We start from the raw sequence: 138,009 nt of genomic DNA on the forward strand, positions 1-138,009 counted from the left end.
CAGAGTGGTACAACACGTGTACATGTTCTGAACCAAAATCAAAACACATCCGACTGATGAACCTGGAGGGTACAGCCCTAGATTAATGAAACTGACTACCTGGATGACTTCCTGCATCATTTTCTGTAACTCAGGTGACAACCCCTGAGAAGCAAGATTATCACGGTGAAGGAGACAGTGAACATTCAGCACGAATGGATTTTCTTCTTTAACTCTAGCAATGAAGCTATGACGTACTCTCAGCATTGCTGGTGCACAGTCACAACAGACATAAAACACTGATTCCACTGAAGCCTTTCTTCCTTCAAGAAAGAGTCCACAGTACTGAAAATATCTTCTCTGGTTGTGGTTGTGTGTAATGGCCAACGGAACAGAAATTCCTCTTCCATGTCTTTTGGACCTCGGTACCTCGGTAGGATAGAGGTACTGTAGTGGAAGCAATTATGAAAGTCAAAATGGGGAAAGCCCCAGGAATTGATGGAGCGTGTGGTGAAATGCTGAAGCATGGGGGAGAGGGAATGGTAGAATGGATGTGGAAGATGTGCAGTTTGGCTTGGGGGGCAAAAATAAATCGCTTAAAAACAGGTGTTGCGAAAGTTGCTAAGAGAACGAGAATACGACCCATTGTGTTTGTAGACTGTAGATGAGAGGCGGGGCACAGATAACGAAAACAGCCAGTGGCATATCACCCCCGTAGTGGTGTTGGCACCCGAGGCGGGGCACAGATAACGATAACAGCCAGTGGCATATCACCCCCGTAGTGGTGCTGGCACCCGAGGCGGGGCACAGATAACGATAACAGCCAGTGGCATATCACTCCCGTAGTGGTGTTGGCACCCGAGGCGGGGCACAGATAACGATAACAGCCAGTGGCATATCACCCCCGTAGTGGTGCTGGCACCCGAGGCGGGGCACAGATAATGATAACAGCCAGTGGCATATCACTCCCGTAGTGGTGTTGGCACCCGAGGCGGGGCACAGATAACGATAACAGCCAGTGGCATATCACCCCCGTAGTGGTGTTGGCACCCGAGGCGGGTGCATAATACAGTATACTTAAGGCCTGAGTGTTGGGTATGACAAAGATCCTTGCAGTTATTGACAATAAGGCAACACTGCGTGCAGTAGTAAGCAGTATGCTTTTTCGCTGTCGTGGATACAAAAATTCTAGTGACACCCATTTGCCATAAGTAATTTTTAAAACTAAACTGTCTCGTCACTACTTCGTCTTTGACATGTTTTCATCCATGTACTAGGCACATTATATGTGTTGTGAACTAACTTTACATTTCAACACTAAGAAATGATTTAAATACAAATGTTCCATCCTGTATTTCATGTAGCGCCTTCCATCACAACAACTTTATATTTCAACTCTAAGAATTGCTTTAAATACAGATATCCCATCCTGTATTTCACGTAGCGCTTTCCCTCACCACATCCAACAGGAATTGTGGGCCAGGTTTTGACGTAAGACCTTTTGCAATCGGGATATTCGTTCAACTTCAGCCCAACCTCGTCTATAGCCATACAGTCAGGCATCTAACCACGCAACCTTGCCTCCAACCACACATCAAACCACACTACGGCCCATTTAACAACACAAGCACGCATCTGACCATATAACTGCCTACCTGCTCACAACACCACGGATCGAACCACACAAACAAGCATCTAACCACACACACACCAAAGCACACATCTAACCACACAACTTTTTTTGATGGGCTGGAAGTGTGAACACTTTATGTTGCTTGGTACTGTACAAGTAAATATGGATACTGTAACATCTTTTCATCCAAGTGATTGATGGTTTTACAATGAGCATTGATGCTATTCTAATTTTTCCTAAGGTAAATATTTATGGACAGTGTATTTTATATATTATTTAGTATCTGATTCCTTCTTTATGCTATATTTTTAAAAATATATGGCAAGCTCGTTCATCAGAAGTGACCGGGTATTAATTTCAAAAACATCGTCCAATGTTTCACAATGTAAAGACAGAAATGTCATTGAAATTTCCTTTATTTCTTTAACGCTATCAATGTCGTAATAATGTACAGAATATGCAAAATATATACACAACTAATTTATGAAACCAGGCTTATGTTTTTTTAAGTAATCGGATGTTTAAATAAGCCTGCGGTGGCAATATGAGTCGCTGCGCCGCGCATGCCCAAGAGATCAAGAGTACCAATATTTCGGATGCTCTAACAAATCAAGGACTTTTATTGTTTCCATTGTTCTTTGGCAGGTTAGTCGCTCAGGCATGAAAAAATTTTAGAACTGTATGTTATTACAGTCGATGTGTAGTTATTATGTTGTACTAGTTGTGACTGATTTATATACGCTTAGAAAGTTGACGGAGTGGTTTTTAACGCCCTGGCACAGGATGGTTGTCACACCTGCTTTTCCCATCTGCGGTAAGATCTCATGCTGCCAGGCCAGGCAGCAACCAACCAACATATTTAGACTAAAATTTAGTACCGTCGGGAGTATTGGTAAGGTGTAGCTGTTCCTGTGCCTTTTTTTTTTTTTTTTTTTTTCTTCATGAGTGCGTTCTCCTGTTCAAAATTACGAGTGACTGGATGTTGGTGGCCTGTTGTGCACATCTCAAGGTGTGGAGGAGACAGAGGACGAGGCTGGCTCAACGAAGGGCCGAGTTGTCTGCTTCCTCATTCCCTTAACGCAATCTACCTGGAAGGTCAGCCAATTTGATCATTCTTTCATGTTCTGGGTGGCATTGGAGGCTTTGCAATACGTGTTCATTGACGATTCATTTTGCGTATTTCACTTCAGCGTCCTGGGACAAACTGCAGGAGAGCTCCCTTAACAAACGATTAAAATTTTATGACGTATGGTAGTTGTAAATTCATTTATGACCTCAAGATCTTGCTAAAATATTTGTTACTAAAGACTGTATGAGTCATTCATGACCCAGATTCTGCGAAAGTAGCATATTACTCAAGAAGTTAAGACGTTAGCACTGGCGAATTAAGACGTTGACAGTGGCGAATTAAGACGTCGGCAGTGGCGAATTAAGACGTCGGCAGCGGCAAATCGGACCCGAAAACCATTCGTCCCCAAATAGTTCAGGATAGGTTGTTAGGTTTGGCTGAATTAGGTTCGGTTAGGTCGTTGAGTTAGGTTTATAGGAACTAACGATTATTAAATTGACTCGAACCGAATCAGTTAAGTCAGAAAGGGATGTTGTTGTAAATGCATTACCTCCTCTGAGCTCTATACTATGGAGAGGCCTTCGCCGCGACTGTGTGATTTTTGCAGCCATATTGAAACACTCGTCGCTTATAATACAAAAACATGCATGGATTGTGACTTTCGGCCTGGTTCAACGAATTATATGGGGTACATTTAGCCAATGAGTATAAAACAACGCCATAGGTTGATGCAGTGCAGAATTTACCCTTTACGGTACTAGGCAGAGAAAGGTAATGGCAGAAAGGGAAAAGATAGTGTGGTATTAACGCTGAAATGACTGATGTTGAAGCTGTTTTACGTCGAAGTCTTCTTTCGGCTCTCCCCTTGGAACTCATAAAACATTGGTCGTCTGTATCCTGCAAAGACAACTTACCTCTTAAAGTAAGACACTCATGTAGAAAAAGAGTCAAAAGAAAGATAAACAAGCTACGTGATGCAGTAGGTAGGGCACATGAGATGGATGACAAACCTATCACTGAAGAGGAATTTAGGAAGTGTCTCAAAACAAAAGGATCAACAGCACCTGGGATGGACGGAATCACCTATGCAGTTATCAAGTTTTTAACTACCATCAAGGGCAATCCTGTACTTCGTCTGTACAACATGATCTGGATGGGTGGACCCGTCCCCAAAGCATGGAAGAAAGTCATAATTGTTCCTATACCGAAACCAGGAAAGCCAGGCGAATATAGACCAATATCTTTAACATCGTGTCTCTGAAAATTCTTTGAGAGGATTGTGCTCAACAGGCTTCTGCACGTCGTGAAACCCAAACTAGCCAAGTGTCTCTACGGTTTCTTGCCTGGGAGGGGAACACATCAATGCATACACAGGGTTAAGGCAGGCATCACACAAAGATACACAGTTTTTGCAGACCTTAAAGGGGCCTTTGATAGAGCTAACCCAGATATAATACCGAATTAGCATCAATGACACATGGGACTCTTTTACGAATAGTACAGGAGTATTTAACTGACAGATACAGCTGTGTGTACTTTGAAGGGGTGTACTCAAGATGGGAAGAAATGCAGTTAGGTACACCACAAGGAGGAGTCCTGTCACCTACTCTTTTTAACATCATCATGAATACAATCGGAAAAATCAACATCAAGGGAGTCACATTCACTATATATGCAGATGACATAGTAATACAGGCCAACACACGTAATCTAATGACAAGAGCTCTTAAGGAGTTCTCTAAAACATGCAATAGCATAGGACTGATAATAGCTCCAGAGAAGACCAAAGTACTACACAGGAAGGGAAAGAACAGGGGAAACCTTAGAATACAGGGAAAAGTCCTTGAGGAAGTTAGAACCTATCGATACATGGGTATTCTCCTAGGTAAAACCAACCAACACAGTGACGAAATAAGTAAGATTACACAAAAGATAAAGCCAAGACTAGCACTGCTCAAAAGGGTTGCAAGAGGCAATGTTGGGTCCACAGTACCACTCGTAAGACAGCTGTACATTACTATGGTAAGATCAGTCATAGACTATAGTGCCAGTTCTCTCCTCCCGTTGACTAAGACCAGCATCAAACGACTCGAAGTCATCCAGAACAAGGCTATAAGAGCCATATTAGGCTGCCCCATGTCAGCTAGACGAGAATCAATCAGGTTAGAGGCAGGATTTACAACGATTGAACATAGATTAGTCAGTATAGCCACCAAACAAGTCATCAACTCATTGAACACAAGGGATGATGGTGCATTCTATAAAGCAGTATTTCACTCAAGCCGAGTGCATTCAAATAATAAGTGGATTAGGGCAATTAAGACATTGTTTTGTGAAACTAATGTACATGGCTATATTGATAACAATCGGCACACTGTAACACCCCTCCCACCATGGCAAGCTCCGAAGATAAATCTCTCTCTAACGTATCTCTCCCACAAGAAAGCAGATACGCCTGCCCCTCTCCTCAGACAGGACTTCCTGCACAGGCTCAGTGGTCTCCCAGGGGATTCCACGATCTACTACACCGACGGGTCCCTCTTGGAAGATGGACGAGCGGGCTCCGGGGTTGCGTGGTATGGAGAGCAGAAGGAAGAGGGTGGTGCAATATCGATGCGTCTCAGTGACGGGAGCTCAGTCACCCAATGTGAGATGCTGGCAATAACCTGTGCCTTAGCAACGGCAAGAAGAAAAGCTGAAGATGCTATTATAGTGTCTGACAGCCTCAGCGCTTTACAGGCTCTGCAGTCAAAATCACCTGAGTACCAACTTCTGGCTGACAGAATACGTGCACTGGTATATAAGATACAGAGAAATGGTAAATCAGTGGACTTCATATGGGCACCTTCTCATTGTGGTATCATAGGAAATGAACGCGCAGACGCTCTAGCGAGAGAAGGGGCATTGAAAGATAGTGTGGACTATAAATTCGCCCTACCTGTGAGTGGAATCCAAGCTAAAATAGGTTCTAGAGCTATACAACAGTACAGCCAACACCTAGAAAAGATAAAAAAACACACACGTAACATTCAGAAATTATGTATCAGTTTCAAAGTACAAGGCACCTGACTATGTCATTGTAAAACTTACTACCAGAAGGCAGCAAACAACCTACAGTAGAATTAGACTACAATATAGATATCTCTGGGAAATAATACAGTCAGGTAGCAATGTGATTAGAAACTGCAGAGTATGTGGAGAGACCGCAAAGCACAACTTAGAGCACTACATTGTTGAGTGTCCATATGTTAAACCATACAGAGAATTATGTTCCTCAAATAGTAGAGATGATCTATTGGTACACTTCTTACAGCCCTCCATCCTTAAAAAGGTGATCAATGAATTCCCAGGTTTCGCTTGTGCAGTGTAACACAATTCATATATTTTAATCCCACATCACCTCTATACGTCCTTGTATATAGCTATGTCTGTATATGTATGTGCATATATGTATATATGTATGTGTGTGTATATGGGTGGATGCAGTATGGGTATGTGTATGTATGAGCATATGTGTATATATGTGTGTGTGTATGTGTATATGTATGTATATGTGTATATATATGCATGTGTGTGTATATATGCATATATGTATGTATGTATGTGCGTATATGTATGTATATGTATATGTGTGTGTATATGTATGTATATATGTGTGAATATGTGTGTGTATATGTATGTATATATGTGTGTATATGTATGTGTATTTATGACATGTCTGTACGTGGGTATATGGTTATACGGTATATGTTTTTGTTGTGTATGCATATCCCAATTTTTATGTATATCTATATGTATGTATATAGGGATATATGTATGTGTGAAGGTACATGTTTTTATGTATATCTATATGTATGTATATAGGGATATATGTATGTGTGAAGGTACATGTTTTTATGTATATCTATATGTATGTATATAGGGATATATGTATGTGTGAAGGGACATGTTTTTATGTATATCTATATGTATGTATATAGGGATATATGTATGTGTGAAGGGACATGTACTCTTGCCCTGCTCAATCACTCTCTTCCTCCACCCTCTCTTCCCCTGGGAGCTCAGCCCATCCTCTCCAGAACACTACCCCCAGGCAGACACCCCCCCCCTAACCCGCATTCCCCCATTCCGCGGGGAATGCATCCCCCCTCTCCCACTAATAATCCTTTACCTTGCTTTGTTCCCCACTCCCCCAGCTCTCCCCCCAGTCTCGACTCTCTCTCTCTCTCTCTCTCTCTCTCTCTCTCTCTCTCTCTCCACACCTGTGTTTGCCAACTTACCTCTCGTTTAAATCTTATAATTACTGACAGTTCTCAAACTAATATCCTCTGTAATTACTGACCTACCTCCTCCTCGTTCCCCTCCCCTGCTTCTCACCTATCTGTTATATCCCTACACAGCCGCTTCTGCTGCTGCTCTCTCTCTCTCTCTCTCTCTCTCTCTCTCTCTCTCTCTCTCTCCACACCTTTGTTTGCCAATAATCTCCTCCTAAATCCCATTATTACTGACCTTCCTCTCCCCCTTCTCCCTAATGGGTATCTCACTGAAGTTCGTACCAACTTCTACTGTTGTAACCTTTTCCTCTCTTCATGTACTTATCACTAAGTATATTGCATCAAGTCTTCATATTTAGATACTATACAGTATTTGGTACCATATTATGATGTACTACAAATTGTAACAATGTAACCGCACGACAGTTTTGTAACAGTATCACTCAATATTTATTTAGGTAACGTCATGTCGTCATACTATATTCTTGTAACTTAATGTCTAATGCTATCATTCTTTTTCAACAACAGTATGCAACCACGCTCTCTCTCTCTCTCTCTCTCTCTCTCTCTCTCTCTCTCTCTCTCTCTCTCTCTCTCTCTCTCTCCACCTGTGTTTGCCAATTTACCTCTCCTCTAAATCTTATAATTACTGACAGTTCTTAGACTAAAGTCCTCTATAATTGCTGACCTACCTCCTCCTCCTTTCCCTCCCTTGCTTCTCACCTATATGTTATAATCCTCTCTCTCTCTCTCTCTCTCTCTCTCTCTCTCTCTCTCTCTCTCTCTCTCTCTCTCTCTCTCTCTCTCTCTCTCTCTCTCATTACACTGTGACCATACCACAATCTCCACAATTTTATAATAGGAAATTTACCACTGCCTGTTTCTTGTTATGAAACAATGTGTATATAATCATACTATATTCGTGTAATTTTATATCTGTGATTATTAATCTATTTATATGTTTATTACAATGGTTCAACCCATCAAGGCAATCCACCCGACGTATGTGTTACTAGGGGGTGCGCCATTTGTGTAATTTTTATTATGTAAACCTTACACAATAAAATTTGTAAATCAGTCAAATCGGCTCTCCCCTTAGGGGTCGCCACAGCGGTGTCTTCTGCATCTTCTCTTACACCTACCACCCGCATGTCCTCCTCCATCACTACATCCATAAATCTTCTCTTTGGCCTACCTCCCTTTCTCCTGCCTGGTAACTCCATTTCCAGCATCCTCCTCCCGACATACTCATCTCACCTCCGCACATGTCCAAACCATCTCAGTCTCGCTTCTCGAGCTTTGTCACCAAACTGACTTACGTGCATTGTCCCTCTAGTATGTTCATTTCTAATTTTGTCCAACTTCGACACTCTTAGTGAAAAACGCAACATCTTCATTTCTGCTACCTCCAACTGTGCCTCCTGTCTTTTTGTCAGTGGCACTGACCCCATTCCGTACAACATGGCTGGCCTCACTACATTTATAAATTTTCCCTTTCATTTCTTCAGAGACCCTTCTGTCAGATCACTCCTGTCACCTTTCTCCACCCACTCCATCCCGCCTGCACTCTTTTTTACCTCTCTTGCCACACTCTTCGTTACTTTGTACAGTTGACCATAGATATAAATATACCTAGATGCCGCACGACACTTTAGAGGTTTAGGTACGTCTACGCGGCCGCCATCTTGGAGCGGTCGAGGCAGGCGATGTTGCGTTCCAGACATTGGGCAAAGTTGACCACTGTTTACCTAGAAATGCCGCAACACTGCTGCTTTTGGGTGTAAAAACCGTCCAAATAAACAAGACAACAGGGAATAACTTTCCACAAGTAAGTTGATTTAAAGACAAGATTTTGTGTGATGACGTCGGCTTGATAGTGCATCATTGATGACAATGCCAGTAATGTCCATGTGTCTGCTGTATCAGGGCCAGTGGCATGTGAAATTATTACTTAACAGTTTTAAACTGATGCAAAATTATTTGCTTTCTTGATTTTCGTCTGCATAAAGTATCATGGAAGATTGGAGGAAAAAAGCTGCATAAACATTTGAAAGTCAAGAGTTTGGAGACTGTCCATTCCAAGAAATACCCGGATATATTGGCAAAATATATTGTTGTGCAGCTGTCACAGTGTCCGTATTAATATTATAATATGTATTCAAGGCCAAGCACAATGATTCTGTTTCTTTTATCCCCATGAAGGTATTCTTTTACAAGTTGCCAATATGCGGTTCAGGGATATTACCACCATAAACGCATAGTATGATACCTAACTCTAAGGTAAGCGTTCCGCTGCAGCAGGTTAGATTAGGTTAGGTTAGATTAAGTCCAGAAAAATATACTGGTACTGCACAACCTTGAGGGTGTATTGGCAATTACCCCCATGAATTAGATTCCAACAGAGTAATACTCTTACCACAAAAAAATAACTGTAGAAAATAAATTGTATGCAGTTAAACTTAATGCAAATTTTTCTTGCCTTTTATCTAAATAGGTTTCCAAGAGATCCTGAGCTGATAAAAATTTGGGAAACAGCATTGTATTTTCTATGCATGTGTAGTTCTATATGTAATTTTTTTGCCTTATGCATTGTATTTTCTATGCATGTGTAATTCTGTGTGTAATTTTTTTGCCTTATGCATTGTACGAATATTTTCTATGCATGTGTAGTTGTATTTGTAATTTTTTTGCTTTATGCATTGTATATTCTATGCATGTGTGGTTCTGTGTGTACTTTTTTTTGCCTTATGCACTGTCTTTTCTATGCATGTGTAATTCTGTGTGTAATTATTTTGCCTTATGCACTGTCTTTTCTATGCATGTGTAATTCTGTGTGTAATTATTTTGCCCTATGCATTGTATTTTCTATGCATGTGTAATTCTGTGTGTAATTATTTTGCATTATGCACTGTATTTTCTGTTGATGTGTAATCCTGTGTGTAATTAGTTTGCCTTATGCATTGTATTCTCTATTGGTGTATAATCCTATGTGTAATTATTTTGCCTTACTCATTGTATTTTCTATTGATGTGTAATTAAATGTGTATTTTTTTCCTTTAAGTATTGTATTTTCTATTCATGTGGAATTATGTTTTTTTTCCCCTTGTGCATTGTGACAGTGCAACAACTTAAAATGTATATTTTTTATAACCTGTGACTTGTAAGCCCTCCTTCCATTTTTCCTTCCTCTTGTCTTTCCTCTTCCTTCTGTGTACAGATGGCTCTACACTGAATGACAAGCCAGTGGTTTCCTGTATACTTGTGAGAGTTTACTTAAGTGATATCAAGTAAGCTCAGCATGTGTGAAAATCAATTTTTATCAGCTACCAGCTAGGTTCTAATGGTTTTAAGTTTTAAAGATAGTAAAACTTAGAATATACACATGCTCAGGTGCAGAACATAATGCTTCAGTTATTCTTTTATGACAGAAATAATAGCCCTGTAGAGGCTTAGATCTATTTGGTAAATACAAGCTGTACGGCTATAATACTGTATATCCTTTATTATGAACATCCGATTATGTTCAATCTTTATTTAATTATCTCTTCTTTAAGCCAGAGTTTAACACAATCGGACAAGAAATGGCAAAGTTACATTCATTTTCACAGTCTGAATTCACTCTAAATTTCTAAAACAAGCGCCACTGTTACACGCTGGACCGTTCCGAGAAGGCGGCCATGCAGACGTATCGGCGCTGTACTGAAGAATGGGCGATGCGGCATCTAGGTATATTTATATCTATGCAGTTGACCCCAAGTATTTGAATTCATCTACCTTTGCCACCTCTACACCTTGCAGCTTCACGGTTCCCCTGTCATCTCGCTCATTTACACACATGTACTGAGTCTTACTTCTGCTTACTTTCATTCCCCTTCTCTCCAGTGCATATCTTCATCTCTCAAGCTCTGCCTCAGCTTCCTCCCGGCTCACTACACATCACAGTATCGTCCGCAAACATCATTGTCCACGGAGGCTCCTGTCTAATCTCATCTGTCAATCTGTCCATCACCATTGCAAACAAGAAGGGGCTCAAAATCGATTCTTGATGCAACCCCACCTCCATCTTGAAACCCTAAGTCATTCCTACTGCACATCTCACTGCTGTTACACTATTGTTGTACATGTCCTTCACCACCCTCACGTACTTCTCTGCCACTCCTGACTTTCTCATACAGTACTACAGCTCCTCTCGGTACCCTATCATAAGCCTTCTTCAAGTCTATAAACACACAATACAACTCTTTCTGGCCTTCTCTGTACTTCTCCATCACCATTCTCAAAGCAAATATGGCGTCTATAGTACTTCTCCCTGGCATGAAACCAAATTGCTCCTCGCAGATCCTCACTTCTCTTCTCAGCCTAGCTTTCACCACTCTTTCCCATATCTTCATTGCATGGTTGATCAGCTGTATACCTCTGTAGTTGCTGCAGCACTGCTTATCACCCTTGTTCTTGAAAATCGGACCTAGAATACTTTTTCTCCACTCCTCCGGCATCCTCTCACCCTCCAGGATTTTGTTAGTGGAGGAACTTTGGGGTATAGCTGAAGGTGTCCAGGGCTGTATTAATTTTTTGGGGTAAGAAATCTGCCCCTCAGATAGCAATTTCATGGACAGCGGCCATTTTGATGGACTAATAAGATTAATACCCAAGGGGCCCCACTGTACATACATATATACATATACAGTGCCCTCGCACAGTGAACGAGTTTATGGGCGGCAGACGAGCTCATTCACTGAGAATTTGTTCACTGCGAACAACATATCTTATGGGAATATAAAACACATGGCAGTCCCCATTGGCTTGAAAACAGGTGGTTCCGAGACAGGATGATACACTTAGGGCGTCCCCGTCACATCACCTTCCACTCCTTCGTTCCTGTCACCAGTCTCGCCCTCATCACTTGACTGAACCGCTTCCCCGCGTGTCCCTACCACATTCATCTCTCCCATAAAACCATCAGTGTCCAAAGATGACACCAATGACATCACATCATCATTGTCTTCCCCAGGAAGTGCAGCAGACGATGTAGAGGCCACTGGCTCCGTTGTTCTTAAGTTCGGTAGTAGCGTGTGATGAGTGTTTGTTTTCTTATGTTGACTGCCATATTGTTCCTTTCAATGTAATAACAACAAGTGTACAGGTGTATGGACTGTAGGAGGACTACTGGGCCTTGGGAGCAGGCTGTGAAGCTTATGCCCAGAGTTGGACAAAAAAAAAAAAAAAAAAAGTGGTTTCTACTCCACTGAGCACTACCTATGTCCTAAGGCAGCTGGTTTCGTTTGCCTTGACAAGAGGTCAGAACATCCACTGGTGCTAGAATTTTACTGATCTTCAACATCCGCAAATCTTTGTGCTCCGTTGGATTCTGCTCAACATGTTGCTCAGATCTGACCTCTTGTGCAGCGTCTGCAAGGGGAAGGGGGTCGTTCAATATGGGAGACAGCAATTATGCCCTACTCTTTCCTCTATTTCGTTCACTTGGGGTTCAACTCGTTCATTATCGTTTTGTGGACCTGATTACCCCCTGCTTGTTCACTAGGCGAATCGTTTAGTCTGCATACATTCTCTGCGCGAGGGCACTGTATATATGCTGTAAGATGGGGCCATTTGACTCACTTCTGGCTATTTTTTGTTGTACTGTGATTTGTAGTGCAACATTTAGAGCACTTAAAATGCTTTACTGTATGGGTAATGAAACACAAATGATCCAACTTCATTTGTGAAAATGGATTTTAACACAGAAAAACACAGAACAGACATACAGTGTTACTCTGTTATATGATACCTCGCTATGCGATACCCGGATTAGTGATGGGGGTAGAAATACCACTGTCCCTCACCTATCGCAGGCCTACTCCAGGTTTTGTGATGGGCATCACACCCCATCGCTACCTTTTGATTCATTGCATTGGACTCCATCGCCGCCCCTTGAGCCATTGCATCAGTCTCCTGTTACCATCACCCCACCTCGCCAGCCTTACCCCCCCACCCCCTCTGACCTTCCCCCGGATATGAGGTTTGAGGGCTTTGAGGAGGAGGAGTGAATGCTAGGGAGTACCACATGTCCCCTAGCCTCAGGGAGGAGGGAATAGCAAGGATGATGACCACAACCTGACATGGATTTCATAAAAGTGATGAGAGCTGTTGAATATTTTATGATCTATTTTTTATGATTTTCAGATTTGTTGGTTTTGGTGAGTTAACTCGCGCACAATGACACAATGCGAGTCATAATCCTTGCAATCTGAACAGTACCCGATGATGCAACATGACGCAAATTCCCTACAAATGATCGCAGAAGCTTTTCCTGTAGATGAATTTGCATCAAATTTTGGTGAGTCAAAGGTGAGGATGGCCAGGTCTAAGGGAAATACATGGCAACACCCGCCAGCTTATTGCAGGGGTAAGCGGCCTATTTTTAGTTCAGTGTCCTCCCAGCAGTCAGCCTAGTAGGGTGTCTGAGTGTGCAGCCGGCATACTTATTCCGCGTTTTCTAGTACCACACTGTCCATATCTTACGTGTATTATAGTGATAGTGTGTTTTGTACAATGCAGTGTGCTTGTGAAGAAGGTTTATAAGTATTTCTTATATATTTCCAGAGACAGCCAAATTTGAAAAATCATAACCTATTTTTACCGTTCCCTCCTATTACACTAGAACTACAGCGTCACACAAGGGCTTATCGGAGGAGTAAATAAAATACTTGTTTAGTGGGAGTGAAAGTGAAGAAAGCAGTGGGAGTGAATCTGATAGTAAATCTGGTGAGGAGGAGAGCGTGAGAAAGAGGAAAGGAAGAGCAAAATCTGCCCCCAAGGGAAGAGATAAACGCAAAGCCACGGTCCAGGCCACAGCGATTAGCACTATAGACAGTAGTAGCACCATCACTACCACCACTCCTTTCACCACTGTCACTACTCCTGTCACCACTGCCATCACTCTTATGACAAGTGACACCATTGTTATCACTGCCACCACTCCTACCACCACTGGAATAACCCCTGCCACCACTCTGGAACCACCCTGACCATGGAGACTATGCCGTATTATCGCCACCTCTCTTCCCCCCCCTCCCCGGCAAACACTGATCTCATTACCCCCAGAGTCACCCTACGCTCTCACAACACTCCAACCTGCCCACATCTCACCATCCATCCAAGATATTTCTATATCATCTTCCCCTGCAAAATCAGGGGAAGATGAATATAAACCAGCAGCAGCACCACCACCACAACCATTTCCTCCACAACCATCGTCACCACAACTATCACCACAACCATCACCACCACAACCATCTTCATCACAACCACCACCACAACCATCTCCATCACCACGATCACCTGAACCTTCATCCACCCAGCCATCATCAACACAATCATCATCACCATCTCCCTCCCCATCACAAAGACGAGAGCGGCGTGGGCCTTGGCGAGGCAGTGGTGGGTAGCCGAGAAGTAGTTGTCTGTTTCGGGGTCGTGTGGGCCACACACGTACACAGCCAAGCATTTCCTCAGGTGAAGACCATCAGGAGAATGCATGGAGTTCTGGATCATTAACACCCAATGCTGGTCCCTTCACTGACACCCCAGGTTTGAGAGTGGCAGCACCAACAACACCACTCCAATACTTCCAACTTTTTTTTTACCAGGCAGTTGTTGCTCTACATGACGGATGAAACCAACAACAATGCCAGACTCCTGGGAACTGCACTAGATGTTTGGTACCTCTGCAACGAAGAGGAAATGGCCCAGTTCCTTGGGTTATACTTTCTTATGGGGGTTTGTGAACTGCCAACCATAAGACACTATTGGCGGTCCACAAAGGTTCACAATTATCCCATATTTCGGCGGGCTATGAGTGGAAAGCACATCAAGGCCATCCTGAAGCACTTTCATGCTTTCAATAGTCTCGCCATACCCAACGGCAATCAAGACTGGCTAATAAAGATTTGCACAGGTTGGATGGGGCGGCTCTCCTTCTGTGTATATAACCCTATGAAACCTAAAAGAATGCCATCAAACTCTACATCTTGGCTGAGGCAAGGAGTGGTTACAATGGAATTTCGAGGTATACAGAGGGGAGAAGAAATCTCTAGAAAACACAGTGTGGGGCCTCATTGAACCTTTCATAGGTAAAGGATACAAGCTATACATGGACAATTATTACAACTCTGTATCACTGTGCGAATGCCTCTTCACAGAGGGAGTGAATGTGTGTGGCACAGTACAACTGGCAAGAGGAGCACCGAGGGAGCTGCAGGACATCAGCAGTGCTAGACACCTTCCTGATGATGGACTGGAAGTTAGGCACAAGGGCAATGTAATGGCGTCGTTGTGGAAGGACAAACGTATCGTAAGCATGGTGTCCACCTTCCACAGCAACAACACCGTCCCTAAGCAGGTGCACGGGAAGGTAAAGGGTCCAGACGGGAGATTCCACCACATTCTCAAAACAGTGAACAAGCCTGTCATGGTGGAGGACTACAATAAGCACATGGGCAGGGTGGATCATGTCAATCAGATGATCCAATACTACCCCGCCCAAAGGAGGATGGTCAAGTGGACCAAGAAACTGACCGTCTATTTCATCCACATGGCCCTATTCAATGCCTACACCCTCTACAAGAAGAACACCAACAGGCCTATGACTCTCCTAGAATTCCAGGAGCACGTATGCGAGGAGTAGACTGTAGCACCAGTTGAACAGGGCAGTACTTCCAAAGTGGATGGAAAGCTGATGACAGGGAGAGCTGGAGCTCCCGTTTCATCAGCCCTCAGGACTAGTTCCTGACCATCCCCCTTGGCCGAACTTTTTCAGTGTCTCAGTAACACAGAGAGTAGGCCAGCATGCTCTCCAATACAAGTTTCTCTAACCGCCAACACCAAACTATATGCACAGTACACACTACACTTCCTTTTCAAAATTTAATAAAGAAAAATGGAACAATTAAATCTGGCCTCGGGGTCCCGGGGGGAGAGGACCATAAATTCACCCACCATCCGCCCCTCTCCCGGTTACGGCTCAGAGAGATGCCTGGAACCACTGTCTGACTCACTTCTTCATTTCTGCAACATTTCCGGCCTTTCCTCTAACTTTCTCTCTGTCGAACATCACCTCTCCTCCTCTAAACCTCACCTCTTTCTGTCTGAGACTCAGCTTTCTGAGGCAACTGACAACAAACCCTTTTCTGCTTCCTCCTATTTTCTCTATACTCATTTCAAAGCCAAAAGTGGTTGATGTGTGTATGTATGCAACTATTTATCTTGCTCTAGTGTTCCTGAACTTGATTCTTCAGAATTCTCTACTCTCTGGCTTCGGTTTTCTTGTCATTCTCTGACTAAATATTTCTGTGCTGTTTATTTATCTCCTAATTCTACTGACTACGAAAAATTCTTTGACGATCTTACTTCTACGATGGAACACATTCTATCCATTTCTCCTTCTTTGAAATCTCCATCCTAGGAGATTCCAATGTTCACCACCACCTTTGGCTCTCCTCTCCTTTCACTGATCCACCTGGTGAACAAGCTTACATCTTTTCTATCCTTAATGACCTAGAGTACAGCACCCTACCCGTATCCCTGACCGCCTTGGAGAGAGCTCCAACATACTTGACCTCTTCCTTACAACTAATCCTTCTGCTTACACTGTTAATTTTTCCTCTCCATTGAGCTCCTCCGATCACAACCTAATTACCTTAACCTGTCCTATCGCACTGGTATGGCCTGTGGACCCTCCAAAGAAACATCGACTGTGGCACTCTAGAGCTGTGGATTGGGAGGCCCTCAAGCAATACTTCTTTGAATTTCCCCGGAATGATTATTGCTTCCATGGCCGTGAGCCATCTGAGTGTGCACCGAGCATTACGGAGGTTATTCTCTCGGGCATGGAAGCATACATTCCCTTCTCATATCCTTTGACTAATGCAAGAAAGCCTTGGTTTAATCACACTTGTTCTAATGCTGTCCACAACAAGGAGAGGGCCTATAAAAGGTACCAGAACCAACTCACCCCTGAATCACATCTTACTTGTGTTTCTGCCCAGAATCGTGCAAAGTCTGTTCTTCACGCTGCTAAAAATAATTTCATCCGTACTAAATGCTCTCAACTCTCCAACTCAAATTCTTCCCGCTCGTTCTAGCACCTTACCAAAAACCTTTCTAACAACTATACCTCATCATCTTTCCCTCCTCTTTTCTACTCTGATGGATCTGTAGGTATTTCTTCTACCGATAAAGCAGATCTCTTTGCTCAGACTTTCTCCTCCAATTCCACCTTAGACGATTCCAGTGCTGTTCCTCCATCACTTCCCCCCACTGACAACATGGCTGACATTAAAATTTCTTCAGCTGGTGTATTTTCTGCTATCATTGGCCTTAATAATAACAAGGCACATGGGCCTGATGGAGTCCCTCCTGTTGTTCTCAAGAACTGTGTTTCTGTGCTTACACCCTGCCTAGGTAAACTCTTTAGCCTTTGTCTCTCAACTTGTACCTTTCCTTCTTGCTGGAAGTTTGCTCTCATTGAGCCAGTCCCAAAGAAGGTGCCTTTGTCTCTCAACTTGTACCTTTCCTTCTTGCTGGAGGTTTGCTCTCATTGAGCCAGTCCCAAAGAAGGGTGACTATTCCCAAACCTCTAACTATCGTCCAATTGCTTTAACATCCTGTGTCTCAAAAGTTTTTTGAGTCAATTCTTAACAGAAAAATTTTAAAGCACATACAGTATAAATATATATATATATATATATTCTCCCTACGTGTCAAGTGGGGTTGGTGGAGGATTAGTGCCCCTCCCTGTAAAACAATTAACTCTAAGCCCTTGGCCACCCCGTTTGGGATACATGGCGTCTGGCAATGAATGAATTATATATATATATATAGGCGCTCTGAGCCAGAGGGCCGACCGTGCATTTTGCTTATTTTCGGTAATTAGTAGTTAAACTTTGACATCTAATTACCATCCATCCATCATCCAATCCTACATTGCCCCACGAGGAGCGTAGGAGCCCGGGGCTAGGCAGTTGGTCCTGACATTTAAGATGAAAGTGACCAGCCTCACTCACAAACTGTAATATACTTTAAACATGTCATGTTTTCCACCATTTTAATAATTGGCTAGCACTTTCAAGCTAAACAATAAAATGCATATAAGTATAATTTTACCACTGTATAATTAGCCATGTAACTGCAGGGTAATTACCAAGAGTAGTAATAAATTTGTGAACACATTGCTTATTCGGTGATACTAGAAAGATAACTTCATATGAACAATAACTGAAGCAAAAAATTTCCCACAAAATATCAAATCTGATTTATTATGAATTTTTGAAATGAGTATTTACAAAAAGTAATTAAATTCAGGCAAGAAATTGTAATTACAATCATGCATTATGTTGAAAAATTTTATTTCCTAATTGTAAACATTACATAATCAACACCAACCACATTGTGAATGTTTAAAAAGGCTGTATGACACACCTCACTATGTTTGTTATTCACTAACACTGGGTTCCTCATAATTTTATTAATATGGCTCTCTCTTCCTTTCACTCGATGCCTCTTAACATCACACTGTGACACTCGGTGATACAGACACATTGTCTACTTATCATGATCACGCAGGCCCCAGTTATTACTGAAAATCTTTTGCACACTTTCACGGCCTACCACACTGAAACACTTCCTGTTACAGCTGCAATCATCATCAACACTTCTTGCAGCAACTTGTTGCTTGGTTGTGTGGCTGAAGTACGCCTCACCACTATCTCTTTTCTGCTTACACACAGCCTTTTTCCACTTTTCAGGGTGGTTCTGACTCTTCCTCGCCACCATCGGACATTCATCTACCCTGTCAATGCGTGAGGAGCTCATTTCAAGCCAAAAACACGTAAAAACAGCAGAAAATACGAGCTCGTGATTGTCGGAACCAGTCAACGTAAACAAAGGCAGAGGAAGGTGGCTCAGATTCAAAGAGAAACAAGCCTTATGAGTCACCCTCACAAGGTAGAATTTCACCTGTCATGATGTACCACATATAGAAAATGGCTTCTCCTACTTGGTTCAGAGAAAACCTGGAAACCTGAGATATGGCGCACTCCCCCCTCTGGCCCGGAGCGCCTCGTGTGTGTGTGTGTATATATATATATATATATATATATATATTTGGGGGAGGAGGTGGCTGAATCGGTAGAGAGGCGGCCTGCAATCCTGATGGACCCAGGTTCGAATCCTGGCTGGGTCAGGGAACAGTTTAAGGATTGAATTACATAAAAAGGAGACTCCTGATCTACCAGATGACCCGCCGACATGTCGTAAAAATACCCACGCTAATACCAATACACCAGTCCTGTGAGACAGCCCTAGCATGTATTCAGTATGGACAGTGGGTGTTAGCACCGAAGTGGTGACATGTGGAGGTGTAGGAGGACTACTGGGCCTTGGGATAGGCTACTGCCCCCGAGATATAGACCCTGAAGCCTTTGCCCAGAGTCGGACACATAAAAAAATATACAATATAGATTATATATATATATATATATATATATAAATATATATATATATATATATATATATGTATATAATATATATATATATATATATATATATATATATATATATATATATATATATATATATATATATATATATATATGTATGTATATAATATATATATATATATATATATATATATATATTTATATATATATATACAGTAATTACTGTAATATCTGGACGCCCAATAACCGAACATCCCCACTACCCGGACATGATCATCCTGGGATCCAATATTCCCAAAATGGTCCGAAACCCCCCCCCCCAAAAAAAAAAAAAAATTCCCGCCCATAATTTGAACTTGCTGCGTGCGGTGTGGGAGAGCATTGTTGTGGCGCATCATTCCTTCGATGTCCGATAGAGTGCCGCTGCATCCTCCCCACTTTCCGCCTGTCTCTCGCCGCGAGTGCATGCTCGTTGTTATGGCTGCCCACGTGATCGCTTTTGTGGTGGTGCCTTACCTGCTGCAGGGCCTCCTCCTGCTCTCGGGCCTCCTCTTAGTGTGTGTGATGATGGCCCCACCACCTGAGAAAAGGAAGAGAGTGGTGTTGACTCTGGAGAAGAAGCAGGAGATATTGGAGAAAGTAGATGTGGGGTGGTCTTCTTCCCGCATTCTCCGCGAGTTTAACCTGGCCCGGTCTACTTTGATACCAAGAGATCCCGAGACAAACTCATGCAGTACACGGCTGACTTCTCGTCGAGAAGCAAACGCAACGTGGAAAGGAAGGTTATGTTTACCCCCAAGTTTGCAGAAATCGACCGATCCACGTTGATTTGGTATCGACAACATCGTGCTGCTGGTGTGATGGTACGTGGAACGGAGCTGAAGGCTGCTGCTGAGAAGTTCGCCAGGCTTCACGACGCCCTAGACTTCAAGGCATCTGAGGGTTGGCTAATCGCGTTCAAGTTGCGGCATGGCCTTACCAACCGTAAAACACATGGCGAAGCATTGGACGCTAACGAGGATGGAGTTGACGAGCTTCGGCACAAGGTGAAGGGCTTGATCGACAGGGAGGGCCTAACTCTCGGTCAAGTCTACAACGCTGACAAAACTGGCCTATTCTATCGCTCGCTGCCAATGAACACTCTAGCCGAGGAGACAGAGAAGCGTGTAACTGGCCGCAAGCTCTCCAAGGAATGGATATCTGCTTTGTGTTGTGCCAGTGCTAACGGCATGCACCGGCTTAAGCCCATTGTTGTTGGCCACTCAAAGCAGCCTCAGTGCCTTCATGGGGTGATGGATGTCCTTCTTGTCGTCTGGTACCATTCTTTGAAGGCATGGTTCACAGCTGTGATCTTCAAAGACTGGTTTCACCGTCACTTTGTCAAGGAGGTCATCCATTACCAGACGAAGACACCGGGAATCCAGCGCGACCAGGTAAAGGCCCTCCTTCTCGACAATGCACCTGCCCACCCGTGCGACAAGGACTTGGTTGCTGAAAATGGCCGTATTAGGTGCATGTTTCTGCCAACTAATACGACTGCTATCATCCAACCAATGGACCAAGGAGTGATCGTGGCAACAAAGCGCCTATACCGTCGGAAGTTCCTGGACGAGTTGATGGTTGTTCTCGAGGACGAGGACAAGCGCAGGGAGGGACGGGACACACGAGGCTAGCGGACTTTGGAAAACCTTCGCCACTACAACATCAGGTCTGTGCTGTACAACTGGGCTAGTGCATGGAAGTCCCTGTGAAGACTCTGGAAAATGGTTGGTCTCGTCTGCTTCTCGGAATGGATGTGGAGTATGATTTTCTAGGATTTGACGTGGATGACTTCCATGCACAGCTACGTCCGCACAGCGTCGATGTAGATGTGGGACGATGTTCGTGAGTGGTTGGATGACGACGAGGACGATCCTGGGTATCAGACATTGTCTGATATCGAGATCGGGTCTTCGGTTGCAGGTGTCAGTACCGAACTTGAAGATTCCGACGATGATGCGGACTCCTCTCAGCAGGACACTACTCCAGCCATCCCCAAGCTGAGGGCACTCCGGGAACATCTAGAGTTCGTCCTAGACTACCTGGAACACCCGGACTGCGACAGGGAGATGGGGCTCTTGGGACTCGTGGAGGAAGTGCGTGCTTTCAGGCAGCGCATCATCAATCGTCAGAATCGTCGGTCATTGCGTCAATCAACCATTGACAGTTTTTTCAGGCCCGTGACCCCCGCTGTGCCCAGCCCTGGCTCCACTCCGTTGCCTCCCCAAGACAGGCCCTCATGCTCCAAGCCACAGCGCAGCACATCAGCCACGGTGGAGTCACTGCTCGACGTGAGTTTGCGGCTGTCTTCAGAGTCGTCTGCAGTGGGTACGCCATCACTACGACCCAGCGGTGCACCCCTAGGTCGCCTGCCAGTGATACTCTCGGACTCTAACAGTGAATAAACAGCAAGAACTTCTCCACTAGACCACACGGGAATTTAGAATGTTGTGCAGTGAAAAAAACAGTGTGTTGTGTTAAGGATTTAAAGTTGTGAGAGAAAAGACTCAGTAGAAAAAAAGTTAACGTAAATAGACTTGTTTGTTTTGGCTTTGGAAAATTATAATGGGAAAAGTTAAAGTGCAACACTTAGTAAGTTATAATGGAGCATTATTTAGACAATAGTGCACACTGTGAAGAGAACGGACTTCTGTGTGTGATTGACAAAGTTCAGTGCAAGACTTCAGGAACAGTGTACTGCAAGTGCTTCAGGAAATCGTTCTTACTGTCAGAGTCCGAGAGGAGGCGGTTATTCATCGAGGTGGCCAGGGACTTGCTGTAAGTAGGCAGAATGTTTCATACTGTACTTTTTTCCATACTATACTTACCTCATTTCACTCCTTAATGTCCTTTATTGGTGTGAATAGGGTGTTAGTAGCTATGCATGTGCAGTAGGAATGTGTTTTTTTGAGTTAGGCTAGGTTAGGGTCCATAAGTACCAGAATGTTTATTAATGTATGAACATTCTTCTAAACCCTCATTTTATGTTTCTTTTGCATTTATTTCAGTCATTTATGTGCCTTATTGGTGTGATTTGGGTCTTAAATAGGTGTTATGCATGTCTAGAGGGAGTTGTATAAGTGTTTCTCTGAGTTAGGGTCCATAAGTACAAGTCCATAAGCTGAGGCCCAATATCCGGACAGAACCAATATCCGGACCTACCTATGGCTCTATTATGTTGGATATTGGAGTGATTACTGTACATATATATATATATATATATAAATATATACAGTACCCTCGCGTCCAACACGTGTTAGTCCAGGACGATTCATGTCCAGCACGGAGAGCAAATAATTAGTATTATTTAATACGATTTAATTACTGCAACATGAGTGTGTTAGCATAACACGCACAGAGCTCTGAGAAGTGGGCGAAATCCGCAGAGTTCACCTCTAGCACGATCACCCCCAGTCCAACATGGTCATACTGGACATTCCCATGATGATGATAGCCAATGAAAACTTCTGATCAAGTAGCCTTCCCCGCCCGCTATCGTGACGTAATCGTGATGCCGCCCAATGGGGTGCTTTGGAGCCGCCATTGAAGTGGTCGAGCCTGCCACTGACAGTGAGCAGTTGCACTCTCATGAATCATTAATAATATATCTATGTGTGGACTTATGATTCAAATTAATGTTTGTAATTTGTAAAGGAATTATTTTTTTCTCAAATAATTGAGAAGAAATAAAGGCAAACTACTTATTATTTTCATAGTAATACGTAAATAATATTTATCCAGCTAGACTAGCATCCAATGAACAAGATCCTCATTTATTTTGCATTAGTAGTCTTTTATTGTACTGAAAGAGGTGGAGTTACGTTACTCACTATTGGCTGGAACGAAATACTTTGTAATTGCCCTCTTCAAGTCGATTACTAGCCAATATAAGTAAAAAATCGGTACGACACTCGTAACATCCCAAATATCCAAGTGGCGCATGCGCATTGAAGGTACAGTCCCAGGGACAAGATAGACTTTGCTTTTGTTTACTAATATTGCAGCACGTGGGGAAGAAGAAGAAGAGTCGCCCAGCAAGAGAGTAGCCTAACAACATCATGGCGACACGTTATGGTGACTGGAGCCTCGATCAGCTTAAAGCAGAGTTGAGGAAACGCAACGCCAAGCTATCTGGAAGAAAAAGGGAACTCATTGAACGGTAAGCGCCAGTAGAGAAGTGTAATAGCTAACCTAGGCCTGCCTATATAGCCTTAGTTATGTTTAGGCATTGGCTTAGGTCCTACCCTAGACTCACCTATGCCTGTTATTTTTTCTTCATGCTGAGCAAGGCTTAGGTAGATAGGCCCTACTTTGTGATATATTTTACTGAACATGGAGTCACAGTGCCTCTTTTAACCCTGACAGTTCTTGGCTAAGTATACACGAACTGATTAACACACCTGCTCTAGGGCCCTAGGCTACCTTGGCCTAACCTAGTAGGCACTAGCCCTACTAGGTCTAAGGTGGAACAATCAGAATGCTAAAAGTGAAGTCTGGGTCTGGCCATTGTCTAGGCCTAGCCCTAAGCCTCTTATATTGAGCTGAGTAGGCAGTCGAGCAACTCTGCAGTGTTAGGGATTTCATTAAAGTATGCTTAAATTTTGCCATACATGAGTGAATCTCAACTAGCTTATACTCAGAAATTGTTTATCAGCTCTGCACCCTTATTAGGCCTACTGAAAACTGGATTTTGTATGGAGAATTAATTATTTCTAATACGAGATGAGCAGGGTACGAGTTGACTTAGTTATGAGTTGACCTGTAATAGGGTTAGGTTGGATGCATAGGTTTGACTAAAACCCTTAATATGCGGCAGTGTTATAAATAATCATGCCTGCCACAGAAGGTAGTAAAAATAGCAGTAATCACTCTAATATCCGGACGCCCAATATCCGAACATCCCCACTATCCGGACATAAGAATGTTTCATACTGTACTTTTTTCCATACTATACTTACCTCATTTCACTCCTTAATGTCCTTTATTGGTGTGAATAGGGTGTTAGGAGCTATGCATGTGCAGTAGGAAGGTGTTTTTTTTAGTTAGGCTAGGTTAGGGTCCATAAGTACCAGAATGTTTATTAATGTATGAACATTCTTCTAAACCCTCATTTTATGTTTCTTTTGCATTTATTTCAGTCATTTATGTGCCTTATTGGTGTGATTTGGGTCTTAAATAGGTGCTATACGTGTCCAGAGGGAGTTGTATAGGTGTTTCTCTGAGTTAGGGTCCATAAGTACAAGTCCATAAGCTGGGGCCTAATATCCAGACAGAACCAATATCCGGACCTACCTATGGCTCTGTTATGTCAGATATTGGAGTGATTACTGTATTTAAAAGTTGGCACAGTAGACCTTCGGTATGGTTAAAAGATTGCCGACCCCTGATACAGGTCATCAGACTTTTACCTTTTTAATGGTGTACAGTGACTAGTGACTATTTTACAAGACAAACTATCTTATGGCCAATTATTTGCCTCTATTTTACTTGTTGAGGAAAACAAATATCACTCTGGCTTCAGCTGTTTAGCTCCAATAGAGGTGCATGTAGTCTGACACATTTAAATCGTTAACAAAGATAATTTCACATTCAGTGTACTGCAGCATATAGAATACAATTATCAAGACTTTTCTATATAAGACTCTTTCATGTAGCTTTGAGATTAGTGAAGTTATGATGGTTTGGTTTTCATTTCAGGTTGGAGTTTTACGACAGAAATCAGAATTATGGCCCATCAGAGGTGTGCAGGATTTCACCATGTGGACTCCCAATGCAACTCAGTACAAGGATATCAACAGTGAAACTGAGGTTTAGTGTTCTGATTGATATTTTTAACATTGAAAAAAAAAAAAAAAAAAATCATCTTCAGTTGCCTGAGAGTTTGATCAGATATGATTAGCAAAGCTTGGCACTGGCAACATGTTATTTGTTAATGGAATTAAGTTAAATTTTGCAAAAATTGACTTTTAACCAGTCACGTCCCAAGCTATTTTGCACCTCTGACAACCCTCAATCCCTGCTTGGCATCTTGTAGAGGAATAGAGGAAGGTGTCCCGTGTATATGTACGAAAAATCACATGCGAAAATTGAAAATTGTGCAAATTAGGGACCTTGCAATTGCACGACGTACCAGTACGTCGCCGGGACTGGCAAATGCAAAATGTTGCAACGTACCCATACGTCGACGGGACGGGGCGGGTTAAGTTTACTGTGGAGACCATTATGTGTTTTCATCAACCTTGTTTAAAGAATTCTACTGTGAACTGTCAGCCAGAGTATTCATAAATGCATGTCCCTTAAAGTTTGTGTTCGTCACATTTTTACCTAAATTTTTTCAATACAGCTGTGCACAATTCTTGGTTTCTTCCTACATACACACATTAAACCATAATTACCATAGGAGTGGCTTTTATAAAATGTACTAGGGTGAGCTCGACACTACTATTTATAGTTAAAATCATGGTGCCAGATCCATCATGTTTTCCTCCTTAGCAACCTTATCCACTCTTTCCTATCTGATCTGTACATGTATTAAATTGATCCCATTTTTCAGCATAACTCACTAACATTCTATATTACAACCTTACCTTCTGAAGTCACTTGACACAAAGTGCTTGTCTTTTACCGAGTTATAATATTTTGTATGCAGTTTGTTACATTCTTTGGTTCTGGAAGCTATCCTTTCTCCCAATCTTTGAAATGCAATCTTGTACCACTCTCCTTACCTTAGCTTACACAAAGTATTCTTTAAAATTTCTTCTATTTCAGCTTTCACCTGTCACAATCGGTAGATACGAGGAGTACTGTGCACGGTTCAGCAAACATGATGATGTTAAAGTGAGGCAGCTCTACAAAGAGAAGTTCATCATCACCGCCAGAAGCACCGCTGTGGGGCGTCTTTTCTTTGTTAAAGCTAGAGTAGGCGCAGAAATGAAGAAACGTGTTGTATATACAGTAGATGTATCCATGGATAGTCATGGAGTTGTTCGGGAATGCCAGTGTGAGTGTAGGGCAGGGATGGGTCCAGAAGCCCATTGTAAGCATGTATTATTAGTGATCTTCGCTCTAGTCAATTTTCATATGTCCAAAGAAATTTCTGTCAGGGACACTTGCACTGAAAGGATACAGTCATTTCATAGAGGTAAGAAATACACTGGCTCACCTGTTAAAGCACAAAATCTTAGACTGAGGAAGAACAGTGGCAATCTGACTATACCAAAGTTAGCTTCTTAGGACCCACGACCAGTGCAGTTTATTAAGAGGGAAGAGTATCAGTCATATTTTTTTAACACGTGTTCAAATTTTCCACAGAATATGCCAATTAAGCAGTTGATTCCACCAGCCAATTTAAATGCTGTTTTTCATGATCATGATTATCTTCAATTTACTCCAGATGAACAGTTTTTGAGAAGCATGAACATTACCAGTATTACAGATGAAAAAGTAAAGGAAATAGAATTAAATACAAGGGGACAGCAAGGCAATAAACAGTGGTTCATTGAAAGGTCATACAGGATCACAAGTTCTAACTTTGGTACAGTATGTAAGGCTACGCCATTAACAAATTTTAAAAACTTGACAAAAAGATTGATGAACAAAAGTGATGCAAAATGTGCTGCAACTGAACAAGGGAAAATGTATGAAGGAGTTGCTGTTCAAAATTATAAAGAAATAACTGGACAAGAGGTTAAGGACAGTGGTCTGTTTGTCTGCCAGTCTTCTCCTTTCCTTGCATCATCTCCTGATGGGTTGGTGGATGATGATGGTGTCTTGGAGGTCAAGTGTCCCTATTCAGCTAGGGATAAAGAGATAAGTGTTGATACAATACCGTATCTGAGAGAGACATCTAATGGAGAACTAACTGTTGACAGGTCACATAATTATTATTATCAGATTCAAGGTCAGCTACTGTGTACACAAAGGAAGTATTGTGATTTTGTAATATTCACGTTTGAGGACATCAAGATAATTAGACATAGCATAGATGAGGAGTTTCTAAATGAAATGGTAGTCAAGCTCAATGAATTCTATTGTAATTATTTCAGAAAGGCTGTCTTAGATAAATATTTTTACAGATCAGCTTCTAACTAACTGCTCTAATGTATACTGCAAGATAGCACCGAATTCTTTTGTTACTGTTCTTTAATTTCACCAAAGATTTTGTAATATTCACATTTGAGGACATCAAGATAATTTCAGAAAGGCTGTCTTAGATAAATATTTTTACAGATCAGCTTCTAACTAACTGCTCTATGCTGCAAGATATTACCAAATTCTTCTGTTACTGTGCTTTCATTTCACCAAAGATTTTGTGTGCATGTGGGACAAGGGGGATGTTGTTGATAGTGAGGTGTGAGTTATGACTGTGTTCTACCATAAAAGAGGCCATTCTGAGTCTTTTTGTAGTACACCAGTCATGAAGTGTGCGTGGGAGTGTTAACTCATCTGGGTAGGAAGCAGTGTGTACTTTGTGAGTGAAAGTGAAAAGCACACATTTTTATATATATATACATATATTTTTCTATATATACTTATTATAGAGAATATATTCTATTCTGAATTGATTAGCCAATTTGAGAAATATATACATACTGTATATGACACTATATTATCCAAATTGTTTATTTTGTAATTTCATCATTCATAATCAGTCTATCTGCATATTTACCCAATAAGTATCTCTAAATAATCTTACTGTGTCTTATCACCTTCGTACCAGTGTATAGTATGACTTTCTTTTAAGACATGCTGTCAAATCAGAAGAGACTATAGCATGTAGTGTGTTAGCGTAATGGGCATACATGAACTTGGTATATACTCAATATGAGAATAAAATATCATGTTCTGTTCTACTTTTTACTTTAAAAAAATATTATTGTGAACATGATATTGAAAGGAGAGGAACAGCACTAAGCACCAGATACTGTACATACTTGCAATGATAAAAATAGTAGTACTAAGCACACATCCCTGTGGGACACCCCCATGCTGTACATAAGACCGGGTTGGTTTGAAAGGAGCTTAATAAATTATGTTCTTGTAGAGAGTAAGATGATGAAGTGTGTTTGTGACATAAAAGCTGTCTGAGTGGTGGACTGCCAGATCATATGATTGTGCTGTGTAAGGTCAGATTGAAAGCTGTATGGCATTCAAAGAATGGAAGAATACTCTATCTATCTATTGCCAGACGCCACAATCCCGGAAGGGGTGGCCATTTGAGTTATTTGTTTTATGGGGAGGGGCACTAATCCTCCACCAACCCACTTGTTGACACGTAGGGAGCACGTATGGTTTGGTTATATGGTTACCACCCAGCGTAATAAATGGTTTCTTGGCTTACAGGAAACATTTGGCTTGTCACTCAATGTAAAGCCACCTGTAAAGGAAAGAAGAGCAATAAGAAGTGACAGGAAAGATGGGAGAAATATGAAGAAAGGAGAGCAGACACAGCAAAAGAATGATAAAGGCTAAGGAAGAAGTAGGCAGCTCTACATCAAGTGCGTGGATGATGGTCACCACCACCTACACTCACTGAGGCCAAAGATGGATAAATAGGAGTGTGGAAAATTTCTCAGGCATGTGATGGAACAATACATTTTCGAAAATTGCGTAACATATAACAAATAAATATAATATCTGAACCTAATTGTGCCTCTGAGTTATTAAGTGGATCTGTAAGTATCTTAAATGTTTTGCCAAAACCAATAACTCTTTCAACATGGACTCTTTTACTGGCAATCTTTCTGTCTTTCAGGACACTATTGGCAGATAATCTGTTTGTCTTCTTGAACATAGTAGGAATATTAACCATCACATCATATGGTGCAAACAAATCTTGAACTTCAAAACCTTTGTCAGCCATAATGCTGTCACCCTTATCACACAATTGTGGTATATTACTCCTCTCTATGATGCTGCGATCACTAGCAGCTCCACCATAAGCTGGTGATACATAAGAAATCATACCACCTGGTGTACATCCAACAACAACTTTTAGTGTGTTTCTGTTCTTATACAGTAATTACAGAAAGTTGCCTGTTGTGCTAAAGGAAGCTCGGGTTTCCTGACAGAGATCTCAGTTGCATCAAGAATAACTCTTGTTCCAGGGAACTTATTACCAAAATCACGTGGTGCATAAAACTGAACAATATCCTTCTTTGGCCATAGGCTTATCTCCCCCCACTGTAATGACATAAATCTGACCCAGGTAACAAAAATGTTATAAACATCTCTTTCAGAGACACCAAATAGCTCTCCAAGTTCAAAATTTGGCTTATTTTGTCGAAGTTTCATCATTACCAGCAAAAACTGTTCAGGAACCTGCAGTGCAGTTATAGGCCCATAAAAGTACTTCAAGCTATAAGCAGCAGGACCTAGTGTAGCTAGTACAAAAGTGAATTTCTCATAATTTTCTAGACCAGTGTGGAAATGAAGGCTTTCTGCATTGTGTTTGAAATCATCTACTCTGTAAACCTCTTTGTATGTGTGAACAGTGACTTTAACTGCGTCAGGTACTACGGCATCTGTAGAATCTGAAACCGGTACACTGAAAAACTGTGCTGGCTCACTCTCGATGACTTCTTCTGCACCTACATCAGGAGTTTCATCACTGCATGCACTGCCACACTTTCGCTTCTCAGATTTCATCTTCTTGGATGCTCCTGTAGGAGAAGAACAGCAAAGCAGTCTAATAGCATTGTGCATATATTATCAAAGCCTTCCATCTCCTCATTCTTGCAAATCTTACAAGGCACTCAGGCTTCCTCCATCTGCTGCATAGTGAAAAAACCATCATACTGTATTCTTTTGATCCATTCTGCCTTCTGCCACTCCACACTCATACACTCTCATTACTTATGAAACCAACAAGGGATAATATAAAAAGTTACTACAATATAAACTGGCATATGTGTGTGAACACAAATTATATAAGTTCCATGAGACACTGTTACTGGTATTGTACATGAATATGATTGCAACTGAACTTTTGCGGACTGACTTACCTCCGGTTATTTCCTCTGCATCAACACTTCTTGCACTGTCACACATTCGCTTAAGAGCCCTTTCCTTCCTGGCTACTGCAGCAACAGACGGTTTCTTAGTCCACGAGAACTGGGATGGAACAGCTGTTTTCTTGAGTCTTCTGAGCCTTCCCTCGGACCTTCGACCTGGAAATTTTATCATGTGTGTCTTAGGGAGATGTTCTCATTCAGAGCATAAACCACAGATATAATGTGATACATGTGCTACAGCAAACGAAAAGGTTGTTTCCCAAATATTCGTAGCAGTTAAGACTAGGTTAGGTATTTTTGGAAAAATGTTGGTATTATTGCAGATTCAGACCATCAGGTTGTTTTACAAAATAATAATCATAGCAGTTAAGACTAGCCTAGGTAAGGTTAGGTAATTGAGGAAAAAGTTGGTATTATGGCAGATTCAGACCATCAGGTTGTTTAACAAAATAATAATCATAGCAGTTAAGACTAGTCTAGGTAAGGTTAGGTAACTGAGGAAAAAGTTGGTATTATTGCAGATTTAGACCATCCTAGCCCAATAGTCAAGGTGATCACTTTGGGCTGCACTAAGTTTCAGCTATTATCATTTTTTTACTTGCATTTTTTTAAATGTCTAATTCTTTTTTTCCTCCAAGTATGAATTTTGACTCTTGGTCCTAGGCTAGGTCTAAAGACTACCTACCAAGGAACTAACTTAGGCTATACACGGACTTAATGGATAGATAGGGCCTAATGCAAGTACTTATGAATAAGCCTCAAGCAAGCAAACTTTGGCTACTTTAAACTCTACTTACCACCAGGCATATAGTCTTCTGCAGTGAAGTGGTCCTTGCATACCATCGAATACTTGGACGGAGTGAAGTTTTGGCGCTTGATAGCCATCATCCACCGTTTTTTCAGTTCTGGGTTCTGAGGAAATTGATGGCCACCCCTATTAATGCACAGGGGAACACAACAGTACGATCCTGACATCTCAGATTCTCAGCGTGCGTCCTCTCGACTTCAGCCCAGCCATCCGACCTCTCTCAGAGGAGTCAGAGCACTGAGCAGGCAAAAAATGACTGTTTGACCGTTCCTGGATTTGGGACGGTTTGTCGAAATCGTTGACTGAAGGCGAATTTACGCACTAATAAAATTAAGTTAGTAAATTGTCTCAGAGGAGGAAAATATGACTTTCCCCATTGAAACCATATATTAAGAGATACAAATCTACTCATTTCTAAAGAATTAACATAGAAAACATTAAATTATAAGGGATGAATGAGCTGACTAGTTGCTACACTTGCCAGATTAGAATATTTGTACCTTTTTGTATCACCCATACAAATGAATAAGCTCTTGTTGTGTGTATTCATTGGAGAGTGTAAGTGGTTTTATAAGTAGGAATGACATTAATCCTATCACAAGTGCACACAAACAAATGCAGCATATGATTCATGAGCATGCGTGTCCTACGACGTCTGTGGCAGGCTCGACCATGACGATTGTCAATTGTCTTCCACCCCATAAAGTACCCCATTAAAAACGCTTCTGCTGTCACGTGATGTTTTGTTTAAATTTCTCCCGCCACAGCGCCACTCAGTCGCATAATTCGCATTGGAAGGTGCTTTTTTCTTGCTGCATTTTCTGCCCTTGTTACTGCATTTTACCCTGCTCACAATGCCTAGGAAGCCTTCTGAGAACCCCAAGAAGCGTCGGCACCTCCCTCAGGCCACCAAGCTAGAAAGCATCGAGAGGAAGAGAAAGGAGAGAGGAAAGTTGACATTGCCAAGGCCTACGACATGAATGAAGCCAACATGAGGACCATAATAAAAAACCAAGACAAGATCCTGGCAGCCGAAGGCTATCACACGGCACTTCATACCAGGTTTGCCGAGGATATGATGGTAAATCGGAACAGTAACGTGGTAAAATTGCCAACGATACCACGGGCATTTGGAATTCATCTGGATGGATTCCTGCCAAGCATACGACAGGCAAAACAGTGTGACCAAAACCCAGGCGACTCGACAGAGAATGTATCGTACTACAGCACTGAACATTTAGCCTGACACTGAATACATATTAATATTTTAGAATAAATATCAATCGTTTTGAAACCCTTCTCATCGGCGTGTGTACCAGTTTATAAACAAAGTTGCTTCTCCTTATTCTACACCGAGTCAGCGACAGCGATCACTTTCCACAGTCACAAGACGGGGCTCTGGCAACAGTGTGAGAAGCATGCCCTTTGCCGAGGATAACGTCCAAGTTTTTCATTCATTCATTCATTGCCAGACGCCATGTATCCCAAACAGGGTGGCCAAGGGCTTAGAGTTAATTGTTTTACAGGGAGGGGCACTAATCCTCCACCAACCCCACCTGATACGTAGGGAGAACGTTATGCCAACAGCATCTGGTGTTCCCAGGTGGTCACCCATCCAAGTACTAACCAGACCCAGCGTTGCTTACACTTAAATCTTCCTTGGCCGTCCTGATACGAGGTACCGTGTGATACCTTACAGAGTGCTAGGACAGGCAGAAGCAGGACCTTCCATGGCTGTGGACGAAGATAGTGATTCTGAGTATGATTTCGAAGGATTTATGAGGGAGGTTGAGGAGGAGCAGCAGCCATTCCCCGCTAGTGACGCCAGCAGCTATCCTCCGGAGACCCAGTAGGACTACCTACAGCCTTGGATACCACCTTCCCTTCCCAGCAAGCCCATCAACACTATCCTAAAAGGTTAGTTATCATTCATAGTACAGTACCATTTATTATAATTACTACAGTACCAATATATATATAGGTATATGGTAGGTATTTAGGGTGACTTTTCCTAGGGTTGCTGACATAATTCATTTTTCCCCATAAGCTCTATTGTTTGTCCAACACGTTTTTGGTCCAACACGTGACCCATGCATGACAATATTACCATGTTGGACGCAAGGGTACTGTGTATATATATATATATATATATATATACACACAGTAATCCCTCCACTATCCGACGTAATAGAGCGAAAGGCACGTACGGAAAGTGGTCCTGTCCGGATAGTGGGCACCATCCTCCTAGACTTGTACTTATGAACCATAACTCAGAAAAACACCTATACAACTCCCTCTGGACATGCATAGCACCTATTTAAGACCCAAATCACACCAATAAGGGACATAAAAGACTGAAATAAATGCAAAAGAACCATAAAATGAGGTTTTTGAGGTAGGTTTATACACTATTAAACATTCTGGGTACTTACAAGTCCCTGGCTCCTGGACTTGCAGTTATGGACTCTAACCTAGCCTAACTCAGAAAAACACCTCCCTACTGCACATGCATAGCACCTAAGACACTACATATTCACACCAATAAGGGACATAAAAGAGTGAAATGAGGTGTTAGAGGTAAGTACAGTATGGACAATACAGTACAGTACAGTATGAAACATTCCGCGTACTTACAGCAAGTCCCTGGCCATCTCGATGAATAACCACCTCCTCTCAGACTCTGACAGTAAGATGGATTTCCTGAAGCACTTGCAGTACACTGTTCATGAAGTCTTGCACTTAACTTAGTCATTCACACTCAGAAGTCCATTCTCTTTAAACTGCACACTCTTGTCTTACTTATGCTCCATTGTAACTTAATAAGTGTTGCACTCTGCACTTTAAGTCTCCACTCATAAAACCATTCTCTAAACAAAACATACTCAAGTCAATTTATGTTAACCCGCCCCGTCCCGTCGACATATGGGTACGTTGCAACGATTTGCATTTGCCAGTCCCGGCGACGTACCGATACGTCGTGCAATTGCAAGGTCCCTAATTTGCACAATTTTCAATTTTCACGCATGATTTTTCGTATGTATACACGGGACACCTTCCTCTATTCCTCTACAAGATGCCAAGCAGAGACAATGCCTTACACCGCATAACCTCCCCCCTCCCCCCCATTGTCTCTGCAATTCACCTGTTACCAGTGACCTGGCCAATAAAGACATTCAGGGCCAGAGTGATTCCCCAATCGATGAATATGTGGAGGACAAGGTTTACATAGCATTACAGGAAGAAACAGTCAGAAATGATGATCAGGTAATGTGGGAAAAAAAAGGTACAAGAATGGTGATTAGTTAGTGAGTGAAACAATGCTTATAATGCCTATATTACTGCTTGAAAACCAATATACTCTCATACTACATATAAATTCGTACCAAGTAAATAAATAAATACCGTTTATGAGTGGATAAAATAGTTACCCTCCCATAGAACTCGTTTTCTTTGGTGCCAGCATGTTAGAAAACCCAGTCAGGTAAGGAGGAACTCCTACCTGGATTGAGTGTTTTAAACCTCAGGTGAGCGATTTCTCTATGAATTTTCGATGTTTCTCACCAACAGTGAAGGTTTTAGCCAAAAAAAAAAAAATCGAAAATACCTCAGGACTGGGGGATCTTGGAGGGGAGGAAAACCTTGGGACGTGACGGGTTAAATTTACAGTCCAAAAATTATTTGTCTTTTCACTCAGATTTCTAATTTCTTAACAATACTGTATGCACTGTTTTTCTTTCACTGCACAACACTAAATTCAAGTATGGTCTAGTGGAGAAGTTCTTGCCATTTAATCACTGTCAGAATCTGAGAGCAGCACAGGGAGGTGACCTAGCGGTGCGTCGCTGGGTCGTCCTGATGTCGTACCCACTGCAGATGACTCTGAAGATAGGCGCATACTCACGTCATGTGGTGACTCCACCGTGGCTGATGTGCTGGGCTGTGGCTCGGAGCATGAGGGCCTGTCTTGAGGAGGCAACGGAGTGGAGCCAGGGCTGGGCACAGCGGGGGTTACAGGCCTCAAAAAGCTGTCAATCGTTGATTGACGCAAGGAACGACGATTCTGATGATTAATGATGTGCTGCCTGAAAGCACGCACTTCCTCCACAAGTCCCAAGGGCCCCATCTCCCTGTCGCAGTCCGGGTGTTCCAGGTAGTCCAGAAAGAACTCTAAGTGTTCCCGGAGTGAGCTCAGCTTGGGGAAGGCTGGAGTAGTGTCATGCTGAGTGAAGTCCACATCATTGTCACCGTCCTCGTCAGAATCTTCAAGCTGGGTACTGACACCTGCAAATGAAAATGAGATCTCGATATCAGACAGGGTCTGATACCCAGGATTGCCCTCGTCATCATCCAACCACTCACGCACTTCGTCCACATCAACATCGTCCCCACGCGCAAGTAGACGTGCATGGAAGTCATCCACTTCGAAACCTAGGAAATCATGCTCCACATCCGTTCCGAGAAGCAGACGAGACCAACCATTTTCTAGAGTCTTGACAGGGACTTCCTTCCATGCACTGGCCCAATTGTAAATGGCAGACTTGATGTAGTAGTGGCAAAGGTTTTCCAAAGTCCGCTGGCCTTGCGTGTCCCGTCCCTCCCTGCGTTCGTCCTCGTCCTCAAGAACAACCATCACCTCATCCAAAAACTTCCTTTGGTATAGCCGCTTCGTTGCCACGATCACTCCTTGGTCCATTGGATGGATGAGAGCAGTAGTATTAGGTGGCAGAAACACGCACCTAATGCGCCCATTCTCAGCCACCAAGTCCTTGTCGCAGGGGTGGGCAGGTGCATTGTCGAGGAGAGGGAGGGCCTTTACCTGGTCGCGTGGGATTTCCAGTTTCTCCATCTGGTAATGTATGACCTCCTTGACGAAATGGCAGTGGAACCAGTCTTTGAAGATGTGGCCTGTGAACCATGCCTTCAAGGAATGGTACCAGACGACAGGAAGGACATCCATCACCCCATGAAGACGTCGAGGCTGCTTTGCACGGCCAACAATAACGGGCTTAAGCCGGTGCATGCCATTAGCTTTAGCACAACACATAGCAGATATCCTTTGCTTGGAGAGCTTGCGCCCAGGTACACACTTCTCCGTCTCCTCGGCTAGAGTGTTCGTAGGCAAAGAGCAATGGAATTAACCAGTTTCGTCAGTGTTGTAGACTTGACCAAGTGTTAGGCCCTCCCTGTCGATCAAGCCCTTCACCTTGTGCCGAAACTCCTCTACTCCATCCTTGTTAGCATCCAAAGCTTCGCCATGACACTTACGGTTGGTAAGGCCATGTCGTAACTTGAACGCGAAGAGCCAACCCTCGGATGCCTTGAAGTCTAGGGCATTGTGAAGCCTTGCGAACTTCTCAGCAGCAGCCTTCAGCTCCGTACCACGTACCATCACACCAGCAGCACGTTGCTGTCGATACCAAATCAACGTGGAGCGGTCGACTTCAGCAAACTTGGGAGTAAACATCATCTTCCTCTCCACGTTGCGTTTGCTTTTCGACGAGAAGTCAGCCGTGTACTGCATGAGTTTGTCTCAGGATCTCTTGATATCACACAAAGTAGATCAGGCCAGGTTGAACTCACGAAGGATGCATGACGAAGACCATCCCGCATCTACTTTCTCCAATATCTCCCTCTTCTTCTGCAGAGTCAAAACCACTCTCTTCCTCTTCTCAGGCAGCGGGGCCATCATCACACACATGAGGGAGAGGCATGAGAGCAGCAGGAGTGCCTGCAGCAGGTAAGGCACCACCACAAAAGCGAGCTCGTGGGCAGCCATGAAGACGAGCGTACACTCACGACAAGAGACGGGCGGAAAGTGGGGAGGATGCAGGGGCGCTCTAGTGGACGTTGGAGGAATGACGCACCAAAACATACCTGTCCTGTGCCGCGCGCACCAAGTTCAAATTACGGGCGGGAAAAAGTCGGATTTTTTTTTGAATTTTTTGCGGTTTTCGGACCATTTTGGGAATATTGGATCCCAGGACGATTATGTCCGGTAAGTGGGGATGTCCGGAAAGTGGGTGTCTTGATAGTACAGGGATTACTGTATATATATACAGGTATATATACAGGTAAGCCCTTAATTCACGCGAGGGTTATGTTCCCAGACCCTTCGCGTATGTGGTAAATTCGCGTATACATTCTGCCCTTGTGTGCACGTAATTACGCATGTCTACTAAGCATATTACATCTGAATAATACTGTTTATGCATTACATACACCTTATAAACTAGCATAAAGTATGAAAAACAACAAAAATGTAAGAAATTTAACACTGAAACCTGACAAGCACAAGCGTAGGTGGAGACACTTCAGCAGTCTGGTGCACAAACCCTCACTGCCTCCCGTTTGCTACATTCTGCCGTCTTTATTGTCCAAACAGTTGACTCATTCACCCCAGACATACGGTTCCAAGCCAGTTCACAGGCGTAGGTGAAGACACTTTAGCACAGTCTGGTGCACTAGCCCTCACTGACTCCCGTATGCTACGTTCTGTCTTCTTTATTGTAAGAACAGTTGACTCACCCCAAACACACGGTTCAGAGACAATTCACCATGAAGTCAATTCACCATCAAAACATGGATGATTCTGTCATTCTATAATTATACTTATTATTGATTAATACTTCAATAACTAATTTTCAGGTAGATTTTATATCTCATATTAGTAAAAAACTAGTGTACTGTACTTGCTAAAAAAAACTCGTATGTAAATAAATGACAGGGAATTGTCGCCGACATTCCTCCCTTAAATTTGTCCAACACTTTAACTTTCTCTGTCAGCAACATCACTTTACGAGTCCATTTTGGTGTGTTACCACATGCATCACTAGCACTATGCTTAGGCCCCAGGTTGGCAGACAAGGCAAGCAATCACTGGAAGGCAGAAAAATAAGCCACAAATAACGATTCACGAGTCATGCATGGTTCGACCGTCGGATTCGAACTGACTGTGTGGACCAACCTTCCGCACACACACACACACACACACACACATATATGTATGCACACAGGCAGCAGGTAGGCATTTTTATATTTTATTTATTTCTCTTGTTTATTAAAATTTTTTATTTGAATACTATAATTTTGTTTTAATTATTGTACGAAAAATTCGTGGATAACCGAAATCGCGTGAAAAAGTTCGCGTGAATTAAGGGCTTACCTGTATATATATATATATATATATATATATATACACACAGTACCCTCGCATCCAAAACGTGTTTGCCGAGCACAATTCGCGTCCAGAACGGAGAGCAAAAAATTAGTACAATTTAATTACTGTAAGCAACGTTGGGTCTGGTTAGTACTTGGATGGGTGACCGCCTGGGAACACCAGATGCTGTTGGCATAACTCCCTACGTGTCAAGTGGGGTTGGTGGAGGATTAGTGCCCCTTACTGTAAAACAATTAACTCTAAGCCCTTGGCCACCCCGTTTGGGATACATGGCGTCTGGCAATGAATGAATGAACATGGGTGTGTTAGCATAGCACGGACAGAGCTCTGAGAAGTGGGCGAAATCCGCAGAGTTCGCCTCTAGCATGATCACCCCCGGTCCAACACGGTCATATTGGACATTCCCATGACTGACAGCCAATCAAAACTTCCGATCAAGTAGCCTCCCCCACCCGCTATCGTGACGTGATCATAATGTCGCCCAATTAAAAATGCTTCTGCTCTCACATGATGTTCTGATTAAATTTCTTCCTCCACAGCGCCACTCAGTCGCATAATTCGCATTGGACAGTGCTTTTCTCCCGCTGCATTTTCTGCCCTTGCTACTGCATTTTACCCTGCTTACAATGCCTAGGAAGCCTTCTGAAAACCCCAAGAAGTGGTGGCACCTCCCTCAGGCCACCAAGCTTGAAACCATCGAGAGGAAGAAGAAAGGGGAGAGGAATTTCAAAAGATTTATGAGGGAGGTTGAGGAGGAGCAGCAGCCATTACCCACTAGTGACGCCAGCAGCCATCCTCCAGGGACTCAGTAGGACTACCTACAGCCTCGGATACCACCTTCCATTCCCAGCATGCCCACAAACACTATCCTAAAAGGTTAGTTATCATTCATAGTACAGTACCATTTATTATAATTACAGCAGTACTAATATATGTGTAGGTATATGGTAGGTATATAGGGTGACTTTTCCTAGGGTTGCTGACATAATTCATTTTTCCCCATAAGCTCTGTTGTTTGTCCAACACGTTTTTGGTCCAACACGGGGCCTGTGCATGACAATATTACCTTGTTGGACACGAGGGTACTGTATGTGTATATATATATGTATATATATATATATATATATATATATATATATATATATATATATATATATATACACAGCAGACCCTAGTTATCCGCGAGGGTTAGGTTCCAGAGACCCCCGTGGAAGGCAAATTCCACAGACACTCAAATCATCATCACAAAATGGCATATTATTTCCACATAAGCTAAGCACATCCCTGAAAAAATAAAAACATACTTTAAAATATTACAAATCCATATTAACACTCACCAAAAGATTGTGTTCTCTTCACAACCTTCGTACAATGATGATGATTGCTGTATGACGACGATATGATTGCTGTATAGATGACGATGATTGCTGTATGATAATGACGATGGTTGTAGCAGTTCCTACAGTGCCAATGTGGCGAAGTGACGAGATGTGTGGCGGCACTGTAGGTTAGCTGTAAGTCTAGTCTGAAGCTTCTGACAGGACGTCAGATAACCCCTTACGCTCTCTCTTTGACTTAGAAGGATTGCTTTTATCCTTTACTTGTTTTTTGGGAGCCATCTTTCACTTACACAATCAAGGACAGTAGAGTTGTAAACACAAGAAGGGCGATGACAACATAAGTAACGAACTGAGTGGTGTTTACAGTAAGACTGGCGGAGTGGCAGGAATGCCTGTGGGTGCGGGTCTGCTACCTGCAGCTACAAAAGAAGTGTGAACTGCATGTCAATTTCAAATTAAGTTACAGTGTATCGTACAGTATTAAAATAACTTTGATCTGCGGAAACTTAAATTCGCGGACAAGAAGAGTCTACTTATATAATATATATATATATATATATATATATATATTAAAATGCCCGCGACCGGACCTTCCACCCCGCCACCCCCCACACCACCACCGGGCCACCACCACCCCACCACCCGAGGAGGAGATAACAGTCAGGTTAGTGACCCGGGACAAGAGGGTCATCCAACCACCACTGACCTGGGCCCCTTCTTCCCGCAACTACCTCAACACCAGGTGAGCCTAGACCCGCAACAAGTTACACGGCGGGCTAACCATCGACAGCAGTGGGGTGGGACTGATACAACATCAGTCCCTCGTAGTTTTGTGGTGACGACCACAGCTTCATCCCAACGGGACAGGAGGTCCCTAGGTGAGCCACGAGGTGTTTACACCTACTGCCACCGCGAGCCACGGGGAAGTACCATCCTCTGCCGCAACAACCCTGGTGAGCCACGAGGGGCTTGTATCCTCTGCCACCGTGAGCCACGAGGGCGTAATACCCTCTGCCACAACCAGGACAGGAGGTCCTTTGACGAGGGAGGAGAACCCTCTATAACAAATAGGGCAGGAGGCCCAATAGTGGATTGTACGGGGCTCACACCCCTAGCCACTCCAAGGGTAAGAGACCCCTCACACCAAGCCACAAGTGGGTCCCAGGACCGATCAACCTGGTGCCACGGCAGTTGTGAAGACAAGAGAGAGAGAGTCGCCTTTGTGCTACCCTCCATAAGTGCAGAGAGACCACGCCTCCGTGTGTCCTCTAAAGTCAGCTAACTCCTGCAGGAGTAGCTGGACACCACCCGGGAGAGTTGCCCCGAAAGTGTCACCTGAACAGAGGCCCGGTCCCAGTCGGGACCTACCTCCCACCCCCGGGAAATTCTTGTCTTCCCCAGGTACCAGCAGGAGACGAGGCCGCAGCCCACACCTGACGGCGCGTCCCCCAGCAGACCTCCGCAGCCCTCGGACCCCCAGGCGAGCCCAGCAATCCGTCGACGCCGACCTCCCCCTGCCGCAGACCCTACGACGTCAGGCCCGTCTGCTACACCTGTTTGGCCCCAGTCCCTAGGGCCAACATAGACAGGCCTCCCTTCACCGTGACCAGAGGAGGGCCTACAACAAGTCGAGACCCCAGGCAAGAGGGTCTCCCTGCACCGTGACCAGAGTGAGGACCTACACCTTATAGTGACAAAGTGATATCGCCCCAGAAACTCGGGCAAGAATAGTGACTTTTCCTTTCCCATAGTGAGACAGAGATAGTGAGACAGTGACAAAGTGAACCAGCGGGATTACACCAAAAAGTGTCCGTAAATACCTTCCCCTGGAAAAGACTATAAGTCCTGGGCTCGTACAACTAGTGCTATTCCCAAGTCCAGTCTAGAGGAGTCCCCCCCCCTTGTCAGTGTACGCGCGGGCGAGAGTTGCCGCGCCGAGCCCAAACAGTGAATTATAGTGCTCTACTCCCCTTGTTCTTTTATAGTAATAATCCCTCCCCGGCTCATCAAGCCCAGACATCTCGATTGCCCCAGCACACTAAGACCTTTTGGACTTTAATGCAAGTTAGTCTCATTCACTTATGGACCCTTAACCTATTGTAAAGTATAATTATAGTGTGTGTGAACATCCCGTGCTGTACTAACGTAACTTTGTATATCTGTATCCTCTGCCCATAATATCATTCTATGTAATATTGTCAAGGTGTTAGAATTAAGGTAATAGATGTGTTAAAGGTGGACTGCCTAGTTTTTATGTCCTGTTCCTTTGTTGGTGCATTACTTCCGGTCCGGAAAGAGGACCCCGCTCAGTAGCTAGTGTTTTTAGTACGAGGAGTCGGCCTAAAAACACTCAGCATAACATATATATATATATATATATATATACAGTAGGATCTCACCAATAACGATTTCGACAATAACGTTTTTGGCAATAACGGTAAGTTAGAATAGATACCCAGTTTCTATAATAACGTTTGAATTCACTTGAATAACGGTTATTTCACGAATGCCAAGTTGTTATACTGCAAATAAGTCTACAACAAGGTGAGGAATGAAACAGACAAACAAGAAGAGATGAAGGAAACTGCCGAAAATGTGAGCAGTAGCAAGAAGGAGATGGAGGATCCTCCCCTCACCACCTCCCCTGGCTCGCCCACCGCCATCCCCTCCACCTCCACTGCCCCACCTGACTCACAATCTGCCTCCCCTTCCACCTCCACAGCCCCACCTGGCATACCTGCAACCCTCAACATAATGACTGTTGCTGCATTCTGCAAGAAATTTAACATTCAGTAGGCCGTAAATTTCTTCGTCAGTGCCTGGAATAATACAACATTGTCATTCATTAAACATGCCTGGTAGGGACTCCAGCCATAACTCAATCTGCTGAGACAGAGAGAGAGCGCTCATCAGAATTAATGACTAATGATTGGACTTGTAAATCAGATTTCAAGAAACTACCAGAAACAGTATCACCATCGAATGAATGCCCACTGTCAGTCACTCATCACTCATTCTTTTTCACAAAGCTAGCCAGCCAAGGAAGAACAATAAAAATGGGTTGAGTAGATAATGACACTGATGACATTGAGGACTTTCCTGAAGATTTTGACTTATGGGGTTGGATGAAGTGTTGATGGAAGTGGGTGACTCTGGCGTGAGAGGTAGGATTGGGGACAAGGCCAATTAGGGGTCAGGGGGTATGCTTTAGTAGCATCCATGCACAGGCCTACAATCATCATACCAAACACCTCATAACTCCTTTAAGGTGAGTTTTATATTACTCATGATGCTTTAATAACTAATATTATTTCAGCTAAAAAACAAAAACAGTGATAGGAGGGCTCCAGGTGGGAAAAGTGGATAGAAGTCATGGAGTGGCAACACCAATAAACCCTTTATACATGTATTTTAATGTCATGCAAATAACATTTTCACTAATAACGGTGTTTTTTTGGCACCAATTAGACGTTATTGGTGAGATCCTACTGTATATATACAGTACCCTCGCGTCCAACACGGTAATATTGTCATGCATGGGTCCCATGTTGGACCAAAAATGTGTTGGACAAACAACAGAGCTTATGGGGAAAAATGAATTATGTCAGCAACCCTAGGAAAAGTCACCCTATATACCTACCATATACCTACACATATATTAGTACTGCTGTAATTATAATGAATGTTACTGTACTATGAATGATAACTAACCTTTTAGGATAGTGTTGGTGGGCTTGTTGGGAATGGAAGGTGGTATCTGAGGCTGTAGGTAGTCCTACTGGGTCCCCAGAGGATGGCTGCTGGCGTCACTATCGGGTAATGGCTGTTGCTCCTCCTCAACCTCCCTCATAAATCCTTCGAAATTCCTCTTCCCCTTTCTTCTGCCTCTCGATGAATTCTAGCTTGGTGGCCTGAGGGAGGTGCCGCCACTTCTTAGGGTTCTCAGAAGGCTTCCTAGGCATCATGAGCTGAGTAAAATGCAGTAGCAAGGGCAGAAAATGCAGCGAGAAAAAAGCACCATCCAATGCGAATTATGCGACTGAGTGGAGCTGTGGCGGGAGAAATTTAAACAAAACATCACGTGAGAGCAGAAGCGTTTTTCATTGGGCGACATCATGATCACGTCACGATAGCAGGCGAGGGAGGCTACTTGATGGGAAGTTTTGATTGGCTCTCAGCGTCATGGGAATGTCCAGTATGACCGTGTTGGACCAGAGGTGATCGTGCTAGAGGCGAACTCTGCGGATTTCGCCCACTTCACGGACCTCTGTCCTTGTTATGCTTACGCACCCGTTTTACAGTACTTAAATCGTATTAAATCGTACTAATTTTTTGCTCTCCATGCTGGACGCGAATCGTGCTGGACAAATGCGCGTTGGATGTGAGGGTACAGTATATATACAGTGCTCAACGAAAGTACTGGGCGCCTATGTCAAGGTGCCCAATACTTTTGGCAAAAAAAGAATCACTCTTTTTTGGGAGAAAAAATTTAGCCAGAAATTTTGGGTGCTAACAAGAGGTCACGGCAGCCTGAGGCCTTACTGCGCGCTGGTTGGCTGGCGCCTCAGTTGCCTGTGGGCTGCTAGAGAGAGGGGAACCCGGCCGCTCCTCCCTCTCATTGCGCCATTTTTTACCTAGTGAACCGCAGTGTTTTGGCTTTCACTACTTTAATATGTCCCCTATCCGTGAATTGTCTAGTGAAATAATATCATAGATCATTGCTCTAAAGGAGGCAGGCCACCCCACTAAGGAAATTAGTGATTTAGTTGGTGTGGCTCGGTCGACAGTGAGGAGGTGGTGTGCCCGTTACAGAGTGGAAAACAGTGATGATGACATTCCTACAAAGAAACCACCGTCTAGTAGGCCCAGGGAAACTTCCCCGAGGTCTGCTACTGTGCTCAAACGTGCAGTGGAGTCTAATCCTCGTGTGACTGCAAGGAGAATTAAGGAAAGCAACCCGGAAGTGTTTAGCGAGGTTTCAGTGTGCACTGTTTCTCGAAGAGTCCATGAACTTGGTTACACAAGCCACAGGCCTGTGAGAAATCCTCTTCTTACATGTAACCAGCGACTTCGTAGGCTTGCCTTTGCTAACATGTACCTTACCTGGGGTGAGGACCAATGGTTATCAGTGTTGTGGTCTGATGAGGCAACGTTTACCGTTACCTGTAATCGAGGAGCGCGAGTGTACTGGCGCAGAGGTAGCGACCTGCTTGACCCCCGTTACGTGGAAAGCACAATTAAACACCCTGATTCACTAATGGTATGGGGTTGTTTCTCTGGTAAGGGGTTGGGGAAGCTTGTTGTGCTTCCCAGGAGCTCCAAAGTGAATCAGGACATTTGCCTAGAGCTGCTTTATGATCATTTACCTGAGTCCTTCGGGCTCACAGGTGCATGAGTGTTTCAGCAGGACGGTGCACCTGCTCATAAAGCCAAATGTCACCAACTGGCTTTGTGACTGCGAGGTCTCCTTCATGGAAGACTGGCCAGGCAATAGCCCAGACCTCAACCCGATAGAAAACCTCTGGTACCTCATAGAGAAGAATCTCCAAGGGAAGGACGTGAGCTCTCTGCCTAAGCTGGAAGCAGCCATTCGTGAGTCTTGGGCAAGTATATCACCCCAGCACCTGAGGAACCTGGCCCTTTCACTTCCACAACGTCTCAGGTCCATGAAGAGGCGCAAAGGAAACCCTACCAAGCATTAAAGGTAATTATAATGCATTATTTACATATTTTTCCCATAGTTGAAAGGTTTGTTTTGTTTGGGGGGCGGGGGCCAGGTGCCACATATTTCTGTCGAGCACTGTATATCTATCTATCTATCTATATACAGTAAGTAGCCCATGCCACGGACTTCTATGCCATGGATTTCTATGACACAGCAAGGTGCCAGACCCCCTCAAAAAAAACACACACACATAAACTACCTATGGCGCAGGTGCAGCAAGGTTTGAAATGCACGGGCAAATTCCCCTGGCAGCACGCTCCCCTGTTTGTGAACAAAGAAGATGGCGACCACTTCAGATCCATACTACAAGTGCTCCAACTGTGGACTTTTCTCTCTGTTATGCGGAGGTTAAACTTCACCAAATTCATTGTTAAATAATGAAACATTAAAGAATCTTTGGGTATTGTGACTAGTTTATAGGTTTGTTCGTAAACTGCTATGAGTGGGTTAGTGACGAAACACCTATCTCTGCGCTAAGATGAAGCACAATGCCTCCCATCATCATCATCACGTATATAAGAATGATCATTAATGTGTTAAATGTGAGTTTTGTTGACACTTGAGCATACAAACTTTATCAAATAAACTTCTTCAGTCAGTGCTTGACCAGGCAGCCTCCGCCATCTTTAATGTTTTGGTCGCTCCGTTGATCCATATCTACTTGGACGAGCTTTTGTCTGCTCAATCTGCGGCGCATGGTATTGCCCAAGTAGAAACAAGGCTGATCACCCTCTCGTTTTTTGTGCCTACTGTTATGTGTAATACATGCATTGACTGACTGCTTAAGTGTGTGCATGTGTAAAGTGGGGAAAAATGGGGAAAAGTGGGGTGAAAAGAGGGACCTTGGGCAAACATCCAGAACCAAATTCCCATTTTTCCCATAGGTTTAGTTATTTGTGTGGCACGGTTTTCTATGGGATGGGTGCGGTCCAGAACCAATTAGCCGCGTCTTAGGCAACTTGACTGTGTGTGTGTGTATATATATATATATATATATATATATATACTGAATATCTATTGCCAGACGCCTCAATCCCGTTCAGGGTGGCTGCAAACAAATCACCTCCAAGTCGCCCTGTCCCCCGCCATTTCACTGCCCTGCTCCAAATCACACACCCCTCTCTCATATACCTCTCCACCCCATCCCTCCATCTCATCCTCGGCCTCCCCTTCCCTCTTCCCCCATCCCCCTCACTCACATACACTCTCTTCGTCAGTCTTTCACCCTCCATCCTCTCCACATGGCCAAACCACCTCAGTGTATTCCTACTAACGCTTTCTATCACATCCATATCCACACCACATCGCTTCTTTATATCCTCATTTGTCAGCCTGTCTCTCCATGTGACTCCACAGGCTCCTCTTAAATAACTCATTTCCACTGCTCTCACTCTTGACTTGTGTCCTTCCAGCAACATCCAAGCTTCACTTCCATACGTTAGAGTTGGTATCACAATACTGTCATGTAGTAACTTTTTCACTTCCATGCTCACTTCCCTGCTTCTTATCACTGCTGTCAAGGAACCAGCAACCTTTCTTCCCTGCTGTACCCTTTCAAGCACTTCACCCTCCAAACCTCCATCCTTACTCATCACACTACCCAAGTACTTAAACGTACTCACATTTTCCAATTCCTTACCATCCAACCTCGCTGTACATTCACTGACTTCACCTCTCTCAAAGACCATCACTTTACTCTTCCCTACATTCACCTTTAGATTCCGTTTCTTACACACTCTCCCAAACTCATCCACCAAGCCTTGCAGCTCTCCTTCGTCTTCACTCAACACAGTATCATTTGCAAACAACAGTACAGGGAGTTTCCAAACATTACCCTCTCTCACCAGAGCCACTCCAACATCCACTACCCTACATTGTACCTCTTTTATTACCCCATCCATGTACAGATTAAACAACCATGGAGACATGACACATCCCTGTTTCAACCCACCCTTCAAAGAGAATAATTCACTCAGTTCACCATCCACACGCACTGCAGCCTTAGCACCATCATACATACTCTTCACAGCATTCAACAACTTCCCATCTACTCCATATATTCTTAATACTTTCCACAATCCTTGTCTATCCACCCTGTCATTTGCTTTCTCCAAATCCATGAAAGCCGCATACAACTTCTTTCCCTTCTCTAGAAACTTTTCCACTAAAGATCTAAGAATGAATATCTGATCTACACAACCTCTTCCCTTCCTAAAGCCTCCCTCTTCTTCTCCAACTAATTCCTCTGTTCTTTCTCTAACTCTGTCAATAAGTATCATACCATACACTTTTCCTATTATACTATATATATATATACACACTCAATCCTCGTAAACCGCGGCAATATGGGTCTGGACCAGTGCCGCGGTTTACAAAATCCGCAGGAGGAAGCAGCTCCTGTGAGAAGAGTGGAGAAATTGCAAGATAGTGAGAAAAGGACAGAGTATAAGAGCATAGTGGAAGAAAGATTGGGAAGGTATGAGCTAGAGCAGATGGAAGGGGTGGAAGACGTATGTAAGATATTCACGGAAGAGATAAGCGCAGCATGTGAGGCGGTTTGTGGAGTGAGGAGGAGATGCAAGGGTGTGCAAGGGACAGCATGGTGGAATGATGAGGTGAAACGAGCTTTGGAACAAAAGAAGAAGGCATATGGTGAATGGTTGGCGAGTAGAGGTAGGGGAGAAGATGAGAGAGAGAAGAGAGAGGTATATGTGAGCAGGAGAAGGGAGGTTAAGAGACTGGTGAAGGAGAGTAAGAAGAAAGTGGATGAAGAGTTTGGGAGGAATCTGAGTGTGAAATGGAGGGAGAGTAAGAAATTGTTTTGGAAGGAGGTAAAGAAAGTAAGGCAGTGTGAAAGGGGAAATAGTAGGGGAGTGAAAGATAGGAATAATAGATTGTTGGTGGAGAAGAGAGAGAAATTGAGGAGATGGAAGGAGCACTTTGAGGATTTGTTGAATGTTGAGAGTGAGAGCAGTGTGAGTATAAGTGGTTGGGGAATGGCTGGGAGAAGAAGAGTTGAGAGGAGGGAGGAAGAGATCAGTAGGTCGGAAGTAGTGGAAGCGATGAAGAAGATTAAGCTGGGAAAGGCCCCAGGAATTGATGGAGTGTGTGGTGAAATGCTTAGGTATGGGGGTGAGATTGTTGTGGAGTGGATATGGAAGTTGTGTAGATTGGCTTGGGAAGAGGGAAGGGTTCCAGAGGACTGGAAATCAGGTATAATTGTTCCTCTGTACAAAGGAAAAGGGGAGAGAGAAGTATGTGGTAACCATAGGGGTATTTGCCTTCTTAGTGTGACTGGTAAAATATATGGTAGAATACTCATTGATAGGGTTAGGCATATGACAGAGGAGCTAGTTGGAGAAGAACAAGGGGGATTTAGGAAGGGAAAAGGGTGTGTAGATCAGATATTTGTTCTAAGATGTTTAGTGGAGAAGTATCTAGAGAAGGGAAGGAAAGTGTATGCTGCCTTCATGGACTTGGAGAAAGCTTATGACAGAATAGATAGGCAAGGTATGTGGAAGGTATTAAGAATATATGGAGTGGAGGGGAAATTGTTAAGTGCTGTGAAGAGTATGTACGAGGGAGCTAGGGCTACGGTGCGAGTGGATGGTGAGCTGAGTGAGTTCTTTGATCTCAATGTGGGACTGAAACAGGGGTGTGTAATGTCTCCATGGCTGTTTAATATATATATGGATGGGGTTGTAAAGGAGGTACAAGGTAGGGCAGTGGATGTGGGGGTGGCCCTAATGAATGAGGGTGAGATTTGGAAGCTTCCGGTGTTGCTGTTTGCTGATGATACAGTATTGTTGAGTGAAGATGAATGGGAGTTGCAAGGTTTGGTGAATGAATTTGGGACAGTGTGTAGGAGGAGGAAGCTGAAAGTTAATGTAAACAAAAGTAAAGTTATGGTGTTTGAGAGGTATGAAGTCACAGAGTGTGCAGTGAGGTTGGATGGTGAGGATATGGAGAATGTGAGTGCATTCAAGTACTTGGGTAGTGTGATGAGTAAGGATGGAACTTTGGGGGATGAAGTACGTGAAAGGGTACAGCAGGGAAGAAAGGTTGTTGGTACACTGAAAGCAGTGATGAGAAATAGGGAGGTGAGTATGGAAGTTAAGAAGTCACTGCATGATGGTATTGTGATCCCTACCCTGACGTATGGAAGCGAGGCGTGGACATTGCAAGAGGGGAACAAGTCAAGAGTGAGAGCAGTGGAAATGAGTTACTTGAGAGGAGCATGTGGAGTGACGTGGAGGGACAGGTTGACGAATGAAGAAGTGAAGGAACGTTGTGGGGTAGATGTGGATGTGGTTGAAAAGATTAGGAGAAATATACTGAGGTGGTTTGGACATGTGGAGAGAATGGAGAATGAAAGACTAAGAGGGTGTATGTAGGTGAGGTGGAGGGAGGGAGAGGGAGGGGTAGACCGAGGATGAGGTGGAGGGATGGAGTTGAGAGGTATATGAGGGAGGGGGGGTGAGTTGGGGGGAGGGGAGTCAAATGGTGGGTGACAGAGTGACTTGGAGGCGTTTTGTCTGCGGCCACCCTTTGCGGGATTAGGGCGTCGGGCTATAGATAGATAGATAGAAAAATTAATTAGGGTCTGGACTTTGGCCAACCACCCCCCCAAAGCACCCTACCTACACCTATCTAGGCACCATCAAACACAAACATACAAATTTAGGAATATTCAGTGCATGTATTTAATAGAAATAAGCAATGTTAAGGGATCTCACCTTAATCATATGACGATATTGCTTAAGTGAATGAAGTGGGGTGGTGTTGGGAAGAACTTAGAACCTCTCAGCATGAGGTGGGGGTGCTCCCTCATGCTGTTCTCCCTTCTTCAGCTCCTCAGCCTCCCTCAGGAAGCCCTCAAAGTCTGCCTCAGAGATGACTGATGCTTGATGATGATGGTTGTTTGGTCACGGTTATCAAATTGAATGCCGCGGTTTATGATTCTCCTCGGAAAAGGCCCACTTCGGTGCCTAGATCCGCGATTTTCGTGACTTAACATCAGTTTAAGGGTGTCGGCATTCTGACAGCCACTTTGCCGCGGTTTATGAATCCGTGGTTTATAAGCATGTGGTTTATGAGGATTGAGTGTACTGTTATATATATATATATATATATATATATATATATATATATATATATATATATACATATATATACACACATGCAATCTAACCACAGAAGAAATGAAAGGAGCGACAGTGAGTACTTTCGTATATTACATCTTCAGACAGAGTGAGACAGAAACGTAAAGGGTAGAGGTCTTTTATGTACACCCGCAGCAGGTAGTGGCGCACAGAACAATGGATGACCTGACTCAGTGCCACAATACAGCCAAGAAACGATTCCTTGAAGGGAAAACTAATAAGCCAGATCGCCAGAACATTCAAAGAACCCTTGTCCTCCCCTTCCATGAAAATTTTCTTGATGTTGTTCACATACTAAGGAAACTCAGTGTACAAGTAGTATTCAAATATGAGAACACCATCAAAAAAACTCTCATCAAGAACAGCCCTTTCAGTAATTCAGGCGTTGTTTACAAAATCCCGTGTAAAAGCTGTAACAAATTTTACATAGGACAATCTGGAAAAGATTTGGAAACTAGAATCTCACAACATAAATACAGTGTAAGGACAGCTCCACAGAATAATGGTTTATTTCAGCACAAAGCATCCAGTGATCACCATATTGACTGGACAGGCTCCAAGATTCTAGCAAGATCAAAAAGCTTAGATGAAAGAAATGTAATAGAATCTTGTCTAATTTCTGGCACATATGAAAAGAATGTAAACATGAGCTATGGTCATTTTAAGTGTGATAAATTGTTAAATGAATTAATTTTAAAGCAGTATCTCCCAGACTAACACGTGATTGTTCTCTGTCATCTCCTGGTGGTGTAGTCACACCTGTGTGGGACTGGGACACACCAAGCATTAATCCTCTAGGACTTAAGTTAAGCTGCAGTATTTATCCCCTCGTCCCTCCCCCCTCCCCCCTCCTCCCCTCCCCCTTCCCCCTCCCTCCCACTCCCCTTTCCTCCCCTCCTACTCCCTCCTGCTTTGTCACGTGCATTTTTAGATTCAGGTCATTCTTTATTGTGTTCCACTTCCTGCTGCAGCTGACCATAAGTTAACTCGCAGGTAAAAATTCAGGTCATCCATTGTTCTGTGTGCCACTACCTGCTGCGGGTGTGCATAAAAGACCTCCACCCTTTACGTTTCTGTCTCACTCTGTCTGAAGATGTAATATACAAAAGGACTCACTGTCGCTCCTTTCATTTCTCCTGTGGTTAGTTTCCATACATATCTTCATGGTGAAGTGAAGCCTCTGCAAATATATATACATACATACATATATATATATATATATATATATATATATACACATGGGGAAAGCCCCAGGAATTGATGGAGTGTGTGGTGAAATGCTGAAGTATGGGGGAGAGATAGTAGTAGAATGGATGTGGAAAATGTGCAGATTGGCCTGGGAGGAAGGTAGAGTCCCGGAGGATTGGAAGTCAGGTATAATTATTCCCTTGTACAAAGGAAAAGGGGAAAAAGAAGTGTGTGGTAATCATACAGGCATCTGTCTTCTTAGTATAATAGGAAAAGTGTATGGTAGGATACTTATTGACAGAGTTAGAGAAAGAACGGAGGAATTAGTTGGAGAAGAACAGGGAGGCTTTAGGAAGGGAAGAGGTTGTGTAGATCACATATTCAATCTTAGATCTTTAGTGGAAAACTTTCTAGAGAAGGGAAAGAAGTTGTATGTGGTTTTCATGGATTTGGAGAAAGCATATGACAGGGTGGATAGACAAGGATTGTGGAAAGTATTAAGAATATATGGAGTAGATGGGAAGTTGTTGAATGCTGTGATGAGCATGTATGATGGTGCTAAGGCTGCAGTGAGTGTGGATGGTGAACTGAGTGAATTTTTCTCTTTGAAGGTTGGGTTGAAACAGGGATGTGTCATCTCTCCATGGTTGTTCAATCTGTACATGGAAGGAGTAATAAAAGAGGTACAAGGTAGGGTAGTGGATGTTAGAGTGGCCCTGGTGAGAGAGGGTAGTGTTTGGAAACTCCATGTACTGTTGTTTGCAGATGATACTGTGTTGTTGAGTGGAGGTGAAAGGGAGCTGCAAGGCTTGGTGGATGAGTTTGGGAGAGTGTGTAAGAAACAGAATCTAAAGGTGAATGTAGGGAAGAGTAAAGTGATGGTCTTTGAGAGAGGTGAAGTCAGTGAATGTACAGCGAGGTTGGATGGTGAGGAATTGGAAAATATGAGTACGTTTAAGTACTTGGGCAGTGTGATGAGTAAGGATGGAGGTTTGAAGGGTGAAGTGCTTGAAAGGGTACAGCAGGGAAGAAAGGTTGCTGGTTCCTTGACAGCAGTGATAAGTAGCAGGGAAGTGAGCATGGAAGTGAAAAAGTTACTACATGACGGTATTGTGATACCAACTCTAACGTATGGAAGTGAAGCTTGGACGTTGCTGGGACACAAGTCAAGAGTGAGAGCAGTGGTAATGAGTTATTTAAGAGAAGCCTGTGGAGTCACATGGAGAGACAGGCTGACAAATGAGGATATAAAGTAGCATTGTGGTGTGTATGTGGATGTGATTGAAGGCGTTAGTAGGAATACACTGAGGTGGTTTGGCCATGTGGAGAGGATGGAGGGTGAAAGACTGACGAAGAGAGTGTATGTGAGTGAGGTGGAGGGGGGAAGAGGGAGGGAGAGGCCGAGGATGAGATGGAGGGATGGGATGGAGAGGTGTATGAGAGAGGGGTGTGTGAGTTGGAAGCAAGGCAGTGAAATGGTGGGGGACAGGGCAACGTGGAGGCGATTTGTTTGTGGCCACCTCGAACGGGATTGAGGCCACAGACTAAGCCAGAGCACCAGGGGTTATCCACTGTGTGGGTCACAAATGCTGAGAGCATAGATAAGTCCTGACTATATGGCATCCATAGGAAAGACTGACGGTAGGCTTGGCACATTGGGTGAGAGGCTCCCACAGGGCATGGGTGAGCCACTCCCACAAGGCATTGTGATTGGCTGGTGCATTGTGGGGTCTCCACGTGTGCCAACTGGGTCCTGTGTCTGAGCCGGAAGGTACACCTCATTACCAGAAAGTGCATAGTACCTTCAACTGCTTCCCGCTTCTGAGCTGGATACTGCCTTATTTCACCCGATATTGCTTTAACCCCTAGGCTGCGGTGGCCCAAAACATTTCCCATGTCTGTGGTGCAGGAAAACTGCTTAAAAAAAAAAATAATAAATAAAAATCATGTTTTAACCTGCCGCGTGCCAGTGCCGTTTTAAAACGGTGCAATGAAAATCTGCAGTCAGTGCCAGTGCTATTTAAAAATGGCTTAAAATTTAAAAATTCACTGTGACCACATTTTTCAAGATTCGCAGGTAAAAATTGGCAGGTATGTATGGTAACTGTTCCTCTACCATGCCCCAGGCGGTCAAGGCCATACACCCACTCGCTCCCCCCCCTTCATGCTCGTTCTGCCTCACTCTGCCTGTGTGCCTCACCCAGTGCTGTACATAGTGAAGGCATGTTGTAAATATTTTCATGTAAGTGAAAGAACTATACATAGTGTAATCAAGTTGTAAATATTTTCTTGTACTTGTAAAGACTGTACATAGTGAAGTCAAGTTGTAAATACCTTCTTGTAAATGCCAGGACTGTACACAGTGAAGTCAGGTTGTACCTATCTTCAAGTAAGTGTTCTACAATGCACTCACAGTGAGAGAGAAATGCAAATTGTGACATGATGAACGAATAAGTAATCAGAAAAGTGTACTGAACATTGCTCTACCTTCCCAACATAAATACCTGAGTATACCTTATATAGAAAACAGCTTTCTCTCACCTACATGGTGAGTGTGAGAGAGCGGGAATACCTGTATACGAGTATGCAGGACTCAATACAACCCATTTCCGAGCTTTGGTGAGTATTTTAATGGCGAATGTCGTTGTTTTCACATCAAAATCTATTAGTTTACCCAAATAAAAGAAAAGTTCAAAAAATGGCCGGCACGGAGACGACCCATAGGGCTAAAAATAGCTGGCATGTGGCGGGTTAAGCATGTATTTTGACCCACTTGTACCTAACCAAACATGATAACATTTTAGTCCAACAAAGTTTACTCTCCACAATGACGATTCGCAACCCACATATCAAGCATAAGCATGTAGTAGGTGTGAAAAATGAAGGGTTCACAATATTATTCACGTGGCTCTTCCGGACTGTATGCTGCAATCTACTGATCAGCATTTCCGGAATGTTATATGCTGCTGAGGGGCTAAAAGAGCTGAGCAAAAAGCACTGGATATTTCGTTGGGCCAGGAATTGTGATGACGGATAATTGAGAGATTACTTATATACACATACTGTACTATCAAACCCAACATCCATCAATCCATCATCCAATCCTATGTTGCCCCACAAGAAGCATAGGAGCACGGGGCTAAGAAAGTTGGTCCTGACATTTAAGACGAGTGATCAGCCTCACTCATCTCTGAATGGCATTACGTGAGCAATAAACCCCAACCATCCCCTGGATATAAACCTTCGTTGGCTCAGTCCAATTAGAACACCTTAATTACCCACTAAACCACCAGGTGCCAGAATTTGGTTATATGATTACCACTCAGCATAGTAAATGGTTTCCTGGTGCACAGGAAACATTTGGCTTGTCACTCAGTGTAGAATCAACCACAGGCAGAAGGAAGAAGAAAGAATGAAGGAAAGGAGACAGAAGAGGGAGTGTAAAGTCATCCGTAGGCAGAAGGAAGAGGAAAGAATGAAGGAAAGAAAGACAGAAGAGGATGGAAGGAAACAAGGATGGAGAAGAGGAAAGGGCAGACACCAGAGAGCAGCACTACATCGAGTGAGTGGATGGCGAGTGCCCCCACCTACCACATGCTGGCAGTATAAGCTAGCTGATAACATAAGTAGTGCCTGCACATTATCATAACTACCAGTTAAGCAAAAATACTTATTCATATATCAAATGTCAAGGATGCATACCTGAAAGTGTAGTGAGGTCAATGCAGGTGACAGCACGGAGCAGCCATGCAGCTTGCCACTGCTTTTTAACAGTACGACGTGTGGTCAGTGTCTCTGCACGACGTTTCACTGATGGCAGGTTGATGTGGACCCTGCTTACCCATTGCAGATCTGCAAATAAGATGACGTAATGACTGTAAAACATGAATATGGGTGAATGAAAAACAGGTCTGGTTTGATTGGTGTGCTTTCCTATCAAGGTTTGAACTTTACCTGATGTATAACCCAAAAACTGCAATGGACATTCCAAAATGTTTAAGCATGAAATCGCAACTTATGTTCTGGAAGCCAAATCTAGTTTTCATTGTTCCGAGGTTAATTTTGAGTTGACATAACAACAATTCCATTATGTAATCACATATGAAACATATTCACCAGTACGCTTTCTCTTCCTTATATCCCTGACCTTCAATATCATCTTTCAACATCATCTTTTACCCCCCTATGCCCCTTTCCACTTCTCCTCCCTCCCCTTATATTATTACCTCATGACCTCTGCAAGATGAAAAAGAAGAAGAAGGAGGAGGAGGATTACACAGGAAAGCAAACAGCAACAGACCTTATGGTCCTTCCGAGGCTGCTTGTTACAGAGAAAACTATGACTACAAGATCTAACTCTACATGCTGAAGGATAAGGATAGTAAAGCAAGAAGGCTCCCCCCACCACATTAGTATATGCCACTGTCCAACATTAGTATATGCCACTGTCCAACTTTTTTCACTGTTCTTTATTTCCTCTTCTCTCCCTCTCTCTCTCGGTACCACTTTCTCAATTTCTGATCCATAACTCACCAATAAAACACTGTCTTCTCTTCCTCCATTCCCTGTTCGTTTTTTGCCTTTGCTTCCTTTAATAGCTCCTTTATCTTAGCTCTTCCTCATTTGCATCTCTCCTTATCCAAACATTCTTCAGCTATTCCTTTTCTGATAATTTCCATGTTCTCTTTATAATTTCAATTACTATTGCCTAACACTTAAACTTTACTTTAAGTGTGTGTGTGTGTGTGTGTATGTGTGTGTGTGTGTGTGTGTGTTCTTACCTTACCTAATTGTTCTTACCTAATTGTATCTTTACAGGAATGAGTCAAGCTCGTACTGTCCCGTGTCTTAAACCATATTTATCGTACATATCCTTAAATTTGTGAATTGTTTTGGCACACACTATTTCATTCGGCAGTGCATTCCAGTGATCAATTGCTCTGTTTGGGAAACTGAATTTCCTTACGTCTTTATCACCTCTCTTCTTATGCAATTTTTTGCAGTGTCCTCTTGCTGATGCTTCTCCATATGTTAAGTAATCATTTATGTCTATTTTCTCCTTTCCTGATATGCATTTATATAGCATTATCATGTCACCTCTTTTCCTTCTCTCCTGTAGTGTTGATAGATTCAGTTTATTTAGTCTTTCTTCGTAGCTTAGGTCCCTTAAGCTTGGTATCCATCTTGTAGCGGCCCTTTGAACTTTTTCAATCTTGTCTATGTCCTTTTTAAGATGAGGACTCCAGACTACTGATGCATATTCTAGGGTTGGTCTAATGAATGATGTTATTATCCTTCTTAGCATGTCTTCATTTATGTATGTGAATGCTATTCTCATATTTGCAAGCAGTGTATACATGTTCCGTACCTTCTCGCTGATGTGGTCAGCCGGAGATAGTCTGTTATTGATAATCACACCTAGGTCTTTCTCTCTTTCTGATGTGTATAGGGTTTTATTTCCTAACTTATAATCCCAATCAGGTCTTTTTCCACTTTTACCAAACTTGATTACATGACACTTGTCCACATTGAATTCCATTTGCCATGTACTACTCCATTCATGAAGTTTATTTAATTATTCTTGTAGCTCTTTACAAGAGTCTGTGTTAGTAATTCTCCTTTGTATTTTTGCATCATCTGCAAACATATTCAGATAGCTCTCATTTCCAGTGTTACTGTTTATATCATTTATATACACTAAAAACATGATTGGTGCCAGCACTGAACCCTGTGGTACTCCACTAGTCACTTCTTTCCATGATGAGTAGTTTCCTCTTAGTACTGTCCTGATTTCTCTTTTTATGAGAAAGTCTTGCATCCAACAAAACAGTTTGCCTCGAATTCCTCCTTGATGGTACAGTTTCCATAAAAGTCTTTGGTGTGGTACTGTGTCAAAAGCTTTCTTGAAATCTAAATAGATACTGTCCACCCATCCTTCCCTTTCCTGTATTGTGTTTGTTACTCTGTCATAGTAGCTCAACAGATTAGTAACACATGATTTTCCTTTTCTGAAACAAAACTGTCTTTCTGTTATCATACTGTGTTCTTCTAGATGATTTACCCAAGCTTTTCTTATAAGTTTTTCTAATACCTTGCTTACAACACTGGTCAGTGATACTGGTCAGTAGGTGAGTGGATTTTGTCTATTTCCTTTTTTGAATAAGGGGACAATATTTGCTTTTTTCCAAATATCAGGTAGTTTACCTTGACTCAAGGATTTCTTGAAAATTAAAAATAATGGTTTACATAACTCCTTTGCACATTCTCATAATACCCAAAATGAAATTTCATCAGGACCACTTGCTTTTCCTCTGTCTAATCACTTAACTCCTCCTGTATTACTTTTTCTGCTATTTGTATATCTGGTAGTATGTGTGGACATGCGCGTTCCACATAGTCCCTCTCAAAATTTTTTTCTTCTGTAAAAACTAATTGGAAATTCTTATTTAGTGCTTCACAAATATCTTTCTCTTGTGTATAAGTGATTCCCTCATCTGTAATGGATTGTATTATATCTTATACTTTAGTTTTGCTTCTGATATAGCTGTAAAACAGGTTTGGTTGATCACTACTTTTATTTATTATATCCTCCTCAAACTGTTTTTGGGCTTCCCTCCTTATTCTTGTATAGTCATTTTTTGCCTGTTTGTAATTATTATACGCCCTTTCACTGTTGTGTCTTCTGTATCTATTCCACAACAAATCTCTTCTTTCTTTTGATTTTTTACATTCTGTGTTGAACCATTTCTGTATTTTCTTATCTGCTTCTTTGTGCTGTAAGATGTACTTCTGGACTCCTATTTCATAAAATTCACAGAATTTTTTATATACAGCATTTAAATCTTGTCCTCTAAGCTCATTTTCCCAATCAACTTCTAAGAAATACTTCTGTAGGTCTTGATAATTTCCCTTTTTATAGTTTAGGCTCTTTTTGTAACTATCATTGCTGTTTACTATGTCATATGCTATCCTGAAGTTATAATTTAGTACTGCATGATCGCTTTTGCCAAGTGGAGGGTGATATATTAAACTGTCAATATCATTTTCTTGCCTTGTAAATATTATATCTAGCACTGAAGGTACAGCTGGCTGCACTCCCGCGAAGGCCACAGCGTTATCAACGCTGGCCAAGATATTTACTCTGAAACACTAGTAGAGAGATGCGTTCGAAGCATCCACAGCCAGTAAGAGAGAGTCGTACAGGTACCCACCTACCCACCTCAAACCCGCTCCCTCCCTCAGTCCTGTGAATGCTTCGATCAGAGCTCACTACTAATGATTCGCGGTTACTATCTCAGCCAGCGTTGACAACACTAAGGTGGCCTTCGCGGGAGTGCGGCCAACTGTACATCAAGTCCTCTTTTTCTGGTGGTTTCCCTCACATGTTGCGTTAAGAAAAACTCTTGTACGAGATCCAGGAGCTTTTGGTCCCAACAGCTTTCCTGGCTATTTATATCTAGAGTATTCCAATTTATATTTGTATTGAAATCCCCAGTTAGTATCATTCTTTCCGATTTCTCTTCCATTTTACGTAGCAATGATCTTACACTCTGAATTGTACTCTCTGCCAGGTCCTCATATTCGTCTCTTTCCCATGTGTTTGATCTGGGTGGCATGTACAAATTGGCTACAATTACTTTACCTTCAGATGTGTTGATCTCTACTGCAATCAGTTCTACTTGTGATGGTATATCTAGGTTTATTTCCTTGACTTTTAGATTTTTCTTAGTTAATATTATAATTCCTCCTCCTTTTTTAAAATATCTGTCTCTTCTCCATATATTGTATTCCTCTAAGTTTAGTATGTCATTTGATATCCTTGGTATTAATTTTGTTTCAGTTAGGCATATTATTTGTGGTTCATTTTCTCTGACATAATCATTCATCTCTAGTAATTTAGATACCATCCCATCCACATTTGAGTACATCAACTTTATCATCTTGTTTATATACTTGTCATGGCATGGTTCTACTACCTTCCTCCTTTTTCTTCCATCCTGTTTGTGTACCACTTTCGTACCTGCAATCCTATTACTTTGTAAAAAAAATTTCTTCTCCTCTTCTGATCATCCCTCATTTTTTGTTTTTGCTTCCTCCCTTTTCTCTTTCAGTAATTCCAGTTCCTCTTGTGTTAGGCATCTTTTTATCCATACATTTTTGAACTCCTCTTTTTCCTTAAGATTCTCTGCATTTTTTAGTATCTCTTCCACAGTGTTTACACTCTGGAAAGTCACCTTTAGAGGTCTTGTCTTGCTTTTCTCGTATTTCCCTAACCTTTTGTGTTCCTCTATGTCTTTACTACAGATTTCCTCTGATACTTCTTTCAGTAAGCTCATTACATTTGCCATCTCCTTTTTGTCTCTTGTGATCTTGTTTTTAACTTCTTCCTCTTCTATACCAGTGATTACTATTGATTTGTTTATCTCTACTGAATCTCTGACTAACTTTGGATTGTTTTGGATTATTCTTTTCACCTCCTTTTTAATACTTTTTTCCTCCACCCTTGTTTCTAAGTCTTTCTTTACTTTCACCATTTCAGCATACGTGGTTTCTACATCTTTTTTGTAGCTTTGCACAGCTTCATTCACTTGTGTTATCTTCTCCTCAATATTACTGCTCTGGTCAATAAGACTGCTAACTTGCCTAATTGTCTCTGTGTCATTTTTAAACTCTTCCATAACACTCTCGTGATTGACTACTGTACTTGCCATTTCACTCATTTTCTTCCTAAGTGTACTCAATTCCACTGTTAGTTCACTGATGGTTGTGTCCTTCTTATTGGCCTCCCTTCCTAGTTTTTCTATTTTCTCCTTTTGCAAGTGCATCTGCTTCTTTATTTCATCAATTTCATTTTTGAAAGCCATTTCTAGTTTGTTTACACGCTCAACCAGTTTATTGTGGGTCTCTACTTCAACCAATTCTTGGTAGAAATCATCATTTTGCTTTTTACCTTTATCCCTTTTCTTTTCCGAATTTGTTTTACTGAAGTATGTATCCATTTTGCAATACTTAAAGTGAAATGCATGTACTTACAATCTCCGTGTTGTTGTAGTCTAAACAAACCTCAGAGATGACTCAGCGTATTCTTTCGTCTTGGTTCTATTTCCTGTTTTTACAAGTCTTGTTTAAACTTATTATTTTTTTCCTTTTAATAATGAACAATCATTTAGTTTAACCTGGTACTGAGCTTGACTCATACAAAGATACTATTTAGGTAATGCCACTGGCCGTGATGATTTGGTACGGAGCGCCGGTGTCACACGTCCGCCTAGATTGAATCCCTCTGTGTGTGTGTCAAGCTGCTTTGTGTGTGTGTGTGTGTGTGTATTTACCTATTTACCTAATTGTAGTATACAGGAATTGAGCAATGCGTGTGTTGTCCTGTCTCCATACCCACATTTATCAAGTCTACCTTTACACACATGAATGTTTTTCTCATGCACCACCTCTTTGTCTAAGTCGTTCCAAATATTTAAGTATTTACCTAATATACCTAATTGTGATATACACGGAATGTACTATGCTCGTGGGTTTTCATCGCTGTTTCTCAATAAATCAAATTTGGCTTTAAACTCGTTTAAGTTTTTAGACTGGACAATGTCTTTGTCCAGGCTATTCCATAAGTCTATACTTCCGTAAGGAAAGCTATATTTCTTGATATCCTTCAAGCAGCTTGACTTTTTCAATTTCATTCCGTGTCCTCTTGTTGCTCTCTGATCCCATACAAACAGATCTTCTTTGTCAATTTTATCTACGCCCACCATGGTCCTGAACACTGCAATCATGTCTCCCCTCTTTCTCCTTTCCTCTAAGGAAGGCAAATCCAGTTTTTCCAGCCTCTCTCTGTATGACAGGTCTGTCAGACTGGGGACCATCTTGTTTGCTGTTCTTTGTATTCTCTCAATCTTGTTTATATCTTTCTTTTTGTGTGGGGACCACACTACCGCTGCATATTCTAACCTGGGGCGGATCATTGCCGCTATCAATTTTTTCATCATCTCTTCATCCATATAATGAAATGCTACTCTTATGTTAGTCAAGAGTTTATAAGTCTCTCCAACTATCTTGTTAAATGTGCTTTTCTGGAGACAAACTATCTTGGACCAGCACTTCCAAATCTTTCTCTTCTCTCCTTTTTGTGATTAATTCATTACCCAACAAATAATTCAGTGATGGCCTCCTGGTACTTTTACCCATTTCCAATATTTTACATTTCTTTATATTAAATTTCATTTCCCACGTCCGGCTCCAATTGTGTATCCTATCCAAATCCTCCTGCAGTATTTTACAATCCTCCTCAACCTCTACCTTCCTCAAGATCTTTACATCATCAGCAAACAGACTTGCATAACTGTTCACTCCATCTACCATATCATTTACGTAAATCAGGAACATTACTGGCGCCAACACCGAGCCTTGAGGGACTCCACTTGTTACTTCCCTTCATCTAGACATCCTATCCTTTATTACTGTCCTCATTTGTCTGTCTCTCAAAAAGTCTCTCATCCATTCCAGAAGTTTCCCCTTCAGTCCTCCTATATATTCTAGTTTCCACATTAGTCTTTTATGAGGTACCTTGTCAAAGGCCTTCTCTAAGTCTAAGTACACACAATACACCCAACCATCTCTCTCCTGTACCATGTCAATCGCTCTTGAGTAAAAGCTCAACAAGTTAGAAACACATGACCTTCCACTTCTGAATCCAAACTGACATTCAGCCAAAATATTCATCTCTTCCAGATATTTTATCCATCTGTCTTTCAGGATTCTCTCACACAATTTTGCGACCATGCTGGTTAGAGACACTGGTATATAATTCAGGGGTTCTTCCCTGTTTCCTCCCTTGAAAATTGGTACCACATTTGCCCTCTTCCATTCTTGTGGCACTTTCCCCTCTTCCAGTGAGCATACGATTAAACTGTGAATTTTATCCGCCAGTTGTTCTCTGCATTCCTTCAGTACCCAATTAGAAATTCCATCAGGTCCTGGGGCCTTCCTTACATCTTGAGTTTCCAGTAAATTATACACTTCCTGTACATCCACTTTTATATCTTTTATCACCGGAACATTTCTAATCACTCCCTCAAGCTCCTTTTCTTTAGTGAAAACTGACTGGAAACGTTTGTTCATTATTTCTGCTTGCATTGCCGCATCCTTAAAGACCTCTCCTTATACTTTCAGAGTGGTGATTCCTTCCTTTTGTTTCAGTTTGCCATTAGCAAATCTATAAAACAGTTTGGGTTCATCCTTGCATTTGTCTATTATACCTTTTTCAAAATTCCTTTCTTCTTCTCTACGTATTCTTGTGTATTCATTTCTTGTTCTTTTATATTCTTCCTTTGTTCTGTTGTTACCTCTCTTTCTCCAATTGTTCCACGCCTTATCTCTCTCTTTTTTTGCTATCATACACCTTCAATTAAACCACTCCTTTTTCCTGTTTTCTTTCCCTCTTACTCTTGGTACAAATTTTTCCACTCCCAAATTATAGAGGTCTAGAGAGATATCCCACTTCTTCTATATCTCTCTTGTTTTCTGTGTGTGTGTGTGTGTGTTCTTACCTAATTGTTCTTACCTAATTGTATCTTTACAGGAATGAATCAAGCTCGTACTGTCCCGTGTCTTATACCATATTTATCGTACATATCCTTAAATTTGTGAATTGTTTTGGCACACACTATTTCATTTGGTAGTGCATTCCATTTATCAATTTCTCTGTTTGGGAAACTGAATTTCCTTACGTCTTTATCACCTCTCCTTATGCAGTTTTTTGCGGTGTCCTCTTGCTGATGCTTCTCCATATGTTAAGTAATCATTTATGTCTATTTTCTCCTTCCCTGATATGCACTTATATAGCATTATCATGTCACCTCTTTTCCTTCTCTCCTGTAGTGTTGGTAGATTCAGTTTATTTAGTCTTTCTTCGTAGCTTAGGTCCCTTAAGCTTGGTATCCATCTTGTAGCGGCCCTTTGAACTTTTTCAATCTTGTCTGTATGCTTTTTGAGATGAGGACTCCGGACTACTGATGCATATTCCAGGGTTGGTCTAATGAATGATGTTATTATCCTTCTCAGCATGTCTTCATTTATGTATGTGAATGCTATTCTCATATTTGCAAGCAGTGTATACATGTTCCGTACCTTCTCGCTGATGTGGTCAGCCGGAGATAGTCTGTTATTGATAATCACACCTAGGTCTTTCTCTCATTCTGATATGTATAGGGTTTTATTTCCTAACTTATAATCCCAATCAGGTCTTTTTCCACTTTTACCAAACTTGATTACATGCCACTTGTCCACATTGAATTCCATTTGCCATGTACTACTCCATTCATGAAGTTTATTTAATTCTTCTTGTAGCTCCCTACAAGAGTCTGTGCTAGTAATTCTCCTTTGTATTTTTGCATCATCTGCAAACATATTCAGATAGCTCTCATTTCCAGTGTTACTGTTAATATCATTTATATACACTAAAAACATGATTGGTGCCAGCACTGAACCCTGTGGTACTCCACTAGTCACTTCTTTCCATGATGAGTAGTTTCCTCTTAGTACTGTCCTGATTTCTCTTTTTATGAGAAAGTCTTGCATCCAACAAAACAGTTTGCCTCGAATTCCTCCTTGATGGTACAGTTTCCATAAAAATCTTTGGTATGGTACTGTGTCAAAAGCTTTCTTGAAATCTAAATAGATACTGTCCACCCATCCTTCCCTTTCCTGTATTGTGTTTGTTACTCTGTCATAGTAGCTCAACAGATTAGTAACGCATGATTTTCCTTTTCTGAAACAAAACTGTCTTTCTGTTATCATACTGTGTTCTTCTAGATGATTTACCCAAGCTTTTCTTATAAGCTTTTCTAATACCTGGCTTACAACACTGGTCAGTGATACTGGTCGGTAGTTGAGTGGATTTTGTCTATTTCCTTTCTTGAATAAAGGGACAATATTTTGCTTTTTTCCAAATATCAGGTAGTTTACCTTGACTCAAGGATTTCTTGAAAATTAAAAATAATGGTTTACTTAACTCCTTTGCACATTCTCGTAATACCCAACATGAAATTTCATCACGACCACTTGCTTTTCCTCTGTCTAATCTACTTAACTCCTCCTGTATTACTTTTTCTGCTATTTGTATATCTGGTAGTATGTGTGGACATGTGCGTTCCACATAGTCCCTCTCAAAATTTTTTTCTTCTGTAAAAACTAATTGGAAATTCTTATTTAGTGCTTCACAAATATCTTTCTCTTGTGTATAAGTGATTCCCTCGTCCGTAATGGATTGTATTATATCTTTTACTTTGGTTTTGGTTCTGATATAGCTGTAAAACAGCTTTGGTTGATCACTACTTTTAATTATTATATCCTCCTCAAACTGTTTTTGGGCTTCCCTCCTTATTCTTGTATAGTCGTTTCTTGCCTGTTTGTAATTATTATACGCCCTTTCACTATTGTGTCTTCTGTATCTATTCTACAACAAATCTCTTCTTTCTTTTGATTTTTTACATTCTGTATTGAACCATTTCTGTATTTTCTTATCTGCTTCTTTGTGCTGTGGGATGTACTTCTGGACTCCTATTTCATAAAATTCACAGAATTTTTTATATACAGCATTTAAATCTTGTCCTCTAAGCTCATTTTCCCAATCAACTTCTAAGAAATACTTCTGTAGGTCTTGATAATATCCCTTTTTATAGTTTAGGCTCTTTTTGTAATTGTCATTGCTGTTTACTATGTCATATGCTATCCTGAAGTTATAATTTAGTACTGCATGATCGCTTTTGCCGAGTGGAGGGTGATATATTAAACTGTCAGTATCATTTTCTTGCCTAGTAAATACTAGATCTAGCACTGAAGGTACATCGTCCTCTTTTTCTGGTGGTTTCCCTCACATGTTGCGTTAGGAAAAACTCTTGTACGAGATCCAGGAGCTTTTGGTCCCCCCCCCCTGTGGCGGGGGGGACACAACCTGGCCACACAATGGGGTGGTACTGCTACTCTACGGCCAGGTTGTGTTAGGAAGAATACTGCCACCGTATTCCCTGCGTGTCCGACTAAAAGGGGCGGGGTGAGGGGACTAGGGACCCCCTCCTCTGTTTTTTAGTTCCTAAAAAGAGACAGGCCAGAGAAAGGGATGGGGGATGGAGTTATCCCCGTACCCTGAAGATTGGGTCTATGAATGTGAGTGGATGTAGTACGATTGAGGCTAAAAGGGAGGAGATTGGGAGAATGTTTGTGAGAAGAAAGTTGGATGTGTTAGCTCTGAGTGAAACGAAGATGAAAGGGAAGGGGGAATCTATGTTTGGAAGTGTGAATGGAAGATTGTCAGGTGTTGATAGAGGAAGGGCAAGAGAAGGTGTGGCCTTGTTAGTGAGTCCGGAAGTACAAAAATGTGTGATTGAATGGAAGGAGGTGTCATTGTCATTGAGACTGATGTGGGTGAAAGCGAAATTTGAACGTGAGTTGTGGGTGTTTGTGAGTGCATATGGGCCTGGTAGTGAAAGGGATGAACAAGAGAGGGAGTCTTTCTGGAATGATGTTGATGAGTGTCTGCAGAGTTTTGGAGCGAATGTGAATGTGGTAATGATGGGAGATCTTAATGCTAGAGTGGGAAATGTAGCAGTTGAAGGCATAGTTGGTATGCATGGTGTGCCTGGAAGAAATGAAAATGGGGAACGAATGATAGCGATGTGTGTTGAGCGAGAGATGGTGATTGGGAATACTCTGTTTGAGAAGAAAGATATTTATAAGTATACATGGGTGAGACAGGAGGGTGGAAAGGTTGTTGATAGAGCTTTGATGGACTATGTGGTTGTGTCTAGGAATGTAATAGGAAGATTGTTGGACGTGAGAGTTCTGAGAGGGGAGGGTGGAGGTATGTCTGACCACTACTTGGTGGAGGGAAAGTTAAGAGTAGGTAAGAAATGGGTGAGAGCTAGGAGGGTTAGGTGTGGCAGGGAGGTTTTGAAAGTGAGTGAGTTGGATAAAAGAGAGAAAAAGATAGAGTATCAGGAGAAATTGAAAGATGAGTGGAACGCAGTGAAAGATCGGGAAAATGGCAGCGTGGAGGAGGAATGACAGTTGTTTAAGAGTGCTGTGGTGGGGCATGCAGAAGAGGAGTGTGGTGTGAGATGTGTGGGTGGTGGTGTAAGAAAAGGAAGTGAATGGTGGTGCGAGGAAGTAAGTATGGCTGTGGCTGAGAAGAGACATGCATATGAAGTGTGGCTGCAGAGGAAGGATGAGATGTCATATGAAAGGTATAAGGAAAAGAGGAATAGAGCGAGAAGGGCTGTGCGTGATGCTAAAGTGGCAGCAGATGAGAGGTGGGGTAGGCGGCTGACAGAGAATTTTCAACAGAATAAGAAAATGTTTTGGAAGGAGGTGAAAAGGGTGCGAAAGGGAGAGTCTGGGAAGGAAGAACGAGTAAAAGCAGAGGATGGAAGGATGTTAATTGAGATGGATGCAGTAAGGAAGAGATGGGCAGAGTATTTTGAAAGACTGTTAAATGTAGAGGAGGAAAGGGTGGCTGAGACTGTGGCAAATGGAAGGGTGCAAGGAATAAATGTGTTGGGAGAGTTGAATGATTCTTTGATCACGAAGGAGGAAGTGGAGAAGGCAGTAAAGGAGATGAAAACAGGGAAAGCTGCAGGTATGGATGGGTGTGCTGTGGAATGCCTGAAGGGTGGTGGAGTGACTATTGTTGACTGGTTAGTATGATTGTTGAATGTGTGCTTTGAGAAAGGTATGGTGCCATTTGACTGGGCAAGTGCTTGTGTGGTCCCGTTGTATAAAGGCAAGGGTGATAAGTATGAATGTACTAGCTTTAGGGGCATAAGTCTATTGAGTGTTGTAGGTAAGGTGTATGGTAGAGTGTTAATTATGAGAGTTAGAGAGGGTACAGAGGGAGTGATTGGTGATGAGCAGTGTGGCTTTAGGAGAGGGAGGAGATGCGTTGATCAGGTGTTTGCTGTGAGACAAGTGTGTGAAAAGTATTTAGCAAAAGGCAAGGATGTGTTTTGGGCATTTATGGATTTAGAGAAAGCGTATGATAGAATTGATAGGGAGGCTTTGTGGACTGTTTTAAGATTGTATGGACTTGATGGTAGGTTACTAAAAGGGGTGAAAAGTTTTTATGTAAATAGTAGAGCGTGTGTAAGAGTGGGAAATGCTGTGAGTGATTGGTTTCCCGTGAGAGTGGGGCTGCGACAGGGATGTGTGATGTCGCCTTGGTTGTTTAATATTTACATGGATGGTGTTGTAAGGGAGGTGAATGCAGGAGTTTTAGGTGGAGGTCTGAGTCTAGTGAATGTTGATGGTGGAGAGTGGAATCTGAAGCAGCTGCTATTTGCAGATGATACTGCACTGGTGACTGAATCAGAGGAGAAATTGAGACAGTTGGTAGAGGAGTTTGGAAGGGTGTGTGAAAGGAGGAAATTGAAAGTAAATGAGAATAAGAGTAAAGTGATGAAGTGTACGAGGTTGATAGATGGTAGGGGGATGAATATAGTTTTGAATGGTGAGTTGCTTGAGGAGGTAGATTGTTTTAAATATTTAGGGTCACATGTTGCTGTGGATGGAAGAATAGATGCAGAAGTGAAGTTTAGAATAAATGAAGTAGGAAAGGTGCTGGGAGGAATGAAAAAAGTGTTTAAATGTCGTTCGCTTAGAATGGATGTAAAGAGAAGGCTGTATGAGGGTGTTGTGGTACCGACTGCGTTATATGGGGCTGAAACATGGAATATGGGTGTAGCAGAGAGGAAAAGTTTGAATGTAATGGAGATGAGGTGTCTGAGGAGTATGTGTGGAGTGACGCGTATGGATCGGGTGCAAAATGATGAAGTGCGAAGGAGAACTGGAGTTGTTCGGGAGATGGCTGGTAGAGTTGAGCAGAGGGTGTTGCGATGGTCTGGGCATATGGAGAGAATTGATAATGAGTGATTGGTGAAAAAGATAACTAGATCTGATGTGAGAGGTGTAAGGCTGAGAGGAAGACCACGAATAGGATGGATGGACAGTGTGAAGAGAGCACTGGATGTGAGAGGGATGTCTGTTGAGCAAGGAAGAGTGGCTGTGCGTGACAGAAATAAATGGAGAGAAATTGTGAATGAATAAGTGATGACGCAGCCCTGAGGGGATATTCTCCCGCATTTGGTCTGATCAGCTAGTCAGGTGAGGTGTGGGTAAGGGGATGGGTCTGTTATGATGTGGCAGGGGTAAACCAGTTCTGCTGTCGGGCCTTGCTGCGGATGTCACTGATTGCATTGTGCAGTTGACCCTTGTGCGGTGTGGTGCGGTGAGGATCTGTCCGTTCTCCCCTTTTGGGCTAAGATGCGAATGAATGTGTTTGAATGGATGAGTAAATGGGGAGTGTGTCGTCCTGTCTCGGCTACCTCCCTTTCCTTGGGGGAAGCAGCCTAGGTATATAGATAGATAGATAGCTTTCTTGGCTAATTATATCTAGAGTATTCCAATTTATATTTGTATTGAAATCCCCAGTTAGTATAATTCTTTCCGATTTCTCTTCCATTTTATGTAGTAATGATCTTATACTCTGAATTGTACTCTCTGCCAGGTCCTCATATTCGTCACTTTCCCATGTGTTTGATCTGGGTGGCATGTACAAATTGGCTACAATTACTTTACCTTCAGATGTGTTGATCTCTACTGCAATCAGTTCTACTTGTGATGGTATATCTAGGTTTATTTAATTGACTTTTAGATTTTTCTTAGTTAATATTATAATTCCTCCTCCTTTTTTTAAATTTCTGTCTCTATTCCATATATTGTATTCCTCTAAGTTTAGTATGTCATTAGATATCCTTGGTGTTAATTTTGTTTCAGTTAGGCATATTATTTGTGGTTCATTTTCTCTGACATAATCATTCATCTCTAGTAATTTAGATACCATTCCATCCACATTTGAGTACATCAACTTTATCATCTTGTTTATATACTTGTCATGACATGGTTCTACTACCTTCCTCCTTTTTCTTCCATCCTGTTTGTGTACCACTTTCGTACCTACAATCCTATTACTTTGTAAAAAAATTTCTTCTTCTCTTCTGATCTTCCCTCATTTTTTGTTTTTGCTTCTTCCCTTTTCTCTTTCAGTAATTCCAGTTCCTCTTGTGTTAGGCATCTTTTTATCCATACATTTTTGAACTCCTCTTTTTCCATAAGATTCTTTGCATTTTTTAGCAACTCTTCCACAGTGTTTACACTCTGGAAAGTCACCTTTAGAGGTCTTGTCTTGCTTTTCTCGTATTTCCCTAACCTTTTGTGTTCCTCTATGTCTTTACTACAGATTTCCTCTGATACTTCTTTCAGTAAGCTCATTACATTTGCCATCTCCTTTTTGTCTCTTGTGATCTTGTTTTTAACTTCTTCCTCTTCTATACCAGTGATTACTATAGATTTGTTTATCTCTACTGAATCTCTGACTAACTTTGGATTGTTTTGGATTATTCTTTTCACTTCCTTTTTAATGCTTTTTTCCTCCACCCTTGTTTCTAAGTCTTTCTTTACTTTCACCATTTCAGCATACGTGGTTTCTACATCATTTTTGTAGCTTTGCACAGCTTCATTCACCTGTGTTATCTTCTCCTCAATATCACTGCTCTGGTCCATAAGACTGCTTGCTTGTCTAATTATCTCTGTGTCATTTTTGAACTTTTCCATAACACTCTCGTGATTGACTACTATACTTCCCATTTCACTCACTTTCTTCCTAAGCGTACTCAATTCCACTGTTAGTTCACTGATGGTTGTGTCTTTCTTATTGGCCTCCCTTCCTAGTTTTTCTATCTGTTCCCTTTGCAAGTGCATTTGCTTCTTTATTTCATCAATTTCATTTTTGAAAGCCATTTTTAGTTTGTGTAAACATTCAACCAGTCTATTGTGAGTCTCCACTTCAACCAGTTCTTGGTAATCATCATCATTTTGCTTTTTACTTTTATCCCTTTTCTTTTCCAAATTTGTTTTACTAAAGTATGTATCCATTTTGCAATACTAAAAGAACAGAGTATGTACTTACAGAGTATGTACACTTTCCCCGTGTTGCTGTAGTCTAAACAAACCCAGCTGACTCAGCGCATTTTTTCCTCTTGGTTCTTTTTTCTGTTTGAACAAGTCTTGTTTAAACTTATTATTTTTTTCCCTTTTAATAATGAAAAATCATTTAGTCTAACCTGGTACAGAGCTTGACTCATACAAAGATACTAATTTAGGTAATGCCACTGGCCGTGTTGGTTCGGTATGGAGCGCCGATGTCGGACGTCTGCCTCGGATGACTCCCTCTGTGTGTGTGTGTGTGTGGGTGTGTGGGTGGGTGGGTGGGTGTGTGTGGGTGTGTGTGTGTGCAAGTGGGTGGGAGGTCGTCTACCACGCACCACACAGTCAGGTCGAATCTGACGGTTGAGCCATGCATTACTTGCGAATCATTATTTGTGGCTTTATTTCTCTGCCTTCCAGTGATTGATTGCCTTGTTTGCCAACATGGGTCCTCAGTGTAGTGCTAGTGATGCATGTGGTAACACACTAAAGGGGGCTTATAAAGTGATGTCACTGACAGAGAAAGTTAAGGTGTTGGACAAACTTCGGGAAGGAATGTCAGCGACAATTTGTTGTCAGGACGATTCTCCGTCATTTATTTACATATCAGTATATTTAGCAAGTACACAAGTTTTTTACTCATATGAGTTATAAAATCCCCTTGAAAATTAGTTATTAAAATATTAATTAATCAATGAGTATATTTATAGAATGACGGGGAATTGTCCAGGGTGCGAATTATCCTGACGGGGAATTGTTCATGTTTTGACAGATAACTGACTTGACGGCTAATTGTCTCGGAACCGTATGACTGGGATGAATGAGTCAACTGTTCATACAATAAAGAAGGCAGAACGTAGCATACGGGAGGCAGTGAGGGCTAGTGCACCAAACTGTGCTAAAGTGTCTCCACCTATGCCTGTGCTTGTCAGCTTTCAGTGTTAAATTTCTTACACTTTTGTTGTTTTTCATACTTTATGCTAGTTTATTAGGTGTACAGTATGTAGTGCATAAACATTCTTATTCAGATGTAATACACTTAATATCTATCTATCTATCTATTGCCAGACGCCTCAATCCCGTTTGGGGTGGCCACAAACAAATCGTCTCCATGTCGCCCTGTCCCCCGCCATTTCACTGACCTGCTCCCAACTCACACCCCCCTCTCTCATATACCTCTCCACCCCATCCCTCCATCTCATCCTCGGCCTCCCCTTCCCTCTTCCCCCCTCCACCTCACTCACATACACTCTCTTCATCAGTCTCTCACCCTCCATCCTCTCCACATGGCCAAACTACCTCAGTGTGTTCCTCATAACGCTTCCTATCACATCCACATCCACACCACAACGCTCCTTTATATCCTCATTCGTCAGCCTGTCTCTCCATGTGACTCCACAGGCTCCTCTTAAATAACTCATTTCCACTGCTCTCACTTTCAACTTGTGCCTTTCCAACAACGTCCAAGCTTCACTTCCATACGTTAGAGTTGGTATCACAATACTGTCATATAGTAACTTTTTCACTTCCATGCTTACTTCCCTGTTTCTTATCGCTGCTTTCAAAGAACCAGCAACCTTTCTTCCCTGCTGTACCCTTTCAAGCACTTCACCCTCCAAACCTCCATTCTTACTCAGCACACTACCCAAGTACTTAAACGTACTCACATTTTCCAATTCCTCACCATCCAACCTCGCTGTACATTCACTGACTTCACCTTTCTCAAAGACCATCACTTTACTCTTCCCTACATTCACCTTTAGATTCCGTTTCTTACACACTCTTCCAAACTCATCCACCAAGCCTTGCAGCTCCCCTTTGTCTTCACTCAACACTTAATACACATGCGTAATTACATGCACACATGCGTAGAATGTATGCACGAATTTACCACATACGCGAAGGGTCTGGGAACGTAATCCTCGCGTAAATAAAGGGATTATTGTATAAATGTATATCTATCTATCTATCTATATACCTAGGCTGCTTCCCCCAAGGAAAGGGAGGTAGCCGAGACAGGACGACACACTCCCCATTTACTCATCCATTCAAACACATTCATTCGCATCTTAGCCCCAAGGGGAGAACGGACAGATCCTCACCGCACCACATATATATATATATATATATAGAGAGAGAGAGAGAGAGAGAGAGAGAGAGAGAGAAATCCTCGTACTTTCCGGACCCCCACTTACCGGACACACCACGTATCAGACATTGTGGGCCTGGACCTTCGGAACCCCCCCCCCCCAAAAAAAAAAATCCCCCCCAAATCTGAATTTTTTCCCACCCGTAATTTGAAATTGCTGCGCAGCACTGAACAGCTGTTGCACAACGGACTCTTCACCATTCCTTCCTCCCTCCTCCCCTCTACCCTGTCAGGGTTGCTATTTGGTATTTTTCATTACCAAATGTGGGCCAATTTGGTAATGGAAAATTCTTTTGGTAATGAATCAGAATAATGCATTACTATCTATCTATCTATCTATTGCAAGACGCCTCAATCCCATTTGGGGTGGCCACAAACAAATCGCCTCCACGTCGCCCTGTCGCCCGCCATTTCACTGCCCCGCTCCCAACTCACACCCCCCTCTCTCATATACCTCTCCACCCCCCTCCCTTTTCCCCCCTCCACCTCACTCACATACACTTTCTTCATCAGTCATTCACCCTCCATCCTCTCCACATGGCCAAACCACCTCACTGTGTTCCTCATAACGCTTCCTATCACATCCACATCCACACCACAACGCTCGTTTATATCCTCATTCGTCAGCCTGTCTCTCCATGTGACTCCACAAGTTCCTCTTAAATAACTCATTTCCACTGCTCTCACTCTTGACTTGTGTCTTTCCAACAACGTCCAAGCTTCATTTCCATACATTAGAGTTGGTATCACAATACTGTCATGTAGTAACTTTTTCACTTCCATGCTCACTTCCCTGTTTCTTATCACTGCTTTCAAAGAACCAGCAACCTTTCTTCCCTGCTGTACCCTTTCAAGCACTTCACCCTCCAAACCTCCATCCTTACTCATCACACTACCCAAGTACTTAAACGAACTCACATTTTCCAATTCCTCACCATCCAACCTCGGTGTACATTAAGTCTTCACCTCTCTCAAAGACCATCACTTTATCTTCCCTACATTCACCTTTAGATTCCGTTTCTTACACACTCTTCCAAACTCATCCACCAAGCCTTGCAGCTACCCTTTGTCTTCACTCAACAACACAGTATCATCTGCAAACAACAGTACAGGGAGATTCCAAACACTACCCTCTCTCACCAGGGCCACTCCAACATCCACTACCCTACCTTGTACCTCTTTAATTACCCCATCCATGTACAGATTGAACAACCATGGAGACATGACACATCCCTGTTTCAACCCAACCTCCAAAGAGAAAAATTCACTTAGTTCACCATCCACACGCACTGCAGCCTTAGCACCATCATACATACTCTTCACAGCATTCAACAACTTCCCATCTACTCCAGATATTGTTAATACTTTCCACAATCCTTTTCTATCCACTCTGTCATATGATTTCTCCAAATCCATGAAAGCCGCATACAACTTCTTTCCCGTCTCGAGAAACTTTTCCACTAAAGATCTAAGAATGAATATCTGATCTACATAAACTCTTCCCTTCCTAAAGCCTCCTTGTTCTTCTCCAACTAATTCCTCTGTTCTTTCTCTAACTCTGTCAATAAGTATCCAACCATACACTCTTCCTATTATACTAAGAAGACAAATGCCCCCATGATTACCACACACTTCTTTTTCCCCTTTTCCTTTGTACGAGGGAATAATTATACCTGACTTCCAATCCTCCGGGACTCTACCTTCCTCCCAGGCCAATCTGCACATCTTCCACATCCATTCTACTACTATCTCTCCCCCATGCTTCAGCATTTCACCACACACTCCACCAATTCCTGGGGCTTTCCCCAATTTAACTTTCTTCATTGCTTCCACAACTTCTATCCTACTGATTTCTTCCTGTCTTCTCACTTCCCTCCTTCTCCCAGCCATTCCCCAACCACTTACACTCGCATTACTTCCATCCTGCATGTTCAACAATTCCTTAAAGTGTTCTCTCCATCCAAATGGATTTTTCACATGTATGAGGATACACAGGATGGACATGGTGGATTGTTTGCTCTCTCTGATGAATCTGTTAGCCAACATATCGAGCTAAAATGAACGTGCTGTTAATTATACGAAGAATGATTACATGTATTTCCACTTGTATATATAATTAGTGAAGAATAAATGCTAGCTTTACAAATTTGGTGATGAAGAGTTAAATTTGGTAATGAAAATTGAGGAGTTTGGTAATGTGGCCATTGCGATCTGGCAACTCTGTTTCCCCATCACCAACACTCCAACAATTACTGCCTAACTTTGATGGCAAATGGATGCTTATCGCAGTGGAAGCCACACATGCTCATTTTTTGTGAATAAACAGTGAATAAACTGCAATACCTAGCCACTAGACCACACGGGAATTTACAGTGTTGTGTAGTGTTAAGAAATTAGAATAGAGTGCAAAGGATTAACTGTGGAGTGCAAATTGGCGGTTGAAACTGGCGTGGTGCAGTTAAGAACAATGTGCGGTGTTAAACAATTATAACTCATAATGCAAAGAACCATGTGCAGCGCAACACTGGATTACAGTACGTGCTTCTGAAGCATTTTCACCACTGCCAAAACCTTAGAAAAGGCGGCCACAAATGTGCTGTAAGTACCCTGGCTGGGGTACAGTCACTTCTAATTCCTCATTCTCTGGTTCCTTTTCATTTATTTCATGCTTTATGTCCATTATTGGTGTGAATAGGGTCTTAAATAGGTTTAAATAGGTGCTATGCATGTCCGGTAGGGAGTTATTTAGGTGGCTTTCAAAGTTATGCTGGGTTAGGGTCCTTAAGTACAGGTCCAGGAGCCAGGGACCCACTTTCCAGACAGGACCACTTTCCGGACATGCCTTTGGCTCTATTATATATATATATATATATATATATATATATATATACATATGTGTGTGTGTGTGTGTGTGTGTGTGTGTTGTTGAGTGCAGACGAAGGGGAGCTGCAAGGCTTGGTGGATGAGTTTGGGAGAGTGTGTAAGAAACGGAATCTAAAGGTGAACGTAAGGAAGAGTAAAGTGATGGTCTTTGAGAGAGGTGAGGTCAGTGAATGTACAGAGAGGTTGGATGGTGAGGAATTGGAAAATGTGAGTACGTTTAAGTACTTGGGTAGTGTGATGAGTAAGGATGGAGGTTTGGAGGGTGAAGTGCTTGAAAGGGTACAGCAGGGAAGAAAGGTTGCTGGTTCTTTGAAAGCAGTGATAAGAAACAGGGAAGTGAGCATGGAAGTGAAAAAGCTACTACATGACAGTATTGTGATACAAACTCTAACGTAGGGAAGTGGAGCTTGGATGTTGTTGGAAGGACACAAGTCAAGAGTGAGAGCAGTGGAAATGAGTTATTTAAGAGAAGCCTGTGTGGTCACATGGAGAGACAGGCTGACGAATGAGGATATAAAGGAGCGTTGTGGTGTGCATGTGGATGTGATAGGAAGCGTTATGAGGAACACACTGAGGTGGTTTGGCCATGTGGAGAGGATGGAGGGTGAGAGACTGACAAAGAGAGTGTATGTGAGTGAGGTGGAGGGGGAAAGAGGGAGGGGGAGGCTGAGGATGAGATGGAGGGATGGGGTGGAGAGGTATATGAAAGAGGGGGGTGTGAGTTGGGAGCAGGGCAGTGAAATGGTGAGGGACAGGGCGACGTGGAGGCGATTTGTCTGTGGCCATCCCAAACGGGATTGAGGCGTCTGGCAATAGATAGACAGATAGATAGATATGTATACTCGTATGTATATATATATATATTACCAAATATATCTGTGTAGTCTACCGCTCCCCCAGTGCTTCTTCTGAACCCAGTGTATTTTATTCAATTTCCACACAGCTGAGTAACCTTAATCCTGCCCTTAGGACTGAAATAACCATTTTGGGTGATTTTAACATACATAATGTTGAGAGGATGGAGGGTGAAAGACTGACGAAGAGAGTGTATGTGAGTGAGGTGGAGGAGGAAAGAGGAAGGGGGAGGCCGAGGATGAGATGGAGAGATGGGGTGGAGAGGTATATGAGAGAGGGGGGTGTGAGTTGGGAGCAGGGGAGTGAAATGGCGGGGGACAGGGCGACTTGGAGGTGATTTGTTTGTGGCCACCCCAAACGGGATTGAGGTGTCTGGCAATAGATAGATAGATAGATGTTGAATGGTTATTGCATTCTGCTAGGACTGACGATGCTGATCTAGAGTGCGAGCTGTTTGCAGAATCGTTTAATCTCATGCAACTGGTAAAGCAACCAACCAGAATACCAGATAATCCTGACCATAATTACCATTTTTTGGATCTGTTCCTGTCAAATAATCCAGATCAGTACAGGAGGATCCACTTGGATCCTCTGATCACAATCTCATCAAAGCCTCCTTAGTTTTTTTTTTTTTTTTTATGCGAGGAAGAAGGAACCAAAGGCCATGAGCCCGCAGTAACAGTTCCCTCCAAGAGAAAAACAAAATACAATATAGAGCCAAATTCAAGATCCGATCATTTTGAGATGCCTGGACACACTGCGTTTGAAAGACTGGAGATCATAGGCAGCAGGAAATACAGACAGAGGGAGACAGTTCCAGAGCTGACCTGTTGCATAAATGAAAGACTGGGAGTAACGGTTAACTCTTGCATTAGAGAGTTGGACAGAAAAGGGATGAGAGTTTGCTGCCAGACGGGTGCTACTCGCCCGTCGTAGAGGTGGAGGAACGCAAGCAGACAGTTCAGAGGAGCAGTGACCATTAAAGTAGCGATAGAAAAGAGATAAAGATGCAACAGTGCGGCGAAGAGACAGAGGTTGAAGGGAGTCAGTAAGAGGAGGAGAGTTAATGAGACGAAAAGCCTTTGACTCCACCCTATTGAGAAGAGCTGTATGTGGGGAGCCTCCCCACACATGAGAGTTGTACTCCACACAGGGGCGGATAAAACTCCTGTATAGAGTCAACAATTGTGCAGGGGTAAAGAAAGAGCGGAGTCGGCTTAGCACACCCAATCTCTTGGAAGCAGATTTCACCAGAGATGTAATATGATCTCTCCAAGATAAGTCCCGAGTAAATGAAACCCCAAGCATGTTCAAGGATGATGCAGGATTAAGCTGAAATTATTAAACATTAGTGGGTATACCTGTGGAAGATTTTGTCGGGTTGATAGGTGCAAGAACTGAGTCTTAGATGCATTAAAGACAACCATATTATTTTTACCCCAGTCAGAGATACGAGCCAAATCAGACATCAGGTGTGCCATAGCCTCATCCCTTGCTTGTTGAAGCAACTGTTGAGATGGGTGTTGCGGGAACCGAATGGAAAGGTGAAGGGTGGAGTCGTCAGCGTATGAGTGAATAGGGTTAGATGTACAGCTTAAAGATCATTGATGAATAAAAGGAAGAGAGTTGGTGATAGGACAGAGCCCTGAGGAACACCACTGTTGATAGATCTAGGAGAAGAACGATGGCCGTCTACAACAGCGGCTATAGAACGACCAGAAAGGAAGCTAGCGATGAAGGCACAGATAGAAGGATAGAAACCGTAGGAGGGCAGTTTGGAAATTAAAGATTTATGCCAGACTCGATCGAAAGCCTTTGAGATGTCAAGTGCAATGGCAAAGCTTTCGCCAAAGTCCCGAAAGGAGGATGACCAGGAGTCTGAAAGGTAGGTGAGAAGATCGCCAGTGGAGCGTCCCTGACGGAACCCATACTGACGATCGGAAAGAAGGTTGTGATAGGAAAGATGCCTTAAAATTTTTCTATTAAGAATTGACTCGAAAACTTTTGAAATACAGGACGTTAAAGCAATTGGACGATAGTTCGAGGGTTGGGAGTGGTCACCCTTCTTTGGGACTGGCTGAATGAGAGCAAACTTCCAGCAAGAAGGAAAGGTACAAGTTGACAGACAGGGTGTAAGCACAGAAGCACAGTTCTTGAGAACAACAGGAGGGACCCCATCAGGCCCATATGCCTTGTTAGTACTGAGGCCAGTGATGGCAGAAAATACATCAACTGAAGAAATTTTAATGTCAGCCATGAGGAAGTCAGAGGGGGGAAGTGATGGAGGAACAGCACCGGAATCGTCTAAGGTAGAATTGGAGGAGAAAGTCTGTGTGAAGAGATCTGCTTTATCAGTAGAAGAAATAGCTACAGAACCATCAGAGTAGAAAAGAGGAGGGAAGGATGATGAGGTAAAGTTGTTAGAAAGATTTTTGGCAAGATGCCAGAAGGAGCGGGAAGAATTCGAGTCGGAGAGTTGAGAGCATTTAGTATGGATGAAATTATTTTTAGTAGAGCGAAGAACAGACTTAGCACGATTCCGGGCAGAAACGTAAAGATGATGTAATTCAGGGGTGGGTTGGCTCCGGTACCTTTTGTAGGCCATCTCCTTGTTGCGGACAGCATTAGAACAAGCGTGATTAAACCAAGGCTTTCTTGCATTAGTCAAAGGATATGAGAAAGGAATGTATGCTTCCATGCCCGAGAGAATAACCTCCGTAATGCGCAAGGCACACTCAGATGGCTCACGGCCATGGAAGCAATAATCATTCCAGGGAAAATCAAAGAAGTACTGCCTGAGGGCCTCCCAGTCCGCGGCTCCAAAATGCCACAGACGACGTTTCACTGGAGGGTCCACAGGCCATACCGGAGTGATAGGACAGGTTAAGGTAATAAGGTTGTGATCGGAGGAGCCCAACGGAGAGAAAAGATTAACAGAGTAAGCAGAAGGATTAGTTGTGAGGAAGAGGTCAAGTATGTTGGAGCTCTCTCCAAGGCGGTCAGGGATACGGGTAGGGTGCTGTACAAGCTGCTCTAGGTCATTAAGGATAGAAAAGATGTAGGCTTGTTCACCAGGTGGATCTGTGAAAGGAGAGGAGAGCCAAAGGTGGTGGTGAACATTGAAATCTCCAAGAATGGAGATTTCAGAGAAAGGAGAAATGGATAGAATGTGTTCCATCGTAGAAGTAAGATAGTCGAAGAATTTTTGATAGTCAGTAGAATTAGGGGATAAGTAAACAGCACAGATATATTTAGTCAGAGAATGACAGGAAAGCTGAAGCCAGAGTGTGGAGAATTCAGAAGAATCAAGTTCAGGAACACGAGAGCAAGATAAGTCGTTGCGTATATATACACAACAGCCACCTTTGGCTTTGAAATGAGTATAGAGAAAGTAGGAGGATACAGAAAAGGGTTTGCTGTCAGTTGCCTCAGACAGCTGAGTCTCCGTTAGAAAAAGAAGGTGAGGTTTAGAGGAGGAGAGGTGGTGCTCAACAGAGCGAAAGTTAGAGGAAAGGCCGCGAATGTTGCAGAAATGAAGAAGAAGAGAGTCAGACAGTGGTTCCAGGCACCTTGAGTCGTCACTGGGAGACGGGCCCCCAAACCTCCCGATTCTGAACCTGTCAGGATGACCTGATGGCACTTTGACAGGGAAAACTGGGATGAATTTAGAAATTATCTTGCTGACATTCCATGGCAGTCTTTCTTCTCTAGTGATGTCAATTCTACCCAGTCCCACATTTGCGACTTAATACTAGCTGGTATGGATTTATTCATACCAAGTCAACAATTCACTAAAAGATCAAACTCTCCAAAATGGTTTGATAGCAACTGTGCCAGAGCAACAGCCCAAAAGTAATCAGCATATAACTATTACTTAAAATCAAAAACATCTAAATCACTCTCTCAATTTAAAATTGCTAGAAACCATGCAAAAGCTGTAATAAATCTTGCTAAATCAAACTTTCTTCAAAACCAAGCATCAAAACTCCTTAACAACCCTAATGACAATAGAATATTCTGGTCAACTCTCAATTCTTTCAATAATAACTTAACCCTTTAACCGTGGGTGTCATTCCAGAATGACATTGCAAAAACTGGACCAAACTGCGGGTGTCATTCTTGAATGTTTGTGAATATTTTGAATACCCCGCGTTTTTTCCGTGCGCCAATTGTTTCAAGGGAGAGTAGCTATTAAGTTCTTTCACTCCAGCCGACCCCCACCTCCCTCCTCCCCCCCTGGGGCCCCACCTCCCACCCCCTGGGCCCCCCACTCCACCCCGGACCAAACACGCATCAGTATCTGTCCAGCTGTGTGAGCAACAACACTGCTGATGTGGAAGTGAAGTGCAGGCAATTACAGTGCCTTTTACCTGCCTCAGTGAACACAGAGTGGGTGTTTATCGTATGTGCAGTGTTCATATATGTTTATAGTATTATTATCAGAATGAGGTTGGCAATTGGTAATGGTGTGTGAGCGAAAAATAGTGATTACAACACCGCTGATATGGCAGTGAAGTGCGGGCAATTACAGTGCCTTTTACCTGCCTCAGTGAACACAGAGTGGGTGTTTATCGTATGTGCAGTGTTCATATATGTTTATAGTATTATTATCAGAATGAGGTTGGCATTTGGTAATGGTGTGTGAGCGAAAAATAGTGATTACAACACCGCTGATGTGGCAGTGAAGTGCGGGTAATGACAGTGCCTTTTACCTGCCTCAGTGAACACAGAGTGGGTGTTTATCGTATGTGCAGTGTTCATATATGTTTATAGTATTATTATCAGAATGAGGTTGGCATTTGGTAATGGTGTATGAGCGAAGGTATATGGTGTGTGAGCAAAAAATAGTGATTTTAGATCGCTCACTTCTAATGGCACTGCCCATCCAGTGATAGTCAACGAAATCATGAAACCTACATCATTGCAAAGCCGAAGGTTAGTACTTTCTAATGGTACCTTATTTTTCGGTTTAGATTTATTCTGTGCAGAGTTACTGAAAGTGACAGTGATATACAGTGATGCGATAGTGACGTGCTTTACCAATAATTGTATAATGGATAATGTAGTAATAAGGGATATTTTGCCTAGAAAAAAAATGTAAATATTGGCCAGTATAATAAGCGATATTGTAATAAGAGAATCTGCGGCACTTGTGTAATTCTGCGGCACTTGTGTAATTCTATGATGCGACAGTGACGCAATATAGTAATAAGTGCAGTGTAAATATAATGTATATTGCCCAGATTATATGTAAAATAATATTAGAAGTTAGAAATAATGAAAAGATCGCCCGAAACGTCAGTGAGCGGGTGACGCCGCAGTGAAGTGAGGCGCAGCCGCAGTGAAGTGCGGGCGCAGCCGCAGTGAAGTGCCTTTTACCTACCTCACTGAACACAGAGTGGGTGTTTATCGTATGTGCAGTGTTCATATATGTTTATATTACTATTATCAGAGAGTGGTTGGCATTTGGTACTGGTGTGTGGGGCGTAAAATAGTGATTTTACACCCTTTGCTTCTAACGGCTCTGCCCGTCCTGTGAAAGTCAACAAAGTCATGAAACCTACATCAATGGAAAGCTGAAGGTTAGTACTTTCTAATGGTACCTATTTTTTTTTTCTCTAGCTTTATTCTGTGCAGAGTTATTAAGGTTTAAAGGTTTGTTTACATTTGGCTGAAACCCCCGCGGGAGAGGACAGTCAGACCAAAACAATACCGGCGGTTAAGGGGTTAAACAAGTCATCGTCTATTCCCCCACTAAAATCTCCGGATGGCAACATTACAAATGACCTGCATGGGAAAGTAGATATTTTTGCCAGTACATTTGCCAGAAATTCCACCTTAGAGGAAGCCAACCATAACGTCCCAGCAGTAGAACTTGATTCTCCCAAAATTGTTCCATCCATCCATCCATCATCCAATCCTACATTGCCCCATGAGGAGCGTAGGAGCCTGGGGCTAGGCAGTTGGTCCCAACATTTAAGATGAGTGACCAGCCTCACTCATCCCTGAGTGGCATTACATGAGCAATCAACCCCAACCACCCCTTGGATATAAACCTTCACCGGCTCAATCCGATTGGAGTGCAATAATTACCCACTAAACCACCAGGCACCAAAATTTGGTTATATGGTTACCACCCAGCATAGTAAATGGTTTCATGGTGCACAGGAAACCATTTGGCTTGTCATTCGGTGTAGAGTCACCCACAGGCTGAAGGAAGTGGAAAGAATGAAGGAAAGAAAGACAGAATAAAGAGTGTAAAGTCACCCACAGGAAGAAGGACAGGGAAAGAATGAAGGAAAGACAGAAGAGAATGGAAGGAAGGAAGGATGGAGAGGAAAGGGCAGACAACCGACAGCAGCACTACATCGAGTGAGTGGATGGTGAGCGCCCCCACCTACCGAAATTGTTCCACTTAAAAAATACAGACAAGGTACGTGAAATTCATCCTAGACAATTTACCTACCAACAAAGCTCCAGGCCCAGATGGAATTCCGCCAATTGTTTTGAACAAATGTTCCCCAGAACTTGCCTCTGTTCTTGTTAAATTATTCAGACTTTGCATACATACTTCTTCATTCCTAATTCATGGAAAGAAGCCAATATCCACCCAATTCCAAAGAAAGGAAGTTCCTCTGACCCCTCTGATTACAGACCAATAGCTGTCACATCTTCTCTTAGTAAGGTTTTTGAAACTGTAATTAATATGCACATAATTAAACATCTTGAATCCAAAAACTTAACCCTCTCAGGGTCACTCACATGATTTGCATTTCATGTGGAGTGTTCTAAAGATGTTCAGTCACTCGAATCACGTTCCTAAGCAGAAAAAATGCCGTCAAAAAAAAAAAGTTTTTCAGCCGATTTGCGTCAAATTTTGGTGGGTTCCAGTGTGTGCATCTCTTTTCCGAGGTAAGCATTTGGCAACACTGTGACTGCTCTGACGAGACAATGCGTAGCAGAAATATCTCAGTATCTCACGACCAGGCGGGCAGGAGAGTAGCGCAGCTGTCAGCGTCCCTTTAAACCCGCCATTTTCCCCCTCCCACCCGAGGCACAAGCCATTATTGAAATATTGTGATTGTACAGTGTTTTTGACTATAATATGAAGTGATTGTGTCTATGGAACATAGATATATTGTCTGTAAATCATTGGGGCCCGTTATCAGCTGTTAAGCCTACAGGCAGGAGTGTGGTTCGTTATAACAGGGTTTCCACTCTGCTTCACCCTGCCCATAAATGATGTGAGTATTTTGCTTTTTTATAGTGAAGCCAATACTTATATTTGTGAAACATATAGTGCCTGGATTGGCAAAATAACTGACTTACCATAGCAGGCATTATGCACGCCATAGAGATATGCAACAGTCGCTAAGGAAACAGGCAGTCACATACGCCATAGAGTCGGGAATAATAGACGAGGTTGGGATGGAATCATGTGATAGTGTTTTATATTGCATATGGTTTAGTGTGAAATATACATATAAAATAGTGCAGCAAGTGTTCACAGAGAAATATTTCATGCATTGACTGACTTAGCTAAAACATAGCGCAAGTGTAAGAGACATGAAATATGCCACAGCCACATATACAAGGTATGTCGTGCAGCGAATGTTCGTGGAAAAATCTATTGTGTGCATCGCATGTGTTTTAGGCAAATGTATCGCAAGGAGAGAAGAAAATACGCCACAGCCACAGCCACACACACGCACACACACTCACCCACACCCACACACACACACACACACTCACCCACACACGCTCACACACTACATAACTCCTCATCTTCAAGCTACTGCCAGCATCTCAACACCTCTGGAGGAAGTGAGTTATCCGCATTTTGTTGATTTGTATATTGACCTGTTTCTATAGTTCAATATTTTTTACACAAATAAGTAATGTTTTTTACATACAGACATATGAGATGGAAGAAAGTTCAGCTTCAGTATCAGAATCTAGCAAAAAGACTAGTGGTCATGTAGAGTTTCTGACAGCACTATCAAAAACCTTAGGATATGAGTAGCGCCGCAGGAGAAGAATCCAAGCGCCACCACCCGCCAAACCCCGATTTCCCGCTCAAACAGCAGCCAGATGCTTCCTTTACCATGTGGTGCGAGATGGATGCTTCTCTCTCTGTGCTGATAGGGTTGAAAATGCTATAGAATAACAACGTGTGCCAGCCCGTATGACAGATTGTCACAGGATGTACAATACCGCCGAGAGAGAAGAATCCAAGCACCAAACAGGGTGGCATGGTGGCCGCCAGCCAATCAGAGCGTCAAAAGGAATGACGTGCTGTGCTGTCACAGCCAGCCGGCCAATGGCGCGGAGCCTGATGCCGTGACGTGGGCTGTGCGCGGCCAATCAGCTTGCTGGGGCTGTCTCGAGGAAGCAAGGACAGCCTCAGTCTCACTCTCCCTCGGCTGCCATTAACATTGACTCTTGGATTATCTGTACTTTTTTGGATTTTATAGCCATGGCTGCTCATGATTCTAGCAATGATGTTGATAGCCCGCAAGCTATTTCTGTTCTTCGTGACGCAAGTGATAGTGAGAGTGAAGTGGAGCAAGGAAGAGGGAGAAAAAGGCCTCGAAATGTGGAGGAGTGGGGCAGTGTTGTGGCCAAGGTGAAGCGTAATCTAGGCCAAGCCCGTACGAGATATAAAACCAAGAAAGGGGTTTCTGCACGTGCAATTGGTAATCCTTGTCGTGATGGGTGCTTTGGGAAGGTTACAAATGAAGGTGTGAAAAAAATATTTAGTGATTTTTGGGCTCTGGGGTCATATGATGCCCAGAATGCTTACATTCAGAAAATGGTTAGCCTGGCACCAGTTAAACGAAAGCGTACAAAGAACGAACACAGTAAACGTAGCAATACTCATGATTACAGTGTGGTGTATGATAAAGTGAAGACTACAGTGTGCAAGGAAGGTTTCATGGCAATGCACGCCACTAGTACGACACGGCTTACAACGGCATTGCGTAAGGTGACGAGCACAGGTATGCTTATTCCTGACCAGCGAGGACGGCATGAACCAGCAAACAAAATAATCGGGAATAAGGCTCTTCGTGTCAGGGAGCACATTAAACTTCTACCTGCTATGTCAGGCCACTATAGCAGGGCTAATGCTCCTCAAAGAAAATACCTGGAGTCACACCTTACCACTGAAAAGCTGTATGTGTCGTACATGGAGTGGCTCCGTGACATCTATCCTGGTGAAGAAAAAGTGAGCATGAATTATTATTCCGATGTGTTCACAAAGGAATTTAACATCTCTTTTGAGCCACCACACTCTGACACATGCACCACCTGTGACACCTTTGACGTCTGTATTGCAAACGAAGCTGGCAATCAGGCTGCAATAGAAAATCTCACCCGGCAAAAAGAGGAACACCAGCGGTTAGCACAGCAGACACAGGACTTTCTGAAGAAGATTGCATCAGACAATGACCCCAAGACTCATGCAATCTGTGTTGACTTACAACAGACTCTACCCACTCCCAAGATCACCGCTAGTGTTGCTTACTACAAGCGCAAGATGTGGACCTACAACCTGTGCATCCACAACTTGAAAACCAACACAAGCACTATGTACGTGTGGGATGAGACACAAGCAAAGCGGGGGTCATGTGAAGTTGCAAGCTGCATCAAACACTGGATAGACCATGAGAGCAGCATTGACGACTTTTGACAGCTGATGGTCATCTCAGATAACTGTGCTGGCCAAAACAAAAACATTAACTTGGTGATGTATTACCTCAGTGAACTCCACTCCAGGCACCTGATCTCTATCAATCATGTTTACCTGGTACCAGGCCATAGCTACATGGCCTGCGATCGCGCGTTTGGCAATATTGAGAGGCATCTTAGACGTGTGCCAAACCTCTATACGCCAGATGACTATGCTTACCACATTGCACAGTCTGTGTCACGGGGGTACAAAGTGGTGCACATGAAGCAGGCCATGTTTCTGAACATTGGTGTGCTGAAGGACCACATCACCAAACGTCAGGCACCAGGTAGCACATTCAAAGATGCCAGCAAGCTTCTCTTCCGCATCAGTTACAAGGAAGGCTTCATCATCAAGTCAGACTATGGGACTGACAATAACTGCATCGAAGTCCGACTGATGAAGGGAAGAGGAGCCTGGTCCCGTGACAGGTTCAACCTGAGTGCTGTCCCCCTCCCACCCCTGTATGACGCTCCCCTCCAGCTCACGGAAGACAAGCTCAATGATCTTCGTAGCTTGTTCACCCTCATGCCAGACGACAAGAGAGCCTTTTATGAGGGCCTTCAAGCTGGCAGAGTCGAGCACAACGTCGCCCTCCCTGATGAGGATGACGACTTGCTTGATTATTGCAACTAATCCTGGGGGGGAGGGGGGAGGGGGGATGAATCAACATTCAACAGTCAAGTCACTCCAGTGTGGTAAGTACCCCTAATATTAGTGTTATAATCATATCTCTAATCATTCTTTGCAGGAAAAGATGACATTTAGCTGAACTCTTCATGCACATGATTGGTATTATCAATTAATAATAATTACTAAATAAGTATTGTCATAAGTTTTTTTCATACCATTATGAAGCTGATGCTTTAAGGTTTATTTTGATATGTGAAACATAAATATCGTAGGGTTGGTTATTGAGATTTTTTACATTTCTCAATGTCAAATTTTAGGAGCAATTTCTGCCATTTTTTAAAAAGGATGCTTGGATTCTTCTCCCGCAGCGCTACTCATATTTTACGAGTATACTTTGAGTAAAAAAAGAAAATAATAAAACGTAACGAGCGAAAATATGTAGCCGTGGGTAAGGCTGGAAAAGAATGTTTTTTATCTCGCGTGTGGGTGAGGAGGAGTATTCTACGTTTGTTGTCTAATTACTGCAAAACTATTGGACGTATCGATTTCCCGTAAGAACCATGATAGATAAAGAGCAGTAAATTCTACGTATGTTCATTTGCAGAATATAAGCCTTTGGGAGCATTTTCTGTTGGAAAAGTTGGAGGAACAGACTGTTTTGGTAAAGTCGAAAGCACTCGGAGGAGTAATCTCACTTTGTTGGCCAATTACTCGAAAACTATTGGACGTATCGATTTCCTGCAAGAACCTTGATAAAGAGCAGTAAATTCTACGTATGTACAAGACATAACAACGTAATATCTGTGATAAGAATTCGTTGTTACGGAGGCAGGAATATTGTGTATGCTGTGTGCACATCACGAAAGTGACGTACGGACATGAGCTCCCAGTCGTTTTTGGTGATTTACTCGAAAACTATGAGGCGTATCAAAACCATTTTTAAGTCATTAGAAAGCTCGTGAAATTCTGGATAATATTATGCAATAAAAACATGTGCGAGAAAAGTTCAGTATTAGAGCTCCTTGAATTTAAAAAAAAATGGCATTCAGTTTTTGACTATTTTCTCGAAAACTACAAATCGTATCACAACCGGATTTGTCTCTTTAGAAAGCTAATGAAATTCTCTATCAAAACTTCCAATAACATTTTCCTGTATGATGGAAAACATTCGAATGGTGATGTTGGGAAGTGAACATGATGTAGCAAAATGTTTATTCACGGCCACCTAATGTTGTTTTATTTGTGTTTTCCTGTTTTTTTGTGTTGCTTATCAGCTAGAACAAACATCGACGAATAAGATGACATAGGTTTCATGTCAGTATATTGATGTTTGGGTGGCGAAAATAAGGAGAGAATACGTGTTATTTGCCGCACGCAGGCAGCCGGGCCGGGCGGCCTCGCAGAAAAAATCGTTTGCTGGAAAACTTACTGAAACTTATTGTGCGCAAGAGGGTTAATTAGTGATAGACAATATGGTTTTCGCCAAGAGAGATCCATCATTGACATACTCAATTTTCCTGACTCATGCCATCCATCAATCAGTTGACCTACATGGAGAAACTAACGCAGTAGCCCTGGATATTTCTAAAGCTTTCAACAGAATGTGGCACATTTCCTGTTGTCCAAAGTCCCTTGCTATGGACTAAACTCTTTTGTTCCTTTGATTTCCTTATATCTCAGCAACAGAAAAATAAGAGTAAATGTAGATGTATATTCCAATTTCCACTCAGTTAACGCCGGCATGCCGCAGGGATCAGTTCTGGCACCAACCCTGTTCCTCGTTCATATTAATGATCTCTTATCTGTCACCCACAATCCCATCCATTCATATGCAGATGACTCAACACTTCATAGTTCATTCACACTCAGACATCCATTTACAAAGTCTGATATCTCTAACACTCAATTCAGTACAGCCATCTCTTTAAATCAAGACTTATCCACGATCAGTGAATGGGGACAAAATAACCTTGTCTCATTTAATGCTAGTAAAACTAAATATATACAATTTACTAATAGACAGGTATTGCCAGAATTGTATATTACCTTCAATGCTACAAATATTCCCATTTCCAAAAGTGCTGAAATTCGCAGTATCTCGCTTAACCCCTTAAGACCGCAATTGTTTCAGGCAGGGTACCTCCCACAGCAGCAATTCAGGGGTGTTTTGGCGACTTTCACTAAGGGCAAATTAACTATGTTCTGGCTAAAGAAGAAGAATTTACACACCTGACAACCCCTATAGGCCTAATGGTTACTGCACAATCGCGTCAAAGTTCAAAAAAAGTTTATGATAGTGTCCCCTCGTAAACAATCGAAAACATGAAAATTTTGATAACTACCTACTGTATTTTTCTTATTGAAACAGGTCATTTCCAAGTGTTTTGTCACATCAACCATGAAAACAGGTGTATGTAGGTGTGGGGAGATTACTAGACTCTGGGGAGATAAAGTAGGCTGTGGAGAGTAGGACTATAGGTACGGGGGTTGGAAATAACCAGCTTTTTGCATGAAAAGAAAGAACTTCATTGTGTTCTGTAACATCTACCATGAAAACAGGTGTGTATGTAGGTGTGGGGAGTAGGCTACAAGGCCTTGGTGGTACTTGGGGAGAAAAATCTTGGCAACAACCAAATTCTCTTGTGGAAACCCTCCATTTCAATGGAATTTGTCATACCAGCCATAAAAACAGGTGTGTATGTAGGTGTGGGGAGTAGCCCTACAAGGCCTCATAATCATTCCAAAACTAACACAGATGCATATAAATGTTTATAACCATCAAAGACATTAAAATAAAGTTGGATAATCCATCCATCCCATCCATTGCCAGACGCCATGTATCCCAAACGGGGTGGTCAAGGGCTTAGAGTTAATTGTTTTACGGGGAGGGGCACTAATCCTCCACCAACCCCACTTGACACGTAGGGATGACAACAGCATCTGGTGTTCCCAGGCGGTCACCCATCCAAGTACTAACCAGACCCAACATTGCTTAACTTCACAGACGCATATAAATGTTTATAACCATCAAAGACATTAAAATAAAGTTGGATAATGCTATGTATTAATGTATAAGAAAGGAAAAAAAGCAATAATTTGTTTCCGATTTCTCTTTTTACTGTCCCAACTTCTTGTTACACATTTATCACACCATTACAGTTATCACATTATCATTACACTTCATTACACTTATCATTACAGTTTCAGCAACAACCAAATTCTCGTGGAAACACTCCCTATCATTGGAACTTATCACACCTGCCATGAAAACAGGTGTGTTTGTATGTGTGGGGAGATGAAACAGGTGCGGGGAGTAGCCCTACAAGGCCTCATGGTCTTTCGAAAACTAACACAGACGGACACTACTCAGAGGTGCTAATCTGGGCAGGTAGGGAGAATATAAAAAAAATAATAATAAGATGCATCATATGCAGTACAACATACAGCATTTGCCAACTACGTATGTACAGAAACTGGTAGGTACGAAGTGAGAAATGAACAGAGTGAAGTGTAAAAATTTGGGAAGAAGTAGAAATAATATGAAACAGGTATGTACATCAGGCCTGACACTTGGGGGCCTGTTGGGGGTTGGAAGGGTAGTGAGGGACAAGGAGGGAGAGATGGGGTGGGGTTTGGAGTGGGGACGAGGCTAGCAGGGAGGAAGGAGGGGCAAGAGAGGGTGGGAAGGGACACAGGTTGTTGTGGGAGGAGAAATGCAGTTGTGTGGAGGGGTGGGAGAGTGATGGGGGACAAGGAGGGCGTGAGGGAGTGGAGTAGAGGGCGGCATGGAGGCGGCCGAGAGGGGGTGCCCCCCCCACCGCCCGGGCTGGTCCGATCCCCCCTCACGCCACATCAGGGGTGAGTTCTCATTGGCCTGAAACCATATATGTCATAATCGGGATGCAGTAAGCGCTCCGCAGTTTTTTACAGGCCGCAATCAATTGATGCGATTAGGCATTTTGGCATAAAACTCAAATCGCATCAATTGATGTGATTAGGACTTAAGGGGTAAACAATGCTTTCAGCTGGACCTCTCATGTCAGATCACTTGCTAAAACCGCCTCAAAGAAACTTGGGTTATTGTACAAAGTCCGTACCTTCTTCACTGATGTGCAGTTGACTATAATTTATAAGAGTCATGTGCGCTCACAACTTGAATACAGCTCACCCTTGTGGAATGGATGTGGAGAGGTTGCATTAAAACAACTAGACAAAATTCAGAACAAAGCTATTAGAATTAATAACCCTGCTATTACTAATAAACTACCTCCCCTACAAGTATGAAGGAATGTTGCCTCCCTTGCTTTATTTTACAGATATTTTTATAGCAAATGCTCAGATGAAGTTGCGTCCACAGTGCCACCTCTCCATGCCTTCCATCGTGCTACACGGGCATCTGGCAGCACTCATGACTGGAATGTCATTCAGCCATACTGCAGAACTTCTGCCTATCAGAATTCTTTCATTCCCCAAACTGCATCTCTCTGGAACTCGCTTCCCCAGAGTTGTATCCCTCCAAACTTGAACCTACAGCTGTTCAAGTCTAACTGTTACAGATATTTTATGAACAGAGGACACCAGTAATCTGCTGCATGGATTTTTTTTTTTTTTTTATTCATTTGTTTTTCCTTCCTCTGTTCTGTTATTAAATATATATATATATATATATATATATATATATATATATATATATATATATATATATATATATATATATAGATATATAGATATATATATATATATATATATATATATATATATACAGTATATATATATATATATTTATATATATATATATATATATACAGTATATATATATATATATATATATATATATATATATATATATACAGTAGGTTCGCACAGTGCACGTCATCGCAGTGCGCGATTCGCATTGTGCGCGAGTGACCAAAAATCATAACTAAAAACCCTTCAATGCGTGAGTTTACCACACAGAATGCGAGGCAGAGGCAAGGAGTGGCTAAAAAATGCCATTTTCTACTATGGTCAGACTCAAATATGAAGTCCGTTTGGGTGGGGCCCGCGTGGGGATTTCCCTCTCTACAGCTCTGCCAAACCTCCTGTCTCTCTCTCTCTCTCTCTCTCTCTCTCTCTGTTGATTGAGAATTTATATATTTATAAGTTTTGTTTTCTTCTATATTGTTTTGATCTTTTTTCCACACCACCACTGAGGTAAAAGTCTTGGTGCGTTTTTTTTTTTTTTTTTAATAGAGGTTTCCCCAGTAGGCATAAGTCCTCTCTCTGATCTTTCTTCTAGAAAATACTTGTTCACATTGTAAGTAAGTTCTTTCTCCCGACTGTGGAGCACACGAGAGCGAGTCAGAGTAGCTGCCATCGTGGGTGGGGATCAGGCAGGAAGTGACCGGTCACCTGTAGTCTGAGGTGGGTGTCCTTGACCTCTGGCAACGTCGGAAAGCGACGTTGTCACATGGTGTGGAATTTATACAAATCATTGCTATTATCCTAAAAAGCGACACATTCATAGCACTATATAGCCTTATTTAATATATTTAATAAGTACAGAATATTTAATAAACAATTTCAAATAGTAAATAGCTGACATATGACAGAGAGATAGGTACTGGGGTTGATGCGACAGAGCTGTAGAGAGGGAAATCCCCTCTCAGGCCCCACCCAAACGGACTTCATATTTGAGTCTGACCATAGTGCGCGACCACCCCTCACACAGCGCGTCATGTGTCGTCATGTTGATGCGCAGAAATTCCCGGGCATTCTACTGTGGAGCTTGGGGTACAAGGGAGCGGGCACGCCATAACAGTCCTGGCTCGTGCACTGTGCGGATCCACTCTCTACAGCTAACCTGTCGTGTACAATGTGTGGTGTATTTTGTGCTGCTCCATCCTTGCCTGTACTTCGCCGCACCATGGCTCCAACCCCAAGAGTTAAGAAACTTCTGACGCACGCCACCAAGTTAAAGATCATTAAGATGAAGGAGAAGGGTCAAGGAAACACTGCCATCGGGAGAACCCTGGGATTGGCTGAATCTACAGTGAGAACTGTGTGGAAGAACCATGAAGCCATAAAGGCTGTAGTGAAGACGTACGGTGCCTCTGACCTAGACGGCCGTTCACGGGTGGGAAATCATGCTATAATACTAATGGAGCGCTATCTTGCCACCTTCATAATGAGGAACGAAAAGGAAGGTGTTCCACTGAAAGGAAGATTTATGCGGAACCAAGCCCAGCTCTTTTACAAGGCAGCATCTCGCAGGTTAAAAGTGGAAAAACCTTTCAGGGTATCGGTTGGATGGCTGGACCGTTTTCTCAAGCGCAAGGAACTCCGTTACGTGAAAGTGTCTGGTGAACGTGCCTCTGCCGATGAGCTGGCTGCGAGAGACTATCCTGCGATATTTCGAGCGATTATTGAAGAGGGACAGTACACCAAGGACCAGATCTACAACATCGATGAAACGTCGTTATATTACAAGGCCATGCCCAAATCAACTTACATCGCTAAAAGACAGAAACAAGCCCCTGGTCGCAAGCTCCAGAAGTGTAAGATGACGGTAATGTTTGCTGTAAACCTGTCTGGGAGCCACAAGATAAGGCCAGTTGTTGTACACACAGCTTCACACCCAAGGTGCTACAAAAACCTCACGAACATGGATGCAAGTGGCGTGTATTGGTACAAGTCCGCAAATGGCTGGATGACTGGGAACATTATGGCAGACTGGTTAACGAGGCGGTGTGTCCCTGATGCCAAGGCCAAGTGTCGGGAACTGGGCATTCCATTTAAGATGTTCCTTGTGCTTGATAACGCACCAAGTCATCCTCCATACCTTGAAGATCTTCATAAAGATTGTTGTGTTGTGTTTCTGCCGCCCCACACGACGTCACTTGTGCAGCCACTGGATCAAGAACTAATTGCCACTGTGAAGCATTTCTACCATAAGCAAGTGTACAACTACCTACGCAGGAAGACCAACACACAAGAGGAGCTTCATGCCCTACAAGAAGATCACGACGAAGACCTTCATGAGGCATCTGCTCCTGTTCCATCTCCACCAGCACCTGTATTCTGACCTGCCACAGATGCCATGACTGTTGAGGCATTTTGGCGTAATTTTACGATGAAGGACGCAGTTGAATTTCTCCTACAAGCCTGGCACCAGATTACACCTGCAACGGTGAACCATGCGTGGCGAATGATCGTGCCTCACTTATGCATCACCCAGGAGACGGCCATTCAACTACTGGCCAAGGCTGAGGCAGCAACATTGACAGCAGCACAAGCTGTACCAGGTTTCGAGGACGTTACATTGGCGGACATACAAGAAGTGGACACTGCTACTGAGGAACAGCCTCCCGAGGAAGTGTTGCAACGGATAGACGAGGCTGACGCAGAGCCCGACACCAGACAGAGTCAAGTTGAGCAGCCTAGCGTGATGGAAGGCAGGACTGAGCTGTGTATGTCAAACATTAACAAGATCCTTGCTGCCGTGGATAAGCTCAAGGAAGAGGTGAAGGAACAGGAAGTGAGCAACCTAAGAACATAGGAACTTCTGGTTGGTATCGACAAACTCTTCCGTTTCTACACAGACAGGCACAGGGAAGAAATAAACAGAAGACAGATGCTCATAACAAGCTACACACAGCGGGCTCAAGTTGGTGAAATTGCGGGGCCAGCGACATTGTCTGCTCCTGTTCCTGTTGAGGATGTAGAGGATGCAATGTCAGAAGTGTCAGCATTGGACTTTGAAGGGTTTATGGCCGAAGTGAGTGACATTGATGCTCCTGGGGAAGGTGATCAAGAGGAGTCTGTGGAGGGAAGTGTTGGTGCGGTGGGAGGTGCGGTGGGGAGTGTGGCGCTGTAAGTGTTGCCGCGCCTCGGAACCCCTGTTATTTAAGGTCATCAGGCCTGTTGTCAACTGTTGTTAAGGTGACTACCCATATTTTTGCCATTGTAGCTATAGCTTTAGTTCAATGTCTGAAACATATGACCTTTATTATGTCTCTAAGGGCCAAAAAATGTCCAGGTATGAGGGGGTACCGCCCATATGTAATTATTCCCATAAGATTATGTATTCCTAGTACGCGAATTCCCAGTGCGCGAGGTCGTGGACCGCGCAATCTCTCGCGCACTGTGCGAGCCTACTGTATATATATATATAGTAAAATCTCAAATTTCGACAGTTTAGAATTCGATTAATCAAATTTCGATGCATTTTGGAGTGGCCTGCCTACCTTACCTTTCGATGAAAAATTCACGAATTTCGATGCTCTCAGGGCCAGACTCCAACGAAAACAAGCAAAGACAATATTTTTTATGTGAACCAAAATGCTAGAAGTGAAGGAAAATTATAAGAAAAAGTATAAGCCTAACCATATGTGGACATGCATTTCACTGCAATTTAGTTGTATGTATTTTCTTTGTATTTTCGTCACAACTTACCTGTTTCAAAATGGCAAGCAAGAGTAGTTCTTTGGGTAGCAGTGGTAATATATAAGTGCAGCCTGGCACCTCTAAATCTTTGCAGCCAAAGGAGAAATGGCAATACAGCAAAGGGCAGAAATACACCAAGAATACATTTGCTGACAGTATGGCAATACAGTGCAGAACTACAGTTACTTAACCACATTTATAGCTCATAAAGTTTACAGGGAGTGTGGGCAAAAAATCATGATTTTATGTACTGAAGTTGGGAGGCCCTGGACCCAAATTGATTTTTCCCTTAAGAAGTTCAGTTTAAATTTCGATGTTTTGAATTTGGATGTGGTTTTTGGATACATATGACCACCGAAATTTGAGATTTTAGTGTACTCTATATACTGTATATATATATATATATATATATATATATATATATATATATATACATATATATATATATATATATATATATATATATATATATATATATATATATATATATATATACACATAAATACAGTAATCCCTATGATATCCGAACGCCCACTTTCTGGACACCCCACTTACCGGACATTGTGGGCCTGGACCTTCAGAACCCAAAAATAGCCAAAAAAGAAAAAATCCCCCCTGAATCCGATTTTTTTCCCTCCCGTATTTTGAGATTGCCACGCGGGGCCGAACAGCTGTTTACACTATGGCCCCTTCACCCCTTCCTTCTCCCCCTACCCCCCTCCCCTGTGAGTGTTGCCATTTGGTATTTCTCAGTACCAAATGTGGGCCAATTTGGTAATGAAAAATTCGTTTGGTAATAAATCAGAATAATGCATTACCAAATGGATTTTTCACATGTATGAGGATACACATGATGGAGATGGTGGATTGTCTGCTCTCTCTGATTAATCTCCTAGCCTACATAGCGTGAAAATAATCAACATGCTGTTAATTATACGAAGAGTGATGACATGTATTTCCACTTGTATATATAATTAGTGAAGAATAAATGCTAGCTTTACGAATTTGGTAATGAAAAGTTAAATCTGGTAATGAAAACTGAGGAGTTTGGTAATGTGGCCATTGCGATCCAGCAATTCTGTTTCCCCGTCACCAACACTCCAACAATTACTGCTTAACTTCAATCGCGAGCGGATGCTTATCGCAGTGGATGCCACACGTGCTCGTTTTTTTGTGAATAAACAATGAGTAAACTGCAATACCTCGCCAGCAGACCACACGGGAGTTTACAGTGTTGTGCAGTGTTAAGAAATTAGAATTTAGAGTGCAAAGGATTAACTGTGGAGTGCAAACTGACGGTTGAAACTGGCGTGGTGCAATTAACAACGAGCAGTGTTAAACAATTTTAACCCACAGTGCAAAGAATTACTAAGTGCAGCACAACACTGGATTACTGTATGTGCTTCAAGAGCATTTTCACCACTACCAAAACCTTAGAGACATGCTGTAAGTACCCTGGCTGAGGTACAGTAACTTCTAATTCCTCATTCTTTGGTTCCTTTTCATTTATTTCATGCTGTATGTCCATTATTGGTGTGAACAGGGTCTTAAATAGGTTTAAATAGGTGCTATCCATATCCGTGATGGAGTTTTTAGGTGGCTTTCAAAGTTAGGCTGGGATATGGTCCTTAACCACTTAACCACGGGGCATCACTTTCGTGACGCTCAGGTGCAATGGATCATACCGCGGGGCGTCATATTTGTGATTCGGTGTTATTTTGAATTCTCCCGGGCTTACAAGTGGTGGCTTGTATCATCTATCAGTACTGCCAATGTCCAACAATAGTCAGCACTCCTAATCTCATCTGTACTCCCATCCATTGTTGACAATTTAGCCATTTTTCCCTGTTCTTGACTCCCCTCCCTACCTCCCCTCCATTACCCTCGCCTCTCACCTGCACAGCCGCGCTGCGCTAAGCAAATCTTCCCCGGAATTTTCCACTGATTTCATCCATTGAAATAAGCCCTATGCCCTATTCTTATACAAAATAATACATAAAAAAAATAAGGTAAGTGATAGTGCCATACACCTGGAATTGGCTAATTATCACCTGACAACACCTCATGTGCACTCGTTCGCTAATTTCCCCCAGTAATTTCCCCTTGAAATATGCTGTATAATCTATTCTCGTAATAAAAATATATATAAGAAAGGAAGGGAGAAGCCTAAGTGATATTTACATTCACCTGGAACAACTTATTTTTTTATGTATTGTCGAGATTTCCTATCAATCATTTCATAGCGTGTAAATTAGCAGCTGTCACCCTATTGACATTGTCAACCCTTGCCTGCCCATATACGCCACATCATTCAGTTCCATGTCGTCCTCTGAGGTGTTGCACTCGCGCCCCGCCATTGCCGCAGCTTCTGCACCCATTGCAAAGGGCCCTGTGACCTCTACCCCTTGAAAAACTCGTGTGGGAAGCAGTAAAGGACTTAGTGACTCAGCAGTGGAATGTGAACTGCCAGAATTATCAATGATAATAATGGATAGTGACTTTGATCCTTCGGGTGAATCGTGTGATGAGCCTGGGGAGGAAATCGTGACAGAAACTCCTAGTACGAGTGCTTCAGTGTCCCAGGTTATCCCTAGCTCCAAGGGAAAGGAGCCCTTAGTGCTGCAAGGGAAGGAATTTGGGAAGGGAGTGAAAAGGCGGCGGGTTAGCCCTGGAACAATGGCCCCGCGTGACCCAGCCTGCCATGAGTCCCGAGGTGAATCACCTCCCCGCTCCCCCAACCCCACTTCACTAATTTATTCCTCATCTTCAGCGGAATTTTCTCCTGAGTCTTCGTCGTCAGAGTCTCCAATAGCACCTACAGTGAAGGCAGGCCGTAGGGGAAGAGATAAATCCCTGACTCATTGTAAAAGTGGAGTAGCAAGAAGAGTAAGGGCTGCTAGTGCTACATGGCAACCTAGGGTCAGTGAGAGTGACTTTGAAACAGCCCAGTCTGCCTCACAGCCATCCTCCACCCTCACCCACCCTACACCGCCACGACAGGGAATCCTGGACTCCTTCATGTGGAAGGAAGGTTCCAATTTCGTCCCTGAACATCTTCATTTCGATGAGAGTTCCTCAGGGATACAGCCTGCCTTTACTCTTGACGAAGATGCTGAGTGTGTGGACTTCCTTTTGGCCTTCCTCAACGATGAAGTCATGAAACACATATGTGATGAGACTAACAGGTACAAATCACAACGTGCTGCAAGTGATGCAAGTGCAGCGAAGATGCAACAGTGGACCGTCCTGAGAGTGCAGGAGATGTATGTGTTCTTCGCCCTCATGCTTCTCATGCCACACTCAAAAAAGCAGGAGTTGGAAGAATACTGGTCCATGGACCCCTTACTACCCTCACCCACCTTCAAAATGACAAGAGAATGCTTCCAGAACATCATGGGAAACCTGCACTTCGCCAACAACGATGTACCTTCCCAGACCGACCCACTCTGGAAGATCCGGGAGATTCTGAGCAGAATGAAGGATAAGTTTATGTCATTCTTCCACCCCTTTCAGAAGGTTGTCATAGACGAATCCTTGGTTTTGTTCAGAGGACGTCTTAGGTTTGTACAGTACATTCTAAGCAAACACCATCGCTTTAGAATCAAGTTCTTTGTACTGTGCGACTGTAAGACGGGGTACATCCTTGACTTTGTCATCTATTCAGCCAGCACTGTCGATCTGAACAAAACACACCCCCTTGGCTTCTCAGGCTGTGTAGTGAAAGTGCTCCTCGAAAGGTATTTTGGTGGGAATCATGTGCTGTATACTGACAACTATTATACAGCACCGAAACTTGCTAAATACCTTTCAGAGCACGGCATCAGCTCCTGCAGCACTGTGAAGAGCAATCGTGCCCACTTCCCCAAATTCCCAGAGGCAGGAAACTCGCAGCGAGGAGACGTGCACCTACACAAGTCTGAGAAGATGCTGGCAATACGGTGGCATGACAAGAGGGTCGTGCACATGCTCACCATCGTACACAAGGGGGAACTGAAAGACAGTGGGAAGGTCGACCGTAAGACAGGCGAACCTGTGAGGAAACCTGATGCTGTCATAGACTATAATATCAACATGTGGCTGGTGGACAAGTCCGACATGATGATTGGAGAGATTGACTGCCTCAGGAAGAATACTAGGTGGTACAGGAAAGTTTTTCTGCATCACACTGACATGACGAAGCTGTACGCCTTCATCCTGTACAAGATGAAGGTAAAGCCACCCAAGTCCTTCTCCCTGAGGTTGTTCACCAGGACTTGTGTTCAGCAGCTGCTTGAGAGATACGGTAGGGTGACAGCAGCAGCTCCAAGATGCCATGCTGTAAGACTTCCCGACAGACTTGAGCAGAGGGCGTACATGGATCGGCACAGACTGGTGCAAATGCCTGCCACAACCAAGAGGAAGGCTGCGATCCACAGGTGCCAGGTGTGTGCACATACCACCCGACGCACACCTGAGCACAAACGCACTGAGTGCCATGTTCCCCTCTGCGTTACCTGCTTTTTTTATTACCACAGCCTGAAGCAGTTCTAAAAGTGCAAGTGGAAAATGTAAATAACGTGTAAATAGCAAGTGAAAGCAATGGATGTAAATATGATGGAACAGTGTAATACAGTTTTATAAGTTACTGCAAGTGGCAGTGCATAACATAGTGTATGTAAAATAGAAGTGTAAATATTGAAAATACAATAGAAAATGTAAATAGAAATGTAAATAATTAGTAATATAAGAATATGAGTACAAATACTTGAAGTTATGACAGTGAAAGTGAAACCTTGGCTCTCTACGTATTTTACTGAGAAATTGAATGCCTACAGTGACAATAAACTACTATTACTGAAGGAAACTTATGGATAAAGACTGCAGATATGTATAAGTGTTATATAGTAATAGGAATATAAAGTGTTTTTAAGAATGATAAATGACAGAATACCAGTGGGGAACGAGCGCAAGTGGGAAGCTCATATGTGCTCGTAATTTTCATTGCTTTCATTGTGTTTTTTTTTTGGAGTATGGATTCCAAACTAATTGAAAATCATAGAATAGTGTTTCTAGTGATAATATCAGGCTGCGGTAATCATATTATGGGGTGTCGGGAAGTGTAAAGTGGAGACTTCGTTACCCAACTTCAGAAATCTCCACAAGTCCTACGGTACTCGACGAAGGCTCAACAAACATCCCAGGAGAAAGCTGAAGGTATGTGCCATATGCATATGTAATTACTGTATAATATTCTAGGACTAATAACTGATTTTTGGCAAATATTTTTACAAAGTCTGTCGGAGCGCGAATATCCTAGCGGGACACGCAAGGAGCGCCAGAACAACCCCGCGGTTTAGGGGTTAAGTACCAGTCCAGCAGGCAGGGGCCCACTTTCTGGACAGGACCACTTTCCGGACATGCCTTTGGCTCTGTACTTCAGATAGTGGAGGGATTACAGTATATATACCGTATTTCGTGGGGTGGAAGATGCACTTTTTTGTCTCAAAATCACCTTCAAAAATCCCCCTGCGTCCTGGAGGCGAGACTAAGACCTTGGCTTCATTTAGAAGAATCACTTATACAGAGGATCATCTCACTGTTTGGCAGTCAAGTATTTTTTAGAGTATAAACACCTTTGATTTATTGTAAAAAGTTACATTCATTTGTGTACATACTCAGATTTTACGATGAGAAACACCCAGACTCAAGAAAAAATTTAGGGTTTGTTTACAACTGGCCATGTGACGGTCTGGGGGTTTAGCGGTATGGCAGTTTAGCAATTTAGCATTAGCATACACCCTACATTACCAGGCTAACATGATCACTGGTGAACTCCCTGCTAACCTTCTGAAATGCAGTCAAAATCACTTTGCTTGCCATCCACTCAGTAACTAGCAAGGGAATCATACTGAAAATGATGGCTAGCATGACATTTGAGTCCCTGGAACAGACGTCTGTCTCATATGGAAATTCAATAACCCTTGTTTGGCTGGCTTCCCTTACTGATATTGTTTCATCTGAAGCAAGAATATAATAGAAGGAAACAGTTTTATTTTACCGTTACTGAAAAACAGGAAAAAACAACTGCAACATTAAACAGTACTGTCTGAAATTACTGCTTATTTGCAGTTTAGCACCTAGCATTCCCCCAACTCTCAGAACATGATCACTTCTGAACTCCTTGCTATCCTTCAGAAAGGCAATAATGATCACTTGCTATCCAAACACTAACTAGCAAGGGAATCATATTGGGATGTTGGCTAGCATGACTTCTGTTGAGTCATTGTAACAGACGTCTGTCTCATATTGAAATTCAAAAACCCTCGGACTGGCATCTCTCACTGATATTTTTGTTTCGTTCGATACAAGAGCATCATAGAAGGGAGCAGTCTTATATTACTGTTAGTGAAAAATGGAAAAAACTGTTGCAACATTACATAATACTTCCCGAAATTACAGCATTATTAGTGGTTTAGCAATTTAGCAGTTTAGCGCCTAGCGATATGGAAATTCGATCACCCCATATTAGGATGGTTTCTGGTACTTTTAGGGTACATAAAATGGTGTAAACATTCCTTGTAATTGATTTTTAAAAACTTGGTTGTGCTGTCTGTGATTCTAAAATTCAGTACATGCAGGCATTTGAAGACATGCAGGCATTTGTTTTGGAGATATAATGTATTCCTTCACTTAATGGCCTTTGGATTTTCTTAAATGAATGAAAGAACGGGTTTTATTGAGTTTTGTTTTTTAAGTTCATTTCACGAAAAATAATACTTATCTTTATATACTGATACATACAGTAATCACTCTAATATCCAGACGCCCAATATCCGAACATCCCCAATACCCGGACATAATCGTCCTGGGATCCAATATTCCCAAAATGGTCTGAAACCCCCCCGCCAAAAAAAAAATAAAACGATTTTTTCCCACCCGTAATTTGAACTTGCCGCGCGCAGCGCGGGAGAGCATTGTTGTGGCGCGTCATTCCTTCGACGTCCGATAGAGCGCCGCTGCATCCTCCTCACTTTCCACCTGTCTCTCGCTGCGAGTGCATGCTCGTCGTTATGGCTACCCACGTGATTGCTTTTGTGGTGGTGCCTTACCTGCTGCTCTCGGGCCTCCTCTTAGTGTGTGTGATGATGGCCCTGCCACCTGAGAAAAGGAAGAGAGTGGTGTTGACTCTGGAGAAGAAGCGGGAGATATTGGAGAAAGTAGATGCGGGGTGGTCTTCTTCCCGCATTCTCCGCTAGTTTAACCTGGCCTGGTCTACTTTGTTTGATATCCAGAGATCCCGAGACAAACTCATGCAGTACACGGCTGACTTCTTGTCGAGAAGCAAACGCAACGTGGAAAGGAAGGTTATGCTTACCCCCAAGTTTGCAGAAATCGACCAATCCATGTTGATTTGGTATCAACAACAACGTGCTGCTGGTGTGATGGTACGTGGAACAGAGCTGAAGGCTGCTGCTGAGAAGTTCGCCAGGCTTCACGACGCCCTAGACTTCAAGGCATCCGAGGGTTGGCTCTTTGTGTTCAAGTTGCGGCATGGCCTTACCAACCGTAAAGCACATGGTGATGCATTGGACGCTAACGAGGATGGAGTTGACGAGTTTCGGCACAAGGTGAAGGGCTTGATCGACAGGGAGGGCCTAACTCTCAGTCAAGTCTACAACGCTGACGAAACTGGCCTATTCTATCGCCCGCTGCCAACGAACATTCTAGCCGAGGAAACGGAGAAGCGTGTACCTGGCTGCAAGCTCTCCAAGGAACGGATATCTGTTTTGTGTTGTGCCAGTGCTAACGGCATGCACCGGCTTAAGCCCGTTGTTGCTGGCCGCGCAAAGCAGCATCGGTGCCTTCGTGGGGTGATGGATGTCCTTCCTGTTGTCTGGTACCATTCTTTGAAGGCATGGTTCACAACTGTGATCTTCAAAGATTGGTTTCACTGTCACTTCGTCAAGGAGGTCATCCATTACCAGACAGACACTGGGAATCCCACGCGACCAGGTAAAGGCCCTCCTTCTCCTCGACAATGCACCTGCCCACCCGTGCAACAAGAACTTGGTTGCTGAAAATGGCCGTATTAGGTGCATGTTTCTGCCACCTAATACGAATGCTCTCATCCAACCAATGGACCAAGGAGTGATCGTGGCAACGAAGCACCTATACCGTCGGAAGTTCCTGGAGGAGGTGATGGTTGTTCTCGAGGACGAGGATGAGCGCAGGGAGGGACGGGGCACGCGAGGCAAGCGGACTTTGGAAAACCTTCGCCGCTACAACATCAAGTCTGTGCTGTACAACTGGGCTAGTGCATGGAAGGAAGTCCCTCTGAAGACTCTGGAAAATGGTTGGTCTCATCTGCTTCTCGGAACGGATGTGGAGTACGATTTTCTAGGATTTGACGTGGATGACTTCCATGCACGACTACGTATGCACGGCGACGATGTAGATGTGGACAATGTTCGTGAGTGGTTGGATGACAACGAGGGCGATCCTGGGTATCAGACGTTGTCTGATATCGAGATTGCGTCTTCAGTTGCAGGTGTCAGTACCGAACTTGAAGATTCCGATGATGAAGGCAATGATGATGCGGACTCCTCTCAGAAGGACACTACTCCAGCCATCCCCAAGCTGAGCGCACTCCGGGAACATCTAGAGTTCGCCCTAGACTACCTGGAACACCCGGACTGTGACAGGGAGATGGGGCCCTTGGGACTTGTGGAAGAAGTGCGTGCTTTCAGGCAGCGCATCATCAATCGTCAGAATCGTCGATCATTGCGTCAATCAACCATTGACAGTTTTTTCAGGCCCGTGACCCCCGCTGTGCCCAGCCCTGGCTCCACTCCGTTGCCTCCCCAAGACAGGCCCTCATGCTCTGAGCCACAGCCCAGCACATCAGCCACGGTGGAGTCACTGCTCGACGTGAGTTTGCGGCTATCTTCAGAGTCGTCTGCAGTGGGTACGCCATCACCACGACCCAGCGATGCACCCCTAGGTCGCCTGCCAGTGATACTTTTGGACTCTGACAGTGAATAAACAGCAAGAACTTCTCCACTAGACCACACGGGAATTTAGAGTGTTGTGCAGTGAAAAAAACAGTGTGTTGTGTTAAGGATTTACAGTTGTGAGAGAAAAGACTCAATAGAAAAAAAATTTAACGTAAATAGACTTGTTTGTTTTGGCTTTGGAAAATTATAAGAATGGGAAAAGTTAAAGTGCAACACTTAGTAAGTTACAATGGAGCATTATTTAGACAAGAGTGCACACTGTGAAGAGAACGGACTTCTGTGTGTGATTGACTAAGTTCAGTGCAAGACTTCAGGAACAGTGTACTGCAAGTGCTTCAGGAAATCCTTCTTACTGTCAGAGTCCGAGAGGAGGCGGTTATTCATCGAGGTGGCCAGGGACTTGCTGTAAGTTGGCAGAATGTTTCATACTGTACTTTTTTCCATACTATACTTACCTCATTTCACTCTTTAATGTCCTTTATTGGTGTGAATAGGGTGTTAGTAGCTATGCATGTGCAGTAGGAATGTGTTTTTCTGAGTTAGGCTAGGTTAGGGTCCATAAGTACCAGAATGTTTATTAATGTATGAACATACTTCTAAACCCTCATTTTATGTTTCTTTTGCATTTATTTCAGTCATTTATGAGCCTTATTGGTGTGATTTGGGTCTTAAATAGGTGCTATGCATGTCCAGAGGGAGTTGTATAGGTGTTTCTCTGAGTTAGGGTCCATAAGTACGAGTCCATAAGCTGGGGCCCAATATCCGGACAACCATTATCCGGACCTACCTATGGCTCTATTACGTCGGATATTGGAGTGATTACTGTGTTTAGTGTACTTTAATACGGGGGGTGAAGTGCTTGAAAGGGTACAGCAGGGAAGAAAGGTTGCTGGTTCCTTGAAAGCAGTGATAAGAAACAGAGAAGTGAGCATGGAAGTGAAAAAGTTACTACATGACAGTATTGTGATACCAACTCTAACATATGGAAGTGAAGCTTGGACGTTGCTGGAAGGACACAAGTCAAGAGTGAGAGCAGTGGAAATGAGTTATTTAAGAGGAGCCTGTGGAGTCACATGGAGAGACAGGCTGACAAATGAGGATATAAAGGAGCGTCGTGGTGTGGATGTGAATGTGATAGGAAACGTTATGAGGAATACACTGAGGTGGTTTGGCCATGTGGAGAGGATGGAGGGTGAAAGACTGACGAAGAGAATGTATGTGAGTGAGGTGGAGGGGGGAAGAGGGAGGGGGAGGCCAAGGATGAGATGGAGGAATGGGGTGGAGAGGTACAGTACCCTCGCGTCCAACACGCGTTAGTCCAGCATGATTCAGGTCCAGCACGGAGAGCAAATAATTAGTATTAATTAATACGATTTAATTACTGCAACACGAGTGTGTTAGCATAACACGCACAGAGCTCCGAGAAGTGGGCGAAATCCACAGAGTTCAACTCTAGCACGATCACCCCCGGTCCAACATGGTCATACTGGACATTCCCATGATGATGATAGCCAATGAAAACTTCTGATCAAGTAGCCTTCCCCGCCCGCTATCGTGACGTGATCGTGATGCCGCCCAATTAAAAACACTTCTGGTGTCACGTGATGTTTTGTTTAAATTTCTCCCGCCACAGCGCCACTCAGTCGCATAATTGCATTGGAAGGTGCTTTTTTCTTGCTGCATTTTCTGCCCTTGTTACTGCATTTTACCCTGCTCACGATGCCTAGGAAGCCTTCTGAGAACCCCAAGAAGCGTCGGCACCTCCCTCAGGCCACCAAGCTAGAAAGCATCGAGAGGAAGAAGAAAGGGGAGAGGAAAGTTAACATTGCCAAGGCCTACGACATGAATGAAGCCAACGTGAGGATCATAATAAAAAAACCAAGTCAAGATCCTGGCAGCCGAAGGCTATCACACGGCACTTCATACCAGGTTTGCCGAGGATACGATGGTAAATCGGAACGGTAACGTGGTAAAATTGCCGATGATACCACGGGCATTTGGAATTCATCTGGATGGATTCCTGCCGAGAATATGACGGACAAAACAGTGTGACCAAAACCCAGGCGACTCGACAGAGAATGTATTGTACTACAGCATTGAACATTTAGCTTGACACTGAATACATATTAATATTTTAGAATAAATATCAATCGTTTTGAAACCCTTCTCATCGGTGTGTGTACTAGTTTATAAACAAAGTTGCTTCTCCTTATTCTCTACCGAATCAGCGACAGCGATCACTTTCCACAGTCACGAGACGGGGCTCTGGCAACAGTGTGAGAAGCATGCCGTTTGCTGAGAATTACCGAGTGCTAGGACAGGCAGAAGCAGGACCTTCCATGGCTGTGGACGAAGATAGTGATTCTGAGTGTGATTTCAAAGGATTTATGAGGGAGGTTGAGGAGGAGCAACAGCCATTACCCGCTAGTGACGCCAGCAGCCATCCTCCGGGGACCCAGTAGGACTACCTACAGCCTCGGATACCACCTTCCATTCCCAGCAAGCCCACCAACACTATCCTAAAAGGTTAGTTATCATTCATAGCACAGTACCATTTATTATAATTACAGTAGTACCGATATATGTATAGGTATATGGTAGGTATTTAGGGTGACTTTTCCTAGGGTTGCTGACATAATTCATTTTTCCCCATAAGCTCTGTTGTTAGTCCAACACGTTTTTGGTCCAACACGTGACCCATGCACAACAATATTACCGTGTTGGACGCGAGGGTAATATATATATATATATATATATATATATATATATATACATACATATATATGTATATATATATATATATATATATATATATATATATATATATGTATAAATATATATATATATATATATATATATATATATATATGTATAAATATATATATATATATATATATATATATATATATATATATGTACCCCGTATATATATATATATATATATATATATATATATATATATATATGAGGCCGCACATGCGAGTTTGTACCAAGCCCCACCCAAGCTCATCATGTGTTTTCATGTTATATCACTATTTTGACCCTTCCTTTATATCCCAGGCATGTCTCTTGGTACAATTTCGAACTAGACATAAGGCTGAAAGTCCTCCAAAATACAACACTGAAATCGATCTGTGAGGTGAGGGTGGGTGACAGACCGCCAGCGCGGGCGAGTTTGTACCAAGCGACACCGACACAGTGAGTCACTACCAATCCACTTGCTATACATTGTTAGTTATTGTTAGCATCTAACAATTGTTATGAATATACAGTAATCACTCTAATATCCGGACGCCCAATAACCGAACATCCCCACTAACCGAACCTTATCGTCCTGGGATCAAACATTCCCAAAATGGTCCGAAAATCCAAAAAAATTGGAAAAAAAACCGATTTTTTGCCGTCCGTAATTTGAACTTGCCGCGCGCGCCGCGTGAGAGCATTGTTTTGGTTCGTCATTCCTCCGACGTCCGATAGAGCGCCGCTGCATCATCCCCACTTCCCGCCTGTCTCTCACCGCGACTGGACCTGCGCTGTTCGTCATGGCTGCCCACGTGCTCGCTTTTGTGGTGGTGCCGTACTTGCTGCAAGGCCTCCTGCTGCTCTCTGCCCTACTCTTAGTGTGTGTGATGATGGCCCCGCCTCCTGAGAAAAGGAAGAGAGTGGTGTTGACTCTGGAGAAGAAACGGGAGATATTGGAGAAGGTTGATGCGGGTTGGTCTTCCTCTCGCATTCTCCGCGAGTTCAACCTGGCCCGGTCGACTTTGTTTGATATCAAGCGTTCCCGAGACAAGCTCATGCAGTACACGGCTGACTTCTCGTCGAGAAGCAAACGCAACGTGAGAGGAAGGCTATGTTTACTCCCAAGTATGCAGAGATCGACCGCTCCACGTTGATTTGGTATCGACAGCAACGTGCAGCTGGTGTGATGGTACGTGGAACGGAGCTGAAGGCTGCTGCTGAGAAGTTTGCAAGGCTTCACGACGCCCTAGACTTCAAGGCATCCGAGGGTTGGCTCTTCGCGTTCAAGGTTGCGACATGGCCTTACTAACCGTAAAGCACATGGCTAAGCATTGGACGCTAACGAGGATGGAGTGGACGAGTTTCGGCACAAGGTGAAAGGCTTGATCGACAGGGAGGGCCTCACTCGGTCAAGTCTATAACGCTGACGAAACTGGCCTATTCTATCGCCGGGTGCCAACGAACACTCTCGCCGATGAGACGGAGAAGCGTGTACCTGGCCGCAAGCTTTCTAAGGAACGGATATCTGCTTTGTGTTGTGCCAATGCTAACGGCATGCACCGGCTTAAGCCCGTTATTGTTGGCCGTGCAAAGCAGCCTCGGTGCCTTCGTGGGGTGATGGATGTCCTTCCTGTCGTATGGTACCATTCTTTGAAAGCATGGTTCACAGCTGTGATTTTCAAAGACTGGTTTCACCATCACTTGGCCAAGGAGGTCATACATTACCAGACGAAGACACTGGGAATTCCTCGCGACCAGGTAAAGGCTCTCCTTCTCCTCGACAATGCACCTGCCCACCCCGTGCGACAAGGACTTGGTTGCTGAGAATGGCCGTATTAGGTGCATGTTACTGCCACCTAATACGAATTCTCTCATTCAACAAATGTAACAAGGAGTGATCGTGGCAACAAAGCGCCTGTACCGTCGGAAGTTCCTGGACGAGGTGATGGTGGTTCTCGAGGACGAGGACGAGCGCAGGGAAGGACGTGACACTCGAGGCAAGCGGACTTTGGAAAACCTTCGCCGCTACAACATCAAGTCTGCTCTGTACAACTGCTCTTCTGCATGGAAGGAAGTCCCTGTGAAAACTCTTTAAAATGGTTGGTCTCGTCTGCTTCTCGGAACAGATGTGGAGTACGATTTCCTAGGGTTTGACGTGGATGACTTCCATGCACGGCTACGTACGCACGGCGACGATGTTGATGTGGACGATGTTCGTGAGTGGTTGGACGACGACGAGGGCGATCCTGGGTATCAGACGTTGTCTGATATCGAGATCGCGTCTTCGGTTGCTGGTGTCAGTCCCGAACTTGAAGATTCCGACGACGAAGGCGATGATGATGCAGACTCCGCCCAGCAGGACACTACTCCAGCCATCCCCCAGCTGAGCGCACTCCGGGAACATCTAGAGTTCGTCCTAGACTACCTGGAACACCCGGACTGCGACAGGGAGATGGGGCCCTTGGGACTCGTGGAGGAAGTGCGTGCTTTCCGGCAGCGCATCATCAATCGCCAGAATCGTCGGTCCTTGCGTCAGTCAACGATTGACAGTTTTTTCAGGCCCGTGACCCCGCTGTGCCAAGCCCTGGTTCCACTCCGTTGCCTCCCCAAGACAGGCCCTCATGCTCCGAGCCACAGCCCAGCACATCAGCTACAGTGGAGTCACCGCCGACGGAGTTTGCGGCTGTCTTCAGAGTCTTCTGTAGTCGGTACGCCATCACCACTACCCACCGATGCACCCCTTGGACGCCTGCCAGTGATACTCTCGGGCTCTGACAGTGAATAAACAGCAAGAACTTCTCCACTAGACCACACGGGAATTTTGAGTGTTGTGCAGTGAAAAACGGTGTGTTGTGTTAAGGTTTTCAAGTTGGGAGAAAAGACTAAGTAGAAAAGAAATTTAACGTAACTAACCTTCTTTGTTTTGGCTTTGGAAACTTAAAAAACTTGGGAAAAGTTAATGTGCAACACTTAAATTTAATGGAACATTATTTGGACTAAAGTGAACACTGTGAAAAGAACGGACTTCTGTGTTTGTGACTAAGTTCAGTGCAAGACTTCAGGAAGAGTGTAGTGCAAGTGCTTCAGGAAATCGTTCTACTGTCAGAGTCCGAGAGGAGGCGGTTATTCATCGAGGTGGCCAGGGACTTGCTGTAAGTAGCCAAAATGTTTCATGTTGTACTATTTTCCATACTATATTTACCAGAATGTTTCATATTGTATTTTTTCCCATACTATACTTACCAGAAAGTGTCATACTGTACTTCTTTCCATACTAAACTTACCTCATGCATGTGCAGTAGGAATGGGTTTTTCAGAGTTCGGTTAGGTTCGGTTAGGTTAGGTTCGGTTAGAGTCCATAAGTACCAGAATGTTTATTAATGTATGAACATACTTCTAAACCCACATTTTATGTGTCTATTGCATTTATTTCAGTCATTTATGTGCCTTATTGGTGTGATTTGGGTGTTAAATAGGTGCTATGCATGTCCGGAGGGAGTTGTATAGGTGTTTCTCTGTGTTAGGGTCCGTAAGTACAAGTCCATAAGCTGGGGCCCAATATCCGGACAAAACCAATATCCGAACCTACCGATGGCTCTATTGATCCGGATATTGGAGTGATTACTGTAATTTTAATTTATGTACCAGATTATTAAGTAAATTTTGCCAATGCTCTGACATGTTAAATAAAGTCAATATTGTTGCTCATTAACCCAGAAACTCTTATGCTAAAGATATGGCTACGTGCTACTTTCAGCATTTGCAGTGCATGCTGTTGGTGGTACTGTGAAGGCTCAGTTTTGCCTCACATGTCATTCTCCGCGTACAAAAGCTGCACTTTTCCCTGCTTTTCTTTTTTATGTGCTCCTTGTGCCCTTAATGTCTTCTGATAGTGAGTATGTTGATGACCCTACCACTGGGCCTTCAGAGGTGCAAGAGAGCTGCCCTGCTGATGGCTCCAGGTCTTTTAAAGTCGCCCTGGTCTTAGGGATAAAGCACGTGGTGTCAATGTGGCTGCTTTGGAGAGCGGTGATAGTCATAGTGATGATGGTGATAATGGTGCAGCTAGTGTGGCGTTATGTGAGGGTGCTGGCGATGGTGATACGGCTCCTGGTGCCACAGTTCGTGGTAGTGAAAGTGATGGGGTTGGTGGTGATGGTGGTGATTGTAGTGATGACTCTGGTGATAATGGTGGATGTGTGGCACTACCTGAGGGCACTGGGGGTGGTGATAATGCACGTGGTAACCTAGTGCATTATCACCACCCCCTAGTGCATATTTGATGTCTTTATGTCCATTAACAACTATGTACTGAATGGTTTTGTGATCATGAACTTTGAGTGAAAATTCTGTCGCACTTGGAAAACAAGTATTTTCTCTTGCACTAATTGGTGTATCCTAAATCTGTTTATATATTCATAATCTGCATCCTTTCCGCTTTACTATGGTATTTTAATGGAGTCTCTAGCATTATCAATAATGGAGTTATACTTCGTTGAAGTTGTATACTAAAAATCGCCGATTTTCGGCATTTCGAAAAAAATATATATAATTTCGTATATTTGCGTATATTATTTTCAATGACTGACAACATGGGCATATTCAGCATACTTTACCCTTCATTTTGGTCTTTGAAAGAAGTCTCTAGCTTTAAAATCCACGGAGTTATGATCGTTTCAATATTCGAAAACTTTAAAAGCGATTTCTGGCTTTTATAAAAAAAAAATGTCGCCTGGTACAAACTAGCACGCGTGGCCTCATATATATATAAGTAATCCCTCCAATATGCGGACGCCCATTTTCTGGACATCCCCAATAACCGGACATTTTCATCCCAGGATCTGATATTCCCAAAATGAGCCAAAAACCGCAAATTTTTTTTTTTTTAATCCGACTTTTTCCCGCCCGTAATTTGAAGTTGGCACGCGTGGCACGGGCCAGCTGTGTTCTGGTGCGTTGTTCCGCCGATGTCTGCTAGAGCACCCCTGCATCCTCCCCACTTACCGCCTGTCTCTTGTGTGTGCACGCTCGTCGTCATGGCTGTCCACATGTTCGCTTTTGTGGTGGTGCCTTACCTGCTGCAGGCTCTCTTGCTGCTCTCGTGCCTCTCCTTCGTGTGTGTGATGATGGCCCCACTGCCTCAGAAGAGGAAGAGAGTGGTTTTGACTCTGGAGAAGAAGAGGGAGATATTGGACAAGGTGGATGCGGGATGGTCTACCTCACGTATCCTCTGTGAATTCAACCTGGCCCGATCTACTTTGTTTGATATCAAGAGATCCTGTGACAAACTCATGCAGTACACGGCTGACTTCTCGTCAAAAAGCAAACGCAATGTGGAGAGGAAGGTGAAGTATATTCCCAAGTATGCAGAAGTCGACCATTCTACGTTGATTTGGTATCGACAGCAATGTGCTGCTGGTGTGATGGTGCGTGGCATGGAGCTGAAGGCTGCAGCTGAGAAGTTCGCAAGGCTTCACGACGTCCTAAACTTCAAGGCATCCGAAGGTTGGCTCTTCGTGTTCAAGTTATGACATAGCCTTACCAACGCTAAGTCTCATGGCGAAGCTTTGGACGCCAACGAGGATGGAGTAGACGAGTTTCGGCACAAGGTGAAGCGCTTGATCAACAGTGAGGGCCTAACTCTCAGTCAAGTCTACAACGCTGACAAAACTGGCTTATTCTGTCGCTCTTTGCCTATGAACACTCTAGCCGAGGAGATGGAGAAGCGTGTACCTGGTCGCAAGCTCTGCAAGCAACAGATATCTGTTTTGTGTTGTGCCAATGCTAACGGCATGCACCAGCTCAAGCCCGTTATTGTTGGCCATGCAAAGCAGATTCGGTGTCTTCGTGGGGTGATGGATGTCCTTCCTGTCGTCTGGTACCATTCCTTGAAGGCATGGGTCACAGCCCAGATATTCAAAGACTGGTTTCACGGCCATTTCATCAAGGAGGTCATCCATTACCAGACGGAGAAACTGGGAATCCCACGCGACCAGGTAAAGGCCCTCCCTCTCCTCGACAATGCACCTGCCCACCCCTGCAACAAGGACTTGGTGGCTGAGAATGGGCGCATTAGGTGCATGTTTCTGCCACCTAATACGAATGCTCTCATCCAACCAATGGACCAAGGAGTGATCGTGGCAGCGAAGAGGCTGTACCGACGGAAGTTCCTGGATGAGGTGATGATTGTTCTCGAGGACGAGGATGAGCGCAGGGAGGGACAGGACACGCGAGGCCAGCGGACTTTGGAAAACCTTCGCCGCTACATCAAGTCTGCCATCTGCAACTGGGCCAGTGCATGGAAGGAAATCCCTGTCAAGACTCTAGAAAATAGTTGGTCTCGTCCTCTTCTCGGAACGGATGTGGAGCATGATTTCCTAGGTTTTGACGTGGATGACTTCCATGCACGTCTATGTGTGCATGGAGACGATGTTAATGTGGACGAAGTGCGTGAGTGGTTGGATGATGACGAGGGCGGTCCTGGGTATCAGACCATGTCTGATATCGAGATAGCATCTTTAGTTGCAGGTGTCAGTACCCAGCTTGAAGATTCCAACGAGGAAGGCGACGATGATGCGGAACCTCTCAGCGTGACACTACTCCAGCCATCCCCAAGCTGAGCGCACTCCTGGAACACCTAGAGTTCGTTCTGGACTACCTGGAGCACCCGGACTGTGACAGGGAGATGGGGCCCTTGGGACTTGTGGAGGAAGTGTGCGCTTTCAGGCAGCGCATCATTAATCGTCAAAATCGTCGTTCCTTGCATCAATCAATGATTGACAGCTTTTTCAGGCCCGTGACCCCCGCTGTGCCCAGCCCTGGCTCCACTCCATTGCCTCCCCAAGACAGGCCCTCATGCTCCGAGCCACAGCCCAGCACATCAGGCACAGTGGAGTCACCACTTGACGTGAGTTTGCGCCTCTCTTCAGAGTCGTCTGCAGTGGGTACGCCATCACCGCGACCCAGCGACGCACCCCTAGGTCACCTGCATGTGCTACTGTCAGACTCTGACAGTGATTAGACGCCAAGAACTTCTCCACTAGACCACACAGGAATTTACAGTGTTGTGCAGTGAAAAAAAGTAGTGCATAGTGTTAAGGAATTTGAGTTCTGAGTGAAAAGAGAAAGATTTAATGGACTGTCAATGTAACGTAAATTAACTAGAGTGTGTTTTTTTTAGAAAATGGTTTTATGAGTGGAAAGACAAAGTGCAGAGTGCAACACTTATTTCATTAAGGTACAATGGAGCGTAAGTAAGACAAGAGTCCGCAGTGTTAAGAGAATGGAATTCTGAGTGCAAATGACTAAGTTCTGTGCAAGACTTCATGAACAGTGTACTGCAAGTGCTTTAGGAACTCCTTCTTACTGTCAGAGTCTGAGAGGAGGCAGGTTATTCATCAAGATGGCCAGGGACTTGCTGTAAGTACCTAGAATGTTTCATATTGTACTGTACTGTATTTTCCATACTTACCTCTAACACCTCATTTCACTCTTTTATGTCCCTTATTGGTGTGAATAGTGTCTTAGGTGCTATGAATGTGCAGTAGGGAGGCGTTTTTCTGAGTCAGGCTAGGTTAAGGTCCACAACTACTAGTCCAGGAGCCAGGAACTTGTTGTAAGTACCCAGAATGTTTAATACACTCAATCCTTAAGTAACACGTGGTTGAGTAACACGTTTTTGTTCTAACGCGGTCAGCATAATGAGACAAGTCATGTCAACACGCGGAAAAACTCGAGCTCACGCGGGAAGTCAGCTGGCCTGGGGACGAAATTTGAAAGCCGCGCGCTATGACATCACCCTCTAACCTCTGGGTACATTTCCTGGGCGCATATTTCCATTCTGTATGGGTATTTATCTCAGTACCACAGCCAGCCACCTCAGCCAAATAGCCCTAGTGAGATGGGATAGGTTAGGGTAGGTTAGGTTGCTGAAATTTTGCCTGGGAAGCACAGTGGGCATATTTTCGTGAAAAACCTATGGTTAGTTTTGAAACGAATGGGCAAGCGTTGTTCCTGGCTGAGGGTTCCTGGTGGTTTTTATGAATACACATACAGAATGGAAATATATTTTCTGGGCAAACTCAAGGCCGAACGGTTTGACGAAATTTATGGGTTTCGGCAGTTTCAGGGGACAAAATGGAACAACAATGTATGCTAATCAGAAAAAAAAAAAAATCCTTGCGTTCTCATAAGTTACAGTTCAGTTCCACATTCTTCGTTTGATTTCATGCTTCCCAACACATTTTGGACCAACTGGGCATATGGTTATCAGTCCTTTCTCATGCCTCATCTAGTTCTTACCCACAATTATCATAGATTTTGCAGTTTTAAGGAACGAAATGGAACGAAAATGTTTGCTAATTAGAGGAAAAGTTACTCTTTCGTCCATGTGTTATCGTAGCGTTCAGTTCCACATTCTTCGTTCGATTTAATGGTTCCCAACACTTCCAACTAACTGAGCATACTGTTATCAATCCTTTCTCATGCTTCACCTAGTTCCACCCCACACTCATAATGGGTTTCGCAGTTTTGGGGGACGAAATGGAACAAAAATGTTTGCTAATTAGAAAAAAATACTTTCGTCTATGTGTTCTTGTTAGTGTTCAGTTCCACATTTTTCGTTCGGTTTCGTGCTTCCCAACACATTTAGGACCGACTGAGCATACGGCTATCAAATCCTTTCTCGCATCTCACAGACTCTACCTCACAGTCATATGGGTTTCGAGTTTTAGGAGACGAAACTGAACAAAAATGTTTGCTAATCACACACACACACACACACACAGGGAACCATCGGATGTAGACGTCCGGCACCGGCGCTCCATACCAGACCAACACGGCCAGTGGCAATACCTAAATTAGTATCTTTGAATGAGTCAAGCTCTGTACCAGGTTAGACTAAATGATTTTTCATTATTAAAAGGTAAAGAAAAAATAAGTTTAAATAAGACTGATTCAAACAACAAAGAACCAGGATGCGTTGAGTCAGCTGGGTTTGTTTATACTACAGCAACACGGGGAAAGTGTAAGTACATACTCTGTTCATTTAGTATTACAAAATGGATACATACTTCATTAAAACAAATTTGGAAAAGAAAAGGGATAAAAGTAAAAAGCAAAATCATGATTTCTACCAAGAACTGGTTGAAGTGGAGACTCACAATAGACTGGTTGAATGTTTACACAAACTAGAAATGGCTTTCAAAAATGAAATTGATGAAATAAAGAAGCAAATGCACTTGCAAAAGGAAGAGATAGAAAAACTAGGAAGGGAGGCCAATAAGAAAGACACAACCATCAGTGAACTAACAGTGGAACTGAGTACACTTAGGAAGAAAATGAGTGAAATGGCAAGTACAGTAGTCAATCACGAGAGTGTTATGGAAGAGTTAAAAAATGACACAGAGACAATTAGACAAGCAAGCAGTCTTATTGACCAGAGCAGTGATATTGAGGAGAAGATAACACAAGTGAATGAAGCTGTGCAAAGCTACAAAAATGATGTAGAAACCACGTATGCTGAAATGGTGAAAGTAAAGAAAGAAACAAGGGTGGAGGAAAAAAGCATTAAAAAGGAAGTGAAAAGAATAATCCAAAACAATCCAAAGTTAGTCAGAGATTCAGTAGAAATAAATAAATCAATAGTAATCACTGGTATAGAAGAGGAAGAAATTAAAAACAAGATCACTAGAGACAAAAAGGAGATGGCAAATGTAATGAGCTTACTGAAAGAAGTATCAGAGGAAATCTGTAGTAAAGACATAGAGGAACACAAAAGGTTAGGGAAATACGAGAAAAGCAAGACAAGACCTCTAAAGGTGACTTTCCAGAGTGTAAACACTGTGGAAGAGATACTAAAAAATGCAAAGAATCTTATGGAAAAAGAGGAGTTCAAAAATGTATGGATAAAAAGATGCCTAACACAAGAGGAACTGGAATTACTGAAAGAGAAAAGGGAGGAAGCAAAAACAAAAAATGAGGGAAGATCAGAAGAGGAGAAGAAGAAATTTTTTTACAAAGTAATAGGATTGCAGGTACGAAAGTGGTACACAAACAGGATGGACGAAAAAGGAGGAAGGTAGTAGAACCATGTCATGACAAGTATATAAACAAGATGATAAAGTTGATGTACTCAAATGTGGATAGAATGGTATCTAAATTACTAGAGATGAATGATTATGTCAGAGAAAATGAACCACAAATAATATGCCTAACTGAGACAAAATTAACACCAAGGATATCCAATGCCATACTAAACTTAGAGGAATACAATATATGGAGAAGAGACAGAAATTTAAAAAAAGGAGGAGGAATTATAATATTAACTAAGAAATATCTAAAAGTCAAGGAAATAAACCTAGATATACCGGTACCATCACAAGTAGAACTGATTGCAGTAGAGATCAACACATCTGAAGGTAAAGTAATTGTAGCCAATTTGTACATGCCACCCAGATCAAACACATGGGAAAGAGACGAATATGAGGACCTGGCAGAGAGTACAATTCAGAGTATAAGATCCTTGCTACATAAAATGGAAGAGAAATTGGAAAGAATTATACTAACTGGGGATTTCAATACAAATAAAAATTGGAATACTCTAGATATAAATAGCCAAGAAAGCTGTTGGGACCAAAAGCTCCTGGATCTCGTACAAGAGTTTTTCTTAACGCAACATGTGAGGGAAACCACTAGAAAAAGAGGACTTGATGTACCTTCAGTGCTAGATCTAATATTTACTGGGCAAGAAAATGACACTGACAGTTTAATTTATCACCCTCCACTCGGCAAAAGCGATCATGCAGTACTAAATTATAACTTCAGGATAGCATATGACATAGTAAACAGCAATGACAGTTACAAAAAGAGCCTAAACTATAAAAAGGGAAATTATCAAGACCTAAAGAAGTATTTCTTAGAAGTTGATTGGGAAAATGAGCTTAGAGGACAAGATTTAAATGCTGTATATAAAAAATTTTGTGAATTTTATGAAATAGGAGTCCAGAAGTACATCCCACAGCACAAAGAAGCAGATAAGAAAATACAGAAATGGTTCAATACAGAATATAAAAAATCAAAAGAAAGAAGAGATTTGTTGTGGAATAGATACAGAAGACACAATAGTGAAAGGGCGTATAATAATTACAAACAGGCGAGAAACGACTATACAAGAATAAGGAGGGAAGCCCAAAAACAGTTTGAGGAGGATATAATAAATAAAAGTAGTGATCAACCAAAGCTGTTTTACAGCTATATCAGAAGCAAAACCAAAGTAAAAGATATAATACAATCCATTACGGACGAGGGAATCACTTATACACATGAGAAAGATATTTGTGAAGCACTAAATAAGAATTTCCAATTAGTTTTTACAAAAGAAAAAATTTTGAGAGGGACTATGTGGAACACGCATGTCCACACATACTACCAGATATACAAATAGCAGAAAAAGTAATACAGGAGGAGTTAAGTAGATTAGACAGGGGAAAAGCAAGTGGTCCTGATGAAGTTTCATGTTGGGTGCTACGAGAATGTGCAAAGGAGTTAAGTAAACCATTATTTTTAATTTTCAAGAAATCCTTGAGTCAAGGGAAACTACCTGATATTTGGAAAAAAGCAAATATAGTCCCCTTATTCAAGAAAGGAAATAGACAAAATCCTCTCAACTACCGACCAGTATCACTGACCAGTGTTGTAAGCAAGGTATTAGAAAAACTTATAAGGAAAGCTTGGGTAAATCATCTAGAAGAACACAGTATGATAACAGAAAGACAGTTTGGTTTCAGAAAAGGAAAATCATGTGTTACTAATCTGTTGAGCTACTATGACAGAGTAACAAACACAATACAGGAAAGGGAAGGATGGGTGGACAGTATCTACTTAGATTTCAAGAAAGCTTTTGACACAGTACCACACCAAAGACTTTTATGGAAGCTGTACCATCAAGGAGGAATTCGAGGCAAACTGTTTTGTTGGATGCAAGACTTTCTCATAAAAAGAGAAATGAGGACAGTACTAAAAGGAAACTACTCATCATGGAAAGAAGTGACTAGTGGAGTACCATAGGGTTCGGTGCTGGCACCAATCATGTTTTTAGTGTACATAAATGATATAAACAGTAACACTGGAAATGAGAGCTATCTGAATATGTTTGCAGATGATGCAAAAATACAAAGGAGAATTACCAGCACAGACTCTTGTAGGGAGCTACAAGAAGAATTAAACTTCATGAATGGAGTAGTACATGGCAAATGGAATTCAATGTGGACAAGTGTCATGTAATCAAGTTTGGTAAAAGTGGAAAAAGACCTGATTGGGATTATAAGTTAGGAAATAAAACCCTATACACATCAGAAAGAGAGAAAGACCTAGGTGTGATTATCAATAACAGACTATCTCCGGCTGACCACATCAGCGAGAAGGTACGGAACCTTGCAAATATGAGAATAGCATTCACATACATAAATGAAGACATGCTAAGAAGGATAATAACATCATTCATTAGACCAACTCTGGAATATGCATCAATAGTCTGGAGTCCTCATCTCAAAAAGCATATAGACAAGATTGAAAAAGTTCAAAGGGCCGCTACAAGATGGATACGAAGCTTAAGGGACCTAAGCTACGAAGAAAGGCTAAATAAACTGAATCTACCAACACTACAGGAGAGAATGAAAAGAGGTGACATGATAATGCTATATAAGTGCATATCAGGGAAGGAGAAAATAGACATAAATGATTACTTAACATATGGAGAAGCATCAGCAAGAGGGCACTGCAAAAAACTGCATAAGGATAGGTGATAAAGACTTAAGGAAATTCAGTTTCCCAAACAGAGCAATTGATCAATGGAATGCACTACCGAATGAAATAGTGTGTGCCAAAACAATTCACAAATTTAAGGATATGTACGATAAATATGGTTTAAGACACGGGACAGTACGAGCTTGACTCATTCCTGTAAAGATACAATTAGGTAAGAACACACACACACACACACAAAATACTTCTGCTCGTGTAAGTGAGCATTCAGTTTCACATTCTTCGTTCTTTTTCCTGATAGTCTTATGTTTGTCGGATTACTTCTGGGAGGTAAATAAACGTTTCATACTAAATCTGTTTCCCCCGTCGTTTTAAGTTGTATTCCGCTGTCAACTTGTTTGACACATCAGGGTTACAGCGAAATTAGGGCCTGTCCTAACCTAAGTGTTTAACCTTGACCTAACCTAGCTTAACTATACCTTATAATTTAACCTAACCTAACGTAGCATCCAGTTGGGAAGTTGGGAGACGAAAATCGCCTTTGAGTACATCAAGACAATCATGTTATGGCTTAAGGAACGTGATGATAAAAAGTGGGAAATTTTTCAGCAGGAAAAGGTAATTTACCACCCTGAAAATAGTCAGAAAAATACAGAAAACAAACTGGAGGAATATGAACTGAATTGGTAAGGTTCTTCCACTGCTTTAAGCGTACAAATACCAAAATGGCAAAAGAAAAAAAGAAAAACCTTAGTATAAAAGAAAGCACCATCATAACGATTTGGAGGGACAGGGAGAAGATAAAGATCGTGCGTAGGAAGTGATGCAATCCTGGCAGCTGTGAAGGTTTATATGTTGTCCTGAAACTGACTGAGAAGCTTACAGGGCGTTATGTGGAGCGTCAGAGAAAGCAAACTCTCACTTTTACCCCTTTTTACCATCTTACCCCGCGTATTTACCTCCACCTATACGCACCATCAGGTAAAACACTGAAAGAGATATAACTGTTGTAATTAAAAACATCAGTGGTGTTAAAAATGGCATTAACAAAAACAGAAGTTGGACTGGGTCAACACCACCTCCACGAGTTCCCTTTTGTTGATACGTAGCTCCACGGTATTTTACTCCCGCCCCCTAACCCCAAAGTTGTTGACAAAGTTTCGCCTTCTCGTATCATGTGGCCTTCGGGAGAGACGTTAGGCTGTATAGTTAGACTAAAATTTACGGGTCTGGCTGTTTTAGGGAACAAAATGGAGCGAAAATGTTTGCAAACCAGAAAAAAGGTACTCTTTCATCCACGTGTTCTCCTGAGTTAGCATTCCGTTTCATATTCTTCATTCGGTATCGCTTTTCCCAACACATTATTCTTCGTTCGGTATCGCTCTTCCCAACACATTACTCTTCGTTCGGTATCGCTCTTCCCAACACATTACTCTTCGTTCGGTATCGCTCTTCCCAACACATTTCGAACTGATTGAGCAGTTTAGCCGTATGTTTAGTTTATCAGAAATGTGTTGGGAAACGCGATATCAAACGAAAAATGTGAAACTGAACGCTAACTCACGAGAACACACGGATTAAAGTAATTTTTTCTTGTTAGCACAAATTTTCGTTCTATTTCGTACTCTAAAACTGCCAGACCCATAAATTTTTGCCTAACCATATGGCCTAAGGTCTCTCCTGAAAGCCACATGATATGAGAGAAGGCGAAACTTTGACAACAACATTGGGGTTGGGGGATGGGAGGAAAATACCGGGGAGCTACGTATCAACAAAAGGGTACCCATCGTTTCGTTTTCGTTTCGTTTTCGTTTCGTTTTTAAAGGCTCCAACATGCTTGCATGTGTCGGCCTTGGTCACCTAATGGCGGCTCTCCATGCTGCACGATCCACTGCAGCCTCCCTGTTCAGTCCCTTAACCCTAAGGTCACACTTAATGACCTCATCCCATGTCTTTCTCGGTCTACCCCTCATAACCCCACCCCCAATATTAACACTTCTCACCTTCCTCACCCAACTATCATCCCCCATCCTCTCCACATGTCCAAACCACCTCAATCTACCTCTCCTCATCACAACACCAATACACTCCAGTCCCATCCTACCTCTCAACTCTTCCATTGTAAACCCAGTCCCTCCAGGCCTTGGACGCAGGGACGCACTGCACATCCACCTAATCATTGTCATTTCTGTACGTCTGAGCCGGCGAATGTCTTCCTCCTTCACTGCCCAGGTCTCACTGCCATACAGCATTACACTCCTAACACATGCTGCATACAAAGACCCCTTAGCACGTAGGGAGAGCCCCCTCAATGTCAGGAGAGGCAAGAGCTCCCTGAACTTCTTCCAACCACTTCTCACCCTAGCCACAGAGCTAGCTCCAGCCCCACCTCCAGCACACAACATGTCTCCTAAATAACAAAACTCTTCCACACACTCAAGAGATTCACCAGCAAGTTCAATTCTTTCACGTCTGACGATCTCAACCTGCTCACCCCGGCACGCCGTACACATAAAATCAGCATTATCTCGCAGTCTACCTCTGATACCACTACATCTCTTATGCACCCATTTATCACACACACCGCACAAGATGGAATTACTTCCCACGCCCTTGTGGCAAACTGCACATGGCCACTCTCCCTCGTCTTTGACAGTACCGCCACCAACCCTAGATATCATCACTTTTGTTTTATCTGCATTTACCCTTAAACCCTTTTGCCCCATACCATCTCTCCACTTACTAAACTTTTCCTCCGCCTCCCTTTCATTCTCTGCAATCAACACCAAATCATCAGCATACAACAACTCCCACGGGAGTCCGTTTCTAAAGTCACGTGAAAGGGCTTCAAGTACCATGATAAACAACATGGGACTCAAGACTGACCCCTGATGCACACCAACATTCACGGAAAACTCATCACTCAAATCTCCATTCACTCTCACCTGGGTGTGAGCACCCACATACATGGCCATAACCACCCTAACCAGCCACTCCTCCAAGCCAAGCTTTCTCATTGCCCACTTCACCACCTCTCTAGGGACTCTGTCAAAGGCCTTTTCCAAATCAACAAAAACAAAATAAAGATCCCTTCTCCTACCAATATATTTTTCCTGAAGCTGTCGAACAATGAATATGGCATCAGTGGTCCCCCTACCTGGCATAAACCCAAACTGCATCTCATCAATATTCACTCTTTCTCTAATCATACCTTCTAAAACTCTCTCCATTACCTTCATTATCTGATCTAAAAGCTTTATACCTCTATAATTCCCTCTTTCCAGGGCATCACCCTTCCCTTTATACACATTTACAATTACACTCTTCAGCCAGTCATCTGGGACAACACACTCATAAATAATCCTATTTATCAGGTCAGTGACTAAACTCACCCCTATATCGCCTGAGGCCTTCAACATTTCGGCAGTCAACCCAGACACACCTGCTGCCTTCCCCACCCTCATCCTGCCTATTGCCTCACTCACAGTAGCAGTATCAATCAAAGGCCAAGGGCCAGACACTGGATCTGCTGGCTCCAAACCTTCCCTGTCCCAGTCAAACTCCTCATTCAACAAACGGTTATAATGCTCTCTCCATGCATCTTTAATATCCTCACTGTTCACCACTACCCTTCCTTCATCATTCTTCACACACTGCTCACCTATGATATCCCGATTATCCCTCTTCACCTGACCTGCCACCCTAAATATATTTTTCCTTTCCCCATGATTTAGGTTATCAAGTAATTGTCTCTGTGACTCAGACTTTGCCCTGTATACCTCTCTCCTAGCCCTACGCTTGGCAGCCAAATATTCCTCTTTGCTACCACCCTTCTTCCATTCCCGGAAAAGCCTTCTTTTCTCCTTAATTGCAGCTTCTACACCCTCATCCCACCACCAAGTTACTTTATGTCTTGGTGGTCCTCTTGTCCAGCCGCATGTTACATCAGTAACTCTCAAGAAATTGTTCTTGAGGACTCTGTACTGTTCATTAACGCCTCTGTCTACAGCTCCCTGTTCAGCCACCACTCTCCTCAACTCACTATAGAAGGCATCCCTTACTACTTGGTTTTTCAGCTTCCATAGTTTCCTCCTAGGTACATAAGTCCTCTTTTTCATCATTTGTTCTTTAAGCACCATATCACAAATCAATAGTTTGTGCTGCTGCACACACTCCTCACTTCCTATAACTTTAACATCCCTCACTAACCTCCTATCGGCCCTCCTAACCAGAAAATAATCTATCTGACTGCTATTTCCCCCAGACTCATACGTAATTAACCTACTGTCTCTTTTCCTAAAATATGTGTTGCACACAATCATGTCCGTTGCCTCCCCAAACTCGAGTATCCTTTCCCCTTCTGCATTCCTTAGACCATATGCACATCCCCCATGCACTCCTTCATAACCTTGGGCTGCTTCACCTACATGACCATTTAAGTCCCCTCCCAAAATCACTATCTCATCATCCCGCATACCACCCACTACACGTATTAAATCATCCCAAAATCTATCTTTCTCTGATTCATCCAATCCTGCCTGTGGAGCATATGCCGATATAATCACAGCTATCTTTCTTCCCAACAGAATTTTCACAACCAATATCCTATCGCTTACTCTCAAAACATTCATAACATATTCCACCCATTTCTCCGCAACCATCACACCAACACCTCCATATCCGTCTGTCCTCCCCTGCCAAAACAACTTATAGCAACAGTCCTTCCCAACAATATTTCTGGCTGATCCACCCCTGTACCGGACTTCCTGCAAACACGCCACGTCCACCCACCTCCTACTGAATGCCTCAGCGACTTCCCCTGCTCTTCCCCTCAAACTTCCCACATTCCATGAACCCACCCTCATCCCCATGGGTGATTTACTGTCCTCAGGCTTGCTTTGAAACCTTTTTTGTTTTGTCATCTTCAGTATTAATAAATGGGGACAGACACAGCACAGGTCCCACTCACCGCACAATCCCAGGTCCAGGCAATGGATCTGGGACCCCTAGCCCACCAGCTTACCAGTGGCTGTGGTAGTGGCCTCGGGGCACCCTGCCAGGACAGCTGCAGGGACACCCTCCAAGCGCGTCTTGGCACTGCAACTATCCCGCCATTATACACCCACTGATAGGGCAGCCTCCTGGGACGCTACTCCCAGGTTCGGGCCCCTCTCTATTGGGCGGAAGCGGCAGCCTGGGAACCGCAATGCCCTGTACCCTCTAGCACAGGCCCGAGCCCCATCTCGCCCTGGACCCATGATCTATGCCGGCGGAACCCCCGCCACGCCTCCCCCCAGAAGTCCGCCACTAGGTAGCGGGGGCAAAGTTTTCTGGCCGCATGCCCTTGCTGGCGCCAACCCCTGTAACGTAGTGGGATACGTTGTGTGAAATGTAAAGTGCATGTGGTGTAGTGCATAGATAGTTAGAGGAAATGTTTGGGAGAGTATGCTGGTCTACTCTCCATGTTACTGTCACACTGAAAAGGTCAGCAAAGGGGGATGGTTAGATAGCTAGTGAAACAGGAGCTCCAGCTCTCCCTATCACCAGCATTCCCATTCCCCTCGGGAGTACTACCCTGTTCGGCCCGTGCTACGGCCTCCTCCCCCAACTTTTATTTTTATTAATGCTATTTTTAATACCATTGATGTTTTTAATTACAACAGTTATATCTCTTTCAATGTTTTACCTGATGATAGGTGCAAGTGGGGGTAATTTACGTGGGGTTAGGTGGTAAGAAGGGGTAAAAGTGAGAGTTTTGGAAAGGTGCCAGAACACATTGTACCATTATACATGTAAACATATTGTCTGAGTGACGCGGATTTGGGTACCACGGTCCTTGTCCAGTCCCTATTGCCTGCGGTACTCAAGGATTGAGTGTATTGTATAAACCTACTTCTAAAACCTCATTTTATGGTTCTTTTGCATTTATTTCAGTCTTTTATGTCGCTTATTGGTGTGATGTGAGTCTTAAATAGGTGCTATGCATGTCCAGAGGGAGTTATATACCGTAGGTGTTTTTTTGAGTTAGGGTCCATAAGTACAAGTCCAGGAGGCTGGGGCCCAATATCTGGACAGGATCACTATCCAGACATGCCTTTGGCTCTATTACATCGGATATTTGAGGGGTCACTTTATATATATATATATATATATATATATATATATATATATATATATATATCCGTCCATCATCCAATCCTACACTGCCCCATGAAGTATATGTATATATATATATATATATATATATATATATATATATATATATATATATATCCATCCATCATCCAATCCTACACTGCCCCATGAAGAGCGTCGGAGCCCGGGGCTAGGCAGTTGGTCCCAACATTTAAGATGATAGTGACCAGCCTCACTCATCCCTAAGTGGTATTACATGAGCAATCAACCTAAACCATCCCTTGGATATAAACCTTCACCGGTTCAATCCGATTGGAGTGCAATAACTACCCACTAAAACCACCAGGTGCCACAACCTGGTTATATGTTTACCACCCAGCATAGTAAATGCTTTCCTGGTGTACAGGAAACCATTTGGCTTGTCACTCAGTGTAGAGTCACCCACAGGCTGAAGGAAGAGGAAAGAATGTTGGAAAGAAAGACAGAAGAGGGAGTGTGAAGTCACCCATAGGCAGAAGGACAAGGAAAGAATGAAGGAAAGAAAGACAGAAGAGAAAGGAAGGAATGAAGGATGGAGAGGAAAGGGCAGACACCCAAGAGCAGCACTACATCGAGCGAGTGGATGGTGAGCGCCCCCACCTACCACAAGTCAAGAGTGAAAGCAGTGGATATGAGTTATTTAAGAGGAGCCTGTGGAGTCACATGGAGAGATAGGCTGACAAATGAGGATATAAAGGAGCGTTGTGGTGTGGATGTGGATGTGATAGGAAGCATTAGGAGGAATACACTGAGGTGGTTTGGCCATATGGAGATGATGGAGGGTGAAAGACTGACGAAGAGAGTGTATGTGAGTGAGGTGGAGGGGGGAAGACGGAAGAGGAGGCCGAGGATGAGATGGAGGGATGGGGTGGAGAGGTTTAGAGAGGGGAGTGTGAGTTGGGAGCGGGGCAGTAAAATGGCGGGGGACAGGGCGACGTGGAGGCAATTAGTTTGTGGCCACCCCGAATGGGATTGAGGCGTCTGGCAATAAATAGATAGATATATCATCATTCATTCATCATTATCAGCCATAACTAGTCCACTGCTGAACAAAGGCCTCCCCCAACCTTTTCCACGAATTCCTTGACTGAGCCAATCTTTGCCATGTTTTCCCTGCAAATTTCTCTATCTCATCTCTCCATCTCCTGTCTGGCCTTTTTCTGCTACACTTAAATTCTCTTGGTGTTCAGTCAGTAAGCCTCTTGCTCCATCGGTTATCCCTTATTCTTGCTATGTGGCCTGCCCACCACCATTTCTGTTCTTTTATAACCTCCACAATATCTTTGACTTTAGTCTGCTCTCTCACCCAAGTTGATCTTTTCCTGTCTCTTAAAGATATTCCCAACATTGACCTTTCCATTGCTCTCTGAGAATGGATTAATTTATTTTCCATTGATTTTGTTAGTTTCCAGGTCTCACAACCATACATCATAGCTGGAATTATGCATTCGTTATATATTCTTCGTTTCATACAAACTGGCAAGCTACTTTTCATAATGTCTCTATATTTACCGAAAGCTTTCCATCCAATTGTAATGCGTCTTTTTATTTCGCTATCATGATCTTTCGTTAATTTTAGTACTTGTCCCAAGTAGTTGTACTCCTCAACTTCTTCAAGAATTTCATTGCTTATTCTGATGATGCTCGTTGGTGTTTGTGGATTAAACATTACTTTAGTTTTACTTCGGTTCATCTTCAGTCCTACTTGCAGATTTTCTCTGTTCAGGTCATCTAATATTTCTTGCAATGCCTCTGCTGTTTCTGAGATTAGGACAATGTCATCTGCAAATCTTAAATGGTTTAGCTTTTCTCCATCAATGTTTACTCCTTTGTTTTCCCAGTCTAGCTTTCTGAAAATACTTTCTAGGCATGCTGTAAATAATTTTGGTGAAATTGTATCTCCCATACACATATATATATATATATATATATATATATATATATATATATATATATACATACACTCAAACCTCAATATAAAGGACTAAATGGGGAATAAACTTGTCCCTTACTTGAAAATGTCCATTGTTTTGCGACATATAAAGACAATCTTACCATGAAATGCAATGACTGCTTCACATATCTTATTTATATGGTTATGAATATTATTTTACGGGTATATACTGTATAAAGAAACATAATAATGTGTGTAACCTAGACATTACGTATCATTTTTAAATGTTCTTGTCCGTTTGTCAGGTAAAATATGGAGTCCCTTAAATCCAAAATCCCTAAAATGGAGGTCCCTTAAATCGAGGTTTGAGTATACAGTATATATATATATATATATATATATATACAGTACCCTCGCGTCCAACACGCATTTGTCCAGCACGATTTGCGTCCAGCACGGACAGCAAAAAATTAGTATGATTTAAGTACTGTAAAACGGGTGTGTTAGCATAACGCAGACGGAGCTCTGAGAAGTGGGCAAAATCCGCAGAGTTCGCCTCTAGCATGATTACCCCTGATCCAACACAGTCATACTGGACGTTTCCGTGATGCTGACAGCCAATCAAAACTTCCGATCAATTAGCCTCCCCCATCCGCTACTGTGACGCGACTGTGTTGTCGCCCAATTAAAAAAGCTTCTGCTCTCATGTGATGTTTTGTTTAAATTTCTCCCGCCACAGCACCACTCAGTCGCATATTTCGCATTGGACGGTGCTTTTTTCTCGCTACATTTTCTGCCCTTGCTACCGCATTTTAGCATTTTACCCTGCTTACGATGCATAGGAAGCGTTCTGAGAACCCCAAGAAGTGGCGGCACCTCCCTTAGGCCACCAAGCTAGAATTCATCGAGAGGCAGAAGAAAGGGGAGAGGAATTTCAAGGGATTTATGTGGGAAGTTGAGGAGGAGCAGCAGCCACTATCCATTAGTGACGCCAGCAGCCATCCTCCAGGGACCCAGTAGGACTACCTTCATCCCCGGATATCACCTTCCATTCCCAGCAGATCCCACCAACACTATCCTAAAATATTAGTTTTCATTCATAATACAGTACCATTTATTATAATAACAGCAGTACCAATATATGTATAGGTACATGGTAGGTATTTAGGGTGACTTTTCCAAGGGTTGCTGACATAATTAATTTTTCCCCATAAGCTCTGTTGTTTGTCCATCACGTTTTTGGTCCAACACAGGACCCGTGCATGACAATATTACAGTGTTGGACGTGAGGGTACTATATATATATATATATTTATTGCCAGACGCCATAATCCCATAAGGGAAGGCCATTTGACTCTGAGTTATTTGTTTTACGGGGAGAGGCACCAACCCTCCACCAACCCACTTGTTGACACGTATGGTTTGGTTGTATGGTTACCACCCAGCGTTGTAAATAGTTTCTTGACTTACAGGAAACCATCTGGCTTGTCACTCAATGTAAAGCCACCTGTAATGGAAAGAAAAGCAATAAGAAGTGACAGGAAAGATGGGCGAAATAGGACGACAGAAGGGCAGGCACAGAAAAAGAATGATAAAAGCTAAGGAAAAAGTAGGCAGCACTACATCAAGTGGTAGGTGGTGGCGACCATCATCCACTCAGTTGATGTCTATCTATCTATCTATAGCCCGACGCCCTAATCCCGCAAAGGGTGGCCGCAGACAAAACACCTCCAAGTCGCTCTGTCACCCACCATTTGACTACCCTCCCCTCAACTCCATATACCTCTCAACTCCATCCCTCCACCTCATCCTCGGCCTACCCCTCCCTCCACCTCGTCTACACACACCCTCTTAGTCAGTCTTTCAGTCTCCATTCTCTCCACATATCCAAACCACCTCAGTGTATTTCTCCTAATCTTCTCAACCACATCCACATCCACCCCACAACATTCCTTGACTTCTTCATTCGTCAACCTGCCCTCCAAGTCACTCCACACGCTCCTCTCAAGTAACTCATTTCCACTGCTCTCACTCTTGACTTGTTCCCCTTTTGCAAGGTCCATGCCTCGCTTCCATATGTCAGGGTAGGGATCACAATACTATCATGCAGTGACTTCTTAACTTCCATACTCACCTCCCTATTTCTCATCACTGCTTTCAGTGAACCAAGAACCTTCCTTCCCTGCTGTACCCATTCACGCACTTCATCCCCCAAAGTTCCATCCTTACTCATCACACTACCCAAGTACAGTACTTGAATGCACTCACACTCTCCATATCCTCACCATCCATCCTCACTGTACATTTTGTGACTCCATTCCTCTCATACACCATAACTTTACTTTTGTTTACATTAACTTCCAGCTTCCTCCTCCTACACACTGTCCCAAATTCATTCACCAAACCTTGCAACTCCCATTCATCTTCACTCAACAATACTGTATCATCAGCAAACAGCGACACTGGAATCTTCCAAATCTCACCCTCATTCATTAGAGCCACCCGCACATCCACTGCCCTACCCAGCACCTCCTTTACAACCCCACCCATGTATATATTAAACAGCCATGGAGACATCACACAACCTTGTTTCAGTCCCACATTGAGATCAAAGAACTCACTCAGCTCACCATCCACTCGCACCACAGTGTGAGTGGATGGTGAGCCCTAGCTCCTTTGTACATACTCTTCACAGCATTCAACAATTTCCCATCCACTCCATATATTCTTAATACCTTCCACATACCTTGCCTATCTATTCTGTCATAAGCTTTCTCCGGGTCCATGAAGGCAGCATACACTTTCTTTCCCTTCTCTAAATACTTCTCCACTAAACATCTTAGAACAAATATCTAATCTACACACAGCTGATGTAATATATATATATATATATATATATATAAACAGATATATAGATATAGATATATATGCTTCACATGCAAGCTTGGATGAGTAGAGAAGGGTAGATTTTGGAAAGACTTAACCCATTCACAGCATCAGTGTTTGTTTACATGTACATCCCATGTGTGGCAGTTTCCAAAAATTTAGAAAAAAAATAATAGAAAAAAGTATATATATTGTCAAAAGATAGAGAAAAGAATCCCAAGTTCAATGGTATATATTACACAATATAGCAAAAAAAAAAAAAAAAACTCTGAAACAGGTCCGTGAAGTAATAAATATTCCCTGTGTGATGGTGCCAGGCGAACGATGTGTTATGGTTGCACTGTGCCGTCAGTGTCAATCTTGCGATCAGATGAGGTGTAAATCAGCATCTGAACCATCACTGTCATCATCTAACAAAGTGTCACTATCATCACTACACTCATCCAGAGATTTTATCTAATATTTGGCTGGGCTACTGCTAGCAGCAGCATGGAGGAGATTTCGTACCATTACCTTCGGCATTTTGTAGATAGCTGAGCTGAGCTCTGCTCCTAGTAAAAATGCATAATCTATGTATGGCAATATTCTATAGGGTGCCATGAGTTGCTAGCTGATTTATTTTGTGCCATTTCTGACGGAGAAATTTTTGTAAGTAGGGAATCATATATGATACAGCCGCAGTCAGAGCCATTTGGACTCAAATATCATATAATATACAGCCGCAGTCAATGGGTTAATGTGCGTAGAAGGTGGTATGGGGGATGATGAGTGATTTTGGGAGTGGACTTAAATGGTCATGTGGGTGAAGCAGCTCAAGGTTATGAAGGGGTACCGGTACATGGGGGATGAGCGTATGGTACAAGGAATGTGGAAGGGGAAAGGATACTTGAGTTTGGGGAGGCAACGAACATGATTGTGTGCAACAAACATTTTAGGAAAAGAAAGAGTAGGTTAATTATGTATGAATCTGGGGGGAAACTGCAGTCAGATAGATTATTTTCTGGTCAGGAGGGCTGACAGGAGGTTAGTGAGAGATGTTAAAAGTTATAGAATAGAGGAGTGCGTGCAGCAGCACAAACTATTGATTTGTGATATGGTGCTTAAAGAACCAGTGATGAAAAAGAGGACTTATGTACCTAGGAGAAAAATATGGAAGCTGGAAAACCAAGTAGTAAGGGATGCCACCTATAGCGAGATGAGGAGAGTGGTGGCTGAACAGGGAGCCATAGACAGAGGCGTTAATATACAGTACAGAGCTTTCAAGAACAACCTCTTGGGAGTTACTGATGTAATATGAGGTTGGACAAGAGGCCCACCAAGGCATATAGTAACTTGGTGGTGGGATGAGGGTGTAGAAGCTGCAGTTAAGGAGAAAAGAAGGCTTTTCTGTGAATGGAAGAAGGCTGGTAACAAGGAGGAATACTTGGCTGCCAAGCATAGGGCTAGAAGAGAGGTATACAGGGCGAAGTCTGAGTCACAGAGACTTTTATTTGGTAAGCTAAATCATGGGGAAAGGAAAAATATGATACTTAAGGTGGCAAATCAGATGAAGAGGGATAATCGGGATATTATAGGTGAACAGTGTGTGAAGAATGATGGAGGAAGGGTTGTGGCGAACAGTGGGGATATTAATGATGCATGGAGAGAGCATTATAGCTAGTTGTTCAGTGAGGAGTTTGACTGGAACAGGGAAGGTTTGGAACCAGCAGATCCAGTGTTTGGCCCTTGGCCTTTGATTGACGCTGCTACTGTGAGTGAGGCAATAGGCAGGATGCAGATGGGGAAGGCGGCAGGTGTGTCTGGGTTAACTGCCGAAATGTTGAACGCTTCAAGAGTTATAAGGGTTAGGTTAGTCACTGACCTGATAAATATGATTATATATGAGTGTGTTGTCCCATAAGATTGCTTGAAGAGTGTAATTATAAATGTGTACAAAGGGAAGGGTGATGCCCTGGAAAGAGGAAATTATAGAAGTATTGTATAAGCTTTTAGATCAGATGATGAAGGTAATGGAGATAGTTCTAGAAGGTATGATCAGAGAAAGAGTGAATATTGATGAGATGCAGTTTGGGTTTATGCCAGGTAGGGAGACCACTGATGCCATATTCATTGTTTGACAGCTTCAGAAAAAAAATATATTGTTTTTGTTGATTTGGAAAAGGCCTTTGATAGAGACTCTAGAAAGGCAGTGAAGTGGGCAATGAGAAAGTTTGGGTTGGAGAAGTGGCTGGTTAGGGTGGTTATGGCCATGTATGTGGGTGCTAGCACCCAGGTATGAGTGAATGGAGATTTGAGTGATGAGTATTCTGTGAATGCTGATGTATATCAGGGGTCAGTTTTGAGTCATGTTGTTCATCATGGTACCTGAAGCTCTCTCACATGACTTCAGAAATGGACTCCCATGGGAGACGTTGTATTCTGATGATTTGGTGTTGATTGCAGAGAATGAAAGCGAGGCGGAGGAAAGATTTAGGAAATGGAGAGATGGTATGGGGCACAAGGGCTTAAGGGTAAATGCAGATAAAATAAAAGTGATGATATCTAAGGTTGGTGGCGGTACTATCAAAGACGAGGGAGAGTGGCCATGTGCAGTTTGCCACAAGGGTGTGGGAAGTAATTCCATCTTTTGTGGTGCTTGTGACAAATGGGTGCACAAGAGATGTAGTGGTATCAGAGGTAGACTGCGAAATAATGCTGATTTTATGTGTGGGGTGTGTCGGGGAGAGCTGGTGGAGATTGTCAAGTGTGAATGGATTGAACTTGCTGTGAGTGGAAGAGTTTTTTATTTGGGAGACATGTAATGTGCTGGAGATGGGGCTAGAGCTAGCTCTGTGGCTAGGGTAAGAAGTGGTTGGAAGAAGTTCAGGGAGCTGTTGCCTCTCTTGACAATGAGAGGACTCTCCCTACATGCTAGGGGGTCTTTGTATGCAGTATGTGTTAGGAGTGTGATGCTGTATGGTAGTGAGACCTGGGCAGTAAAGGAAGAGGACATTCGCAGGCTTAAACGTACAGAAATGACAATGATTAGGTGAATGTGCAGTGCGTCCATGTGTGCAAGGCCTGGGGGGGCTGGGTTTACAATGGAAGAGTTGAGAGGTAGGTTGGGACTGGGGTGTATTGGTGTTGTGATGAGGAGAGGTAGATTAAGATGGTTTGGGCATGTGGAGGGGACGGGGGATGGTAATTGGGTGCAGAAGGTGAGAAGTGTTAATACTGGGGGTGGAGTTGCGAGGGGCAGACTGAGAAAGATGTGGGACGAGGTCATTTAGAGTGACCTCAGGGTTAAGGGACTAAACAGGGAGGCTGCCATAGATTGCAGCATGGAGAGCTGCCATTAGGTGACCAAGGCCGATGCATGCAAGCATGCTGGAGCCTTCAAAAAAGAACAAAAATATATATGTATATGTGTGTATATATATATATATATATATATATATATATATATATATATATATATATATAGATAGATAGATATATATATATATATATATATATATATATATATATATATATATATATATATACTAGGCCCTTGTTATCTGCGGGATTAGGTTCCAGAGACCCCGCAGAAAGGATATTCCGCGGATACTCAAGTCATCATCACAAAAGGCATATTATTTCCACAGAAGCACCCGACTTCAGCCAACGACATTCCGCTTTTCAACATATCCAAAATCTCTATTTTCTCTGCCAGTGATAACACCTTACACTCTCTCTCTTTGACTTACAGTACAAGGATTGCTTTTATCCTTTACTTGTTTCCTGGGTGCCATTTCTCACATAATGAAAGCACAGTAGAGTTGTTAACACGAGAAGGGCGACGACGACATAAGTACAGGGTAGTGAACTGACTGGTGTTTTTTCCTCCCTGTTATTATGGTCACTTTCCTTAAGCCGTACCTACGATGTTTCCAACGCGGTGAAGAAACTGAACATGCTCAAAGGCAGATTTCATTTCCCAATTTCCCAACTGGAGCTTAGGTTAGATTAAAGCATTAGGTGCCAGGTTTAAACACTTAGAACAATCCTTTCCACCATTACATTAACAAAACAAGCAAGAGTTGTCACACCAGAATAGCTAAAAACAATGGGGAAACAGATTTAACAAGAAAGATTATTTACCAACCCAGAAATAATCAGAAAATATAACAGACTATCAGGAAGAACTGATTTGGTAAGGTGCATTTACTGCTTAATGTAAAGCCGCATGTTTAGCCCTCTCAATGGCCATGAGTTCAGAAATTTGCATGCTCCCGTGGTCGGCCTCAGGACCATTTTTTCAAAGTTCTGAAATCAATTTCTTTTTCTTACATATGTGAAAAAACTCGTCTGGCACACCTGTTTTTTTTTTTTTTTTTCTCCCCCAAAACCTATCCTGTGATTTGCTCTGATTCATGAAAGAATTGATAAACTTAGGATGCCTGTTACAGTAACATGTAAACATCAGTGAAAACATCTGGGATGAGGTGAACTGTGAACGCCTGGCTACTTGGGATGGTAGAGTAGGGTCATGTAAACATACCAGTGACCATTCCCTTACCATAATTGCTTGCAGTTTTTTATAGCTCGCCCTATCTCAACCTCACTGACACCGATACAGTAAAGTGTTGTTCAAGGCCGGTAGGTATGAAAGGGATAAAGGAATACAGTACATTATTCTTTGCATCAGAGTTCTCTCTTTCACACACACACATAAAAATGAACAAAAGAATGAGCAGTAAATGTACACAAACTTTAAGGAGCAGAAATAACTGTGCTCAGACGGTCCAAAAATATATTGGGAAGGGCAATACCAAACGAAGAATGTGGAACTGAATGCTAATCTATGAGAACATATAGGTTGAAAGAGTCATTTTTTTCTGATTAGCAAACGTTTTTGTTCCATTTTGTCTCCTAAAATTGTCTGTCTATCTATCTATCTATTGCCAGACACCATAATCCCGTAAAGGGTGGCCATTTGACACTGAGTTAGTTGTTTTACAGGGAGGGGCACCAACCCTCCACCAACCCACTTGTTGACACATAGGGAGCACGTATAGTTTGGTTATATGGCTACCACCCAGCGTTATAAATGGTTTCTTGGCTTACAGGAAACCATTTGGCTTGTCACTCAATGTAAAGCCACCTGTAAAGGAAAGAAAAGGAATAAGAATTGACAGGAAAGATAGGAGAAACAGGAAGAGAGGAGGGCAGGCACAGAAAAAGAATTATAAAAGCTAAGGAAGTAGGCAGCACTACATCAAGTGAGTGGATGATGGTCACCACCACCTACCACAATTCTAAAATTGTGAAACCCATAATTTTTCTTGTAAGCATACAGCCTAAAGACTTTACCATTTCAATTCATATTCCTCTAGACTGTCTTCTGTATTTTTCTATTCTGAGGGTAGTAAATTATCTTCTCTTCCTGAAGATTTTCTCCCTTATCATCAATTTCCTTAAGCCGTACCTATGACTGTTTCCAACATAGTGGAAGAAACTTACTCAAAATTAGGGTGCATGTAACATAAGCATGTAAACATTGATGAAAACATTTGGAATGAAGTGAATGCCTGACTGCTTGGGATGTAGCGTAAGGTCGTGTAAACATACCAGTGACCTTCGTTCCCTTACCTAATCGTTTGCAGTTTTTTATGGCTTGCCCTAACTCAACATCACTGACACCGATAAAGTAAAGTGTTGTTCAAGGCCGGCAACTATGAAGGAGGTAATGGAATACTTTATTGTTTGTGTCAATACACTGTCTATCACACATACACATAAGAACACAAGAATGAGCAGTAATTGTACACTTAACCCCTACACACCGGGGGTTTTCCGATGTCGCACGCTCCTCCCTATGGGGATATCCGTGATGGAAAAAAATACCGTTACTTCAAACCAAAATATCTGCCAAACTATAACAGAGAAAAAATTAAAGATACATAAGACTCACCAACTCTTCCTCTTTCAAATGAATCTATCCCCACATCTCCAGGTGGTCCCGTCGATGAGAAAGGATAAGTTAAAGTTCAAAGGGTAGCGGGAAGACGCTTGCAGCTACACACGTCAACCGGCGTTGCTCCGCGCCCAAAATCGTGATGGTTATACATGTCAGCTAGCGGTTAGGAGTTAAGGAGCAGAAATAACTGTTTGCTCAGTCGGTCCGAATGTGTTGGGAAGAGCAATATCAAATGAAGAATGTGGAACTAAATGCTAAGAGTAATTTTTTTTCTCAGCAAACATTTTTGTTCCATTTTGCCCACTAAAATTGTGAAACTCATAAATTTTCATCCCAGAATACTGCCTAAAGACTTTACCAATCCAATTCATATTCCTCTAGTTTGTTTTCTGTATTTTTGACTATTTTGAGGGTGGTAAATTACCTTCTGGTGAATGATTTTCTCCCTTATTATCACCACGTTCCTGAAGCCCTACCTACGATTATTTCCAGCATAATGGATGAAACTTACTTAATGTACTCTATCGTGGATTTGGTTTCCCAGCTGAAGCCCAGGTTAGGTTAGGTTAGGTTAAATCAGTAGGTAGTTAGGTTAGGTTATCAGTCACCTCACCAAACTCAACCCCACCACCCTCGTGATCGAGTTGTGAGCAGGTGTGGGTTGGGGATAGACAAGCTCGTTTACCCATGGCTCGCTCGCCAGCAACCGGATGCTTGCTGTTTAAACTGGAGCTATCGTAAGGATCTATCTATCTATCTACTGTATAGCGCGACGCCCTAATCCCGCAGAGGGTGGCCGCAGACAAAACGGCTCCAAGTCGCTCTGTCACCCACCATTTGACTACCCTCCCCCCAACTCACCCCCCCTCCCTCATATACCTCTCAACTCCATCCCTCCACCTCATCCTCAGTCTACCCCTCCCTCTCCCTCCCTCCACCTCACCTACATACACCCTCTTAGTCAGTCTTTCAGCCTCCATTCTCTCCACATGTCCA

General features: G+C 42.9%; 1 pseudogene across 1 annotated transcript; it reads right to left on the reverse strand.

Moving 5' to 3' along the window:
- Positions 1 to 28,374: 28,374 nt before the first annotated feature.
- Positions 28,375 to 121,405, reverse strand: LOC145398944 (uncharacterized; annotated as a pseudogene). The gene is made up of 4 exons (XR_013897217.1): positions 121,392 to 121,405; positions 55,606 to 55,755; positions 30,495 to 30,659; positions 28,375 to 30,152 (listed from the first exon to the last, which is right to left on the reverse strand). The product of XR_013897217.1 is annotated as an uncharacterized LOC145398944 (transcript).
- Positions 121,406 to 138,009: the final 16,604 nt, after the last annotated feature.

Source organism: Coenobita brevimanus, chromosome 47 (assembly GCF_032717465.1).
Source record: "Coenobita brevimanus isolate Jiangsu-jjx chromosome 47, ASM3271746v2, whole genome shotgun sequence".
Taxonomy (NCBI): domain Eukaryota; kingdom Metazoa; phylum Arthropoda; class Malacostraca; order Decapoda; family Coenobitidae; genus Coenobita; species Coenobita brevimanus.